This window comes from Sebastes fasciatus, chromosome 13 (assembly GCF_043250625.1).
Source record: "Sebastes fasciatus isolate fSebFas1 chromosome 13, fSebFas1.pri, whole genome shotgun sequence".
In the NCBI taxonomy this organism is placed as follows: Eukaryota; Metazoa; Chordata; class Actinopteri; order Perciformes; family Sebastidae; genus Sebastes; species Sebastes fasciatus.
In genome coordinates, this window is record NC_133807.1 from 1,670,400 (window position 1) to 1,814,578 (window position 144,179).

General features: G+C 39.8%; 5 protein-coding genes and 3 long non-coding RNA genes across 13 annotated transcripts in view; 2 read left to right on the plus strand and 6 right to left on the minus strand.

Moving 5' to 3' along the window:
• Positions 1-4,313, plus strand: part of carm1 (coactivator-associated arginine methyltransferase 1) — a 45,018-nt gene extending 40,705 nt beyond the window's left edge. For all 4 annotated transcript variants that reach the window (XM_074654984.1, XM_074654983.1, XM_074654985.1 and 1 more), the window contains one exon: positions 1,345-4,313. In XM_074654984.1, the coding sequence (XP_074511085.1) occupies positions 1,345-1,484 (140 nt within the window). In that variant the 3' untranslated portion in view covers positions 1,485-4,313. The remainder of the gene's footprint in view (positions 1-1,344) is intronic.
• Positions 4,314-10,194: 5,881 nt separating this feature from the next.
• On the minus strand, positions 10,195-14,839 carry hspb9 (heat shock protein, alpha-crystallin-related, 9). Its single transcript, XM_074655010.1, has 2 exons — positions 14,408-14,839; positions 10,195-10,989 (listed from the first exon to the last, which is right to left on the minus strand). The coding sequence occupies exons 1-2, from the start codon at positions 14,623-14,625 to the stop codon at positions 10,530-10,532; spliced, it is 678 nt and encodes a 225-aa protein (XP_074511111.1). The 5' UTR covers positions 14,626-14,839; the 3' UTR covers positions 10,195-10,529.
• Positions 14,840-25,660: 10,821 nt separating this feature from the next.
• On the minus strand, positions 25,661-28,049 carry LOC141779968 (uncharacterized). Its single transcript, XR_012596494.1, has 4 exons — positions 27,976-28,049; positions 27,790-27,844; positions 27,458-27,552; positions 25,661-25,744 (listed from the first exon to the last, which is right to left on the minus strand). It is a non-coding gene; the product is annotated as an uncharacterized LOC141779968 (long non-coding RNA).
• Positions 28,050-40,800: 12,751 nt separating this feature from the next.
• Positions 40,801-99,188, minus strand: LOC141779961 (scavenger receptor cysteine-rich domain-containing group B protein-like). Of its 2 annotated transcripts, XM_074655008.1 has the most exons (4): positions 99,092-99,188; positions 98,937-98,972; positions 41,718-42,026; positions 40,801-41,266 (listed from the first exon to the last, which is right to left on the minus strand). In XM_074655008.1, the coding sequence occupies exons 1-4, from the start codon at positions 99,126-99,128 to the stop codon at positions 40,956-40,958; spliced, it is 693 nt and encodes a 230-aa protein (XP_074511109.1). In that variant the 5' UTR covers positions 99,129-99,188; the 3' UTR covers positions 40,801-40,955. The 2 variants fall into 2 exon arrangements, with proteins under 2 accessions (XP_074511109.1, XP_074511110.1); XM_074655009.1 differs by lacking the exons at positions 98,937-98,972; positions 99,092-99,188 and adding an exon at positions 46,048-46,184.
• Positions 45,158-46,027, minus strand: LOC141779972 (uncharacterized). The gene is made up of 2 exons (XR_012596499.1): positions 45,895-46,027; positions 45,158-45,797 (listed from the first exon to the last, which is right to left on the minus strand). It is a non-coding gene; the product is annotated as an uncharacterized LOC141779972 (long non-coding RNA).
• On the minus strand, positions 55,361-75,122 carry LOC141781431 (uncharacterized). The gene is made up of 5 exons (XM_074657201.1): positions 75,077-75,122; positions 73,942-74,265; positions 67,571-67,963; positions 56,083-56,217; positions 55,361-55,923 (listed from the first exon to the last, which is right to left on the minus strand). Exons 1-5 carry the CDS (start codon positions 75,120-75,122, stop codon positions 55,559-55,561), a joined length of 1,263 nt encoding a protein of 420 aa, XP_074513302.1. The 3' UTR covers positions 55,361-55,558.
• Positions 87,911-89,600, plus strand: LOC141779971 (uncharacterized). The gene is made up of 3 exons (XR_012596498.1): positions 87,911-88,009; positions 88,439-88,540; positions 89,217-89,600. It is a non-coding gene; the product is annotated as an uncharacterized LOC141779971 (long non-coding RNA).
• Positions 99,189-114,875: 15,687 nt separating the features above from the next.
• LOC141779943 (uncharacterized) lies at positions 114,876-140,411 on the minus strand. 2 transcript variants are annotated; one of them, XM_074654979.1, is made up of 8 exons: positions 140,251-140,411; positions 140,106-140,141; positions 139,700-140,008; positions 138,428-138,730; positions 137,271-137,564; positions 135,177-135,500; positions 119,723-119,857; positions 114,876-116,669 (listed from the first exon to the last, which is right to left on the minus strand). In XM_074654979.1, exons 1-8 carry the CDS (start codon positions 140,285-140,287, stop codon positions 116,290-116,292), a joined length of 1,818 nt encoding a protein of 605 aa, XP_074511080.1. In that variant the 5' UTR covers positions 140,288-140,411; the 3' UTR covers positions 114,876-116,289. The 2 variants fall into 2 exon arrangements, with proteins under 2 accessions (XP_074511080.1, XP_074511081.1); XM_074654980.1 differs by lacking the exon at positions 138,428-138,730 and having other exon boundaries at positions 114,886-116,669; positions 140,251-140,408.
• Between the last annotated feature and the right edge of the window lie 3,768 nt (positions 140,412-144,179).

Here is a 144,179-nt window from a genome sequence, read left to right on the forward strand (position 1 = left end):
TTTAGCAGAAATAATGAACTGACTACTGTTTCACATCTTCTATTTTCCACCCTGATGGTCGCTGTGTTTACACACCGTGTCATAGCGGTAGCATGTAGCTAACCCGTTATCATGTAGCTACATGCTAACGGGTTAGCTACATGCTACCGGGTTAGCTTTGTATCTCCATGTAAACAGAGCCATCTGCCCACAGCTGTCTGCTCTCCTCTGGGATGATTCTGTCGGTCATTTCTCACAGATGGATCTGTAAAGACAGACGTAAAACAGAGTGTATGTTTACGGTTTACAGAGTTGATGCATAAGGTAAACACTGAGCTAACTAACAGAGCTATAAACAGCATTATTTACCTGAGAGAAACCGTCAGGAAAACCTGGAATCTGGACCGCAGATGTTCATCATGTGTCGCCGATTTCTGATCAGATTCCTCCGGTAACGTGTGCTGGGTGAAGTTTCTGGTTTATAAACTTTAAAGTGGTTTATAAACTTTATTCTAGCTGCTATCTCTCCACTCGTCTCTCTCTCTCGCTCTCTCTCTCTCTCTCTCTCTCTCTAGAGAGAGAGAGAGAGAGAGAGAGAGAGAGAGAGCTTCTCCGGGAGGGAGGGGGAGGGTGACGCTGTTGTTGAGGACGTTTGATTGACAGAAAACGCTGACCAATCAGAGCAGAGTGGGAGGAGACAGAGGCTACAGACACAGAAATCAGCACTTTTGGAAATGGGCTGAAACAGGTTATAGAGACATGCTGGAATGCATGATCTGATTGTTTTTTTGAAAAAAAACTTCAGAGACATGGTTTGGAGGTGTCTGAGACCTATAATAACTAGTTTAAATGGAGTATAATATGTGACCTTTAAATGAATAAAGTGTAAAATAGCCAATATGTCTTGTTTGTTCCTTGTTACTGATAGAGTTCAATCATCCAATCCACCAAACAACTCAAAACAAGAGTCAATACCAACAGGAGAATACACTGTTTACCATTGACAGAGCATTTTGGCAACTCTTTCTTGGGCGCTACCCACATAATCAGCTGTGCTGCTCATCCCACAAATGCATGATCCTTACAAGTTGGACATCATTGTGAAGGTAAATAAACAGGCTTTTCAACGATGTAAAATACAATGACCATTAGCATTAGAACAGCAGAGAAATAATCGACCAAACACAAGTTTCCAAACCTTTTTTTCCCAGTTTATATTGATTCTGGCATTATAAGAACGATTTGGAAATCGTAAACAAAAACTAGCGATGCATACTGTAGGTGAATCGATCGTTTATATTGTGTTGCCTTATAGAAATCCACAATGTGGGAATGTTGAATGTGATGCTTTGTTTGTCCCTCCAGGAGCCACTACGGGCCAGTCAGGTCCCAGCAGCAGCGGTACTTACTACCCCGTCACCAACCAGTTCACCATGGGGGGCGCCGCCATCTCCATGGCCTCACCCATGGTCATCCCCAGCAACACCATGCATTACGGCAGTTAAGACGAAGACCTCACGAAGACCTCTTCGATGTCCCCGCCCCCGCATGACAAGAGATCCCAATCCTCTCCCAGTGGAGCCCTTTGGCCCGCCCCCCCCCGCCCTGCCCTTCGACCCCCGACTGACGCACCAACTGCAGCCAAAACCAATATACCAAAACCAGTGCTGTGCTGGCACTGCCTCCTGTTGTTCCTCATCCTGCCCCGTTGAGCTCATCACTCTACGAACGGTCCAACGCTCTCGTATCCGTCCAGACTCTTGTCCCGCTAACAGACAAAACCTCCTTTCCCCTCTTGGATCCATTGGGACTTTAACACGTGCACAGCTGAGATGCACGGCCGTTATTATCTATCCCCCTCCTCCCTCAACATGTATCTCAGTCCCTCTTTTCTTTTTTTTATGTGTCATAATGACCCCCAAAGTGTTTTTTGAAACCCTTTCTTCGGTAAGAACTCGCTGCCAGATACCAGCACCGGTCCGTTCCTACACTTCTCCCCACATCTGGTCCAGATCTACACTGAAGCCTTTCATTTGTACAGTAGGACACTATTATCAGTACTCATCTCTGGGCTTCATATCTGATCCAATCTTCAAGAGACGGACACATGCAAGACAAATCACAAGCCAACATATTCTCCACCACTCATCAGTCTACTCCTGCATGTAGTTTTGGTTTTCGGCAGATACAACAGAAAACTGAAGCCGTCTACATGCCTCGGCACTCTAAGGAGTATGGGAAATATGCTTTTTTTGTGACCCCCCTAGTTGTGCTCACTATGTGTGGTTCTACTTAAAAGCAGTGGTGTTTTGGGAGAATGGTCACCTTCCATGCTGAGTGTGATCATCTCGTAGGTTCCGGTCCTCTTTGCTAATACCTCAGCTGACACTACGCTGGCTGGAAGTGGGCTGGCACGCTAGCGTACATCGCATCAAGTGACAGTCGGCCTCACGGTAACAAGTGTTCTGTCTTTCTTAAAGCCGACACCTCTCTGTGGGCTCATCACTACGAGTGGCACCTCTCTCATTACACATTTGATCCATTGTTGAAATACCAATATTGATCCGTGCAGCTTTAAATATGCTTGTACATCTCACCCATACCCGTGACGTGGTTAGCCTAGCCTAGCTCAAAGGCTAGAAGCAGGGAGAGAGTCCCGTTTTCGACAGAGCTAGGCTAACGTTTTGTCTTGCCACTAGAGTGGCGACGGTGTCAAAATTTTCAAACGGGTTTGTTATTAAGCCATAACACCGGACCGGTATACCGAATCTTACCACTATATGTCGTACTTGACTCAGCAGCTGCAACTCAGAGCCACTAAAATGAGAATAGCTGGTCCACCTTAAAGGTCCACCCACCTTAAAGGTCAGCCCACCTTAACCGAGCCGTTGTTGTCGCTAACCTCGGGGCTAACCCCCCCTCACTTTAATCAGCAGGTGACAAGAAAGACACGGGAGCACGAGGAGTTGTAGCATTTATTCACCGTCAGTCTAAACTGTTCACACACTGCTACGTCCAGTTCTAACATTACTGCTATCTTCATAGTCACCGGCAGCCACACGCTCGCTCTCCATTTCTCTCTTGACCTCACACTCGCTGACGTTCCGGGCCTCCCGTGATCTCCATCATGTTGCCGATGTTATGCCGAACTCACCGGGCTCCGCTAAGCAGATGAGCACGGCCTGTCAGACACTATAGTGGCTCCGTTAGTCTGTAAAATATAACATTATAACATCCGTTATGTATAGAACATGTTAATCACATTGTTCTTTTGCTTATTAGTAACGCATAGAAGCTGGATTTAGCGCCGCGACGCCGTTGACACAGGTCGCTGATGTCGGCTACTTTTTAATTAACCAGAATGCGTCATAATGACAAAATGCCAGCTCAACAGGTCGGCGTAAAATCACACTGGTGTACGCTCGTACAGCCGGACCAGACCGGCAAAACTAGGAAATTTACTCAACTCTAGTTGCCTCCGGTCTCAGCACTGAGAGATATCTCTGTTCTAGACTCAATTACATTGAATTAACGAGTCTTTGGATCGGACTGTAGGTTAGACGAGGTTAAGGGCTCCGAATGCTTCAGCTAGGTCGTCTGACGTACGATCACGTCTAAAGGGAAAAGGGTTGTTCCAGCCTCCTCCTGGCTGCATCCCACCGCCGGCCGGATCTCTCCAACAAGTCAAACACTTTCAGTCTCACAAGAAAAGATTCTTCTTTTTGCTCAACATGGAAGGTGACCAATGGGACAGTCTGCTGAGAACTGAGTCTTAGTTCAAGGCCGTTGTCTTCACCCAACACCCTGTTTTTAGCTGAGAGGACACATCATATCAGTCATTTTGCTCAGATTCTGAGAACCAGTAAGGACCAGTGACCCAGCTGGAATGAGAGAAGCTGTGCTGGATCGGCAGCGTCCCAGTTTACATCCTGGCTTTCTCCCCCTGCTTCTCCTCCCCCCCTCCTTTGAGACTGTCGCAAAGAGACTTCAACGTGGAGGCGTGGGAGACGGGGCCGGTCCCACCCGCCTCCCTCCTCGTCTGTTCATTCTGTATGAAATCCAACATATCATGCCCCGACACCCCTGACACCCTCGTCCTCTCTATCGGTCACGGAGACAAGGACTGACACATGTATGCATCGCTTCCAGTGTCACTACTATTGGACTCGGTTCAGTGGAATTTAGCGAGTTTTAAGAGCTGAGAAAAATGTCTCTTTGTAGGATTAACCTTTTTGTTATCTTTATTTTGTTTTTTTCTTTCACAAAAAACAAGAAACGATGAAAAAAAGAGAGCAAATTAAATGTGGTGGAGATGTTCCAAAACCATCCTGGAATCAGGTGTTGTAGTACTTTGAATCTGTGAAATAGACTGGACACGCCAGATGTTTAGCCTATAGCGCTCATGTCCCGTTTGTCCTTGAATCATTGCTCTGTGTAGTCAAACAGTGGAATCCACTTTTATCATGGAAACGTGTGAGGACGACTGTGCGTTATGTTCTGTCGTTTCTGTGTTGACCAACCAGCGATGAGTCCTTTGTCCCAGTCTGACATGGCCTCTTCTGCTCCAGACAGCCAGAGAGTCTCTGTGGTCTCAGTGCTATGGTGATCCTTCACTTCTTCAGAGCTTCTGACAGCAACAGTCTCAACAAACTAAAAGGCTTACAGCCCGGACACACCAGGAACGTCAGGAGCGCGTGGCCTCTGCGTGGTGGCTGCGTGGCTTGGTGGCTGCGTGATTCACGCGTCGGGTGTTCACACCAGCTTCTGCTGCGTTTCTGCTGTTGCTGCTGCCAGCTCTTTCTTTCTACATAGAATTTGCCTTTTAATGGCCATTTCATTTCATTATAAATGTCATTTATATTTATTTTAGACAGAGAAAGGTTAAGAAACGTGTGGTTATTTGTAAATAATAGTAATAATCCACAACTAAAACTCCAAACTATATTCAATCATGGAGCACTCCAAGTCACTGCATGCTATAGAACACTGTCCGGCACATATTTCAGAATAAAAGCCTTGTGTTAACAATTGAAGGAATTCTGTCCACAGAAAAAAATGCTTGAGGGCTTTTATTTTGAAATTAAAGCAGGAAGTGTTGATTTAAAAATAAGTCTTTACTTTTTTCTTCATCTCCGTAACATATTCTACAGATAAATATTGAAACGGTAGTAATGTAGCTGATATGTTAATATAGAGTCAATAGATCACTTTCACTGTCTGTTGTTGCTGTGAGACGCGCGCGACACGCGTCAAAATAGGCGAGACCTCTATTCTCTAGAAGAGACGCAGCTGAGACGCGCGTCTCACGCGGGCAGTGTGGCTGCTCTAACCTGTTTACACGGACGCCGAAATAAAAAACAACAGGTAACGCAGCCGCCACGCGCTGCTGACGTTCCTGGTGTGTCCAGGCTGTTATGAGCTCTACTGCAGCCGGCCACCACGGGGCAATCCAGATGTTTCGGCTTCACTTTTGAGGAGCTGTCATGTCGTCCATCTTTATTTGGGTCATTCTATAATTGGGGGTACATTTCACATGAACAAAGAAGTTGTGTACTTTCTCAAAAAAGCATCACTGGTTTAAGTTCAAATATTCCTTCCTAATATTATATTATTAATATTAACTCGTATTCTATTTCCCCAGTGGTCCCAGTAGGGTCACGTAAACTACATCACTCATGAGTTGGCCCTACTCATTAATAACTGATTAATATACTCCTTGACAACGTGCTATTACAGATCAAATATTTAAAAAATGAGAGGACACCAGAATGTATTAAAAATGGCCACCGTTGAGAGAATTGACATCCTGTGATGCTGGTCACATGGTTTTTGGACAAACTATCTTTTACTTGTAGGGGGGTGTTCTGTTTGTAACATAGTTGACAGAACCTTTGCGGACATTAATAAACTGAGATATTTATATTATTCAAATGTGAAACTCAATTACATTTACTTTTTCAATAAATCTTTAAATAAATGAATAGATATTAACTTTAATGGTTTTAAATCATTATTCTGAATTTAAAAATGGATATTGCAAAAACTGTTAATTTAGGAACATCATGACAGTTTCAAGCTAAATGAAACACTAAATGTGTGTCCGATCTTACAAAATGCTTTTACCTTAATCTGTCAAATCTGATATTTTTGAAGGAAATAGTTAGAAAAAAATATCGTCAATGGACATGAAATGTACCCCCAAATAGAGAATGACTCCTCTACAGTCTATGGTCAGAGCCAGTAGCTCTAACTCTTCAAATTATAAAGCATTCATTATGCAGTAACAAGTGGGAAGTAGTAATATACAAGTCCGATAGATGGAACTAGTAATCGATTTAGAATCACTGGTAATAGAGGAGACAACAGGGTTGTCAGAGACTCTGAGAACACAGTTGTCTCCTTTTCACTGCAGGAACTGAACAAAAGGAAACGTAGCCATTAGGGGTGTCACGGTACTAGAAATCTAGTAGTCGATACCAATACCAGTGAATTTCCACGATTCTGGATACCCAATTTGATACCACGGTAAAAACAAAACAACAATAAATCCCCTGTAATTCAACACACACTTTTATTAAAAACATTTGAACATTACAAAAAACAGAGGCATGTAGCCTTTAAGTAATAAATAAAAAGAATTGACCCATTTTGTTCATTTTGGCGTATCAGCGGCGTGTTATCAATCGATAGTCGGACGACGGACACTACCTACTGACCGTGAACGCATCTGGTCCGTCAGCTCAGACTAGTAGGAGCAGGAGGCAGAGGATTTATTGTTGAAGTGAAAAGCAAACGCACCTATTTAACAATATTTCACGTTTAATCCCAATGCTATAAGGGAACCATAATGTTAATGTTGTAGATCATGAAGAGGTCAAAACTCCAGCGACGCCGTTAGTATACAGAAGAACTGGTGGATGACCCTGATGAAGGCCACCAGGAGAAACGCGTTGGTCGGATAATAAAGTTGTTGCGTACACAACAAATGTTGCTGGGGTTTTGACCTCCTCAGACTTCTCCCATCTCCATACATCTTAAAGTCGGTGAAGTTGTGCCTGAAATCCCTCCTCTGCTTCTCCACTGATGTGGTTCATGGCTGAACAAGCGGATGTGTCGTCACGTCGCGACCAAGGAGGACTCCAACGACAGTAAGCAGCAGGACGACCGGCACTGTAACGATACTAAGAGTCTACAGCCACGCTAGCAGCTGGGAGAGGCTGTACCATAGTACGTCATGTATAATACAGTCATTCCCAAAGACTGGGTCGGAACCCACAGCTGGGTCGCAGGACATTTTACTAGTGTCGCCAGATAAGTTGCAGAACTTCTTCCATAGTCTTTTATTTAAAAGGTCTGTACGTAAGTTTTTACACGTATAAAGGTTTTTAATCATTTTTTATTGCCAATATGTGAACTGGTTGTAACCTAAACAAGGACACCTTCCTCTCTCAGCCTGTAGATGGCTTTTAATGTGAAGAATGACAGACTTTTTTCCAGGTAAATCCAACAGATGTGACGTTGTGCATTCAATTTCAGCTCCGCTTACAGGACTAACGTGTGCAGCCATATAACGTTCAGTTAGAAATGGAGAGCACAAAAAAGTCCAGTGAAGCCCGTCTGGCAAAAAAGGAATGTGACCGGGTGGGGGGACTAGGATCAGGATCGGGCCTTCGGTTCACGGTGGGACGGGTGCAGCATCGCCCCGTCGAGGATTCTTTCTCAACAATGACCCGCTAGCTGTACATTATCACGCTTATTACACGGCTACTTGCTGAAGAAATCAATAATTTGACACAGAAACAGTCCTCCAGAGTCCGACATCAGAGCTGCGCCAATAGCAACGGTCTTTTATACGTAGCAACGGTCTGCTATACATAGCAACGGTCTGCTTTACATAGCGACGGTCTGTTATACGTAGCGACGGTCTGCTTTACATAGCAACGGTCTGCTATACGTAGCAACGGTCTGCTATACATAGCGACGGTCTGTTATACGTAGCGACGGTCTGATTTACGTAGCGACGGTCTGATATACACAGCGACGGTCTGCTATATGTAGCGACGGGCTGTTATACGTAGCAACGGTCTGTTATACATAGCAACGGTTTGTTATACGTAGCAACGGTCTGTTATAAAGACATATCAGAAAGTAGAACGCTGTGATGGACCAATCAGAATCGAGTATTCAACACAGCCGTGTAATAAATACTGATATTGTGGTTTTAGCTGCTAATGTTGCTAACGTTAATCAACACGATGCCTGTCAATTACAGCCAGTCTTGTGTGTTGCCGCACTGTTTTGACCGATGCTCACTCGCGTACTACGTAGAGCAAACACAAGCTTGAGCAACAGGACGCTGACTGTCGTTGACATAATGGCCACAGGTGTCACTGTCGTACATACAGTATACTGTAGGCCCTTTAACATTTCTATCTGCAGTACACCTTAGAGCCACACGAGGGAGTCTGAATGTTTGTATTCTGATTGAATCTATGAAAGGCTGGCGTCCATTCTGTTTGTTTTATTGATGAGAGGAAAAACACCTAAGTTCGTCTCTGCCTAAGTTCATATTGTTTTACTGATGAGAGGAAATGAAAACAATGAGAGAGACCGTTAGCTCCACCTAAATGCATTTATTTGGTGTCATTTATAAAGTATTGGATGCCCCTATGGTAGATAAAACACGATAAAGTGCCCTCTAAGGTGCCCCTATGGTAGATAAAACATGATAAAGTGCCCTTTAAGGTGCTCCTATGGTAGATAAAACATGATAAAGTGCTCTCTAAGGTGCCCCTATGGTGGATAAAACATGATAAAGTGCCCTCTAAGGTGCCCCTATGGTAGATAAAACACGATAAAGTGCCCTCTAAGGTGCCCCTATGGTAGATAAAACACGATAAAGTGCCCTCTAAGGTGCCCCTATGGTAGATAAAACACGATAAAGTGCCCTCTAAGGTGCCCTATGGTAGATAAAACACAATAAAGTGCCCTCTAAGGTGCCCTTATGGTAGATAAAACACGATAAAGTGCCCTCTAAGGTGCCCCTATTGTAGATAAAACACAATAAAGTGCCCCTATGGTAGATAAAACACAATAAAGTGCCCTCTAAGGTGCCTCTATGGTAGATAAAACATGATAAAGTGCCCTTTAAGGTGCTCCTATGGTAGATAAAACATGATAAAGTGCTCTCTAAGGTGCCCCTATGGTAGATAAAACACGATAAAGTGCCCTCTAAGGTGCCCCTATTGTAGATAAAACACAATAAAGTGCCCCTATGGTAGATAAAACACAATAAAGTGCCCTCTAAGGTGCCCCTATGGTATATAAAACATGATAAAGTACCCTTTAAGGTGCCCCTATGGTGGATAAAACACAATAAAGTGCCCTTTAAGGTGCCCCTATGGTGGATAAAACATGATAAAGTGCCCTCTAAGGTGCCCCCTATGGTAGATAAAACATGATAAAGTGCCCTCTAAGGTGCCCTTATGGTAGATAAAACACGATAAAGTGCCCTCTAAGGTGCCTCTATGGTAGATAAAACACAATAAAGTGCCCTCTAAGGTGCCCCTATTGTACATAAAACACAATAAAGTGCCCTCTAAGGTGCCCCCTATGGTAGATAAAACACGATAAAGTGCCCTCTAAGGTGCCCCTATTGTAGATAAAACACGATAAAGTGCCCTCTAAGGTGCCCCTATGGTAGATAAAACACAATAAAGTGCCCTCTAAGGTGCCCCTATGGTATATAAAACATGATAAAGTACTCTTTAAGGTGCCCCTATGGTGGATAAAACATGATAAAGTGCCCTCTAAGGTACTTCTATGGTAGATGAAACACGACAAAGAGCCCTCTAAGGTGCCCCAATGGTAGATAAAACACGATAAAGTGCCCTCTAAGGTGCCCCAATGGTAGATACAACATGATAAAGTGCCCTCTAGAAGCCCCTATGGTAGATACAACATGATAAAGTGCTCTCTAAGAAGCCCCTATGGTAGATACAACACACCTGAGGGGAGTTTAACATACTGCAGGCATTTAGGACTCGTCTCTTTTTTTTCCCACTTTCAGATTCCCTCGCTCTCTCTCTCCTCCTCGTCCATCCTTTGTGTAAATCGGCTGCTGACATCATCTATTGGTCACTAAAGTAGTAATTTATTATTATTATAAATCTATTTTTTTTATTAAACGTGCACCACTGTACAAAAAGAACATAATTTTCTGAAAATCAGACACTTTTTATTTCAACAGTTTATACAGTTTGCAAATAATTATAAAATAAATATTCATTTCATTTTGGTAAACATGACTCATTATGGACAGTCTTTAAGTGGAAGTGTGTGTGTGTGTGTGTGTGTGTTTTTGTGTGTGTGTGTGTGTGTGTGTGTGTGTGTGTGTGTGTGTGTGTGTGTGTGTGTGTGTGTGTGTGTGTGTGTGTGTGTGTGTGTGTGTGTGTGTGTGTGTGTGTGTGTGTGTGTGTGTGTGTGTGTGCGCGCGCGCGCGCGCGTGTGTGGGCATAAACGCATGTATTTATTTAAAAAGGGGATGTCATTCAGTCTGTGAGTTCCTCCTCTGTCTTGTCCTTAATGGGAAATTCCAGCGAGGTCCTGAACCGAATGGGCACCTCTTTCTCCTCGCTGATTGGCTGCTTGGCCACGGGGGCGTGGATGCGTAGCTGTCCGCCGTCCATCAGGGAACAGGAGAGGCCGGACAGATCCAGGTGAGCGGGAAGGTCGATCTTCTGGACGAATCCCATCCGGGACGAGGCCGAGGAGCAGGAGGAGGCACAGGAGGAGGAGGAGGAGCAGGACTGGCTTTCTTCTGCTCCGGCCTGCTTCATGGCCACCACCGCCAGGCTGCGCCCCTCCAGTTTGACGGTGATGTCATTGGGGGCGTAACCGCGAGCGTCTAGGGTCACCAGGAGGTCGCCGTTGTTTTCTGTGGCCTGCTGAGTGTCCTTGTGCAGCTCTGTGCTGGGAGTCTCTCTCTGCTTCTCTGTACCATCACTCCGCCTGAAAGAGAATCACAATCTGGATCAGAATCAGCTCTGTGACGCCACCGCCGCTGTCTGAGGGCGTTTTCAATCCGGCCGTCGTTTAGCCCCGTCGAATCAGACTGGTTCGTTGGTACGATTCGTTTGGGCAAATCTGAGCAATCATACTCGTGTGCCGACCAAAAGAACCACACCAAGACCTTTAAAGCTGGAGTATGCAGATTAGAGTATAGAAAGTTTGTGACCCGGCAGCCATGTTGAGATCAGTTGAGGAAACACCAAGCACTGCCCACCAGCCAGAGCACAGACTTTCTCATTTTACAGCTAAACAGTACACTACAAGATGTTTCTGAGAACATCTGAGGAGAGAAATAAGCATTATAGTAAGTTATGACTAGTTTGACTGTTTGATCAGAGTAACAGCCCGGACACACCAGGAACGTCAGCAGCGCGTGGCGGCTGCGTTACCTGTTGTTTTTTATTTCGGCCTCCGTGTTAACAGGTTAGAGCAGCCACACTGCCCGCGTAAAACGCGCGTCTTCTAGAGAATAGAAGTCTCGCCTTTTTTTGACGCGCGCTGCACGGTTCACAGCAACAACAGACAGTGAAAGTGATCTATTGACTCTATATCAACATCATATCAGCTACATTACTACAGTTTCGATGTCTATCTGTAAAATATGTTACGGAGATGAAAAAAAAGTAAAGACTTATTTTTAAATCAACACTTCCTGCTTTCATTTCAAAATAAAAGCCCTCAACCGTTTTTTCTATTCGATTCAATTCAATTCAATTCAATTTATTTTTGTATAGCGTCAAATCACAACAGAAGTTATCTTAAGACGCTTTATATATAGAGCAGGTCTTAGACCGTACACCATAGTTTAGAGACCCAACAAGATCCACCAAGTGCGCTGTGGCCAGGAAAAACTCCCCGATTAGTGGGAAGAAACCTGAAGCAGGACCGGGCGCAGGGCGGGCGGCCATCTGCCGAGACCGGCTGGGGGGATAGATAGAGAGAGAGAGAGAGACAGAGAGAGAGAGAGAGAGAGAGAGAGAGAGAGAGAGAGAGAGAGAAGCAGCCACAATAATAGCCCAGCAGCTGTAATAACTAATACAAGTAGGACTAATAACACAAAACCAATAGTAGTGATTTCTGCGGACAGAATTCCTTCATTTGTTAACAAAAGGCTTTTATTCTGAAATATGTGCCGGACAGTGTTCTAGAACATGCAGTGACTTGGAGAGCTCCATGAATGAATATAGTACGGGGTTTTAATTGTGGATTATTACTTTTATTTACAAATTACCACACGTTTCTTAACCTTTCTCGGTGTAAAATAAATATAAATGATATTTATAATGAAATGAAATGGCCATTAAAAGGCAAACTCTATGAAGAAAGAAAGGGCTGACAGCAGCAGCTGCAGCAGTAGAAATGCAGCAGACACGCAGCTGAAATGCAGCTGTGTGAACGGCTGACGCGTGAATCACGCACCCGCCACGCCACGCAGCCACCACGCACTCCTGACGTTCCTGCTGTGTCCGGGCTGTCAGTGAGTGATTGACAGCTGCCTCCGTTGAATGAACAGCCAATAGGAATGCTGATTCTCTCTGAAATGACCTGTGATTGGTCAAAGTCTCCTGTCACTATGCTAGATGTTCTAAACCCTGAAAACAGCCATGAGGAGGAGCAGAAGTCTAGTTTTCTCTCAGAACACTTGGATTATAATATGCTGAAAGGTTATTATGGGATTTTAGCCCAATGATGCCAAAAATATACTGACTACTGCAGCTTTAAGAGTAAGTGTCTCGGTCCAATCGCAAATAAATTCTGGAGCGGTTTGTTTGTGGTAGGAACGTGATCCAACCTCGATCCGACCCAACAAGGCAAACACTGTAAGCTTGAGCCTGTAGACAGGTGGGAGTTGCACACTGGGAATGCAGACTAGTGAAATCAGTTGCTAGCAGCGAGCCGAAGAATGATTCACGAACCATATCCGCTTCACCAACTCATCCTCTGATTCTGACCAGAGCAAACCAACTATAGATAATCAAGAAACAAACACAAGACTTTGAACCAGGAGACCTCTGTTCGTGTCCTGTGAGCTAAAAAACTAAAAGCAACGTCGACTTATTCTGTCACGTCAATCTTTAGTCACGTGACTCGTCGGTATTGTCAGCTCCGTGAGTCACGCGAGTCGCTAAAGTCAACCACGACCGTTTCCTGACCCTACCTAAGTGGTTCAGTGTGTTCCAATCCGCGTACTTCCGTACTTACACTTTTTGAGTGCATAAGTGCGTTCACACTGTGTAGTATGGCAAAATGCACTCGAAGTACCCGGATGTTGTACTCAAAACGGTCAAATTGTTGAGTGTGGAACGCTGGACACCCTTCACACTCAATTGTCGCCATCTTGGTTACGTAGCGGAAGGGGCGGGACCACGACCACTATTCAATCATGTGAAAATGGCGGCAGATGATGCAGGAGCTTTTGCGGTGCTGAACAACGTACCTTATAGATGTCTATGGGCTACGTAGATAACAGAATAAAACAATACAATACGTAAACATACCAGTGCATTTTCAGCCAACAGCAGGACACATGGTAGGCAATGACATAGGAAACGTAATTTCCACCTTGCTGTGCATTCTTGATCAACAAAGCAGGCAGATATTTTGGCAGGTAGTGGACGGGTAAAACCTGAAGGAGGCAGCAGTGCAACACAAAGGATGCCAGCTGCCGTAAAACCCCGAAGAAGAAGAAGATATTTTGGCGGGTAGCAAGCCGCGGTGAAATGTTGCGATTGTCATTTCCGGTAAGTGCTGCGCAGAGTATTCGATTTGAGACGATTCAACCCCGTTGAAATTCACGCACTACTCAAGTAAGTACAGAGTGCACACAGTGCACTACATTGAAGTGTACTTCAAGAAGTACGTGGATCGGAACCCACTGGTTGTGTTGCCTAAATCTAATTTCCTGTGAAAACAGAAGTTTATTTTGAAAGGGCGCTATGCATGTAACGAGCGTCCTCGGTCCGTCCAACAGTAACGCTAGAGGGGTTCCCCGTGTGCCGGTCTCCAATGCTGAGGGCCGCTGACCAAGCGGCGGTAGCCTATTTGACCAGCTGGGAGTGAGAATGTGTTGCTCTTCAAGGATCAGGCAAGTAGTCAAATAAGGATAAAAAACTGTCCAGCTGACTTAGAAAGGAAGTCCTCGATGTAGGATGGCAGTCTGGGAAACATCCAAGGCTCTCTGATTGTGAATTAAACATCCTTGGTGTTATCCATGTCTTAATAAAGGGACTTCCTTTCGAAGTAAGCTGGACAATCACTGTTTTTTTACTGTTATCGGACCAATGGTAGGTTTGTAAAAGCCCTAGAACAGAGCTGATCAGGTGTGACCACTACTGAGTTCCACATTTCCTGTACATACCTGGCCATAGTGGAGGAGATGAGGGGCAGCTGGCTGAGCAGGTGGGGCCCATCGTGAAGCTCCCCCAGGAGGCTGTCGGCCAGCGCCGTTCTCTGGTTGAAGAAGTCTTGCTGCAGCGAGGAGAGCGCCTGGTGACGCAGCGGCCACAGCAGCCGGTCCTGGCTGAAGAACGGGTCATCGCCAAACAGGCTGGTCAGGGCTGGGTGCTGGGACATCATCTCAGCGTCGGAGGACAGTTATTAACAAAAGCTCAACTCCGGGCAACCTGCAGAGCTTCAATTCTCTGTTTCTTAATAACAGATTCCCTCTCTCTCTCTCTCTCTGTATATATATATATATATATATATATATCTTATCTTAAGGCTCCGTTGAAGAGTACTGAGAGCTTCCAGAGGCTCTTCTTCAGTCTTCTATTGGGTAGTTTGGGACATTACACAGGACTTCTGTCCTTTATATACCCCAGCTGTCCTGCTCCATCCCTCCCACCGTGCTATTTACACCCCATGAGCTCACTGCTGTTTGTCAGCGTGCACCAGCGAGGTCAGGAATGCCCTGCAACTCATCAAAAGGCTAAAGACAGCTCATGGTCATATCCTGTTTGTGTGCGTGTGGCCGTGTTCACACTGCAGTCCTATATCTGAGTTTTACTTCCTAATATATGATACATATGCAGATTTCTAAAGTGTGTGATTATCTCATTACCATTTCTCATGTAGCAGTATGAGAATATCTGAATGGATGATAGTGGAAAAAAGTGATAGTATTTTCATGTAACAGACTCTTTGTCTTTGAAAGGAAAGAAAAATGGATCTCACTTCACTCAGGCTATAAATGTGACTTCTGCCTGGAAACTAGACTCTAACTGACCTTTTAATGACACATTCTGACTTTAAAAATAATAAGAAAATACACCCCAACCAATGAACATCAGGTCTAGAATAATGGTGTATAGTGGTTAACCCTCTGAGACCCACAATAGACCCGTTATTTTCCTTTTTAGGGGGAGATAGCAGGTCAACAGTAGATGTCACAGAAGTGGTGTATATCATCTGAAAGATGGAACCTGAAGATTAATTTGAGATGCAGCTCAGCACTGTGTGTCAAGTTGTTCTAGTTATTAATCAGAAATAGAATTAATAGATAAATAGATAAATAAATAAATGAATAAAAATAAATAGTGAGAGTGTATAAAGGTTTAGAACATTATTTTAGAAGTATATGATGGTCATCCCCATGCTCTATTATGTCTCATAAGTTGTTGCAGCAATTTTTTTGGGTTGATATAATTTGTTATACAGATTTGGTGCTAAATTTATTTTTAATTTTAATTTATGATCAATAATCCCTCCAAAATACCACATTAAGACACCGAGACCTTGAGGAACACCGTAGAAAAAGCCATGCTGTGATTTGGGATTAAAAACTTTTGACATTTTGGACATTTTTAGATTTAAAATAAAAATAAAAATATACTCCTGGAAAGTCAAAAATATAAGCTTGTGTGGTAAAATGTTAAAATGTCTTCCATTGAGCTAAGACTAAACTCGGAAGAAAAACTGAATTGTGTGGAAACAAATTCATGTCTGAAGGTTGAAGTTTCACCTCACGGTGATGACAAGACTTCAGGAGACTTCAGGTGACCGGACCCTGCCAACAATAGTTGGCACATAACCCTGTAAGATGTTGTTTTGTCTCTGTACGTCTTCACTTCAGTTCCTGAATCAGCCAGAATTAGATTCAACGAGACAAAATAACTGACGTTCACTTCATTTATACCTGGGTTAGGGTAGATGCGTTAGAGTAGATGGGTTAGGGTAGATGCGTTAGGGTAGATGGGTTAGGGTAGATGGGTTAGGGTAGATGCGTTAGGGTAGATGAGTTAGGGTAGATGGGTTAGGGTAGATGCGTTAGGGTAGATGGGTTAGGGTAGATGGGTGAGGGTAGATGGGTTAGGGTAGATGGGTGAGGGTAGATGGGTTAGGGTAGATGGGTTAAGGTAGATGGGTTAGGGTAGATGGGTGAGGGTAGATGGTTTAGGGTAGATGGGTTAGGGTAGATGGGTTAGGGTAGATGCGTTAGGGTAGATGGGTGAGGGTAGATGGGTGAGGGTAGATGGGTGAGGGTAGATGGGTTAGGGTAGATGGGTTAGGGTAGATGGGTGAGGGTAGATGGGTTAGGGTAGATGGGTGAGGGTAGATGGTTTAGGGTAGATGGGTTAGGGTAGATGCGTTGGGGTAGATGCGTTGGGGTAGATGGGTGGGGGTAGATGGGTTAGGGTAGATGGGTGAGGGTAGATGGGTTAGGGTAGATGCGTTAGGGTAGATGGGTTAGGGTAGATGGGTTAGGGTAGATGGGTGAGGGTAGATGGGTTAGGGTAGATGCGTTAGGGTAGATGGGTTAGGGTAGATGGGTGAGGGTAGATGGGTAATCTCTTTAATCTCTCGTCTAACATAATTTTTTGTCCTTGAACAGATATAAACTGACAACCAAGAATCCAACTTCAGCAGCTGTTCAGAACCGAGCACGTCGACCAGCAGTGTGAACAAAGCCTGTCTCGTCTCCGGTTACACAGCTTCATTGCTGCTCCTTCCACCGATGAGCTCAGAGCGCCATCATTTCCCAGAGTCTGCTTGCACGTGTGTCTGCGTGTGTGAAGCCAGCGTGCCGACATTACAAGGAGCCTGAGTCCCATATCTATTTGTGGCTGTCTAGGTGCTGTGCTGTAAAACTGCCTTCACATCATCAGCTGGTTCATCACGGAATTTCATAATACTACTACCATTATTATATTATTATTATATTATATTATACCAATATTCTGCTTTTCACTGTATGCTGAGACAGAATAACATCTATTATTCTGATATTTGGTGAATTGATGAATTTAATGTAATCCAATACAATCTCCAAGCAGTTAATATTACTATTGCTACGTGTGTTCTGTTCTTGTTGACAGTGTCACTAAGGTGTTGATTCAACTGCCCCCCCGCCTCCCTCCAGGCGTCCGTGAGGGGTTCCAAAGGGTCACCAGCAAAAAGGGGAATCATTTAATGTCACTATAATTCCATCCATAAGTAACACAATGACAGAATGTATGACTAGTCTGGTCATGGCTTTCATACTCTTTCTGTAATAACACATCTAAAAGCAGAGAACGTACCAGATGGGGGAACCTGGGACAGAATCTTATCAAATGATGGTACGCAGTCTGATTTGTGTCAGTTTAGTGGCCGTTGACGTGAAAAAGTTTGGGAACCACTGGTATACGTTATGTTCTAATTACTTTATGTGTTTATGGTGATTTGGATACTCCCAACTGGACTGAAGTTGGATCGATTAAGACATCAGACTTAAAAAAAGAAAGATAGTCACCTTAAAGTTGTCGGGAGGACTACTGCAGAACAGATCAGTGAACCAGGGGATGCCAGGGACAGAAATAGAAAGGGAGATTCAAGATGGCCGCCGATTCCTCAGCTCTAAATGACTGGGTTATTATTACACCACCCAGCCCGGGCTGCTCATCATTTATGGTTGTATGAGATCTTCCAGCTTTAGACTCCCCATGGTCATATCTGGGTAAAAAGATAGGCAGTAATACTTCAAAAAAATTCATTAAGATATTTATTGGAATAAAATATTAAGTGTATAAAGTATATTCAACATAAACACTTAAATTTAACATTTGCCTTTAAAACAACCTTAAAACATGTATTAACCAATTATTTCTATAAATAGTCAATATCACTGAGAGTTATAGTTCAACATTTTAGGAAATACACGTATTCACTTTCTTGCTGAGAGTTAGAAGAGAAGAATGAAACCACCATGTCTGCACGGTTAATATGGAGCTGGAACCTGCACCCAGTTAGCTTAGCTTAGCTTAGCTTAGCATAGGCTCAAGATTGAAAACAGGAGGAAACAGCTAGCCTGGCTAGCTATCCAAAGGTAACTCAATTTGCCCACCGACACCTCTAAAGCTCACTAATTAACAATTCATATCTTGGTATGCTAGCTGTTACCCTGTTTCCAGGCTTTGTGCTAAGCTAACCAGCAGCTTGCAGAGGCTTTATGGTTGTATCCAGCTTAATCATGATCATATCCGGGTTAGGTGTGCATGTGCAAAAAGATGTGCAGTAATAGGCCTACTTCAAAAAGATTCAGTTAGAAATTTATTTCAATAAAATATAATATATAAAGTTTATTCAACATAAAGCACTGCAATTCAACATTTTTCCTTAAAAAAAAACTAAAACATGTATTAACTCGCATTTCCTCTGAACAACTTGGAACGCCCTCCCTGGAAGTCAGACAAAACGTTACTGGCTGATAATGCTTTTTGTGAAGTGATATCGCAAAATATTTTTTATAGTTTTATGGAATTTAATAAAAATGATAAAATTTCTCCATCACTGCTCTGGGAAACACAGGAAGCTGTAATTAGAGGGGAGATTATATCATACTTAGCAGAAATTAATAAAATACGAAGACATAAACAAGATCAGCTTATCAAATCAATAAATACAGTAGATGCTCAGTACTCTTTTTCCACATCCCCTGAACTCTATAAAAGAAAGCTTGACCTCCAAACTCAATATAGTTTGTTATCATTTGCTCATATCGACCTATCTCCCTCCTAAATTGTGATGGGAAGATCTTGACCAAAGCTCTAGCCCTGCGACTACAAACCACAATGCATGACGTGATCTCCGACGACCAAACCGGTTTCATCTCGGGTCGACACTCATTTACAAATATACGCCGGATTCAGGTTTTCTTTTAAGCATTATGCCAGCAAGCTACATTTGGTACATTGTCTGGGTATAAACTGAATTTAGGTAAAAGTGAATGTTACCCTGTAAACAACTTGGCTCTTCATATAAGAGATAATGCCATATTTCCTGAGTCTATCAGGGAAACCTCTATCTGTTTCAGTGTATCCCACTTTAGAGATGTACGTCCATGTCCCCCCCCCAGCTTGTTCTCAGCTAAACAGCCATACTCTCCAGAGTAGGAGGACTGGATGAAGCTGAAGACAGGCTGTGGTTCTTCACTGAGAGGAGGAAGGTCTGGATTTCCATTCTCCTTGTACCAGGTGTAGTTAGCTGCTGGGTTGGCATCACTGCTACAGGTCAGAGTCACTGAACTGCCCTCCACTATCTCACCAGAGGGACTCACTGACACTGAGGGAAGGTCTGGAGCATCTGGAGGAGAAAACATGAACATATTTAACATTTCATTTCAAGATGAGTTTCCAGAGTGGAACACATTTTAAATGGACAATAGTTAATACAAACACCAAATGGGTGGTGGAGCTTGATCTCCTCCTGTACTACAAACTAACCTAGGAAAAAAAGTTCAGAAACTTGTGTTTGGTGGATTATTTTTCTGTTGTTACAATGCTAATGGTCATTGTATTTTACATGGTTGGAAAGCCTGTTTATTTACCTTCACAGTGATGTCCTACTTGTAAGGATCATACAGTTGTGGGATGAGCAGCACAGCTGATTATGTGGGTGGCGCCCAAGAAAAATTTGCCAAAATGCTCTGCCAATGGTAACAAACAAGACATATTGGCAATTTTACACTTTATTAATTTAATACACCGTCAGGAGCCTCAGTAGCGGTGGAAGATCCATACACAGCCACAACAGCCTGGCACCTCCTCCTCAAGCGAGTGTTGTCATCTTGGAGGATGAAGTTAGGTGCCAGATTGTGGAGATATGGGATCGCCACTGGCTGCAGAATCTCATCCTGATATCTCACTGCATTGAGATGGCCTTCAATGATGACAAGCCAGTCATTGCAGGCTTCCTTGTAGCCTTATGAGAATACACTGTTTACCATTGGCAGAGCATTTTGGCAAATTTTTCTTGGGCGCCACCCACATAATCAGCTGTGCTGCTCATCCCACAAATGTATGATCCTTACAAGTTGGACATCATTGTGAAGGTAAATAAACAGGCTTTCCAACCATGTAAAATACAATGACCATTAGCATTGTAACAACAGAGAAATAATCCACCAAACACAAGTTTCCGAACCTTTTTTTCCCCAGTTTACATGGCGTCCTGTTACCTTGGATACTAGTTTTACTGATGCAGTGGAGTAAACACACACTGAAGGAGAGTGGTCATCTTTTCTCATTCTCATTTATGAAGGCTGCAGCTGCTGTAGTAGGATGTTCCTCTTATTTTAAAATCAAACAGAAAATCTAAAGCACATAAATATCAGAGACATAAAGACTCAATAAGTCCAACAGTTCAGCAGTGCTGAAAACAGGAGACCTGGTTCACTGTCTCTGGACACTGCCATGTCTACTGATGACATCTGGTGGGTAAAGAAGATACATGAATCATTAAACAATGAAAATGTCAGACATGATTTTTCCTCCTGTAATATTTTCTGACATCATCACTTCCACAATGAAACTTGATCAGACAGATGTTGTAATTCTTGGAAACTTGGAAAACATCTGATTTCTTTTCTCTCGTGTGTTTGTTGATGGACCAGAATAAAAACAATGTGAGATAAAACCTGGACCCATGAAGTGTTTTACATCTGAAATTAAGGGACAAGGTTGCAGAACAACACATTTACTAAGAAAAGTAAATCAACTAAACATACAAGAACAGATATTCAGGCAATTTCTATGATGATCGGCACAAATGTTTCGAAAACAACTCTCAGTCTAACGACATGATGACAAATCTGGTTTGACTAAATTTCCAGTTTGAGCTGTTTTAATTTTATAGTGAAGACTGAAGAGATAATTAGCAACCGGTCTACAATCTCATAACAATTTGTTTTGTATCCAATTCTGCACAATCAATCACCAAATACCACTGAGTTGCATGCAGTTAAGGTTCATTACAAACAAGCCTCCACCAGATGGTGTTATGTCATTGGAAAACTGGAAGTAAACTTACACACTGGAGGAGAGGGGACGTCTTACTGCACAGGAAAAGCTGTCTGCATGATCACAGTAGCCTGAATAAGAACCAGATGTTTCTTTCTTTTTCTGTCCATTCCTGTACCAGGCGTAGTTGACAGGTGGATGACAGCTGCTCTGACACTTCAGCTCAGCCCAGTTATTAGACTCGTAGACCTTTAATCTGTCAACGGTCATCTCCTCTGGATGGGTATGTGTAGCTGCAGCTTATTTCCACTGTTGATCCTTTAAAGGCACAGACCTCAGTAGAAGTGTAAGTCACTCTCCAGCCTTCATCCTGACCCTGCATCACTGTAACACAGAGCACATCAGGAACCACACTCAGAAGTTTGTTAACAGTCAGTTAATAAGACAAAGTGGATCATACTACCAATATGATTTGGGGTAAAGGAAAGCTTGAAGATCCTCAATTATCAGATTAATTATCTGCAGTCATTGTCATAAAAAGGTTCCTCATCATGCATCTATCTAAGTAGAACTGAACTGGAATATAGAACTTTATCAGTTGTTTATTATAATTTATGGTTATTGGGACACAGGACTGTGTGTTACTTCTGGATGTTTTAACTTTGCTTCATTCTTTAAAAAAAGATGTCAACAAAGTGCCTGAAAAGTGTATCTTATAGACATTTTACACACTTTTCTCACTTTCTAACTACTATTAAATTTAATTAATTAATTTGACATTATTTCCAGAGGGATCGCTGGCATAGAGAAGTCCAAAGACAACTTTACTCAGTTATAAACAGTCGGTACAAAGGAAGAGTGGAATATATTAATATACATAAATAATAAATGATGAGGCATTATATTAATTATTAGAGAGTCTGAGCTTCTCTTGGTTAGTTTCTTCTCTGTTCACTGTGTGGTCGGGTTGCTTAAGTGTGAATTGTGAAAACTAAAAAAGCAAAAGACCGAGGTGTAGGAAACTGTTTAGAGCAGCTATGATATAAAGACAAGATAAAAGTGGATGATATCAGCACAGAGCACGGAAACATCACACTGAGGTCAGAGAGGGCAGAAGGAACTAGCAGGGTTTGGTGCAGATGTGTGATGAATAAAGAGAAGTTGAGACAGTAAGTAAGTTCCCTGTGAGACTAATATCCCTCCTCAAAACTAATAGAAACTGATAAAAGTAGCTGCAGATGGAAACTAATCGTCGGCCACATAGGAGCTTGAGCTTCTGCGACCAGAGGGAAGAGTTATGAATAAAAACCCATAATATTCTCAGTTTACAGCATGTCAAAGTGTTTAGCACACAGCTACTTTATGCAAAAGACGTTGGCAAAAAAGAGCTTGTTAATATCTATTACAAGTGACACAAAAACAAACCAAAACTATTTAAAAAAAAGCTCACCTACTTTAATTGGAACTACATCTATTTTCATTATTTCCACTTAACAATATGCTTCATTCCATTTCATTTGACCTATTTTTATTTATTTATGTATTTATTTGTTATTATTATAAATTTTTTGTGTGTGACGAAGACCATCATTGGGGGGTTGGCGGGTGGTTCTTTTTCTCTGTTTTTATTTTCTGTCACCGACGCTTTGACTTTGCCATGTCTGCAGAAAACTCAATAGAAACATATATGTCTATATATATATATATATATATAGACATATATATTAACGTCTGGGGAGTTTCCATAATTGTACACAAAATTAATATTTGCAGCGTTTCAGGGAAGTTTTCCTTTCACACAACTGTGATCTACTTATTTCCACCTGTGACCTTCAGCCTTCTTTTACATTCCCCAGAGTGCCTCTTTGAATGTGATGGCTGTAACTGTAGATGTACAGTACCTGACACAGAGAGAAGGAAGACAGCTAATCCACTCGCTGCTGCAGTTAAACTCATAGCTGCTTCTCTCGTCTCTCTGTGTGTGAGACAATAAAACATGTCAGCAAATAAAATAATGTACACAGGAGGTATACAGCATCAGTCACATCAATAAACTGCTTCTACTTACATTGAAGAAGAACGCCGTCTTTAAAGATGTCTTTCCTCAGTGGTCAGTAAGTGGAAGACAGATACCAAGCTGTTAAAGACAAGATTTACTTTAATTATTTATATGCACGATGAGCCAAATGCCAGTAAATGCACAATAAAGTTGTGTTCTTATACAAACTTTAAAAAAAGAATAAGAAACTAGTGTTATCGGCTGTTGGTATCAAACCAACATTCAAAAAGAGAAGAGAAAAACAGTTAATATCTATGTGCACTGAGACAGGATGTCAAGGAGTCTGCAGGTGTAATGACGGAAAAGGAATATATTCAACCTGTGAACCATGAGGCAGCTTAAGTGAACAGGAGGAAAGCAGATTATTAATTATACGATGGGATGGTGTTCTCTCTGCGGTCAGGTTGCTGCTGTTTGCTGAGAAATGCAGAACACTGAGACGTGAGAAACTCACACGTCTGTTAGTGGAAACCAAACATGCACATTTAACACACATAATGAAGTTGACTCGTAGGCTTTAAGGTTTTATTGCTTGTTTTTAAGGTTTTAAATGGCCTGGCGCCACCTCAACTAGCAGAACTTTTGCATCATCATACTCCAGTTAGAGCTCAGACCCTAGAAACTTTTAAGTCACTGCTAAAGACCACCTCTCCTCATTGGCATTAAATTTGAGTTGAGCTTGACACCTTGACTTAATTTTATATCGTGCCTCAATTCTTTTATTATTATGTTTCCTATTTTTTATGTAATGTACAGCTAGCGGGTCATTTTTGTGAAAGAAACCCCGACAGGGCGATGCTGCAGGTCTCTCATCACCCTGAAGGGGATTCTTTCACAACAATGACTCGCTAGCTGTACATTATCCCACCTATTAAACGGCTACTTACTGAAGAAATCAATATTTAGACACAAAAATGGTCCTCCAGAGTCCGACATCAGAGCTGCGCCCATAGCAATGGTCTGTTATACGTAGCGACGGTCTGTTATACGGTCTGTTATACATAACAACGGTCTGTTATACGTAGCGACGGTCTGCTATACGTAGCAACGGTCTGCTATACGTAGCAACGGTCTGCTATACGTAGCAACAGTCTGTTATACGTAGCAACGGTCTGCTATACGTAGCAACGGTCTATTATACGTAGCAACGGTCTGATATACGTAGCAACAGTCTATTATACGTAGCAACGGTCTGCTATATGTAGCAACGGCCTGTTATACGTAGCAACGGTCTAATATACGTAGCAACGGTCTGCTATATGTAGCAACGGTCTGTTATACGTAGCAACGGTCGTTATACGTAGCAACGGTCTGTTATATGTAGCAACGGTCTGTTATACGTAGCAACGGTCGTTATACGTAGCAACGGTCTGTTATACGTAGCAACGGTCTGTTATACGTAGCATTGTTCTGCTTGTTTTAGTTGAACAAAGGCTCATATGTGGCACAAGCTATCACTAAAGGACTTTTATTTTGAAAAGGCTTCACATTGAGTGAACCTTGACCTACTCTGCTGCGATGAATGACCCTGAAACATTTTAACAAACTGAATGGAGGTTTATGTGAGTTAAGGTCCTCTCCAGTAAAAACTATATCCGTGCATCTTCAGATCAGCAACATTTCATTTCCTCCACATAGTGACACAAAGTGAGGATGTGAGAAATAATCCAAAGCAAAATAACTAATAATTTGTCTTAATAGCTGGTGAATAAAATTATATTCTGAAAAATGAACAGAAAAGCTGAAATCCAAATATTTTGGTCCACTAATGTTTCCAACTACAGAGTTGTCCAATAGCTGCTTCACCTGTTGTAGAAGCTGGCTGTTTATGTGGATCAGACACAGGAACACTTAGAGAGTATAACATCTAACAAAGTGTGCTACCACTGGGTTTATGTTTGATCTCAAGGTGTGTAAATCTAAACTGCACATGGAGTAAAATGTGATACTTTCACTTCACTGTCTGTTTTGAACAGACTTTATTGGCTCCGTCAGCCAGGACAGCTGCAAACCCAGAAGATCATCAGGACTTTTCTAATCTTACTTATTATGTACAATTTTAAAATGACATTTGCATAACAACTTTAATCCTCAACTTTTGTAATATAACTTACTCTACAGGAAAGATAAGCTGACATAGTTTAAGCAGTAAGTTATGAGTCAGTAAGTCACACAGGACCTGACTATGAGCTGATCTAAAGAATAAATCATGTTTGACACCTCGACATGATTCAGTTCAAGCTGCCAACACCACCTTCTTCTAAACGTTCTGCTACTACTGAAAACTGACAAAGAATAAATGTACCCCCCCACCCCACACACACACACACACATCCTCCACAGCCTCGCTCTCCACAGTGATATTTCAATGTCGTACTACTTTGCTTCCATCAGGTGAGTCCAGCCTCTGGTTCAACTGCATCTAAAGAAAATCACAGAGAACTTGTGTAAAGTTATTGTTGGAACTGGGACTATAAATCTGAAGTCAGCCTGTTTTATTGGATACAGCAGGAGGCTTTAGACTCACAAGTCTCTAAACGCTATGCTCAACCAGAGACTGAAGACCATCTCCCTGATTTCATTACTAAAACTGAGTTGAACACATTATAGAGTTAAATATAACAAGCCAAAGTCTTCAGGGTGGTAGGGCTGTCCTCAGCCAAAGAAATTCTTAGTCGACTAACACTCGTAGGATTTTGTTGGCTCATGGATTAGTTGATTTAATCGACAGATCTGTAAAGCTGAGTTCTCCATAAAGAATCACACAGAGGCTCCACTTTAAATCTGCTGTTTAGCAGAGATGTGCTCTGGTTTCTTAGAAATAAGTCGTTCAGCATGAAAAAAGCATAAAAAAATGACTAATCGACTAAAGAAATTTCAGTCAACGAAGACCAAAACGAGTGATTGGTGGACTAATTGAATAAGAGGGGCGGTGACATGCAGAAGTTGTGTGATTGTAAATACTGTCGTAGCAGAAACACATGCACAGAGCTGTTGTTGCTACAGCTGCTCTGCTAACGTGCTAACAGACACATACAGACGATTCACTCACTGTTGCTGCTGTTCAATGTTTAAAACATAAGACTATGTGGGAGCTTTCCTCCCGCCGGTAAACGGCTCCAAAATGTGACTCACGGTCGCAGCTTTTATTCCTTTCGTCTGTCCGGCTGCTGAGCGGTAGCTCTTCCCCTCTGCTTCATGCATTATAGCAGTGGTTCTCAACCTCTCTCATGTCAACGACCCCTAAATTGATACACATTAGGTCACGGACCCCCATTTGATAAGCTTTCACTTCAGGGGCCTCCCTCTGAAAAGATCTTGGTTGTTAGAGATGATTCAGACCAGAATTCTATAGTTGACAACTACAGTTGAGGAGATAACCGTAGAGGAATAGTCCCCCTTATGACTCTTACTCACTTCTAGACTGAATTCATTATTGAAAATAAACTAATCCCCATTTTTCTGGGGACCCCCCGGAACTCCCTCAAGAACCCCTGGGGGTCCCTAGACCACTAGTTGAGAATCACTGCATTATAGGATGATTCAGCTGCAGTCACCGAAGAAAATCCGTTCAACATTAGTTGATGTTTGTGGCCAAACATATTTATCAGTTAAAAACAAACTCCGTCTTCACTACGGAGGAGAATGGGAGGGAGCAACATTTCCATTAAGACGCATCCTAGACGACGTCGACCAATAACAGCGTTTTCTCCCCACGTGGCACCCCTGTACGTCCCCACGCATGTAGATAAACGGTTGTGATTGGCCTGTGAGAAGGACATGTAGGGGACATAGGTTTGTTAGCAGCCGTTAACGTGAGAAGGGTCTATCTGCAGTCTGTATCTGGCAGGTACACGACACCCCCCTGAGATAGCTTCTGGGATTAACGTACTTATTTTAACCCAAACCAGAATGTTTTCCTGAACCTAACCAATTAGTTTCAGCACCTAAAAGTTCTGGTGCCTACATCCAACCAAACTGGGACTGTTTGGAGGGAGTGTCATGTAGTACTGGAGACCCGCAGATAGACTGATAGATTTGTTCTCACCGCCGTTCTACCAACACATTTTATTTCTTTCTAAATCTCCAGAGGATCGGTAGGAGGAGATCTCCGATCAGACTAGGAGGCTCTAACCTGATTGGACTTCACACCAGGTCTTCCTGCTCCTCTCTGTATTCTGTCTGTGCTGCAGCGTCTGTGATGTTCTCATACACAGGACAAGAGTCTAACTGATGGGGAGAGACGACAACATGACGCTCAATGAAATTCATTCATGAAACCTGCATATATTAACATTTTATCATCATGTTTTAAAGTAAATTATTTGCTGAAATTGTGTTATGGCCAAATGCATTACTGGTTTAAACATAAATTCACTTCACACCTTCACTTTCTAGATCATTTATTAGTTATTATAAATGTGATATGGAGAAGTTAAGTCGATAGCACGTCTCTCTCTCTCTCACCTCTATCTCTTCAGGTTCATGTGGTTCAGTGGTGGAGCTCAGAGTTATCTTCTTCCTGGATTGAGTCCAACAACAACAACAAACACAGAATGTGACATAATGAAATTCATGACATTAAAACTAAAGGAAGTTAGAGAAAGAAAATAAAAGAGCGGTGACTGAACTGATGGATTTTTATTGTTGTACCTCGTCCACAGACTCAGGAGAAGCAGAGGAATCAGCATCAAGACCACCAGAGTCGACCTGATAATCATCATCATTGCTGGATCCCCTAGAAATATACACAGATATGTGATTCACCTCACTAGTATCAGACTGATACATCACTTTGCCAGGTGATAGGGTCTGTTAGTCAGTCAGTCAGTCAGTCAGTGTCATCAACCTCTGACATGATGGAGGTTCCTCCCTGAACACAGCTACAGAAGCAATACCAATGACTATTTTGTCCCTGATTAATTCATTTCTTACGGCTCCATATTCACATGTAGCGGCTTTCTCCCTGAGTCGAGTCACAAAACAGTCTATTGTCTAATCTTCATCTTACTTGCAACAGCCAAAGACGTAGAACTCATACATCACATTTTTTGCAGGTTTAAAGTACCGTTTCAATGCGTCCAGTATGACGGTAACGTCTGTTTGCTCCTCGTCACTCAGATTCAAGTTGTGCTTGTAAACACACTCCGGACACTCCGCTCCCATAACACTCCTCAGCGTTGACACCTGAACTTCTCCAGACTTGGCAAACCAGCTGTAGCTAGGACAAAATCTTATGCTATATCCTGAAAACTTCCCAATTTGCACTCAGATTGCCACTGAGCGTCATCGGCGCTGGCGGGGGTATGATCGCGGCTATGGCTATCCACCACCGCTCCAACTCTGCCGTAGAGCTAGTTAGCATTAGCAAACAATAAACTCACTTGGCAGCTCAATATTCATGCAGGTAGTCAATCTCTGAATCAAAACTCCACTTCTGACACCATGTTTGGGGCTCGTGGTGTTACAAAGACGAGACGGATCATAATGTTAGTTGACTACAAGCTTTAGTGGCTGCTAGATGGAATACAACAAGGCTTGTCATCATTGAAGGCCATCTCAATGCAGTGAGATATCGGGATGAGATTCTGCAGCCAGTGGCGATCCCATATCTCCACAATCTGGGACCTAACTTCATCCTCCAAGATGACAATGCTCGCCCCCACAGAGCCAGGGTTATCACAGACTACCTCCACAATGTGGGAGTAGAGAGAATGGAACGGACTGCCAAGAGTCCAGACCTCAACCCAATTCAACACTTGTAGGATCAGCTTGGGCATGCTGTACGTGTTAGAGTGACCAACACAACCACGCTGGCTAACCTGCAACAAATCCTGGTTGAGGAATGGAACGCCATCCCACATCAACGTGTGACCAGGTTGGTGACCAGCATGAGGAGGAGGTGCCAGGCTGTTGTGGCTGCGTATGGATCTTCCACCTGCTACCGAGGCTCCTGACGGTGTATTAAATGAATAAAGTGTAAAATAGCCAATATGTCTTGTTTGTTCCTTGTTACTGATAGAGAGTTCAATCATCCAATCCACCAAATAACTCACTCAAGAGTCAATTCCAACAGGAGAATACACCTTTTAGCATCGGCAGAGAATTTTGGCAAATTTTACTTGGGCGCTCCCCACATAATCAGCTGTGCTGCTCATCCCACAAATACATTATCCTTACAAGTTGGACATCATTGTGAAGGTAAATAAACAGGCTTTCCAACAATGTAAAATACAATGCCAATTAGCATTGTATAGAGACATAATCTTCCTAACACAAATTTCCAAACTTTTATTTCCGAGTTTACTATACTGTGCCTTTTTTTTCTACTTTTTTCGACTTGCTATACTATGACATTTTTTCAACATATTATACTTTGACTTTTTTTCAACATACAATGCTATTACTTTTTTTGTCATACAATACCAGGACTGCTTAAACTTTTTTTTCAACATAATATACTATGACTTTTTTTCGACATGCTATGCTATGACTCTTTTCGACACACTATGTATAGTATGTCATTTTTTTCGACATGTTATATATATATGACTTTTTTGCAACATGCTATACTATGACATTTTTCAACATACTATACTATGACATTTCTATGACTCTTTTTTTCGACATGCAATACCATGACTTTTTTTTGAATATGCTATACATTTTTGACATACTATACTATGACTTTTTTTCGACACACTATACTATGTCATTTTATCAATATACTATACTATGACTTTTTTGACACACTATACAAGGCCTTTTTTTATGACTCTTTTTTTGACATACTGTACTATGACATTTCTTTGACATATTATATTATGACTTTATTTCGAAATATTATACTATGACTACTTTTTTCAAAATATTCTCATATGACTTTTTTCGACATACAAAACTAAGACTTGTTTTTGGTCAAACTATACTATGACTGCTTAAACTTTTTTTTTTACATGAATTACTATGACCTTTTTTTTGACATACTGTACTATGACTTTTTTCGACACACTACACTATGTCATTTTTTTGACATACTACACTGACTTTTTTCAACATACTGTATTATGACATTTCTATGACTCTTTTTTCGACGTACTATACTATGATTTTTTGTTTTGAATATGCTTTACTATGACTTTTTTTCGACTCACTATACTCTTTTTGACATATTATGGTAAATGGTAAATGGACTTACTTTTATATAGCGCTTTTCTAGTCTTCCGACCACTCAAAGCGCTTTAATATATTATGCTAAGACCTTTTTGGACATATTTTACTATGACTTCTTTTTTTGACATACTATTCTATGACTTTTTTTTCAACATATTATACTTTCTTTTTTCCGATATACTATGCCTTGACATATTATACTATCACTTTGTTTAAACATACTATACTATGACTTTTTTCCGGCATACTATACTATGGCTTTTTTGTTGACATACTATATTATGAAATTATTTTTGATATACTATACTATGTTTTTTTTCGACATATTATACTACGATTTTTTTTTAGATATTATACTATGACTTTTTTCGACACACTATACTATGACTTTTTTTACATACAATATTATACATTTTTTGTCGACATACTATAGTACGTCGACAAAAAATAATTTTATTTATGACATTGCTTTTGATATACTATACTATGTTTTTTTTCGACATATAATACAATTACTTTTTTCGACACACTATACTGAGTTTTTGTCGACACACTATACTGAGTTTTTGTCGACATACTATACTATGAGTTTTTGTCGACATACCATACTATGACTTTTTTCAACATAGTATATTTTGACTTTTTTTGACTTACTATACTATGATTTTTCTTTTACATATTATACTATGACATTTTTCTCTGACAGATATATTTCAGATATACTATACAATTTAATTTTTCTCGGCATAATACATTATGACATCATTTTTGATATACTATACTATGTATTTTGTCGACATATTATACTATGACTTTTTTTGACGTACTATACATGTCAAAAGAACGGGCAGAGGGACGCAATTGCTGACCAGGGAATCTAAAAGTTAAACCCGAAGGATAACCACAAAAATCGCAAGCGATTGAAAGGGAGAGGGGACACAGCAAATGAAAACAGGCCAAAAAGGAAAGCTCCCTACACTCAATATATCTTGAAAAAACTAAAACTAAAACACTGCTGCCAAGCAGCTGACTAGAACATAAAGGAAACAAAGGAACCAGCGAAGGCAGGCCACACAGACCTAACCCACTCTAAGAGACTACAGCTCTGAGAAGAACCTAAATGGTGAGCAACTGGTGACTTTTTTTCGTCATGCTGTACTATGATTTTTTTCCAACAGACTATACAATTCCATTTTTTTTACATACTGTACTATGATTTTTTTTCGAAATACTGTACTATGATATTTTTATGACTCTATTATCGAAATACTATACCTTGACATTTTTTATGACTTTCTTTCAATGCTATGACTTTTTTTGGTCAAACTATACTTGACTTTTTAAACTTTTTTTTCAACATACTATATTATGACATTATTTTTGATATACTATACTACGTTTTTTTCCCGACATATTATAATACGATTTTTTCCGACATACTATACTTTGACTTTTTTCCTGACATATTATACTGTGACTTTTTTTCGTCATAATATACTATCATTTCATACAACATACTATGCATTTTTTTATATGTTATTCTATGACTTTTTTCGTCATGCTATACTATGAATCTTTTCCGACATACTATACCAATACATTTGTTTGAATAACTGTACTATGATCTATTTTCGACACACTGTACTATGACTTTTTCTAACATATGATACTTTGACTTTTTTAACATACTATACTATGACTTTTTTTCGACATACTATACTATGAATTTTTTTCAATATGCTATAATATGACTTTTTTCTTGACATACTATACTATGATGTTTTCGATATACTATACTATGACGTTTTATTCGACGTACTACATTGTGACTTTTTTATAAAGTTTTTTAGAGATGCTATACTAATACTAAACCGTGACTTTTTTTCGATATATTTTACTGTGACTTTTTTTCCGACATGTTATACTATCATTTTATTCAACATACTATGCTATGACTTTTTTTTCGACGTTATTTTTTGCCATTTTTTCTACATGCTATATTATGACCTTCTCGACATACATTACTATGACTATTTACAACATATCATATGGTGACTTTTCGCCACATTTTACTATAACTTTTTTCGATGTTATTCTTTTACTTTTTTTTCAACAAGTCTTAAAGGGACTATTTGTAACTTTCAGAAATGCTTGTAAACAGCGACACCTGTGGCCGTTAAGTCAACGAAAGTCAGCGTTAGGTTCGCGCTTGCTCGCTCTAAATAGACATGAATGAGCATCGCTCAACACAGTGGAGCGACACACGTCAGCTAAAACCACAATATCACTCTATATTTCACCTGCTCTATATTTCAGCTGCTTGGCAGTAATGTTAGCTGACCAGACAAAGGTCTCTCCATGAATCAATGCTGATCTTAGTGTTGGCTTTTCCTGCCTCAGCGCCGGTGCCGGGGCTCTGAAGCAGCAGGGCTCTGAAGCAGCGGGGCTCCGCAGCGAGAAACGTTATCGTCTCTCGACCGCAGCCGGAGTGAGCAGGAAGACACCGGCAACCGGTCGGAGACGATAATGTTTCTCGATGCGGACCCCCGTCACTTCACAAGACACGGGAAACCTCTGTTGGTCTGGAGGAGCTGCAGCATTTATTTCTGCACAAACGTCCACTTTTATATTCAATAGATATTCTCAGAGCTAAACTAACTCTTCTGCAGTGTGTAGTGAGCGCGCGTTCACGTCTAGAGGTGGAGCGGGACAGCGAGAACGCGCGCGCTGTCTGAGTGAAGGCAAGCAGGCAGCGGAGCAGAGATTTCAGCCACATGCGAGCGCGATGTATTTTTTTCTTTTACTTTTTTCCGATATAGTACACTGTGACTTTTTTTCGTCACAGTATACTATAATTTTATTTAACATTTCCATATACTGTGCTATGTTTTCAACATACTAGACTATGACTTTTTTTTCGACAAACTATACAATGATTTTTTATTCAACATACTATACTTTGACTATTTACAACATATCATATGATGACTTTTTCCGAAGTACTGTACTATTACTTTTTTTGACATACTATACTATTACTCTTTATGGCTCTTTTTTCGATATTCTATGCTACGAATTTTTTCAACATATTACACTGTAACAGTTTTTGACAAACTATACGATGACTTTTTTCAATGTTATTCTATGATTTTTTCCCCCCGAAATGCTATACAATGAAAATAATTTTGCCATACTATGCAATGACTTTTTTTTTTTACGACAAAGTATATAATGCTATATACATTCTACACTATGACCAAACTGCTGCACGGTGGTGCAGTGGTTAGCACTGGCGCCTCACAGCTAGAGGGTAGCAGGTTCGAATCCGGCTTGGGACCCTTCTGTGTGGAGTTTGCATGTTCTCCCCGTGTTAGCGTGGGTTTTCTCCGGGTACTCCGGTTTCCTCCCACAGTCCAAAGACATGCAGGTTAGGTTAATTGTGGACTCTAAATTGCCCGTAGGTGTGAGTGTGAGCGTGAATGGTTGTCTGTCTCTATGTGTCAGCCCTGCGATGGACTGGCGACCTGTCCAGGGTGTACCCTGCCTTCGCCCAATGTCGGCTGGGATCGGCTCCAGCCCCCCCGCGACCCCTAACGGGATAAGCGGTTGCAGATGGATGGATGACCAAACTCTATAACCCTAACCCTACCAAAACTTAACCAAGTAGTTTGGTCGCCTAAACCTAACCAAGTGGTTTTGTTGCCTAAACCTAACCAAATAGTTGTGTTGCCTAAACATAACCAATTGGTTTTGTTGTCAAAATGTAACCAAGTAGTTTTGTTGCGTAAACCTAACCATTTGATTTTGTTGCCTAAACTTAACCAAGTAGTTTTGTTGCTTAAACCTAACCAAGACGTTTTGTTGCCTAAACCTAACCAAGGAACTTTGTTGCCTAAACATAACCAAGTAGTTTTGTTGCCTTAACCTAACCAAGTAGTTTTGTTGCCTAAACCTAACTAAGTTGTTTTGTTGCATAGAACTAACCAAGTAGTTTTGTTGCCCAAACATAGCCAAGTAGTTTTGTTGCCTTATTTTAACAAAGTAGTTTAGTTGCCTAAACCTAACCAAGAAGTTTGTGTTGCCTACATCTAACTAAGTAGTTTTATTTCCTTATCCTATCCAAGTAGTTTTGTTGCCTAAACCTAACCAAGTAGTTTTACTGCCTAAACCTAAGCATATGTTTTGTTGCCTAATCCTAATCAAGTATATTTGTTGCCTAAACCTAACCAAGTGGTTTTGTTGCCTAAACCTAACCAAATAGTTGTGTTGCCTAAACATAACCAATTGGTTTTGTTGTCAAAATGTAACCAAGTAGTTTTGTTGCGTAAACCTAACCATTTGATTTTGTTGCCTAAACCTAACCAAGTAATTTTGTTGCCTAAACTTAACCAAGTAGTTTTGTTGCTTAAACCTAACCAAGACGTTTTGTTGCCTAAACCTAACCAAGGAACTTTGTTGCCTAAACATAACCAAGTAGTTTTGTTGCCTTAACCTAACCAAGTAGTTTTGTTGCCTAAACCTAACTAAGTTGTTTTGTTGCATAGAACTAACCAAGTAGTTTTGTTACCCAAACATAGCCAAGTAGTTTTGTTGCCTTATTTTAACAAAGTAGTTTAGTTGCCTAAACCTAACCAAGAAGTTTGTGTTGCCTACATCTAACTAAGTAGTTTTATTTCCTTATCCTATCCAAGTAGTTTTGTTGCCTAAACCTAACCAAGTAGTTTTACTGCCTAAACCTAAGCATATGTTTTGTTGCCTAATCCTAATCAAGTATATTTGTTGCCTAAACCTAACCAAGTGGTTTTGTTGCCTAAACCTAACCAAATAGTTGTGTTGCCTAAACATAACCAATTGGTTTTGTTGTCAAAATGTAACCAAGTAGTTTTGTTGCGTAAACCTAACCATTTGATTTTGTTGCCTAAACCTAACCAAGTAATTTTGTTGCCTAAACTTAACCAAGTAGTTTTGTTGCTTAAACCTAACCAAGACGTTTTGTTGCCTAAACCTAACCAAGGAACTTTGTTGCCTAAACATAACCAAGTAGTTTTGTTGCCTTAACCTAACCAAGTAGTTTTGTTGCCTAAACCTAACTAAGTTGTTTTGTTGCATAGAACTAACCAAGTAGTTTTGTTGCCCAAACATAGCCAAGTAGTTTTGTTGCCTTATTTTAACAAAGTAGTTTAGTTGCCTAAACCTAACCAAGAAGTTTGTGTTGCCTACATCTAACTAAGTAGTTTTATTTCCTTATCCTATCCAAGTAGTTTTGTTGCCTAAACCTAACCAAGTAGTTTTACTGCCTAAACCTAAGCATATGTTTTGTTGCCTAATCCTAATCAAGTATATTTGTTGCCAAAACCTAGCCAAGTTGTTTTGTTACCAAAACCTAGTGAAGTAGGTTTGTTGCCAAAACCTAGCCAAGTAGTTTTTTGCCTAAACCTAACCAAGTTGTTTTGTTGTCAGAACCTAGCCAAGTAGTATTTTTGCAAAACCCTAGCCAAGTAGTTTTGTTGCCTAAACATAACCAAGTAGTTTTGTTGCCTAAATCTAACTAAGCAGTTTTATTGACAAAAGCTAACCAAGTAGATTTGTTTCTTAAACCTAACCAAGTAATTTTATTGCCAAAAGCTAACCAAGTAGATTTGTTTCTTTAACCTAACCAAGTATGTTTGTTGCCTAAACCTAACTAAGTTGTTTTGTTGCATAAAGCTAACCAAGTAAATGTGTTCCTTAAACCTAACCAAGTAGTGTTTTTGCCAAAACCTAGCCAAGTAGTTTGGTTGCCTAATCCTATAACCAAGTAGTTTTTTTGCCTAAACCTAACCAAGTAGTTTTGTTACCTAAATTTAACAAAGTAATTGTGTTACCAACACCTAGCCAAGTAGTTTTGTTGCCTAAACCTATATAGGTCGTTTTTCTTTTGCCTAAACCTAACAAAACAGTTTTGTTGCCTAAACCTATCAACGTAGTTTAGTTGCATTAACCTAACCAAGTAGTTTTGTTGCCAAAACCTAGCCAAGTAGTTTTGTTGCCAGAACCTATCCAGGTAGTTTTTTTGCCTAAACCTAACCCAGAAGTTTTGTTGCCTAATCGTAACCAAGTATATTTTTTTGCCAAAACCTAGCCAAGTAGGTTTGTTGCCAAAACCTAGCCAAGTAGGTTTGTTGCCAAAACCTAGCCAAGTAGTTTTTATGCCTATACCTAACAAAGTTGTTTTGTTGCCAGAACCTAACAAAGTTGTTTTGTTGCCAGAACCTAGCCAAGTAGTATTTTTGTGCCTAAACATAACCAAGTAGTTTTGTTGCATAAACCTAACTAAGTTGCTATGTTGCCTAATTCTTACCAAGTAGATTTGTTCCTTAAATCTAACCAAGTAGTTTTATTGCCAAAAGCTACCCAAGTAGATTTGTTTCTTAGACCTTTCCAAGTAGTTTTATTGCCAAATGCTAACCAAGTAGATTTATTCCTTAAACCCAACCAATTAGTTTTATTGCCAAAAGCTAACCAAGTAGATTTGTTTCTTAAACCTATCAAAGTAGTTTAGTTGCATTAACCTAACCAAGTAGTTTTGTTGCCAAAACCTAGCCAAGTAGTTTTGTTGCCAGAACCTATCCAGGTAGTTTTTTTGCCTAAACCTAACCCAGAAGTTTTGTTGCCTAATTGTAACCAAGTATATTTTTTTGCCAAAACCTATCTAAGTAGGTTTGTTGCCAAAACCTAGCCAAGTAGGTTTGTTTCCAAAACCTAGCCAAGTAGTTTTTATGCCTATACCTAACAAAGTTGTTTTGTTGCCAGAACCTAGCCAAGTAGTATTTTTGCAAAAACCTAACCAAATAGTTTTGGTGCCTAAACATAACCAAGTAGTTTTGTTGCATAAACCTAACTAAGTTGCTATGTTGCCTAATTCTTACCAAGTAGATTTGTTCCTTAAATCTAACCAAGTAGTTTTATTGCCAAAAGCTACCCAAGTAGATTTATTCCTTAAACCCAACCAATTAGTTTTATTGCCAAAAGCTAACCAGGTAGATTTGTTTCTTAAACCTAACCAAGTAGGTTTGTTGCCAAAACCTAGCCACGTGGTTTTGTTGCCTACACTTATCCAAGTAGTTGTGTTAACTAAACCTAGCCAAGTAGTTTTGTTTCCTAAATCTAACCAAGTAGTTTTTTCTTGCAAAAACCTAGCCAAGTAACTTTGTTGCCTAAACCTAACTAAGTTGTTTTGTTGCGTAAAGCTAACCAAGTAGATTTATTCCTTAAACCTAACCAAGTAGTTTTGTTGCCAAAACCTAGCCAAGTAGTTTCGTTGCCTGAACCTATCCAAGTAATTTTGTTGCCTGAACGTATCCAGGTAGTTTTGTTGCCTAAACTTAACCAAATAGTTTTGTTGCCTAAACCTTACAAAGTAGTTTTATTGCCTAAACCTAACCAAGTAGTTTTGTTGCCTAATCCTAACCAAGTATATTTGTTGCCAAAACCTAGCCAAGTAGTTTTGTTCCCTAAATTTAACCAAGTAATTTTGTTGCCAGAACCTAGCCAAGTAGTTTTGATGCCAAAACCTAGCCAAGTAGTTTTGTTGCATGAACCTATCCAAGTAGTTGTTGCCTGCGCGTATCCAGGTAGTTTTGTTGAATAAACCTAATCAAGACGTTTTGTTGAATAAACCTAATCAATTCGTTTTATTGCCTAAACCTAGCCAAGTAGTTTTGTTACCTAAACCTAACCAAGTAGTTTGGTTGTCTAAACCTAACCAAGTAGTTTTGTTTTGTTTTGTTTTGTTTTGTTTTGTTTTACAATGATAACCATGTGTTTAAAACCTTTTAAAACTGTGACTGTAATCCGTGAGAAAATGTGTTTTCCTCAAAACGTAATTGAGAATGCAGTTTATTTGTATGGGAATGGAATTTTTCAGGAGACGAGGGTTTTGCATGTGTCTTTCAATTTGAGGAGATTTTATTTTATGTTATAAAGTCATTATAAAATGTATGCTGTTGATGTGAATGTATGCATTATAGACTGACCAATACGTATATACAGCGGGTAAAATAAGTATTGAACACGTCACCATTTTTCTCAGTAAATATATTTCCAAAGGCGCTATTGACATGAAATTTTCACCAGATGTTGGTAACAACCCAAGTAATCTATACATACAAAGAAACCAAAACAAATAAATTCAGAAATTAAGTTATGTGTAATAATGTGAAATGACACATGGAAAACGTATTGAACACATGAGGAAAGGGAGGTGCAAAAAGGCATGGAAAGCCAAGACAACAGCTGAAATCTATCAGTAAGTAGAAAGCAATCCGACCTCTTGTCAGTGCAAATTAATATCAACTAGTTCAGTCCCAACTGATGGCCTATAAAAAGGTGTCTCATGACCAAGGTGTCACACAAGAAACATCTCATGATGGATAAAAGTAAAGCGCTCTCTCAAGACCTTCGCAACCTTATTGTTGTAAAACATACTGATGACATTGGCTACAGACGCATTTCTAAACTTCTGAATGTTCTAGTGAGCACTGTTGGGGCCATAATCCGGAAGTGGAAAGAACATAATTTCATCATTAACTGGCCACGACCAGGTGCTCCTCGCAAGATTTCTGACAGAGGAGTGAAAGAATTATCAGAAGATTTGTCCAAGAGCCAAGGACCACTTGTGGAGAGATTCAGAAAGACCTGGAATTAGCAGGTACAATTGATTCAAAGAAATCAATAAGTAATGCACTCAACCGCCATGGCCTGTATGCACGCTCACCACGCAAGACTCCATTCCTTAAGAAAAAGAATGTTGAAGCTCGTTTAAAGTTTGCTGCACAAAATTTGGACAAACCTGTGAAATACTGGGAGAATATAGTCTGGTCAGATGAGAGCAAAATTGAACTCTTTGGATGCCATAATACACACCATGTTTCGAGGACAAATGGCACTGCACATCACCCTAAAAACACCATACCAACAGTGAAGTTTAGAGGTGGGAACATCATGGTGTGGGGCTGCTTTTCAGCATACGGTACTGGCAAACTTCACATAATTGAAGGAAGGATGAATGGAAAAATGTACCGAGACATTCTTGATAAAAATCTGCTGCCATCTACCAGGATGATGAAGATGAAACGAGGTGGACATTTCAGCAAGACAATGATCCCAAACGCACAGCCAAGGAAACTCTCAATTGGTTTCAGAGATAGAAAATAAAGCTGCTAGAATGGTCCAGCCAATCACCTGACTTGAATCCAATTTAAAATCTATGGAAAAAACTGAAGATCAGAGTTCATAGAAGAGGCCCACGGAACCTTCAAGATTTGAATAATGTTTGTGTGGAAGAATGGGCCAAAATCACACCTGAGCAATGCATACGACTAGTTTCTCCATACAGGAGGCGTCTTGAAGCTGTCATTACCAACAAAGGCTTTTGTACAAAGTATTAAATAAATATCAATAAGCGTGTTCAATACTTTTTCCCTGTGTCATTTCACATTATTACACATAACTTAATTTCTGAACTTATTTGTTTTGGTTTCTTTGTATGTATAGATTACTCGGGTTGTTACCAACATCTGGTGAACATTTTATGTCAATAGCACCTTTGGAAATATATTTACTGAGAAAAATAGTGATGTGTTCAATACTTATTTTACCTGCTGTATATGTATATAAAATGTGTCAGTAAATATCCCACTCGTGAAAGCTTCTATGTGACTTAAAAAAAGCGGTTGTTAACAAGTGGCTGAATTACAATATGCTGAAAGGTTATTATGGGATTTTAGCCCAATGGTGTCATAAACATGCTGACTACTGAAGCTTTAAGAGAAATGTATTTGAATGGAAATCTGTGAGATGGTAGTTTCTACAAGGGAAACCCCAAGATGGTTAAGGTTAGGATAAGTCTCTGGGCAGCGAGTCTCGCGAGAGTTTCTGCAGAACTCAGATCAGATTTTGCAATTTTTGGGTTACCTTCTAGACACGACCCTTTTTACGTTAATCAGTGAGTTTTATAAATTGCATTTTTTTCCTAGAGACTTAAGTCTAAGACCTAATTAGGTCTGCAGCAATCCCAAAAGCAGTCTTGATAAAATCTTTTAGCATGACCATAACCAGGACTTTAGTTTTTTAGCTTGTTTGTGGTATTGTGTGTTTGTATTGTGTTTTAGGTGTACTCCTGTCTGTTTCTCCAAGCTGGGGGCGTGCTGACTGTCATCTACTGTAGGTAATACACACTATGGAGAAGTACCTCATACTTCAAAAGATCAGAACTATCCCTCTAAGAAACCAATCTTTTGTAATGTGTCTGTAATTGTAGAAAGTAGTTCTCAGAGACAACACAGAGGACATGACCTTAGTGTCCTCAGCCAGATTTAATGGCCTTGCTATATTACTGTACTGGACTATGTTTCTTTCTGTTGGATTATTCTTGGTATTGCTATTCTATGTTATGTGTTGTGTTGTCTTATTTTATTTATTCATTCATTTGTCTTACCTCTAACAGAGAGTCTGAGAGAATCACTTAGGGGGGAGCTGAAGTCTCGACTTGAAACCGTTGTCTGATACTGGCACTGGTACGATCCTTCGTTGTCAAAGTCCACCTGTAAGATGCTGAAGGAAGTAGAATTGGTACTTGATGTTTGGGTCTTTCTGAAGGAGCCTGAGGTCTGCTGCAGGGTGAATGTTCCTCCTACATGCTGAGTTGAGATCGAGCAAGTGATGGCTACGTCCTGACCCCAGGTAACGTTACCAATGGGATTCATGGAGATGCTGGGCTTCTGGAGGCTTGCTGAAAGAAAACACAACAATATATAATGTGAAATTAATTATATGTTGATCTTGGCTGTACTAGTGTTGTTTTTTCATCTTTCTTCAATAAGCATGTACTTAATAGCGGGAAGCAGCTGCCTGCCAAAACCCACATACAATAAATACAACCCATCACTCACGATCGCATTACTGAATTCACCTCTAGCGCCACCATGAGGTTGGTATATTTAGTCTTTAATATAAATGTCTTAACAACTACCTGATGGATTGTCATGCAATTTGGTAGAGACATTCATGGTTCTCCCGTGAATACACCTCTAGCGCCACCATGAGGTTGGTATTTTTAATTTTTAATAAAAATGTCTTGACAACTATTGGATGGATTGTCATAAAAAAATTTAACAGATATTCATGGTACTTTGGAGCTAGATTAAAAGTCTAGCTGAAAATCATTAAAAGAGAATTCTCACCTGAACAGATAACACCAGCATCCTCAGAGTGTCCACAGTTGTGTTTCCCAAATCCTCCATGCTGACACTCTGTTAAAGACCTTTCACTTCCTGAGCAGCCCACATCATCAAGCCAGATCAGTCCGGTTCCTTCACCAAAGTGGGCCGACTGAGGGGCACTCGGTGCTGTACCACAGCCCAACTCCCTGCACACTACCTCAGTATCATTTAAGTCCCAATCGTCATCACAGACTGTTCCCCAGGAACTGTTGTAATAGATTTCAACTCTTCCAGAGCACAGAGTAGACCCAGCCAATCTGATCAGCACACCTAGCCACAGAACACAGAAGACAAACCATCTGAGACCCACAATAGACCTATTTAGTCTACTTTAGGAGGGCCAGGGGGTCTTTAGGGGGTCCAGGTGGTCTTTAGGGGGAGATAGCAGGTTAACAGTAGGTGTCACATAGAAGTGGTGTACATCATCTGAAAGCTGGAAACCTGAAGATTAATCTGAGATGCAGCTCAGCACAATAAATAAATAAATACATTTGGGATCAAAAACTTTTGACATTTGGAGATTTCTGCATTTTTCGGCGATTGGATGAGGATCACTTCTGTTGTGTAAACTGTTCAGAAACCCCCTTGTTGTCAATCTAGCTAGGAAAGCCATCCATCCTCTGAATGCTCTAGGTCTCTAGTTTGATCCATCCATCCTCTGAATGCTCTAGGTCTCTAGTTTGATCCATCCATCCTCTGAATGCTCTAGGTCTCTAGTTTGATCCATCCATCCTCTGAATGCTCTAGGTCTCTAGTCTGATCCATCCATCCTCTGAATGCTCTAGGTGTTAATTTACATACCTTGCATCACTCACAGACTGCGAGTAAGATGTGATGTTTTTCACAGTAGATCAAACACTCGATAAAGTTCTTTGCTTTCGTTACAGTTTAATTATCAGTTTATTGAGCAACATTTCACACTCTAAAATCAGGCTGCGGGGTGTGGTTACCAGCTCTTTTTTCAGTGCTGCATCTGAGCAGCTCATCACAAGCCAAAAAGACTAGATATCTAAAATATACAGAAAAGGATCCACTTATTCAAAATGCTTCATCCAAAAGTTTTCTCACCTGAACAGATAACACCAGCATCCTCAGAGTGTTTACAGTTGTGGGTCCCAAATCCTCCATGCTGACACTCTGTTACAGACCTTTCACTTCCTGAGCAGCCCACATCATCAAGCCAGATCGGTCCGGTTCCTTCACCAAAGTGGGCCGACTGAGGGGAACCTGTACCACAGCCCAACTCCCTGCACACTACCTCAGTATCATTTAAGTCCCATCCGTCATCACAGACTGTTCCCCAGGAACTGTTGTAATACATTTCAACTCTTCCAGAGCAGCGAGTAGACCCAGACCCAGCCAATCTGATCAGCGCACCTAGCCACAGAACACAGAAGACAAACCATTGCCGGTTTTGATTAACCATCTGAGACCCACAATAGATCTATTTTAGTCTACTTTAGGGGGGTCCAGGAGGTCTTTAAGGGGAGATAGCAGGTTAACAGTAGATGTCACATAGAAGTGGTGTACATCCTCTGAAAGCTGGAAACCTGAAGATTAATTTTAGATGCAGCTCAGCACTGTGTGTCAAGTTGTTCAAGTCATAAATCAGATAAACATAAATTAATTAATTTAAATAAATTGTAAAAGTGTATAAGGGTTTAGAACATTATGATAGAAGTATATGATGACCGTTCCCATGCTCTATTATGTCTCATAAGTTGTTGCAGAAGTTTTTGTGTTGATATCATTTGTTCCACAGATTTGATGCTAAATTTAACCAATTTTTACCACTAAAGAATTTATCAAAATGATCAATAATCCCTCCAAAATACCACTTTAAGACACCAAGACCTTGAGGAACACCATAGAAAAAGTCATGCTGTGATTTGGGATCAAAAACTTTTGACATTTTGAGATTTCTGCATTTTTCGGTGATTGGATGGTGATCACTTTTGTTGTGTAAACTGCTCAGAAACCCCCTTATTGTCAATCTAGCTAGGAAAGCCATCCATCCTCTGAATGCTCTAGGTCTCTAGTTTAATCCATCCATCCTCTGAATGCTCTAGGTCTCTAGTCTGATCCATCCATCCTCTGAATGCTCTAGGTCTCTAGTTTGATCCATCCATCCTCTGAAGGCTCTAGGTCTCTAGTCTGATCCATCAATCCTTTGAATGCTCTAGGTCTCTAGTTTGATCCAACCATCCTCTGAATGCTCCTGGTCTCTTGTTTGGTACATCCTCTGAATGCTCTAGGTCTCTAGTCTGATCCATCCATCCTCTGAATGCTCTAGGTCTCTAGTTTGATCCATCCATACTCTGAATGCTCTAGGTCTCTAGTTTGATCTACCCATCCTCTTAATGCTCTAGGTCTCTAGTTTGATCCATCCATCCTCTGAAGGCTCTAGGTCTCTAGTCTGATCCATCAATCCTTTGAATGCTCTAGGTCTCTAGTTTGATCCATCCATCCTCTGAATGCTCCTGGTCTCTTGTTTGGTACATCCTCTGAATGCTCTAGGTCTCTAGTCTGATCCATCCATCCTCTGAATGCTCTAGGTCTCTAGTTTGATCCATCCATCCTCTGAATGCTCTAGGTCTCTAGTCTGATCTATCCATCCCCTTAATGCTCTAGGTCTCTAGTTTGATCCATCCATCCTCTGAAGGCTCTAGGTCTCTAGTCTGATCCATCAATCCTTTGAATGCTCTAGGTCTCTAGTTTGATCCATCCATCCTCTGAATGCTCCTGGTCTCTTGTTTGGTACATCCTCTGAATGCTCTAGGTCTCTAGTCTGATCCATCCATCCTCTGAATGTTCTAGGTCTCTAGTTTGATCCATCCATCCTCTGAATGCTCTCGGTCTCTAGTTTGATCCATCCATCCTCTGAATGCTCTAGGTCTCTAGTTTGTGGCTGTAAAGTTTCATGAGGCTGTGATTATCCTAGAGGTCACCACAGGTCATTTTATACAGGGAGGTCAATGAAATGTCTCCTATGGGGACTAACATCATCACACAAGAATATTGTTGTCATTGGATCCACCAGAGTCTCAGCTTTACAGTGAGACCCAATTTATGGAATTCAACACTGTTTAGGGACCCCAGTATGCAGAAATATTCAGATACACCATTTTAGAATAGGAGACAGTAACACATTTATACTGCATATGATGTCTGTAAAGGGGAGACTCGTGGGTATCCATAGAACCCATTTACATTCACATATCTGGAGGTCAGAGGTCAAGGGACCCCCTTTGAAAATGGCCATGACAGTTTTTCCCTGAAGACATTTAGCCTAACTTTGGAGCGTTATTCAGCCTCCTTCCTGATGAGCTGATAATGACATGACATGGTTGGTAGCAATGGATTCATCAGGTTTTCTAGTTTCATGTGATATACAGCCTCTGAAAGACAATGAAGTCGGTCGGGATCATGGGCGGGTCTCAGGGGGTTAATTTACATACTTTGCATCACTCACAGACTGCGAGTAAGATGTGATGTTTTTCACAGTAGATCAAACACTCAATAAACTTCTTTGCTTTCATTACAGTTTAATTATCAGTTTATTGAGCAACATTTCACACTCTAAAATCAGGCTGCGGGGTGTGGTTACCAGCTCTTTTTTCAGTGCTGCATCTGAACAGCTCATCACAAGCCAAAAAGACTAGAGCGTCTAAAATATACAGCTAAGGATCCACTTATTCAAAACGCTTCATCCAAAAGTTTTCTCACCTGAACAGATAACACCAGCATCCTCAGAGTGTTTACAGTTGTGGGTCCCAAATCCTCCATGCTGACACTCTGTTAGAGACCTTTCACTTCCTGAGCAGCCCACATCATCAAGCCAGATCGGTCCGGTTCCTTCACCAAAGTGGGCCGACTGAGGGGCACTCACTGCTGTACCACAGCCTAACTCCCTGCACACTACCTCAGTATCATTTAAGTCCCATCCGTCATCACAGACTGTTCCCCAGGAACTGTTGTAATAGATTTCAACTCTTCCAGAGCACCGAGTAGACCCAGACCCAGCCAATCTGATCCAACCATCTGTCAGACGCATAACATGCAATATGTAAGTATTTGACAAAGAATGTAAACTGAACACTGAAAGGATTTTATGCATCTCTCCTTAGAATTGACTGACCTGCAGCAGGTGAAGTTGAAGTCAAGAGAAAAGAGACTATAGAGAGAACAGAAAGAGGCATGGCTCATTACATTCAAATAAAGAGAATGAGCTTTAAACTGACTTCATGTCTATGCCATACAATAAAACTGCTATACTATATATATGTCTTACCGAAGGACAAATAGCGAAGGTTTCCCACGCTCCCCATGGCTGACACTGAGGCTGCTCTGTACTACTTATCAGTGACAAAACAGACAGAAAACTGAACTTAAAACCGCGGTGCCCAGAAACATTTCACACTGCTCAGTCCTTCCTGGAACACTTCCTTTTTCTCTTTCTGGCTTTTTTTGTTTTTCAGCAAAGGCTGCAGCACCAAAGCAACACATCCGTCGCTAATTCAGCCTCTTAAAATTGTTGTTGATCAAAAGAAAGTTCAACAGAGGGGTGTCCCACGAAGCGAGGTTAGTGGGTTAGCAAGTATGTTGAGTCTAAAGCCAGAGTTTTCAATGTCACAAAGGTGGCTCTCCCGGCTAGATCGCCATGGCAACTAATGCTGCACACCTAACCTGCTCCGGAGCAGGGGTCTCATTTATAAAACAGTAGGATCCATACTAAAAATGTACGTGCGCACAAAAGACGAAAATGGCGTGCGCCAAAAACAAATCAGACTTATAAAACTGTGCGTACGCACACCTGCAGGCAATGTTCCCTTTATAATTCACAGTCCAACAGGAAATGTTTGCACGTGGATCCGCCTAATATTCCGCCCTCTACACGGCCACATTCAACCATAAATGGTCGATGCAAAGCACCTCATGAATGTTTCTGCATGTAAATGAGCCTGTTGATCGGTAGACCTTTACGGTGAATCACGGCGTCTACCGAGAGGAAGACAGAGAAAAGGAGTTTTTCTGACACAGATCGTTTGGTTACGGTGTATCTATCTCTCCAGCTTACATATTCCATATGTATGGGGAATGATCTCACCTAGGTCAGGTGACGTGGATAGTTTTTAAGACACACTGGCACTGCCGGCCACGCCCAGACGCGAGTCTACAAAGTGCATGCGCTGGCGTGGGATCATTGCTAGTTTTGATCGTAACGTGTCTCCGAGCGGCCTCATACTGGAGAGATAGTCTCTCACTCAGAGAACAAAGGTTACACCGTAACCAAACGTTCTCTATCGTATCAAGACTATCTCTCCAGCTTACATATTCCATATGTATGGGGAACTCTGTAAGACACACCGTGAGGAGATGGTGCAGACCAATAATAATGTACACCTCAACAGACAAACTGTTTACAAATGTACACCACTACACTCCAACCAGTTAACAGGCCCTGCAGACGCTAAGGCCTCTACTGGGAGGAAAGCCGCTCAGGTCAGCCCGCAAGACGCTAAGCTGACTGAGGGGAGACACTTATCACCCCAACAGGGGGACCTGATAAGGAGGCCCAGCCCTATGGGCAGGTAGGATCAAGTCACCTCCGGGTTGCACCCAGCACCAACTCGCCAGAGGAGGTGCCAGCTGCAACATTTCAGCGGTAGAATCGGGTGAAGGTAGATGGAGCTGACCATGTGGCTGCCGTGCAATCTCATCTAGAGAGGCACCCCGCCACAGTGCCCATGAGGTCGCTACACCTCGTGTCGAGTGTGCACGCACCCCTGGTGGCAACGGCCCATCCGTCTCCATGTAAGCCTGTTGGATTGTCTCAACAACCCAACGGGACAACCTTGACTTCGACAGTGGCCTACCCAAACACTCCGGTTTGAAACAAACAACAACTGGTCCGTTTGTCTAAACACCTGCGTTTGTTTTATGTACATCGCCAGGGTCCTAACCGGGCATAGTATCGGCTGTTGTCAGTCGGCTCCCTCCCTCTCTGTGGGAAATGACAAAGCTCAACTGACTGGCTCATGTGCATTTCCGAGAGTATTTTAGGGAGGAAAGCCGGATTAGGGCGAAGGATCACCCCCGCACCATCCGGCAGAAACCTGCAGCAGCTTTGATGAATAGAAAGAGCCTGCAGCTCCCCTATTCTCCTTGCAGAGGTCACTGCCAGAAGGAAGGCTGTTTTAAGTGACAGCCATTCCAGCTCTGCAGATGCAATAGGCTCAAAAAGGGGGTGCTGCAATGCCCCCAGGACGCGGTCCAAATCCCAGAGGGGCGCAGCCGGCCCTCTACTATGAGCTGTAAGCCTATGAGCCCCTTTGAGGAACTGTGAGATCAGAACACAGACGCTCTCGGGGAGTCTGAGTTCCCCGACACGAGCAGCCTTAATAGCTGCCACCATACCTTTGAGGGTGGTGGAGGACTTCCCCGCATCTCACTGTTCCTGCAAGAATTGCAGGATGTCTTGAGCCGTACAGGCCAAAGGGTCCACCTGGTTTGCCTCGCACCATGACAGGAACACCACCCTACCGATAGGAGTAGGCTGCCCTAGTTGAGGGCGCCCGAGCCCCTTGGAGGGTTGTGACTACCTGCTCTGGAAACCCCATAGCGAGGAACCCTGTCCTCTCAGGGGCCAGGCCCAGAGCTTGAGACCCCGGGGGAAGGGGTGGAACAGTGACCCCCATGCCTGAGACAGCAGGTCTCTCCTGACTGGAAGCTCCCATGGGGCTCCGTGCAGGAGAGGTGGAATGCCGGCTTAAACCCATGTCATGTGGGGCCAGTTTGGGGCCACCAGAATCACTCTCCTGTTCTCCGCCTGCTCCGAAGAAGAGGCGGGAGAAGGCTGTATGGAGGGAAGGCATACAGTTGGCCCTGAGGCCATGGATGCGCCAGAGCGACCGTCCCGAGAGGGGGGGTTGTCCCTCCCCAGGGAGAAGAACAGAGGGCAATGTGTCGTCTCCCTGGAGGCAAACAGATCTGCGTCCACTGTACCCAACCGGCAACAGATCTCCGATACAACCTCGGGGTGTAGCCTCCACTCCCCCGGGTCCAGACTTCCTCTGGACAGCCGGTCTGCTGCTGTGTTTGTAGAGCCTGGCTCATGCACCGCTCTCAGAGGCAGAACCTGAGGGTGCACCCACTGTCCAAAGCTTGTGTGCCAGCCGACACAGGAGGGGAGAGCCCAGGCGCCCCCTGCCTGTTGACATAGGCTGCAGCTATGGTGCTGTCGGTTCTTACCAGCACCTGATGCCCACGGAGACATGGCATAAAGTGCATGAGTGTGAGGTGAACTGCTCTCAGCTCCAACACGTTTATGTGCTGACCTGTACAGGGGCCAGTCCAGTGAACGCTGACACCCCGGCGTTCGTGAACTGCAATGTTGCCTGTGTGCTCCCACCAATGAAGGGCCACACGAAGCCACCGGGTGACCGACACCTCGGTTGACAGGGACCTCTGAGGGCACAACCCCAAGCTCAGGAGACACCTCTGCACAGGCCGCATGTGCAGAAGTGCCAAGGGTACCACCTGAACAGCAGCTGTCATCAGGCCCATGAGGCAGAGACGCAGTCTCAAGCTGACCTTTGCTGTTAACCGGAACTGGGAGAGACAGGCCATCTGTGTCACCTGGGCGGGCTCCGACCTGCTTTTGTTTGTGTTGAGGCGTAGGCCTAAACCCTTGATGTGCTCCAGGAGCATGGACACATCAGGTAATTCAACACCTTGAGGCCCAGCCGCCGAAGAGGTGCTAGGACAGCATCCATGCACCTCGTGAAAGTTCGAGGGGCAGAAGAGATACCAAAGGGGAGGACTCGAAACTCTTAGGTCCTGCCCTTGAACTCGAACCTCAGGAAGCGCCAGTGATTTTCCCAGATCTCTCTTTCTTTTGGTATCTGAAAATAGGCGTCTTCAAGGTCGATTGTAGCGAACCCGTCGCCTTGGCTGACTGCCTGTCTCACCCTCGGAACAGTCAGCATCTTGCATCTCAGGGGACGGAGATACTTGCTGAGCCCCCTGAGGACCGAGATTGGTCGGAGTCCCCCGTCCCGTTTGGGGACAAGGAAATAATGGGAGTAAAACCCTGCTTGCTGGTCGCCCTGTTCCAACTCTCTTATGGCTCCCTTGGACAGGAGTGATGTCACCTCTGCCCGCAGCACTTCCCTGTGCTTCGGGTCCACCAATTTAGCCCGAGGAGCTGAATTTGCCAGAGGAGGACTGCACAGAAATTGCAACCTGTATCCCTGGGTCATGGTGGAAAAACTCAGGGACTTGCGTCCATGCCGCGTCTCGTGCCAAGAAGGGCCAGTGGCGGTCTGGGTTCGGCACACCGTCAGGAGCGAGGGAATGGCCTAGAGGGTCTCTGACCTCGGTCACGCCCCCCTTTCCTTCCTTGCCACCGAGCCCTCTGCCTATGAAACGTCTCCAGCTGGGGTCTAAGGTCCTCTGGACCCCACTGGGGCTGCGTAACAGGCCCTGGGGTTGAGGTGCCGACATCTCCCCAGCATCGTGCCGGGCTTCCCTGGCCTGTTGCGACATACTTACCTTTCCGAACCAAACATGGCAGAGGGCTCAACAGGAAACCGTAGAAGTGTGTCTCGGTCTTCCTGCTGCAGCCGGGACTGTGACAGCCAAAGGTGGCGCCTCACTGCTGCGACTACAGCGTGTAGCCGCGGACTACGTGTTCTGTACCTGCCGGAGCAGGACAGGAACACACACCCACACCGGTCAACATTCGCAGCTGCAGCCGATTTAACGGCACAGCCTCTGGACGCGTTAGCGACTTTCGCAATACGTCCTGGAAGCCCCGGTACCTCGGTCATCCGGCAGTGCCGGTGTGTCTTAAAAACTATCCACGTCACCTGACCTAGGTGAGATCATTCCCCATACATATGGAATATGTAAGCTGGAGAGATAGTCTCGATACGATAGAGAACGAGGTGCTTGTAGGTGAGGAGGTCTCTGAACACTCGTTACCTCCTAATTCTCTCATTCACGTAGTGCTCAGTGCCGGTATATCCACCATGCAGCATGTTACGAGTGTCACTGCTATGTTTATATGTTTACAGCATCAAACTGATCGATTCACAACTTGCCAAAATGATCAAGACAATCAGTAATATCCCCCACATGGATATCATTAGAAAAAGGAAGTTTGACAGGTGAACACTATTTATCTATTTATTTAAGTTGTTATGGTGAACTTGTCCTGCATTATGATTAGGACTGATAATGATAATGAGGATATGGAGTGTAACGGTTGTGTGAGAGCTGTCACTGGCTTTATTTCCACACTTTGTTAATTTACACTCTCCATACTGGTGAAGATGTGCCGGGTGGAAGTGACTGGTGAAGATGTGCCGGGTGGAGGTGACTGGTGAAGATGTGCCGGGTGGAGGTGACTGGTGAAGATGTGCCTGGTGGAGGTGACTGGTGAAGATGTGCCGGATGGAGGTGACTGGAGGAGGCAGAGTGTGTGGCGCATCGCGGTGGCGCACTGAGACAGTCTGATAGTTGCATCGGATTGCTGTTTTCATTTTGTCTATGTCTAGTTTGTCTATCCCCATCTAATAAGCCATAAATAGATTAATAAGTCATGTCATGTTCACTGCAGTGATTTTACACAACAACTTTATGAAAACTAATATGGTACTTGGTGATATCTGCACACTATTAGAAGATATTATTAAAACTATTGGCGCTCTGTTCTGCCATTCTTTAATACTATTTGAATAATCTTGGATTTCTATAACCGATGATGATGATTTCATCAGCTGCTCCACAGCTGACTGCGAGTGTCGGTAGTCCGGCCCTCTACTCTGAGCTACGGAGGTGGAGGGACATTGACGGTGAGACAGCGCTGATGAGATATTGAGCAGAATTTAATTTGAGTTGGCTGATATCTTTTACATTTGTAAGGTGCTTATGGAAAAGTTATGGCTCACTAGCACAAATAACACTGCTGTTTTAAATGTTTATGATAAAGTGGATATAAGTATGAAGTGAAGTTAAATGTGAGAGGCATCATTATAGGTATAATGACATTTAATGTCTACAGTCTGGCTTCAATTCACCACCTCACCGTCTGTGTCGCCAGTTTCCCCTACCTCGGTGCCTCCATAATGTGCGTACGCACGGGTCAAAGTTTCCGTACCGGTGCGCACATTCTCCCGTCAAGTTTGTTTTTATAGATCACAACTGTTGCGTGGGAAGTGGCGTACGCACATTTCAGGCCTCGTTTTGTGCATACGCAACGATTATAAATGAGATCCCTGGACACTTCCAGTCTTCCCCTCTCCATTCCACACTTTACTGATAATCCAATCGTCATCAACACCCTCAAGATATGGTTTCAATTTAGACAGAACTTTGGGTTCAAACAATTCCTCAACACAAGTCCTCTATGCAATAATCACCTTTTACCCCCAAGTAGATTAGACTTGACATTCTCTCTCTGGCAAAGACAAGGCATCTCTAATTTCAAGGATGTGTACATAAACTGTGTATTTGCAAGCTTTGATGACCTATCACACAAATTCAGCCTCTCCCAGTCCAGCTTATTTCGGTATTTCCAAGTCGGCCATTTCCTTCAGCGTCATGACCCCAACTTCCCAAATATACCCTCCGTCTCAGGTTTAGATGAGGTGCTGGAGATCCCTTTTAACTCCAAAAGGCTACTTTCAAGATTATATGACTGTATTGCTTCTCTAAAAAACATACCTGGGCAGGTGAACTAGGAGAGGACATGGAAGATAATATTTGGAACTGTGCTCTACAAAGAGTGAAATGACAGTACCTCATGTCCAAAACTAAATATTATACAATTCAAAGTTCTACATTGAGCTCACTTTTCCAAAGCAAGACTAGCCAAAATATACCCAAATGCACGCTGTGACAGGTGTCATAATACCCCTGCCAATCTGACCCATATGTTCTGGTCATAACTTACTGGTCTGTGATCTTTAAAACACTCTCAGAGGCACGTAGCATTGATTTACAACCTAATGCAGCAGCAGCTAGATTTGGCTTCACAGATGGAAAATACTCTAGAGTAAGGAAAAGACATAAAACCATTATTGCTTTTACAACGCTACTTGCACGCAGAAGACTATTGCTACACTGGAAATCAACTAACCCACCTAAAGCATCTACGTGGTTGGGTGACCTGATCCATTTTATACAGCTAGAAAGGATAAAATACTCACTTAGAGGGTCCAGAGACAAATTCCTATCGGTCTGAGATCTGACTCATTTAGACAAACTGAAGACTCTACCTGACACCCTTCAGCAGTTCCAGTCAATTTAGGACACTCAACCTCGTAGACTTCAACTTACAGTATAGTCTAACTATCATCCTGACTTATTCACTTTGTTTTATTCTAACCACTTTATCTTATTTATATATACAGTACATGCATGTGGGTATATGTATGTGTGTATTTATATGCAATATATATGTATATGTATGGGTATGTACATGTAGGTATATGTGCGTGTGTATGCATATATACATGTATATATTTTTTTCTCAAATAGAATGCTTGCAACATTGCTTTAAACCAATTACTCTCACTATTTCTATATTTATCAATATTAGTTTGCTGTCAATCTGACATGGTGCTCTGTTTCCCTCCACATGGCACCCCAAATGTATAGGCTTCTTGGGAATATGTTATGCATGTAGGTGTGAACCCCATGAATAGGCGGGTGAGACAGGTGGGACGTTTGTTATATATGTACACTTAAAAAAAAAAAATGGAAACACTCTTTTAAGTGTATGTTTCTCACCACATCATGCTACAAATATATACATCCCTTGAACATTGTACAGTGTCAATGTCTCCAAATAAATAATTATTGAAAAAAACAAACATGTATTAACAATTTATTTTTACACTGAAAGAAATTCAACATTTTAGGAAATACACTTATTGCCTTTAAAACAACCTTAAAACGTATTTGCGTATTTGAGTATAAGAATTTTCACCAATAAAACAAAATATCATTATTAGCTGGTCATGTTGCCCTGTATCATAATCTATCGTTTTTGGGGAACATGAAGCCAGTTAGTGCAACTCCATCAAAGGAGTACTGCTTGGTCTCTGAATGAAGCTTCATTAGGACTATAAAGCTTCATTAGGCCTATGAAACTTCATTAGGCCTATAAAGCTTAATTTACCTATAAAGCTTGGTTAGACCTATAAAGCTTAATTAGGCCTATAAAGCTTCATTAGGCCTGTAAAGCTTCGTTAGACCTATAAAGCTTCATTAGGCCTATAAAGCTTCATTAGACCTATAAAGCTTTGTTAGACCGATAAAGCTACATTAGGCCTATGAAGCTTCATTATGCCTATGAAGCTTCATTAGAGCTATAACGCTTCATTAGACCTATACAATTAAAACAGTTTTAGTTCATCTATGTATAGGCTATTCAATTAAAAATTATGAGAAGTGAATGAATAGCTGCTAACTTGGAGCAATCCTTTGCAGTGGGTCAAAAAATCTAAACCAGTTTCACGGGAAAGCGTATAAATACCACGACATTACACGGACATTCTGTTTGTTACGAGTACGCATTAAGCATTTTCATGTGTCATTTGTTGTTACGCCCCTGTCTAGGGGGGTCAGAGCGCAACATAAAAATATGAAGAATTTTCTGTCCCCGGTCCCCAAACCACAATCTCAGGACTAGATTTTTGATTTAAGTAAAAAGGTTTATTACCAAACTCAATTCAACAAACAAAACAATGAGACAAATGAACTCAGGGTAAACTAAGGCCAAAACAACAAACAAAATCTATCTTTTAAACACCCTGACTAACCTTAAACAAAAATAATCAAACAAACAGAATACAATGACTGAGTCTGGCTCCCTAGGATACAGCAGATGAACAGGAGAAAAAGTTAATAAAAGAAAACGGCAGTTCACCCCTACCAAACAATTTACTATTTTTGAAACAAAGAAAAAAGACTATTTCAAGTTATACAATCTACCAAAAACTAAAGGCTACTAAATCCACAGTAATTCACAAGTTAAACACAAAGGTTTGGAGGCCAAGGACAGAATGAGGCTGCTGTCAGTATCTGTCACTGGACTGCTGGGAACCAGAGCATTTTAAACTGCCGGGATGATGGAGGGACCAATCAGCAGCCAACACAGCCCAGACCGAACCCACACCTCCAGCCAATCAGAGAGCGAGAACCTAATAAGGAAAACAAAGATCCTCACCACGCAAAGACACTCACTCTCACACAAAACACAGTCACACAAAGATCCTCACAAGAAGGAGGACACTCACTCTCACACAAAACAGTCACACAAAGATCCTCACAAGAAGGAGGACACTCACTCTTTGACAAATACATTTCAACATACGGCCGGAGCCGTAACTTTTGTACGCCACACAAACGACCACAGTTACGTTTAGACAAGACAACCACTTAGTTAGGGTTCAGGAAAACATCATGGTTGGGCTTAAAATAAGTGACTAAACTAAGTCAAACATCCAGAAACAACATAACACAACTACAGAAAAAATGTCACAAATATCAATAAAAAACATGTGACAACCAGTAAAGTAACTTACAAAACAAACTCTTACTGTAGGATTTATACGTGGATGTGTTTACATTGCGGTCAGTACAGGATACATGGCGTACAAAAGACACGGAAATCGAGAAAGGCGTTCTTATTGCACGCTAAACACCTTGCGTATTATCATGGCATTAATACTCCTTTTTGTGCGAATAGGCTGAAAAATCAGTGCTTTATCCACTGTTGACCATTGGACACCTCAAAAGTTTTGATAAATATCATGTTCTCCATTAATGTCCACAGCTTGTTCGCCAACATCTGGCTGGGTTACATTTTCATAGTCATCTTCATGATCACTGGTTGTTTCTTCTTCTTCTTCTTCTTCTTCTTCTTCTTCTTTTCTGTCTTCCTCTGCTCTGAAACAGACATGTGCATGGCCCACTTCCTCATAATCATGATCTTCGTCACTCTCTGGCTGCTCGTAATCATCACTCTCCTCTTCTTCCACTCTCCCTGCTTCCTCTTTGAGTTTCTTCACGATGTCCACTCGATTAACATTCTCGTAGTCATCCTCCGCGTCGTCATTCGTGTCATCTACGTAATCGTTCCTGACTGTGACAGCCACTGAAACACAAGCATCAGTGTAAAATGTTTCAAATCAGAAAAAATCTCTACAAGCATTCAGACACAAACGTTGGATGAAAATGTATTATGAAAAAATGGAAAGCTAAAGGCAACAGTTAGTCTTTTCATGTAATGTACTGTGTCCTGGTGAGCACCGACATTGAGTTTGGACAAGGGCTCCGGGCTGCTGGGCTCGTCGTCTTCTCTTGCAGACCAGACAGACCAGCACCAAGACCACCACCAAGACCAGCAGGATCCCAGCAGCTACTGAGGAAACCAGCAGCAACAGCGGCACTAGGAGGGAAAAACGTTCATCGGCTCAGTCCTCAGGCCAAAAGTCAACATTTATTGATAAAAGATAGATGCAATCATTTCCAAAATTCACAACATGTTTATATCTAGCAAAAATATTCTGCTTCAATCCATTGTTGGCGTTTAGCCTTTCAAAAACATTTTCACTGTGGTCAAAAACTTTTTAGGCTATACTCCCGCACGCACCTGTATTAACGGGGTGGTCTAGCATAACAGCACCATAAATTAATTTTATATTCGCACAACAGAAAATCATATTTTATAATACAATTAAATAACTCAGCTCTTCTTATGCTCCTCCCTTTTTCTTACTGAACTAGGATAAATCCTCGGTAAGAAACATTTTCAAAACAACCAACAAACAGTCCGAACACTGAACACTGAACATTAGAAACATTTGTTTTTTCCGGCTACACAGGCTTTGTAGTAAACAGCCCATGTGGCTTTAGCTTACAGGTTCAGTCTGCTGGGAGGCCGTATCTGACAGTCATAACGAGACAGAGCAGGGGAATGAGGTGAAGATGAGACAGCGGGTGTGTCCAACGTCTGTGGTGGTTCAGAGGCATGCAGGCTGCTGTAGCGCATGCTGGGAGCAGGTTGATGGGAGAACATGCATGTCCACTCACCCTCCGCCATCTCACTCTGGCTATTACCTTCAGATGGAGGCCCCTCTGAACCAACCCTCGGGTTTTGTGATGGCATTGGCTCAGCCCCACACAGATCCACATGATTGCTACGATAGAGGGAGCCTTCGACCTCCACCAGATATGACCGTGGAGCCACGATCCGCATTTTTTCCGACATGCTATATTATGACTTTTTTTTAACATACTATACTTTGACTTTTTTATAACTATTTTTTTGACATGCTATACTATGACTTTTTTTTATATATATATTATACTATGACTGTATTGAAACCAGTGTGTTGTGTTTCCTATTATGTCCTTTGGCACCACCTAGTGGCGTGTGCAAATAGCTGTACTGAAGAGGAAGTGAGGTCATTGTAAACAAAGAATAACAGGAAGTGGTGCTGAAAAACACGTTGCCTGCAACAACTTTGAGTGAGGACAGCATAATGACTTTTTTTTTAACATACTATAATATTACTTTTTTTAGACATGCTTTACTGTGACATTTTTTCCAACATAGTATACTATGACTTTTTTTGACATAATGTACTATGACTTTTTGTTGAACCCTATACCTACTATGACTTTTTTATGACTCTTTTTTCGACATGCTATACTATGACTTTTTTCGACATTTTATATCGACTTTTTAATGACTCTTTTTTGACACTATGAATTTTTTGACATACCATACTATGACTTTTTTTTTTATATACTATACTATGACTTTTTTATATACTATACTATGACTTTTTTTCATATAATATACTATGACTTTTTTTTCAAAATGCTATACTGTGACATTTTTCTCAAAATGCTATACTTTGAAAAATTTTTCTGACATACAATACTATGACTTTTTTTGGCTATTTTTTGACAAAATACATCATGACTTTTTGTCGTCATGCTTTACTGTAAAAACATTTTTCCGACATACTATACTATGACATTTTTTTCTTCGTACTATACTATGACGTTTTTTTGCATACTATACTATGACTTTTTTTCTACATAATGTACTATGACTTTTTTTTTGACATGCTTTACTGTGACATTTTTTTCTTTTTTTTTGTGATCAATTCTTTTTTATTGAAAAGGTATAGAGAAAGATGTTACATATCATTAATTGTATCCCTTTTATACATCCCCCTTCCCCCATACACAGGTACATATACAAAACCATCATTCCAGGTCTAATGCACAACCCTATATCCCCCCTCCCTTCCCAAGGCGACCCGTAAATACCCCCCACCCCTGATCTCTTTCCCCCAAAACAAAAAAAAAACAAAGTTACTGTCGGTCACTCTATGTCTTATCTTTAACTAGATTGTAAGCTGCATCCCACGCTCTGAGGGTCTTACAGCTGGCCCCGTGCATTCGGGCCATGGACCCCTCCATCAAGATAATTTCTAACATCGAGTTAGCCCACTGTTGTTTAGTCAAGGAGTGCGGTGGTTGCCATCTTAAGGCCAGCATTTTCTTGGCTGCAGTAAGACCAGCCCATAAAATACGTTTCTGTTGCAAAGACAGATTTAAAGAGGAGTCATCAGTTAATAAAAATAAAATAGGTGAGAGTGGAATCCTAACTTCAAGAATGTCGCTTAAGGTGAGAGATATTTGCTTCCAGAATTGAGACACATCATGGCATTTCCAGTACATATGCAAGAATGAACCCAGAGCACCAGATGGACACCAGATGGACACAGATTGGGAGATGTAATGATCTTCATAGAGTGACGCTTTCTAGGGGTGAGGTACATCCTGTGGGCAAATTTATAGTGTATTAATTGATGATCTGGATTTTTAGATGTACCACACAAATTTTTCCACACTGTGTCCCAGGAAACCTCTTTGTCATTTATATCGGTTAAGTCCCTACGCCATGCAGCTTCTACTGATAAATGTTTACATGGTACAGAAATAAATGTGTAAAGTTTAGAAACCATCCCTCGTGTTAATCCCACTGAAGCCAATATTTTATGAAGAGGGTGTGTAGGGAGCGTTAATCCCCATGGTACACCATATGTCCGCATGGCTGACCTCAACTGCAAATAGAAAAAAAACGATGAGCCCGGGAGATCATATTCAGCGCGTAAATCGTTAAAGGCTCGTAAGCCACTATCACCATACAGGTCCTTTAATATATTTACTCCCCTGGTCTTCCATTGTGGAAATGAGAAAGGTATGTTGCCAGAAAGAAGGGAGAAATTATTGAAAATTGGTGAGTGATTGTGCCATTTAAGATCTGCATGCGTCTGCTTCATTACAGTACGGTAGGTTACAAGTAGAAATGAAATTATAGGGCCTAAATGTAATTTGGCTTTTTTCAATGGTATGTTGGAATACACTAGGTCTTGTAGTCTATGAGGCGACGATAAATTTTCCTCAATTGGTCTCCAAGAGGCTGAAGAACTAGGGTTGAGCCATGTAGAGAGAGGACGTAACACAAAGGACCGGAAGTACACCTTAAAGTTTGGTAGACCCGGCCCTCCCTGTGTCTTGTCTCGTTGGAGAGTTGTGAATTTTAAACGAGGACTCTTTCCTTTCCATATGAATTTGGAGATTGACGTGTGAAGTTTTTTCCAAAACCCAATAGGAGGAGCAAGAGGTATCATAGAAGAATAAAAATTAACACGAGGGAGTACATCCATTTTAACTATTGCTATTCGGGCTTGGAGTGAATTTGGGAGATTTGCCCAGCGTTCGAAATCCTTCTCTAAGCAATTGTATATATTTTGAAAGTTTCGTAGTGCAATGGAAGATATAGAGGGGAAAATATCAACACCAAGATATCTGAAACACTTAACTATTGGTATATGGGAGGGCATGGGAGTTTGAGAAATAACTGAATTTAAATGCATCATTGCTGATTTTGTCCAATTGATTTTATATCCCGATAGCAAGCTGAACGAATCGAAAGTGGAAAGCAAATGTGGTAAAGAAGGACCTGTGTTACCTAAGTAAAGAAGGATATCATCAGCATACAATGATATCCGGTGATCAGTGTTACAAAAAGTGATGGGATGTACTAATGGATGTTGTCTGATTTTATGCGCCAAGGGTTCAAGGGACAGAGCGAATAGTAGCGGTGAAAGGGGGCAGCCCTGGCGAGTTCCCCTAGAAATTGGAAACTGAGCGGAGCAAGTATTGCCAGTGATGACCATTGCCGAAGGATTTGCATATAAAACTTTGATCATGTTAATGAATTGTGTACCTAGTCGAAATTTATCTAAAGTAGCCCAAAGATAGTCCCATTCTAGCCTATCAAACGCTTTCTCAGCATCCAACGATAGGACCGAACAGGGAGAGTCAATACTACCCGCTGCATGGATAATGTGCAACAGACAGTGTACATTATCAGATGCATGACGAGTTTTAATAAAACCAGTTTGGTCATTGTGGATCAGTTTCGTAAGATGTACCTCTAATTGGGTTGCAAGTACTTTAGCATATAATTTAATATCTCCATTCAGAAGGGAGAGGGGTCTGAGGGTTACCGCATTGAGTAAAATCTTTATTTGGTTTGGGAAGCACTGTGATTATGGCTTCGTTGGCACTTATGTTAAATTTACCCTTGCCAATTGCTGTTTTAATCATATCCAATAGCAGTGGACCTAGTTTGTCCCAAAAAGTAAGATATAGTTCCGGTGGAATTCCGTCCAAACCTGGGGATTTGCCTTTCTTCATATTACTCAAAGCCATCCTTACCTCTTCTAGGGAAATGGGGGTATTGAGCACTTCGTTGTCATTGTCAGATACAGAAGGCAGATTGAGTCCTTGAAAAAAACCTGTACATGCACTTGTATCAAGTGAGATTTCGGATTTATAAAGGGTGGAATAAAAGTTCTTAAATTCAGTGTTGATATCCCGAGGGTCAATCAAAGTACGGTGAGATGTTTTAATGGCCGTAATATTTTAATATTTTTCATGTTTTTTCAATCTTAAAGCTAAAAGATGGCTTGGTCTGGCTCCATTAAAATAATATGTTCTTCTGGTCCTGTGCATCAAAAACTCTGCTCTACGTCTCAACAAAGAGTTGAGTTCAGCTCTTGTCACCACTATGCTCCCCTGTAACACCTCTGAATGTGTAACTTGTTGTTGAGCCTCAAGCTGAGCGAGAAGATTCTCCAGTTCAGCTATCTTGCTAAGTTTACTTTTATGAAGGTGAGAGGAGAACGCAATTGAGGAGTCCCTAATACAGCCCTTTATGGCATCCCATAAGAATCTAGGGTCGTCTACTGAGCCTACATTAAAACCTATAAAGGTATTTAGTTTTTCCCTAAGAGAGACACAAAATTCTTCATTTTTGAGAAGCAAGACATTAAAGCGCCATCGTGATGCCCTGGGAGGCGTGCCCAGGAGTGTGAACTGCGCTGAGACAATACTGTGATCTGATAGAGAGCAGGGCTTGATTACAACACTATGTATTTCAGAGAAAGATGCAGGTGAAGCTAGTATATAATCTATTCTAGAGAAACTTTGATGTCTTGCTGAGTAAAAAGTATATTGTTTAAATGTAGGATTGATCGTTCGATATAAGTCTGTTAGATTAAGTGCTGACATGAAGTTCTGAAAATCTTTAGATGTATGTAACTGGGTGGACGTGATACGCTGAGCAGATTTATCCAATGTGAAATTTACAAAAGAATTCATGTCTGCACCAATAACAAGTGAGAAATCCTGAAGATGTAGTAAGGTTGCTGTTAAATTTGGAAAAAACTCTGGTTCATATTGGGATGGAGCGTAAACAGAAATAAAAGCGAATTTACGCCCAGATATACTAGTCTTGAAATAAGAAATCCTACCGTCCTCACTACCAAATTGTCCTATTATATTAATTGAGAGATTACGTTTCAGTACTACTAATGAGCCCCTGGTTTTGGTATCTACCGATGCAGACACATAGTAGTGTTTATTCGAAAAACGACGAACATCTGCCGTTCTTAAATGAGATTCCTGTATAAAGGCAACATCCACTCGTAATCTACGCAGGAAGTCTAAACAGGCCGTGCGCTTAATTTGACCATTCAGCCCGTTTACATTCCAGCTGATTACATGTATATTACTCATGTTGACTAAAAATAACTAACATATGTTACAGTATATTTGAAATCAGAGAGGAAAAAATAGCATATTCCCCAAGTAATGCAGTGATCCGACCACAGTATGAATTTAGAGAAATGAAAGAGATCAGTCCCATCCCAAAAACCCCAGTCGCCATAAACCCACCACTCTCCAAACAGCACGAGAGCATAACAAATAAAAATAATAACAAAAAAAAAAGAACCCCACACGCATTCATAATAATAATGATGTTAATAAATAAAGTAAAATTATAAAAAACACACAAACAAACAAAAAACTTCCTGACTCCTCCTAGGGAGTCGGAGTTTTCCCCATCAGCTGGACCCGTGATCCTCGAGTGGCATGTTGCGGCGTTCTTGCCACCATCGCGTACAGCAGCCCCCCCTCCCTCCCCATAATAGAAACAATTGTATCATACCTTAGTAGTTTTAATTACAGAGTAGATTTAAACTACATGAATCAAGTGTACTGTATAAGTATTGAGTTTTAAGAACAAAAAGAGTGCAAGCTTAGGGCTTGTAGCTTATAGCACAATTAGCATCATTTTTAGTGACATTTTTTTCTGACATACTACACTAAGACATTTTTTTCAGACATAGTAAACTATGACGTTTTTTTCGACATACTAAACTATGAAGTTTTTTTAATACTATACTCTGACGTTTTTTTCATACTATACTATGCCTTTTTTTTCGACATGCTATACAATGACTTTTTTCGACATATTATACTTTGACTTCTTTCGACATACTATATAATGAATTTTTTATAATGTTTTTCGACTCACTATACTGTGACTTTTTTCAAAATACTAACCCTACTTTTTTTCGACATATTATAATAAAGTTTTTTTTTCGACCTGATATACTTCAACGTTTTTTTCAACATACTATAATATGACATTTTTTGACATACTATACTATGACTTTTTACTACTATTTTTTCGACATACTATACTATGATTATTTACTCGACATACTATATTATGACTTTTTTCCCGACTTACTATACTATGACTTTTTTCCCGACATACTATACTATGACTTTTTTCAAAAGTATTAACCCTACTTTTTTTCGACATATTATACTATGTAGTTTTTTTTCCCCCGGCATGCTATACTACGATGTTTTTTTCAACATACTATACTATGACTTTTTTCGACATAGTACAGTATGACTTTTTTCAACATACTAAACTATAACTTTTTTCCGACATACTGTACTTTGACTCTTTTTTCAACATACTGTATTATTACTTTTTTTCCGTCATTCTTTACTGACTTTTTTTTTACATAATGTACTATAACTTTTTTTCGACACACTTTACCTACTATGACTTTTTATGACACTTTTTTCGACATGCTATACTATGACTTTTTTTCAACATTTTATACCGACTTTAATGACTCTTTTTGACATAGTACACTATTACTTTTTTGACATAGCATACTATGACATTTTATGACTATTTTTTTGACATGCTATACTGTGACTTTTTTTAATATACTATACTATGACTTTCTTTATATACTATACTATGACGTTTTTTCAAAATGCTATACTGTGACATTTTTTACTGACATACAATACTATGACTTTTTTTGGGCTATTTTTGGACATACTACATTATGACGTTTTTTAACATACTATACTATGACTTCTTTCGACATACTATATTCACTTTTTTTTGTCATATTAAACTATGACTTTTTTAACATACTATACTTTGACTTTTTTCAAGGTACTATATTATGACTTTTTTATAACGTTTTTCGACATACTAAACAATGACTTTTTTCAAAATATTAACCCTGCTTTTTTTTTACATGCTATACTACGACGTTTTTTTCAACATACTATACTATGACTTTTCCGACATAGTATACCATGACTTTTTTCCTACATACTGTACTTTGACTCTTTTTTCAACATACTGTATTATGACTTTTTTGTCCGACATACTCTACTGTGACTTTTTCCGACATATTATGCTATAACTTTTTCAACATACTGAACTATTACTTTTTTCCACATACTATAATGACATTTTTATTTGACAAACTATACATACTTTTTTTAATATACTATACTATGACTTTTTTCCACATAGTATGACTTTTTTTTCGACAAACTATACTCCGACTTTTCTCGATACACTATACTATGACTTTTCGTCCGACATACTATGCTATGAGGCTTTTTTGCGACATACCATACTATGACTTTTTTCAACATATCATACAGTGACTTTTTTTGACATACTGTAATATGAAGTTTTTGCGATATACTATAACGGTAACTTTTTTCGACATACGATACTATGATTTTTTCGACATAATATACTATGACTTTTTTTGTGAAAAACTAAACTATGAATTTTTTTCAGATATTATACTATGACTATTTTCAACATACTGTAATATGACGACATGTTATACTACTATTTTAAAAAAAATTTCACCATAATTTTATCCCCCGACATATTATACCATGACTTTATTTTTACACTACACTATACTATAGTATTACTTTTTTGCGACATTCTAACAATGACATTTTAAGTTATTTTATGACTTCTTTTTGACATGCTATACTATGACCCAACCTTATAACCCTGCCAAAGCTAACTAAGTAGTGTTGTTGCCTAAACCTAACTAAGTAGTTTTGTTGCCTAAATCTAATCCAGTAGATCTGTTGCCTAAACCTAACCGAGTAGTTTGGTTGTTTAAACCTAACCAAGTAGATGTGTTGCCTAAGCTTAACCGAGTAGTTGTGTCTCCTTAACCTAACCAAGTAGTTTTGTTGCCTAAACCTTACCAAGTAGTGTTGTTGCCTAAACCTAACCAAGTAATTTTGTTGCCTAAACCTAATCGAGTAGATCTATTGCCTAAGCCTTACCGAGTAATTTTGTTGCCTAAACCTTACCAAGTACTTTTGTTCCCTAAACCTAACCAAGCAGTTTTGTTGCCTAAACCTTACCAAGTAGATTTGTTGCCTCAACCTTACCAAGTAGATTTGTTGCCTAAACCTAACCAAGTAGTTTTGTTGCCTAAACCTAACCAAGTAGTTTTGTTGCCTAAGCCTTACCAAGTAGATTTGCTGCCTAAACCTTACCAAGTAGTGTTGTTGCCTAAACCTAACCAAGTAGTTTGGTTGCCTAAACCTAATCGAGTAGATCTGTTGCTTAAACCTTACTGAGAAGATTTGTTGCCTAAACCTTACCAAGTAGTTTTGTTGCCTAAACTTTGCCAAGTAGTGTTTTTGCCTACACCTTACCAAGTAGATTTTTTTGCCTAAACCTAATCAAGTAGTTTTGTTGCCTAAACCTTACCAAGTAGTGTTGTACCCTAAACCTAACCAAGTAGTTTGTTGCCTAAACCTAATCGAGTAGATCTATTGCCTAAACCTAACCAAGTAGTTTTGTTGCCTAAACCTTACCAAGTAGATTTTTTGCCTTAACCTAATCAAGTAGTTTTTTTGCCTAAACCGTACCAAGAAGTGTTGTTGCCTAAACCTAACCAAGTAGTTTTGTTGCCTAAACCTAATCTAGTAGATCTGTTGCCTAAACCTTACAGAGCAGTTTTGTTGCCTAAACCTAACCAAGTAGTTTTGTTGCCTAAACCTAACCGAGTAGTTTTGTTGCCTAAACCTAACCCAGTGATTTGTTGCCTAAACCTTACCAAGTAGATTTGTTGTCCAAAGCTAACCGAGTAGTTTTGTTGTTTAAACTTAACCAAGTAGATGTGTTACCTAAGCCTAACCGAGTAGTCGTATCTCCTAAACCTAACCAAGTAGTTTTGTTGCCTAAACCTTACCAAGTAGATTTGTTGCCTAAACCTCACCAAGTAGTGTTGTTGCCTAAACCTTACCAAATAGTGTTTTTGCGTAAACTTAACCAATTAGTTTTGTTGCCTAAACCTAATCCAGTAGATCTGTTGCCTTAACCTAACCGAGTGGTTTTGTTGTTTAAACCTAACCAAGTAGATGTGTTGCCTATAGGCAACACATCTAGGTGTGAGGCATTATAGGCTGATTATAGGCTGACCAATATGTACATTGACCAATGCTCTTCTGGTTTCATTTTTTATACTGATATTGCTATTTGGGAGTTTAAAGGACCTGATAACAATATATCTGCCGAGGGTAACTGTGTTTAACATGATAACATAACATAAACAACTTTGGTTAGTATCAACAGATCAGGACATTTGAGAATTATAAAATCCAATTGATGCTCTCAGGTAGACAAACTAGGTAATGATGACACAGCACTGCAAACTCTTGTTACTTACTGGCCAACACAAACCACATAAATAACATTGTCCAACATATACGTATCTAAGCTAAATATGATATATATGACTTAAAATGTAAATATTGGTTATTATTATTATATGGTCTTCCCTGTCTGTGTCATTTCTCCATATCAGCCTGTTTTTCCTTCTTCTCCTATTTGTCCTTCAGGCCTTTACTGCTCAGTGATGTTTCTCCTCCCATTCCCTTGTCTGTCCCCGTCACACCAACTCTTCTTAAAGTTCCAAGAAACTTCTCTAAATAGATTAACATGGAGTCATTGCTGTAAAATGACATTCTCAGTCCATGCCTGCTGCACTCTTCCACTCACAGGCCTAACAACACTTCACTGACAGATATTAGTGAGATACTCAATACATTTTAAACTAGCTCACTCAAAGTGGCCACACCCTCAGTAGAGTGCTGCAGGAATGAGTCCTAAACCCCAGAAATGAGTCAGCATTTTTGCACTTCCGGTTCCCTAGTCTCGAAATCGGTGTTGTTGTTTTTTTATGGGTATTTGGTTAGATGCTTGAAATACGGTCTGTGGTTAACACAAGCTTAAAGGTATAATATGCAAGAATTTCCTAAAAAACAATGTATAGACCTATACAAAATGTATCCCTCTCAATCATCACTTAAGCCTCGACACACCAGGAACATCAGGAGCACGTGGCGGCTGCGTTACGTATTGTTTTTATTTTGGCGTCAGTGTTAACAGGTTAGAGCAGCCACACTGCGGCTGCGTCTCTTCTAGAGAAGAGACGTCTTGCCTATTTTTGACGCGTGCTGCCCGTGTCTCACAGCAACAACAGACAGTGAAGGGGATCTATTGACTATATAGTAACATCATATCAGCTACATTACTACAGTTTCGATGTCTATCTGTAGAATATGTTACGGAGATGAAAAAAAAGTAAAGACCGGCTTCATATCTCAGCACTGGAGGTTGCACTTGTGTAGTTTGTGTGGGGGGTTTTGTTTGTGGCCATTTAGATTGATTAGATAGATTTTGGGAGTGTCGGGTGAATAGAAGGCGTTAGTCAAACCACAGCATGCTTATCGAAATGTGACTTTTTTTTAGTCCGGAGGCCGATCTTAACTGACATACAATATAATATTATGTTATGCTGTGTTAAGGTTTACCATAACAGTAATATGGTCGGTACATGCATAACCCACGCAGCTCATTATTTCTTTACTGGGAATCCCACTGTCAATAAGCGGTTGTGCTGCTGATACACTGTAAGTAGTAGCCTGTGTATCATTCAGCTATTGTGCATAAAATATAACAACATTTAGTGTAAATTCTACATTCTACTTACTTTTAATGATGACACTCATAATCTCTGTCGTGGTAGAGGTGAATCTCCGTGTAGACAATGTGACTTCATACACACAGCTGTAGTTGCCCAGGTGTTCATACTCTGCTACAGGGAAGGTAAAGGAGGCCGAGTGGTTGACGGCCGGCTTGGTGTAGGTTAAGCTGGAACCAGAGAAGATGAGAGAGAAAACTCCTCCAGGATAATGGGAGGAGATGGAGCAGGTGAAGACAAAGCTGTAACCCCATGTGACCTCTGCACCTTCAGAACCCCAGACCAGCCCTCCGTTAGGTGATGTCAGGGAGATGTTGGGCTGCTGCAGTGGCACTGAGTACAAAAGGGACAACAGTATTAAGAGAATGTCAAATTCAGAGATTTGTAAATCAGCAACATTTTCTATCCCCAAAAAAAAATTCTTTTAATGGAAAATTTACAAATTAGTATGAAAGAGTGAAGGCAAAATGTTTGGCATGTTACTGCCCTGTGGAGTAATCTATTCTTATAAAAAAACAAAACAAATGTTGTGATTACATTCAGTGTTTCTCACTAAAACTCATTGTGTGCATCCTTGAGAAAGTGAGCATTTTCAAAGCTCATTTCTGAAATATTTTAAATTCTGCATCGTTAACTTCCGTGTTTGGTAGCCAGCAGTCTTCTTCTCTACCTTTGTTGGCGCCGGATGTAAATCATGCGGCCTGCGTGCTCGCGATACAAACAGCACTGGCACCACTAAATGGTGCCACTAAATGGTGCCACTATAGTGGCGATGATCCCCGTTTCGTTCTCCTCGGCGGCACCGATGGCGATAAGCTGTAACTGGAGGTGTGGTTTTGGGTCTCACTTCCCAGAGATCCAAACAGCGTCGCCTTTTCCCGGGAATGTTGCCACAGACACCCAGTTCGTAATACTGCAATTGCAAGGGCTTTCCCAGTGGTGGACGAAGTACCCAGATCTTTTACTTCAGTAAAAGTAGTAATACCACAGTGTAGAAATACTCTGTTACATTAAGTAAAAGTACAAAATTATTAGCATCAAAATGTACTTAATGTACAAAACATACTCTACTGTGACTTTTTCCGACATATTATACTATGACTTTTTCAACATACTGAACTATTACTTTTTTCCACGTACTATAATGAAATTTTTTTTTGACAAACTATACTCCGACTTTTTTCGACATACTATACTATGACTTTTTTTAATATACTATACTATGACTTTTTTTTAAATACTATACTATGACTTTTTTTCATCATGCTTTACTGTGAAACATTTTTCTGACATACTATACTATGACATTTTTTCCGACATAGTAAACTATGACTTTTTTCAACGTACTATACTATGATTTTTTTCAACGTACTATATTATGACCTTTTTATAACGTTTTTCAACATACTATACTATGACTTTTTCAAAATATTAACTCTACTTTTTTTCGACATACTATACTATGAATTTTTTCGACATAGTATATTATGACTTTTTCCTACATACTGTACTTTGACTCTTTTTTCAACATACTCTATTATGACTTTTTTGTCCGACATACTCTACTGTGACTTTTTCCGACATATTCTACTATGACTTTTTCAACATACTGAACTATTACTTTTTTCCACATACTATAATGACTTTTTTTTCCGACAAACTATACTCCGACTGATTTTAATATACTATACTATGACATTTTTCCCGACATACTATACTAGGACTTTTTTTCTGACATAGTATACTATATAGCTTTTTTTCCCGACATGCTATACTACGACGTTTTTTTCAACATACTATACTATGACTTTTTCGACATAGTTAACTATGACTTTTTTCGACTTACTGTATTATGACTAGTAAAAAAAAATGACTTGACTATGACTTTTTTTTTCAACATGCTATACTACGACGTTTTTTTCAACATACTATACTATAACTTTTTTTTAATATACTATACTATGACTTTTTTTAATATACTATACTATGACTTTTTTTAAAATACTATACTATGACTTTTTTTCGTCAGGCTTTACTGTGACATTTTTTCCGACATAGTATGACTTTTTTTTCGACAAACTATACTCCGACTTTTCTCGATACACTATACTATGACTTTTTTTCCGACATACTATGCTATGAGGCTTTTTTTGCGACATACCATACTATGACTTTTTTCAACATATTATACAGTGACTTTTTTTTACAAACTGTGTTGTAAATTCTTTCATTGTCAAAATGGCAGCCTCTGTTGGACAGGATAACCTCATCAAAATCATTCCCCTGCCTGCTGGCCAATTACAGACAGGTGTGCCTCAAGCCACTGAAGCCATTCATTCCCCTCCCCCTGATTGCCAATTGCAGTCAGGTGTGTTTCACCACTTTATATAAGGCCCACAGCAGAACCAGCAGAGCTCTCTGCTGCTCCATCCAACCCTCATGCCATGCGTCTCTGCGAATGTAAGCCTGTTATTTTGACCTATGTTAATTTGCAACCCCTTGTTTTCAAGCCAGTTATTGACCACAGCTTGTAATTGTTCTTTTGTTACTTAGTATTTAATTTATATTACTAATTTGATTTATGTACTCTTTTGCACTGCAGAAACCATGGTTTGGATGCCAATAAACCCCTTAAACTGATTTCGTCGTCCGCTCTCTTTAATTTGAGAACCTTAGGCAGTTGGCCCTGCCGGAACCCAAGAAAGTTTTAATATACTGTAATATGAAGTTTTTGCGACATACTATAACTAACTTTTTTTCGACATACGATACTATGATTTTTTTGACATAATATACTATGACTTTTTTGTGAAAAACTAAACTATGAATTTTTTTCAGATATTATGCTATGACTATTTTCAACATATCATACAGTGACTTTTCGACATCCTATACTACGTTTTTTTAAACATACTATACTATGACTTTTTTCGACATACTGTAATATGACTTTTTCCGACATGTTATACTACTATTTTTAAAAAAATTTCATCTTAATTTTTCCCCCCGACATATTATACCATGACTTTATTTTTACACTACACTATACTATAGTATTACTTTTTTGCGACATTCTAACAATGACATTTTAAGTTATTTTATGAGTTATTTTATAACCCTGCCAAAGCTAACCAAGTAGTTTTGTTGCCTAAACTTAACATAGTAGTTTAAAAGCCTAAACCTTACTAAGCAGTTTTGTTGCCTTAGCCTTATCAAGTAGTTTTGTTGCCTAAACCTTACCGAGTAGTCGTGTGACCTAAACATAACCAAGTAGTTTTGTTGCCTAAACCTAACCAAGTAGTTTTGTTGCCTAAACCTAACCAAGTGGTCGTGTTGCCTAAACCTAACCGAGTAGTCTTGTTGCCTAAACCTTAGAGTAGATTTGTTGCCTAAACCTTACAGAGTAGATTTGTTGCCTAAACCTTACAGAGTAGATTTGTTGCCTAAACCTTACAGAGTAGATTTGTTGCCTAAACCTTGTCAAGTAGTTTTGTTGCCTAAACCTTACCAAGTAGTTTTGTTGCCTAAACCTTACCAAGTAGTGTTGTTGCCTAAACCTAACCAAGTAGTTTTGTTGCCTAAACCTAATCCAGTAGATCTGTTGCCTTAACCTAACAGAGTGGTTTTGTTGTTTAAACCTAACCAAGTAGATGTGTTGCCTAAGCTTAACCGAGTAGTTGTCTCCTTAACCTTACCAAGTAGTTTTGTTGCGTAAACCTTACCAAGTAGTGTTGTTGCCTAAACCTAACCAAGTAGTTTTGTTGCCTAAACCTAATCTAGTAGATCTGTTGCCTAAACCTAACCGAGTAGTTTTGTTGCCTAAACCTAACCGAGTAGTTTTGTTGCCTAAACCTAACCCAGTGATTTGTTGCCTAAACCTTACCAAGTAGTGTTGTTGCCTAAACCTAACCAAGTAGTTTTGTTGCCTAAACCTAATCTAGTAGATCTGTTGCCTAAACCTTACAGAGCAGTTTTGTTGCCTAAACCTAACCGAGTAGTTTTGTTGCCTAAACGTAACGGAGTAGTTTTGTTGCCTAAACCTAACCCAGTGATTTGTTGCCTAAACCTAACCAAGTACTTTTGTTCCCTAAACCTAACCAAGCAGTTTTGTTGCCTAAACCTTACCAAGTAGATTTGTTGCCTAAACCTTGCCAAGTAGTGTTGTTGCCTAAACCTAACCAAGTAGTTTTGTTGCCTAAACCTAATCTAGTAGATCTGTTGCCTAAACCTTACAGAGCAGTTTTGTTGCCTAAACCTAACCGAGTAGTTTTGTTGCCTAAACCTAACCCAGTGATTTGGTGCCTAAACCTTACCAAGTAGTGTTGTTGCCTAAACCTAACCAAGTAATTTTGTTGCCTAAACCTAATCGAGTAGATCTATTGCCTAAGCCTTACGGAGTAGTTTTGTTGCCTAAACCTTACCAAGTACTTTTGTTCCCTAAACCTAACCAAGCAGTTTTGTTGCCTAAACCTTACTAAGTAGTTTTGTTGCCTAAACCTTGCCAAGTAGTGTTTTTGCCTAAACCTTACCAAGTAGATTTTTTTGCCTAAACCTAATCAAGTAGTTTTGTTGCCTAAACCTTACCAAGTAGTGTTGTTCCCTAAACCTAACCAAGTAGTTTTGTTGCCTAAACCTAATCTAGTAGATCTGTTGCCTAAACCTTACAGAGTAGTTTTGTTGCCTAAACCTAACCCAGTGATTTGTTGCCTAAACCTTACCAAGTAGTGTTTTTGCCTAAACCTAACCAATTAGTTTTGTTGCCTAAACCTAACCAAGTAACGTGAGGCATTATAGGCTGACCAATACGTACCTTGACCAATGCTCTTCTGGTTTCATTTTTGATACTGATATTGCTATTTGGGAGTTTAAATGATCTGATAACAATATATCTGCCGATGGTAACTGTGTTTAACTTAACATAACATAACATAAACAACTTTGGTTAGTATCAACAGATCAGGACATTTGAGAATTATAAAATCCAATTGATGCTCTCAGGTAGACAAACTAGGTAATGATGACACAGCACTGCAAACTCTTGTTACTTACTGGCCAACACAAACCACATAAATAACATTGTCCAACATATACGTATCTAAGCTAAATATGATATATATGACTTAAAATGTAAATATTGGTTATTATTATTATATGGTCTTCCCTGTCTGTGTCATTTCTCCATATCAGCCTGTTTTTCCTTCTTCTCCTATTTGTCCTTCAGGCCTTTACTGCTCAGTGATGTTTCTCCTCCCATTCCCTTGTCTGTCCCCGTCACACCAACTCTTCTTAAAGTTCCAAGAAACTTCTCTAAATAGATTAACATGGAGTCATTGCTGTAAAATGACATTCTCAGTCCATGCCTGCTGCACTCTTCCACTCACAGGCCTAACAACACTTCACTGACAGATATTAGTGAGATACTCAATACATTTTAAACTAGCTCACTCAAAGTGGCCACACCCTCAGTAGAGTGCTGCAGGAAAGAGTCCTAAACCCCAGAAATGAGTCAGCATTTTTGCACTTCCGGTTCCCTAGTCTCGAAATCGGTGTTGCTTTTTTATAGGTATTTGGTTAGATGCTTGAAATAAGATCTGTGGTTAACACAAGCTTAAAGGTATAATATGCAAGAATTTCCTAAAAAACAACGTATAGACCTATACAAAATGTATCCCTCTCAATCATCACTTAAGCCTCGACACACCATGAACGTCAGGAGCGCGTGGATGCTGCGTTACGTGTTGTTTTTATTTCGGCGTCAGTGTTAACATGTTAGAGCAGCCACACTGCCCGCGTGAGACGCGGCTGCGTCTCTTCTAGAGAATAGACGTCTTGCCTATTTTTGACGCGTGCTGCCCGTGTCTCACAGCAACAGACAGTGAAGGGGATCTATTAACTATATAATAACATATCAGCTACATTACTACAGTTTCGATGTCTATCTGTAGAATATGTTACGGAGATGAAAAAAAAGTAAAGACCGGCTTCATATCTCAGCACTGGAGGTTGCACTTGTGTAGTTTATTTGGGGGGTTTTGTTTGTGGCCATTTAGATTGATTAGATAGATTTTGGGAGTGTCGGGTGAATAGAGGGCGTTAGTCAAACCACAGCATGCTTCTCGAAATGTGACTTTTTTTTTTGTCTGGAGGCCGATCTTAACTGACATACAATATAATATTATGTTATGCTGTGTTAAGGTTTACCATAACAGTAATATGGTCGGTACATGCATAACCCACGCAGCTCATTATTTCTTTACTGGGAATCCCACTGTCAATAAGCGGTTGTGCTGCTGATACACTGTAAGTAGTAGCCTGTGTATCATTCAGCTATTGTGCATAAAATATAACAACATTTAGTGTAAATTCTACATTCTACTTACTTTTAATGATGACACTCATAATCTCTGTCGTGGTAGAGGTGAATCTCCGTGTAGACAATGTAACTTCATACACACAGCTGTAGTTGCCCAGGTGTTCATACTCTGCTACAGGGAAGGTAAAGGAGGCCGAGTGGTTGACGGCCGGCTTGGTGTAGGTGAAGCTGGAACCAGAGAAGATGAGAGAGAAAACTCCTCCAGGATAATGGGAGGAGATGGAGCAGGTGAAGACAAAGCTGTAACCCCATGTGACCTCTGCACCTTCAGAACCCCAGACCAGCCCTCTGCTAGGTGATGTCAGGGAGATGTTGGGCTGCTGCAGTGGCACTGAGTACAAAAGGGACAACAGTATTAAGAGAATGTCAAATTCAGAGATTTGTAAATCAGCAACATTTTCTATCCCCAAAAAAAAATTCTTTTAATGGAAAATTTACAAATTAGTATGAGTGAAGGCAAAATGTTTGGCATGTTACTGCCCTGTGGAGTAATCTATTCTTATAAAAAAAAAAAAAAAATGTGATTACATTCAGTGTTTCTCACTAAAACTCATTGTGTGCATCCTTGAGAAAGTGAGCATTTTCAAAGCTCATTTCTGAAATATTTTAAATTCTGCATCGTTAACTTCCGTGTTTGGTAGCCAGCAGTCTTCTTCTCTGCCTTTGTTGGCGCCGGATGTAAATCATGCGGCCTGCGTGCTCGCGATACAAACAGGCACCACTAAATGGTGCCACTAAATGGTGCCACTATAGTGGCGATGATCCCCGTTTCGTTCTCCTCGGCGGCACCGATGGCGATAAGCTGTAACTGGAGGTGTGGTTTTGGGTCTCACTTCCCAGAGATCCAAACAGTGTCGCCTTTTCCCAGGAATGTTGCCACAGACACCCAGTTCGTAATACTGCAATTGCAAGGGCTTTCCCAGTGGTGGACGAAGTACCCAGATCTCTTACTACCTCAAAATTGTAAGTGTACTTAGTAAGTGTACTTAGTTACATTACATCACTGGGCTTTCATCAGTGGACTATAGACTGGCTCCTGTAAGTGATTCAGATTGTCACCGTGTGTGTGTGTGTGTGTGTGTGTGTGTGTGTGTGTGTGTGTGTGTGTGAACTTATAAAATTGGGGACTTTCATGCATTTACACACCAGTAACACGGAGACGCCTCTGCCTTTGGGGACCAAAACCATGGTGCCCAGTTGTTTTTCATTTAAATAGTATTCAGCATGCTCCAAAATGTGTTTAGGTCTTAAAATCTCAATGGTCCCTAAAAGTGATTTTTATCATTTTTCTGTGTGTGACAAACACTACCCCCTCCACCCAATCTGTGTATAACTCTACATCGCCATCTGGTGGAAGTGTGTGGAACTTGTCCCCAAAAGTGACAATTTTCATATCTGTGTGTGTGTATGTCTAGGACCCCATAGGTAGCCAGCGTTTTGCCTGATAAGCTAGCACTACAATAACATGCATATATTAGCACTACATGCTAACTGCAGTGGTGATGTGGATTCCCATGCATTGCTAGCAATTAGTAGCATGTAGCTATCATTACCATGGCCAGCTAGCCTACATCTCCAAACCCTACCAAGCGTTATAGCTAGCACTACATTGGCATGCAAATATTAGCAACTAACTGGTAGCCAATGTTATCATCATTAGCTAAGTAAATGTACATACATATGCATTGCAAGCTATTGGTAGCATGTAGCTACCATTACCATGGTCAGCTAGCCTACTTTACCAAACCCCACCAAGCATTGCCGCTGGCAGGCATAAGTGCTATGTACAGTAAATCCTTCCATAGTTAACAGTGGCGGAAGAAGTACTCTGATCTTTTACTTAAGTAAATATGGTAATCCCACAGTGTACAAATACTCTGTTACAAGTAAAAGTCCTGCATTTAAAATGTTGTATGTAAAAGTACATAAGTAGGCTATTAGCATCAAAATATACTTACCACAAGTAAAAGCACTCCTTATGCACAATGGTTCATTTCAGAATAATATATATTATAATATAGGATTCTAATTATTTAAGCATTGATGTGTGTAAGGTTTTGAGGTGGTTAACTCTTACAAACAGGATGGAAACTGGTGGGATTGAGGTGTAAAGTTTGGTGGAGCAATGAGCAGCAACAGTCAAACATGGATTTTTCCAGAGATCAAATTTATGCGACCATAAACAAGTTAAAAAAATCAAGTCTCACCAATGGGTAGCAGGCAAATACACAACAAAACAGGTTAACAGTGTGTAGCAGATTCCAGTTATTGAGGTGTGACAAACAATTTAACAAAAGGACATATAGCATCATATACAACCACAGACATCAATAAGTAGATCTGAAGATGAAAGGTTATACTATATCATTTGGTCTTATGGAGATGGTGGTGGAGAGCATTGTCTTACTGTACATATATATATATATATATATATATATATATATATATATATATATATATATATATATATATACACAGTACTAATGGAATACTTTTGGCTGGAAAGTTTATGGAAATCCATCTGATATCAAAATTAAATCTACAATACATCACGTCATTAATTCTTAAATTGTTTTTCCACCTCTTTTTTGTTATTTTGTCATGTGCTGCAGTGCAGTAAGAGGGCTCAGTCATTTTGTTGTCCTGAACAATGACAATAAAACTGTATCTCTATCTAAAGCGATTCATTGCAGGGTTAAAGGCGTATTCAGACTCCCAAAGTCTCAAATAGAGGCAAGCGTAATCAGGGGCAAAGCTGGCTCCCATCATAGTCCCTTTGCATTGTCTGAACAATCTTTCTTGAAACACAGGCACATTATTACTCAATACCTACTCTGTAGGTTCCACTATAAAGCCTGTGGAGGTGTCAGTCGCTCTCTATCTGACAGATAATGACTGACTGCTCGAAGGCCATCAGATTAATCAATATTAGTGTATTCATAGTTTTCACGTGACGTCACAGCCCTATGGGAACGCCTACCTGGAGAGCAAAACAAAGCTGCCCTCCACTGTCCACCAGCGACAGCCCAGCTTTTACAACACTGTTAGTTGTTGTTCAATTTGATGCACAAACCGAAGAGAAGACGAGACTGGACTGTGTTTATACAGCACCGTCTCAAAACCAAAACCCTGATCAGAGGATTGTGGATTTGTGCAATTAAATTAGACGTGCCGCCGTCCCTGACGAGAGTGGACTACACCAACACTGACTGAAACTGAACACCCATGCAGCCAACGACTACGACCGAGCTAGCTGTCTCTCCATCTCCATCAAACCAGCTCATTTAACCATTCAACCATTTAAATCATTTTCCAGACATCGCTTCGCAAGCGGTGTTACTACGTCTGCTCTGCCTATGTCCGTCTCCAGCGGCTGCTTCAACTACAGAGATGCGAGTAGTGACAGCTAGCTTGACCGCAGTAACCAATGTTAATTTATTGTCCTTAACCTCGTCATCCTTCACCATCCAGATTGAAAGTCCAGATAACTGTGACGTTACACTTTCCTCTTGGTGACAGTATAAGGGATGGAGTCTCCACAAGATATAACGTTATGTAGCTAAACATCACCAAAGTACAGCTCCGGGGACGTAGCTGAGACAACTTTTCGACTAGCAAGCTATGCTAGCTAACGCTGTCTGGTTATCAACTCCTTGATCAGAATATAATAACTTTCATCACTGCTCATTTTAGAAAGGCTACCGCAAGAAAACGTCTTCTTTGTTTAGATTATCAACCAGACAATGGATCATAGATGTTTGTTACTTGCTGTCAGCGCTAGCTGGTGTAGCTAGCATGCTAGCAAGCTAACATGCTAGCATGCTAGCAAGCTAACATGCTAGCAAGCTAGCAAGCTAGCAAGCTAACATGCTAGCAAGCTAACATGCTAGCAAGCTAACATGCTAGCAAGCTAACATGCTAGCAAGCTAACATGCTAGCAAGCTAACAAGCCTAAATTTTCCCAGTATCAGACAGAATTGCACAGTGAAAGTGAGGCTTATGGGAAACCAATCTAAACGCACATTACATGAACAAAGAAGAGGTTTTCTTGCGGTGACGTTTCTAAAATGAGCAGTGGTTAAAGTTATTGGATGCTGTTATGACCGAGGAGTTGATAAGCTAGCGTGCTAGATAGCTGAAAAGTTGTCTACTTCCACTTAAATGATTAAAATACCGCAGCAGGTACTGTATATGGGTCACATGTGCCTAAGACTTGCAGTTTGTATATATATCTGTTTTTCCTCGCTTGAGAGGTAAACACTTGCTGATTGTAAAAAATAAAGATTTGACAGCCTTGTGCTCTTCCTGGGGTCTTGGTTTTGCCCTCCAGGCTCTGCGCGAGTCACGTGACTGAAAAATAAGGCTGTATTCGAAACCGCATACTGCATACTACTCAGGAGCGCAGTATGCAGTATACAGTACATACTGCATACTGCGTTCCTGAGTAGTATGCAGTATGTGACAGTTAAAGTGATGTATTTAGCAGTAGCCTATGCTAGACGAGGCTTAAGCCTTTAAACCAGCTCTTAAAGCACAGGACAAAAAAAACAAACATTGTGGGATACAGTAGGCGAGATAGACTGGTCCGATACATACTGGAGAATTTTTCCAAATCAGTACGTCATCCGGGTATTTTTGGCATACTGGAGATTTTGCTTTTGTTCGCATACTGCATACTACATACTACATTTTGGCCAAATCAGTACGTACTACTAGTATAGTATGCGGTTTCGAATACAGCCTATGAATAGTGCTTCTACTTCCATTGTAATCATAAAGTCCCAGACAGTATCGACTTGGCTCAATTTATTTAAAACTTCTGTAGTGTCCCAAACACATGTAAGTAGCTTATGAACAGAGGATTTTAAATAGTAGACTATAAACTGTGAAGCTGGCTCTGTGATACCTCTTTCACACCAATGACCAGGATCGGATCAGGGTTATCTGACCCTGGTTCAATCCTTCTTTTGTCAATTCAAACAAAGCCAGTAAACACGGGTTGTTCCTGGTTCAATTCAGATACAACCTGGGTCAGACCCAGGAGCAATACATACCAATTAGCTCAGGTGCTAGAAATGAGCAGAGGATTTACACATCTGGAGGGCTACAGAGAGAGGGGATGATAGAAGCATCATCAATGTGTGTAAAAAGTCTAATGTCACAGAATGATGCATGTTTTGGGGATAATATTATGTAAATATAGTACATACAGCATTTTGGCTGTATAAAGTAGGCTATATCCACATATACTCTCCTTTGTCAGTTCAGGGTGAGAGGAGCCAAATACTACACTTTAATATCAAAAGTATTCTATAAGCAATAGTCCAGAAACCACTATAATGCCAGAAGAGCTACTTTGCAAATGAAATGGTGGAAAGAAATGAAACTGACGCGAGCAGGAAAGACCAGAAAGATATAGAAATAACAGTCTTCCCGACTGCAGCTGACCTCATCAACAAGCCCTAGGACACCCACCGACTCATTATTTAGGACCTCTTAATTTTTTACATATTTTAGGCTGTATATTTTTGACTATGTATTTTTGACTGCTACACACCATTACAACACCAAGTCAAACTTGTATGTAGCTTAATCTGATTACCTACTTGGCAATAAAGCTGATTCTGATTCTAATGGTGCTCACATTTGCCCAGATGCACTAGGACAGATGTAACCATTTTTCAGACCAAGAAGACCTCCCTATGAAATGCATCCATCATTTTTTACTTTCCTCAGCAGAGTTAATCCATTCTGCGTTATGCATTCATTAAATTTTTCTGAACAACAGCAAGAGACTACTGGGCACCTGACTTCTGTGTTAAAAAATAAGCCAATTGCTTTGATTACTGTCCTAACATCTACAAATATGTTGTCATTCCTATAGGGTATGTGTTTAGCAGTAAGGATGTGGATGAGCATCAGTATTCTGAAAACTGTACACAGTATAATTTGAATAGGTAGCCTGTACATACAGTAGGCTATGTGCTATGGGAAAACCAGGTGCAGGTAAAGGCATCATCAATGCAAATGTGCATGTAACATAATGGGATTTGATCGCCAGTCTCCTTTGGGGGAAGGCTAAACATGTCCATTAACAGTCAGCAAGAGGAAGATGTGTCATTGAGGAGATAGCTGGGGTATTTCACTCACTGTTCCCACCCCACTTTTTCCATCACTATGCACACACAAGCATGTGTAATAAACAGGCTAATTGATAACTCCTAAGGGGTGAAATGTTACCTGTGTTATTAATAATAATTATTATTAGTTTTGAGCAATTTTGAATAAGGTCTTTAGTCTAACCCAGACTGGGAATGGTAATTCAACATCTTGTCTCCTACCCTCACCTGCTCTCAACTCCTACAAGCAAGGTGATGTTTAGCAATAGGCCCCTCCCACACTCCTGATGATTGGGAACAGACGTCACATGGTCACGTGATCACATGGTCAAGGTAGTGCGCTCCACCGTCCGTGTTGCAGTCACAGACAGCAGGAAGACACCATGAGGCAGCAACCTTTAAGGTAGGTAATGGTTGATTGAGGATTTTAACAGGGTTTTATGAGTTGGATGTCGTGTAATGACAGCAGACTAATTTACAAATGTGAAACTGAAAATGTTCTGGCTAGTTGGTGACTTTAAATTGATATTTCAGCCGCAAAGCTAGCTAGCTAGCTAGTTAGGCACACTTGATGAGCAAATGAAAAAAATTGCTGGATTTATCAGATTTATGCTGAGTGATTCATCCAGTTGTATGATGTTAATGACAGCGAAATCATTGAAAAATGTGAAACTGACAATTTTCTGTTGAAATGGTGCAGATAAATGCTAACCCCTTAACACTCCAGCCGCTATTCTGTCTTTAAGAGGTTGTAGCAGGCTCAGTTTTGAAGCTATAGTGGAGATACTGGTATCATATGAAACTAGAAAACGTAAGGAAGTCATTGGTGCCATGTCATGCTAGCTAGTCAGGAAGAAAGCCAAATAATGCTACGAAGTTATGCTAAATTTTGGCGAGAAAAACTGGTATGGTCATTTTAAAAGGGGTCTGACCTCAAGATATGTAAATGGGTTCTATGGGTACCCACGAGTCTCCCCTTTACAGACATGCCCACTTTATGATAATCACATGCAGTTTGGGGCAGAAACCATGCAGGTTTTTGCATGCAGTGCAAATGTATTCTATAAATGGTGTATTTGAATATTTCCGCATACTGGGGTCCCTTAACAGTCGTGGAAATACATAAATTGGGTGTGACTGTAAAGCTCAAACTCTTGTGGATCCAATGAACATGAAATTCTTTTTTCAAACAGATGAAATGGCTCACAAAGGAAGAATAATGGAGAGATCTGTGAGGAGTAGACGGATCCGTCCTCGAGAGGATGCCGAACAACACATTAAATTGAAAACTGACAAGGCTGGTCTCACAGAGCATTTTATCAACCCGAACAAAGGTAAGTTCTTACATTTTTGTATGTTTTACATCTACACATGCAAGTACGGCTTGTGTCAGTTGTACACAGCCAATTAATAACATTGAATCACACTATGTAAATTCAACATTGCTTCCCATGCGTATCTCATTTACACAAGACAACTTTGTACTGATAGTGTTGTTTGGCTATTGACATTTAATGCTGGGTTAGAGCAATAAACTGAATTTTTTTAGAGCCATTTTGGTAATATTTAGTGAAATTCTCTTTACATTGATCTATCAAATGCTCTGAGAAAAACTCCAGTCTCTGTGGCTGTCCCAGAAATCACAAAATCTCAGGGCGCCGAAACCTTAACCAGTCAGGACAGTCCGTAAGGAGGCATACCGCCCCTGCCAGTCAGTCACATGCACACAGACAGTCTAGTCCTGTCTGCCCTGCAAACTGCAGAGAGGAAACTAATCTACAGAAGAGATGAGGTGAAACAGCCATAATCCAAACTGAGCACTGGGACTAGAATATACTTGTTGTGTAAGAAAGCCAGTTATTTTTCCCACTGCACAACACATTCAGCTCACTCAGATGCTGTTAGGTATCTATGGAGTCTAATGTATTTTGGGATGACTCTCCACATGAATAATTTTCAATGCACACACAAATAGTTATCATTGTGTCCATAAAGATAAATCACTCTAAGCGTAGATTTGAGGGTATCATTTACTGTGATCACATAGTGTTACATCCATAGATATACATGATATACAATATTGTAAAACAACTTCTCAGCTATAAAATATTATTCCCTGTTTCTTAGTTTTGTAGTTGCATTGCCTTCGTTAGAACATCCAAAAGCAGCATGCTTGGTTGCTAGGTTGTCTATCAGCATGATATAGCTAAATTGTTACTTTACGCTAGTCTTAAATGCCCCTTCACTAGCAAGCATTCATAACTCAAACATTTTATGATGAACGACAGGAGAATTATCACTTACCTGTGGAGAGAAGCTACCAGACTCCATGTTGAGGTTGATCTAGGGGTTCATGTAACGCCATAGATATATAATGCTACGTGATCACATTAAATAATACCCCTGAATCTCTGCCCTGAAAATGAAAGAGCCATCTGATTGGCTACAGATAATTCCCTGTTGAAAAAGAAATGCATTTGTGAATTGATCCATGTCAGTACAGTCTCAAAAAACCTACACACAAATGCAGTGAAGTTCACACACAACAAGCAGTTTGTAAATGCAGGTTCAACAGTTTGTAAATAAATGTAACAACATCCAAATATGTTTTTGATAAATTGCAAATACTTTTAAATACAAAGAAATATTTGTGTGTTCATCAGAAATATATTTGTGAACCTTATTTTTTTTACACGTGGATTCTTTTTACATTTATATACAACAATATCTATTTTTGTGTGCATTGAAAAATATTTATTTTGAGAGAGTCACTTACATATAAATCTCGAAATACATTTGTGAATCCTTTTGTGTGCATTCATGAATACTGAGACAGATCTGACTCCATAGGTAGTTACTGTAGCTATGGCTTTGCAACTGCGGTAGCTAATTTATTTGACAGAAAAGATATCTTTTCACTGGAGAATGATTTGGTAACAACTAGACTGAGCTAGCAGAGCTATATTTTGTGTGAAATGTTAGGAATTTCTAAAGTTTGCTCAAGACAGCAATTTATCTCTTGTACAGAGTGAACCTAGAGCAACCTTGGTTGACTGATGTTTGTATATCACATCTGTGTGTTGTGACCGTAATGACGAATGCTGACAATACATTTATTGGCTGCCGAATGATTAAGTAACAACTAGAGTGTGCTGGCACAGTTGTTTTGTGTAAAAGATTAGGAATTTATTAAATTTGCCTCTCTCAGGTGTTACAGGGGTGGGGGGGGTTCTTGCTCATTTCTCCAAAGTTTTCCACCCCAGCTTGAGGTTAACTCTTGAGAAGGAGACATAACTTCAACAAGCATGTTGGTGTTGGATATGGTTTCTCTACATACCGGTATTATGCTTTTGTTGCAAAATAGGCTCTAATTTGAAATATGGTAGACTGCTCTAGCGGATAAAATATAGTAATGTGTTTTTTTCTTATTTTTTAAGGTCGAGGTGTGCTTGCTCTGGAGGTTTTCAACAAAGGAGATTTTGTGCTTGAATACTGTGGTAAACTTGTCAAACAGGATCGTCTTCTTCATACAAAGAACTACAATGACACAGAAGCAGTGTTCCTGTTGGATTTCAAATGGAAAGGAAAATGTTGGCTGTAAGTAATAATAAATATGTCTTTGTTTGCAGGTGTAATTATAATTCCTTAAAATAGTTTTAGGAGATGAGCTTGAAATGGCCTGTTAACTTTAAAATATCCCAAATTCTAACAACCCATGCATGTGAATCACCAGCACATTAATACTTTAACGTACCTGTATATTGCTGTAAGCTACCTCAATTGCTGCCTCGGGTGTTGGATGAAACTTTCCCTTCTCTCTCCAATCTTTCTTTTTCCAAGTTTTGCATGATTTTCTTTTAACTATATCTTGCTGTGCTTAACACTGTCTAAACCAAGTAGGCAACTTGTACTCTTAACATTGCTATTCTTTTCTTTCAGTCTTGATGCATCTGTTGAAGACAAGTCACTGGGAAGGCTTGTGAATGACGACCACAAGAAGCCTAACTGCAAGATGAAAACTATTGATGTTTGTATGATGCCACATCTTTGCCTGTTTGCCCTAAGAGATATTGCTCCAGGTGAAGAAATAACTTACAATTACGGGGATGCAGACTGGCATTGGCGCAAACAGGTACACTAACTTATCATGGATAACTGAATGTAGAGCAGTGATTTCCCAAATGTTATAGTTTTCCCTTGAAATGATGGAAGTAGCAGATTAATTTGTTTATCTACATCACACACAATGAATCAGTTAAAATTGTAGCGTGTGTATATGTGTCAAGAAAGACCCCAAAAGTAGTGATACACTGGCGTACTGGTGACCAAAGGTTTTATGTGGATGTCCCTGGTTAGGTATGAGTAGTTGGAATTGTTCCATAATGTGACAAGAAGGGAGCCACCTACATCCCCACACACTGAATCAGTTAAAATTGTAGCATCTTCTTGTGTCATGACATCTGAGCTGTATCATGATTGGTTTTCATTTTTCCTGTTTTTGTGTTTCCAGTGGAAAATGTCACCTGATGTCAGCAAGCAGATTGCCAAAGACAGTGACATATTTCAGGTAGGGGCCAGTTTATAAAGTACTACTTAAGCTCTTAGAGATTGGAAGGTATTTGTTCTCAGTGAAGTATATGGTGGGTCTATGAGTAGGTATTGTTATCCAGTGTTTCAGTCCAAGTAGTTATGGTCTGTCAGGACTTCTCTTGTCCATATATATTACCGGTTAGGATAGTTTGTGTGTTTGGAACAACCCCAACAGTATTGATAGACTGACATACTGGTGACCAAATGTTTTACATGGATGAATGTCCCCGATTAGGATTGAGTAGCGTGTGTATATGTGTCAAGAAAGACCCCAAAAGTAGTGACGTACTGGTGACCAAAGGTTTTATGTGGATGTCCCTGGTTAGGTATGAGTAGTTGGAATTGTTCCATAATGTGACAAGAAGGGAGCCACCTACATCCCCACACACTGAATCAGTTAAAATTTTAGCATCTTCTTGTGTCATGACATCTGAGCTGTATCATGATTGGTTTTCATTTTTCCTGTTTTTGTGTTTCCAGTGGAAAATGTCACCTGATGTCAGCGAGCAGATTGCCAAAGACAGTGACATATTTCAGGTAGGGGCCAGTTTATAAAGTACTACTTAAGCTCTTAGAGATTGGAAGGTATTTGTTCTCAGTGAAGTATATGGTGGGTCTATGAGTAGGTATTGTTATCCAGTGTTTCAGTCCAAGTAGTTATGGTCTGTCAGGACTTCTCTTGTCCATATATATTACCGGTTAGGATAGTTTGTGTGTTTGGAACAACCCCAAAAGTATTGATAGACTGACATACTGGTGACCAAATGTTTTACATGGATGAATGTCCCCGATTAGGATTGAGTAGCGTGTGTATATGTGTCAAGAAAGACCCCAAAAGTAGTGATACACTGGCGTACTGGTGACCAAAGGTTTTATGTGGATGTCCCTGGTTAGGTATGAGTAGTTGGAATTGTTCCTTAATATGACAAGAAGGGAGCCACCTACATCCCCACACACTGAATCAGTTAAAATTGTAGCATCTTCTTGTGTAATATACATATATCTTTATTTGTTCATCTTTTAGCTGTCATTTGGTCCTTTTGATGCATCTCTCATGGCTGATGAGATCAACATCTACAGCGGCACTCCAGTGGCACATAATGTCATTGCTTTATATATATATATATATATATATATATATATATATATATATATATATATATATATATATATATATATATATATTCTGGAAAAACAAAGTTTGTAAACTTGTGTTTGATGGATTATTTCTCTGTTACAATGCTAATTGGCATTGTATTTTACATGGTTGGAAAGCCTGTTTATTTACCTTCGCAATGATGTCCAACTTGTAAGGATCATGCATTTGTGGGATGAGCAGCACAGCTGATTATGTGGGTAGCGCCCAAGAAAAATTTGCCAAAATGGTCCGTCAATGGTAAACAGTGTATTCTCCTGTTGGTATTGACTCTTGTTTTGAGTTGTTTGGTGGATTAGATGATTGAACTCTCCATCAGTAACAAGGAACAAACAAGACATATTTGCCATTTTACACTTTATTCATTTAATACAATATGTCAGGAGCCTCAGTAGTGGTGGAAGATCCATACGCAGCCACAACAGCCTGGCACCTCCTCATGCTGGTTACACGTTGCTGTGGGATGGCGTTCCATTCCTCAACCAGGATTCGTTGCAGGTCAGCCAGCGTGGTTGTGTTGATCACTCTAACACGTACAGCACGCCCAAGCTGATCCCACAAGTGTTGAATTGGGTTGAGGTCTGGACTCTTGGCAGGCCGTTCCATTCTCTCTACTCCCACATTGTGGAGGTAGTCTGTGATAACCCTGGCTCTGTGGGGGCAAGTGTTGTCATCTTGGAGGATGAAGTTAGGTCCCAGATTGTGGAGATATGGGATCACCACTGGCTGCAGAATCTCATCCCGATATCTCACTGCATTGAGATGGCCTTCAATGATGACGAGCCTTGTTTTGCCAGTGAGGGAGATGCCGCCCCACACCATGACACTGCCCCCACCAAAAGCTGTTACTCGATCGGTTCAACAATCAGCATAGCGTTCTCCGCGCCGTCTCCATACTTTGACCCTGCCATCCAACTTTGGCAGACAGAACCTGGACTCATCACTGAACATGACATTCCCCCACATGTTTAGGTTCCATTGTCTGTGTTGTCGACACCAGCGCCAACGGGCCTGACGGTGAAGGGCAGTCATTACAGGCTTTCTGGTAGCCTTATGAGAATACACTTTTTACCATTGGCAGAGCATTTTGGCAAATTTTTCTTGGGCGTTACCCACATAATCAGCTGTGCTGCTCATCCCACAAATGCATGATCCTTACAAGTTGGACATCATTGCGAAGGTAAATAAACAGGCTTTCCAACCATGTAAAATACAATGACAATTAGCATTGTAACAACAGAGAAATAATCCACCAAACACAAGTTTCCGAACTTTGTTTTTCCAGTATATATAATTACACTATTGCTAATTTTTTGGCTGTGAAATGTTGTAATTCAAGGTCGAATTCACCAACTTTCTTTGCTTTATTCATTACAGTCTCGCATGACCAAATTGAGACAGCACCTTGAGGAATGCTTCAATCGTTACGAAATTGTAGAGGAGGAACTAAATGCTAAACAACACATGAATCTGTTGAAGCATGCACAACTGGTTCAACAACTGGCAGAACTGTGTGAGTAATATACCAGAACATCTCGCAATACATTTTTTTACTTGTCTTCTGATTAATTCACATAAACTGGAGAAAACTTTTCACCCATTATATTTAATCTGTATGCACCATTGGGACGGAGAGTGCTACAGTGACTGAAGGTCAATAGTGCGCAGGGTCAGAGAAAAATGTCCTGCCTGCTGTCTCCTGCTGCGCAGGGGGCTAGCTCACACTCCACAACAAAATGTTATCTTTCTAACTTAGACATTAGTAAGAGTAAGGCAATGATGAATTAATGAATGTTTTTTCCAAATGACCATTGGTCTAACGTTGCTATAAGTTTTGTTCTTGCTCTGGAGCCAAATATTTTGTTTTCTTTCATCGACACTTTCTTAGCTTTTGACATGCCTTTCTTTCTTTTCATCAGCTGAATTCACAATCCCCATTGGAGGCACACTCTTGGCATGATGATCTTCAGGTATGTTTGCAACTTCAGACTGGGGTGAGGTTTAACACTCCATGATCATTGACACGCTCTGCGTACATCAGGCATTATAACACCGATAGGGGTGCAAGTTTTACTTATTGAAATTGAATATTGCACATAATAAGTTGGTGTTCTTTTTAGTCACCAGTCTCATCAGATACCTCATCCCAGGATGAATCAACGATGACCAGTGATTCATTGGAAGATGGAGAGCCAGCAACAAAAACACAGGTAACACTGCATGGCTTGCTACATTTAAACAATGGTCCATTATTTCTTTTTCAACAGTATAAGTAGATTCATTGTGGATAATATCAGTTTTACCATTTGGCATCATTAATTAAACCATCATGTATCCATTCAGTTTCATGATGGTCTTAAAAAATGCACCCCATATATAGTTTGTTTGTTCATTTCGAGAATATTATATTATCCCTTATCATCATAATAGGGAATGGAATTTGTCATAAATCACATCCCCAAAACATCAGTATAATTTCAGATCCTTTTCAATCATACAAGTGATACTTTTTAAGCTCTATATTGTCTTTCTTGTTTTATATAAGGTCAAAAATGCATGTAAATGAACATATTTTTGGCGAGTTATTTGTACTGAATGGAATGCTCCCATCTTTCCTTTTTCTTTTTTTCAATTTTTAGACAAGAGCTCCTCTTACATGTGCTACAACATCGTCAGCTTGTCAAAGATCTGGGAATCGTTCAGTGGATGACTTAAAAAGGGTGTTGTCAAGACAAAGACAGGTATTTTCCTGCAGTCTAATAACAGCAAGGCATTCACATTTCAGTAGTCATCAACTACTCCCAAAATGTAGTTGAGTAGACAATTAATTGGGAGATATATCACATTTTTCTCACCCAATAACGATGCTCAATTCTCGTCATAAAGGTCTCAAATGCACCCAGTAATGGGTTAGGTTAGGTGGTACCAACCTTGGGGTAGATGAAATAGCAGAGTCCTGGTTTGGCTCTGAGAGGCTATTTACAAATGAGCCGCGATCTGATTGGACTAAATCCCCGGTAGGATTTCTTGAGCTGGAGATACTGTTTGACTGCAGTGACAACGTGTGTGCTTTATTGCAGGGATAGGTTAGTGGTAGCCTGTACTTCTCTAAATTCCTTTAAATTCTGTTTATTTAATGTTTCTAAATACGAGATTCAGCATCTCAGACCAAAACAAATGTGCGTCACCACCACCATGGCTCAGCGGCAGCAGTCTCTTGTGAGAGTGAGAGCTACAGTTCAGCTACAGACTCTCGTTCAGTGAACTAACACAGTAGCACAGTACAGCTAAGAGAGGTTGTCAGTGAGTGGTTGTGTACCATAGACCATATACTATTAACTTGTCTTGTTTTGGGTAGATTACAAAAAATGCTTTGAGTAATGCAATATTAAAACCCCCTCTCTCTTTTCTTCACAGACAACCGAGGTAACTCCAAACGTAAGTGGGAAGACAGTGAGGTACATGCAGTTGAAAGACACATGATGCGCTTCATCCACACATGCAAGGTACCTCAAAAGAATGACTGCATATAGTGTATCAACGCGGAACCTTATGCGCTGAAAGACAGAAACTGGACTGGAGTGAAAAATTATTTCAGAAATCGAATCACTGCCTTAAAGAGAAAGGCTTGTGCTCAGGAATAGCTATTGGTGCTTTTCAATTCAATGTCAACTTGTGCATTTTGCTCATTTGCTTTGCTCATTGCTCTTGTTTAGGGTCTCCTGTTATATTGATGTTTTTCTTCTCTCCTTCAATAATGGCTATTTGAACATACTGTAGATTAAAGGGACTGTTTGTAACTTTTTACAACCGGGTCGGGACACATGCCCGTCGCATATGCACGCTCGGGTGTGGCCGGAGCCTCGTCTCCTCTGCTTGCCTTCACTCACACACACACCGCGCGCGTCATCGCTGTCTCGCTCCACCTCTAGACGTGCTTGCTGCTCACTCCACACTGCAGAAGAGTTAGTTTAGCTCTGAGAATATCTAGTGAATGTTCAGTGGACGTTTGTGCAGAAATAACTGCTGCAGCTCCTCCAGACCAACAGAGGTTTCCCGTGTCTTGTGAAGTGACGGGGCTCACCAGAGAAACATGTTATCGCCTCCGACCGGGTCCCGGTGTCTCCCTGCAGGCGCAGTCGGGAGACACCGGCACCCGGTCGGGGAGGCAATAACGTGTCTCGCTGCAGAGCTCCGTCACCGATCCGCTTTTCCTGCTCAGCCTCCGGTGTCTCCATCTCCGGAGGGAGACACCGGAGGCTGAGCAGGAAAAGCCAACACTAGGATCAGCATTGATTCATGGAGAGACCTTCGTCTGGTCAGCTAACATTACTGCCAAGCAGCTGAAATCTAGAGTGATATTGTGCTTTTAGCTGACGTGTGTGGCCTCACTGTGTTGAGCGATGCTCGTTCATGTCTATTTAGAACAAGCAAGCACAAGCCCGACGCTGACTTTCGTTGACCTAATGGCCACAGGTGTCGCTGTTAACAAGCATTTATGAAAGATACAAATAGTCCCTTTAATGGTGCAATTGGGTTCTAAATATTTTGGAATCACGTTTTCTTTGGGCCCTCTGCAGAAATGTAAGTCTGGTTGAACCATTGTTCGATCAAATAATTTTTTTGTTCTCCAGGTACTAAACAGTATATTTTTTTTCAATTTTTATTTTTGTAAAGAGGACTTACGTGATCATGTATTTGAGCTTTGGGTTGTTTGTACATGATGTTCATGTATTTGAGCTGTGGCATGTTTGTACATGATGTTCATGTATTGTGTTATTAAAACACAAGTTAACAGCAAACAGAAGTCTTGTTTATTTACATGCAGATTTTCATTGTGGTGCTACTATGACTGACATATTCAGTTTGCCTCTTAATCTGCTTTAATACCCAGCGTTTACTGTAGAAATTTGTTGAAACAACTGTTGTGGTTGGGCACACCTGGGTTGGCGTAACTACATAAGACATGTAGGTATGGGAAGGACTGGCCAGTACTTTGACCATCATCCTTCTCTTTGCCAGCCGTCTTAATCAGTTTTGCAGGGTTGCACTGATACCCGTAGTGTGATTGTTATTCATGATATCTGATATAAATATTATTTACAGTTGGGTTCAGAGAAAATATCAGCAGGTTGCATCTGAAAGACTGAATTCCGAGCTTGCAAGAATTTAAACCCAAAATGAGAACACTGACTTTATGCTAAGTTATACATGTATTATTAAGGTAAAAGCTGAGGCCTATGGGGATTGTCTGTGGTGCCGGGAGAGTGTGTCGGCCAGGTCTGTAGCTGTCTGTATTTTGGGCTTACGTTGATTGAGTTTAATGTGGGTTTTTTTCATGATATCTCAGGAGCTACTCAAGTACAGTGTTACTCGATCAAAGGATGAATTTCATATTCACATAACATGTTTTCCTTACTAAACATAGCTTAAAATACATGCAGATAATGATAATGATAATGATAATTGAAAATTAAAGCACCCAAAGGTGACTTATCAGTCTGTGTATTTGTGTATAGCTGAAGACCCCAAATGTGACATTTAAATTATTTGTCCCCAATCGCAAGGTAAAATAACTGATTGAACAAAAGTTGTTTTAAACTAAAATCTCAACTGATTTTAATAATCTGGGCACTCAAAAAATTACTTTGTACATTCCAGAATCTCTCTAAACCATTCAGAAAGGGGTGACCCCTAAGTGGGGATATTAGAATGTCCGCCCCCAATTGTGACGAGCGTCCGTGCGTGCGTGCGTGCGTGCGTGCGTGCGTGCGTGTGTGAGGGCCCGTCATACACACTGGAGCCCATCGTAACTACAAGTTCGCCACTGGTCATAGGCTCAATTACCATTGTTACCTCATTCTGTGATAGTGACTCCAGTGCTCCTCATGGTATCTGCAAGATTTCACAGCCTATAGGAACGCTCTCTCTCTGAAATTAACTGTTATTGGTCAAAGTCTCCCGTCATAGGCTAGATTAAAGTTTAAGCCTGAAAACAGAGCCATGAGGAGGAGCAGAAGTCTAGTTTTCTCTCAGAACACTTGAATTATAATATGCTGAAAGGTTATTATGGGATTTTAGCTCAATGATGTCATAATCATGCTGCCTACTGAAACTTTAACAGAAATGTATTTGAATGGAAATCTGTGAGATTTGAGATGGTAGTTTCTAGAAGGGAACCCCCAAGATGGTCAGGATAAGTCTTTGGGCGAGTTTCTGCAGATCTCAGATCCGATTTTGTAATTTTTGGGTTACCTTCTAGACACGACCCTTTTTACTTTAATCGGTGAGTTTTATAAATAGAATTTTTTTCCTAGAGACTTAGGTCTGCAGCAATCCCAAAAGCAGTCTTGATAAAATCTTTTAGCATGACCATAACCAGGACTTTAGTTTTTTAGGTTGTTTTGTTGTATTGTATGTTTGTATTGTATTTTAGGAGTACTCGTGTCTGTTTCTATGGAGAAGTACCTCATACCACCCCACTTCAAAAGATCAGAACTATTACTGTACTGGACTGTGTTTCTTTCTGTTGGATTATTCTTGGTATTGCTATTCTATGTTATGTGTTGTGTTGTCTTATTTTATTTATTCATTCATTTGTCTTACCTCTAACAGAGAGTCTGAGAGAGTCACTTAGGGGGAAGCTGAAGTCTCGACTTGAAACCGTTGTCTGATACTGGCACTGGTACGATCCTTCATTGTCAAAGTCCACTTGTAAGATGCTGAAGGAAGTAAAATTGGTACTTGATGTTTGGGTCTTTCTGAAGGAGCCTGAGGTCTGCTGCAGGGTGAATGTTCCTCCTAAATGCAGAGTTGAGATCGAGCAAGTGATGGCTACGTCCTGACCCCAGGTAACGTTACCAATGGGATTCATGGAGATGCTGGGCTTCTGGAGGCTTGCTGAAAGAAAACACAACAATATATAATGTGAAATTAATTATATGTTGATCTTGGCTGTACTAGTGTTGTATTTTCATCTTTCTTAAATAAGCATGTACTTAATAGCGGGAAGAGGGCACAGCAGCTGCCTGCCAAAACCCACATACAATACAACCCATCACTCACGATCGCATTACTGAATTCACCTCTAGCGCCACCATGAGGTTGGTATATTTAGTCTTTAATATAAATGTCTTAACAACTACCTGATGGATTGTCATTAAATTTGGTAGACATTCATGGTTCTCCCGTGAATTCACCTCTAGCGCCACCATGAGGTTGGTATTTTTAATTTTTAATAAAAATGTCTTGACAACTATTGGATGGATTGCCATAAAAAAAATGGTACTTTGGAGCTAGATTAAAAGTCTAGCTGAAAATCATCAAAAAATAATTCTCACCTGAACAGATAACACCAGCATCCTCATGGTGTCCACAGTTGTGGCTCCCAAATCCTTGATGCTGACACTCTGTTACAGACCTTTCACCTCGTGAGCAGCCCACATCATCAAGCCAGATCGGTCCGGTTCCTTCACCAAAGTGGGCCGACTGAGGGGCACTCGGTGCTGTACCACAGCCCAACTCCCTGCACACTACCTCAGCATCATTTAAGTCCCATCTGTCATCACAGACTGTTCCCCAGGAACTGTTGTAATAGATTTCAACTCTTCCAGAGCACCGAGTAGACCCAGACCCAGCCAATCTGATCAGCACACCTAGCCACAGAACACAGAAGACAAACCATTGCCGGTTATGATTAACCATCTGAGACCCACAATAGACCTATTTAGTCTACTTTAGGCGGTCCGGGGAGTCTTTAGGGTGTCCAGGGGGTCTTTAGGGGGAGATAGCAGGTCAACAGTAGATGTCACATAGAAGTGGTGTAACCTCCCCTTCCTCTCCAAAACCCTCGAACGCCTCGTCTCCACCCAGCTCCAATCCCACTTGCATTCCAACAACCTGCTTGAACCCCTCCAATCTGGCTTTTGCCCCCTCCACAGCACAGAAACTGCACTCCTCCAAGTCCTCAATAACCTCCTCACCTCTGCTGACACCGGAGCCCTCAACATCCTCATCCTCCTGGACCTGAGTGCAGCCTTCGATACCGTGAGTCACAACATTCTTCTCACCAGACTCCAAGACATCGGTATCGAAGGTACTGCACTCAGCTGGCTCCAGTCATACCTCACCAACAGATCTCACTTCATCTCCCTTCACAACAACTCCTCTGCCACATCCACAGTCACACAAGGTGTCCCCCAAGGCTCTGTACTCGGTCCACTCCTGTTCATAATCTACTTATTCCCCCTCGGTCAGATCCTACGCCACTTCAACCTGGACTTCCACTGCTATGCTGACGACACTCAGATTTATCTCAGCACCAACACCCCTCACAACCCACCGCTCTCCCACATCAACTCCTGCCTCTCTGCAATTAAAGCCTGGATGCAACAGAACTTTCTAAAACTCAACAGCGACAAAACACAACTCCTCATCTGCTCCAAATCCACCCTCACCAAAACCAACAACCTCACACTCAACATCGATGGCACTTCTGTTTCCCCCTCCCCCCAGGCACGTAACCTTGGCGTGATCTTTGACTCCACCCTTTCCCTTGAGCCCCACATCCGCCAACTGGTCAAAATATCCTTCTTCCACCTTCTCAATATCGCAAAAATCCGTCCGTCCCTCACACCCCCTACAGCAGAGAAACTCATCCACGCCTTCATCTCCTCCCGCCTTGACTATTGCAACTCACTCCTCTATGGCATCAGCAACACCTCCATAAATAAATTACAACTGGTCCAGAATGCAGCTGCCCGACTCCTCACCCACACCAAATCATGGCATCATATCACCCCAGTCCTGAAAGACCTTCACTGGCTCCCCGTCTCCCACCGGATCTCCTACAAAATCCTGACCCTCACCTACAAAGCCCTCCACCAACTTGCACCCCCCTATCTCTCTGAACTCCTCTCCCCCTACCAACCTCAACGGTCCCTCAGATCCACCTCGGCTGGTTTACTCTCCACCCCCACGTCCAAACTCCGCAGCTTTGGGGACAGAGCATTCTCCAGGGCAGCTCCCAAGATCTGGAACTCACTCCCCAATCTCATCAGAGACTCCGATTCCCTCACCACATTCCAGTCCCGCCTCAAAACACATCTTTTCTCATCTGCTTACCCGTAGCCCCCTCCCTCCCCACCCATCAGTCCATGTGTATGTATGTGATTGTTCCTGTGTATGTCGCTTTTTGTCGTTCGTCTCCTGTCTGTCTGTCTGTCTCACACCGTTTTCCCCCCGACTATGTTAAAGCGTCTTTGAGATCAATATAAAGCGCTATATAAATCCAATATATTATTATTATTATTATCATCTGAAAGCTGGATTCTGAAGATTAATCTGAGATGCAGCTCAGCACTGTGTGTCAAATTATTCTAGTCAATAAGAAATAAACATGAATGAATGAATGAATAAGAATAAATTGTGAAATTGTATAAGGGTTTAGAACATTATGATAGAAGTTTATAATGACCATTCCAATGCTCTATTATGTCTCAGAAGTTGTTGCAGCAATTTTTGGGTTGATACCATTTGTTACACAGATTTGATGCTAAATTTAACCATTTTTTACCACTGGAGAATTGATCAAAATGATAAATAATCCCTCCAAAATACCGCATTAAGACACCAAGACCTTGAAGAAAAAGCCATGCTGTGATTTGGGATCAAAAACTTTTGACATTTGGAGATTTAGCATTTTTTATTAAAGACAATGAAGTCGGTTGGGATCATGGGCGGGTCTCAGGGGGTTAATTTACATGCTTTGCATCACTCACAGACTGCGAGTAAGATGTGATGTTTTTCACAGTAGATCAAACACTCGATAAACTTCTATTTCTTTCGTTACAGTTTAATTATCAGTTTATTAAGCAACATTTCACACTCTAAAATCAGGCTGCGGGGTGTGGTTACCAGCTCTTTTTTCAGTGCTGCATCTGTACAGCTCATCACGAGCCAAAAAGACTAGAGCGTCTAAAATATACAGAAAAGGATCCACTTATTCAAAACGCTTTATCCAAAAGTTTTCTCACCTGAACAGATAACACCAGCATCCTCATGGTGTCCACAGTTGTGGATCCCAAATCCTTGATGCTGACACTCTGTTACAGACCTTTCACCTCCTGAGCAGCCCACATCATCAAGCCAGATCGGTCCGGTTCCTTCACCAAAGTGGGCCGACTGAGGGGCACTCGGTGCTGTACCACAGCCCAACTCCCTGCACACTACCTCAGCATCATTTAAGTCCCATCTGTCATCACAGACTGTTCCCCAGGAACTGTTGTAATAGATTTCAACTCTTCCAGAGCACCGAGTAGACCCAGACCCAGCCAATCTGATCAGCACACCTAGCCACAGAACACAGAAGACAAACCATTGCCGGTTATGATTAACCATCTGAGACCCACAATAGACCTATTTAGTCTACTTTAGGCGGTCCGGGGGGTCTTTAGGGTGTCCAGGGGGTCTTTAGGGGGAGATAGCAGGTCAACAGTAGATGTCACATAGAAGTGGTGTAACCTCCCCTTCCTCTCCAAAACCCTCGAACGCCTCGTCTCCACCCAGCTCCAATCCCACCTGCATTCCAACAACCTGCTTGAACCCCTCCAATCTGGCTTTCGCCCCCTCCACAGCACAGAAACTGCACTCCTCCAAGTCCTCAATAACCTCCTCACCTCTGCTGACACCGGAGCCCTCAACATCCTCATCCTCCTGGACCTGAGTGCAGCCTTCGATACCGTGAGTCACAACATTCTTCTCACCAGACTCCAAGACATCGGTATCGAAGGTACTGCACTCAGCTGGCTCCAGTCATACCTCACCAACAGATCTCACTTCATCTCCCTTCACAACAACTCCTCTGCCACATCCACAGTCACACAAGGTGTCCCCCAAGGCTCTGTACTCGGTCCACTCCTGTTCATAATCTACTTATTCCCCCTCGGTCAGATCCTACGCCACTTCAACCTGGACTTCCACTGCTATGCTGACGACACTCAGATCTATCTCAGCACCAACACCCCTCACAACCCACCGCTCTCCCACATCAACTCCTGCCTCTCTGCAATTAAAGCCTGGATGCAACAGAACTTTCTAAAACTCAACAGCGACAAAACACAACTCCTCATCGGCTCCAAATCCACCCTCACCAAAACCAACAACCTCACACTCAACATCGATGGCACTTCTGTTTCCCCCTCCCCCCAGGCACGTAACCTTGGCGTGATCTTTGACTCCACCCTCTCCCTTGAGCCCCACATCCGCCAACTGGTCAAAATATCCTTCTTCCACCTTCGCAATATCGCAAAAATCCGTCCGTCCCTCACACCCCCTACAGCAGAGAAACTCATCCACGCCTTCATCTCCTCCCGCCTTGACTATTGCAACTCACTCCTCTATGGCATCAGCAACACCTCCATAAATAAATTACAACTGGTCCAGAATGCAGCTGCCCGACTCCTCACCCACACCAAATCATGGCATCATATCACCCCAGTCCTGAAAGACCTTCACTGGCTCCCCGTCTCCCACCGGATCTCCTACAAAATCCTGACCCTCACCTACAAAGCCCTCCACCAACTTGCACCCCCCTATCTCTCTGAACTCCTCTCCCCCTACCAACCTCAACGGTCCCTCAGATCCACCTCGGCTGGTTTACTCTCCACCCCCACGTCCAAACTCCGCAGCTTTGGGGACAGAGCATTCTCCAGGGCAGCTCCCAAGCTCTGGAACTCACTCCCCAATCTCATCAGAGACTCCGATTCCCTCACCACATTCCAGTCCCGCCTCAAAACACATCTTTTCTCATCTGCTTACCCGTAGCCCCCTCCCTCCCCACCCATCAGTCCATGTGTATGTATGTGATTGTTCCTGTGTATGTCGCTTTTTGTCGTTCGTCTCCTGTCTGTCTGTCTGTCTCACACCGTTTTCCCCCCGACTATGTTAAAGCGTCTTTGAGATCAATATAAAGCGCTATATAAATCCAATATATTATTATTATTATTATCATCTGAAAGCTGGATTCTGAAGATTAATCTGAGATGCAGCTCAGCACTGTGTGTCAAATTATTCTAGTCATTAATAAGAAATAAACATGAATGAATGAATGAATAAGAATAAATTGTGAAATTGTATAAGGGTTTAGAACATTATGATAGAAGTTTATAATGATCATTCCAATGCTCTATTATGTCTCAGAAGTTGTTGCAGCAATTTTTGGGTTGATACCATTTGTTACACAGATTTGATGCTAAATTTAACCATTTTTTACCACTGGAGAATTGATCAAAATGATAAATAATCCCTCCAAAATACCGCATTAAGACACCAAGACCTTGAAGAAAAAGCCATGCTGTGATTTGGGATCAAAAACTTTTGACATTTGGAGATTTAGCATTTTTTATTAAAGACAATGAAGTCGGTTGGGATCATGGGCGGGTCTCAGGGGGTTAATTTACATGCTTTGCATCACTCACAGACTGCGAGTAAGATGTGATGTTTTTCACAGTAGATCAAACACTCGATAAACTTCTATTTCTTTCGTTACAGTTTAATTATCAGTTTATTAAGCAACATTTCACACTCTAAAATCAGGCTGCGGGGTGTGGTTACCAACTCTTTTTTCAGTGCTGCATCTGTACAGCTCATCATGAGCCAAAAAGACTAGAGCGTCTAAAATATACAGAAAAGGATCCACTTATTCAAAACGCTTTATCCAAAAGTTTTCTCACCTGAACAGATAACACCAGCATCCTCATGGTGTCCACAGTTGTGGATCCCAAATCCTTGATGCTGACACTCTGTTACAGACCTTTCACCTCCTGAGCAGCCCACATCATCAAGCCAGATCGGTCCGGTTCCTTCACCAAAGTGGGCCGACTGAGGGGCACTCAGTGCTGTACCACAGCCCAAATCCCTGCACACTACCTCAGCATCATTTAAGTCCCATCCGTCATCACAGACTGTTCCCCAAGAACTGCTGTAATAGATTTCAACTCTTCCAGAGCACCGAGTAGACCCAGCCAATCTGATCTGACCATCTGTCAGAAGCATAACATGCAATATGTAAGTATTTGACAAAGAATGTAAACTGAACACTGAAAGGATTTTATGCATCGCACCGTAGAATTGACTGACCTGCAGCAGATGAAGTTGAAGTCAAGAGAAAAGACACTATAGAGAGAACAGAAAGAGGCATGGCTCATTACATTCAAATAAAGAGCATGAGCTTTAAACTGACTGCATGTCTATGCCATACAATAAAACTGCTATACTATATATATATGTCTTACCGAAGGCCAAATAGCGAAGGTTTCCCATGCTCCCCATGGCTGACACTGAGGCTGCTCTGTACTACTTATCAGTGACAAAACAGAGAGAGAACTGAACTTAAAACCGCGGTGCCCAGAAACATTTCCCACTGCTCAGTCCTTCCTGAAACACTTCCTCTTTCTGGCTTTTTTTTTAAGCAAAGGCTGCAGCACCAAAGCAACACAACAGTCGCTTATCCAGCCTCTTAAAATTGTTGTTCAACAGAGGGGTGTCCCACGAAGCGAGGTTAGTGGGTTAGCGAGGTATGTTGAGTCTAAAGCCAGAGTTTTCAATGTCACATATTCTTACCCCTTTCAGACCGAGTACTCAACCAGGGTTGAACCAGGGTTGGTTGTGTATATGAAAGGGTTAACCCGCGTTGATCGACTCGCTTTGCCACCCAGGTGTCATGGTCTGGCAGTGCCAAGGGATATTTGGACTTGTTTCCTTTTTGTTTTGATCTTGTGTCCTCCTTTTACGTGGTGGACACACATCCAACGTCAGGAGTGCTTGGCGGCTGCGTGGCGTGTTGTTTTTTTATTTCGGCATTCATGTTAACAGGTTAGAGCAGCCACACTGCCCGCATGAGACGCGCGTCTCAGCTGCGTCTCACAGTAGCAACAACAGACAGTGAAGGTGATCTATTGTCAGTATATTATCATCATACCAGCAACATTACTACAGTTTCCATGTCTAGACATCTGTAGAATATGTCACAGACAGTGAAGGTGATCTATTGACAGTATATTAACATATCAGAATGACTTTACTACAGTTTCGATGTCTATCTGTAGAATATGTTACGGAGATGAAAAAAAGTAGAGACTTAGTTTTAAATCAACACTTCCTGCTTTAATTTCGAAATAAAGCCCTCAAGCGTTTTTTCTTTGCACAGGCAACAGTTTGTCTTTTCATGTAATGTACTGTGTCCTGATGAGCACCGACATTGAGTTTGGACGAGGGCTCCGGGCTGCTTGGCTCGTCGTCTTCTCTTGCAGACCAGACAGACCAGCACCAAGACCACCGCCAAGATCAGCAGGATCCCAGCAGCTACTGAGGAAACCAGTGGCAACAGCGGCACTAGGAGGGAGCAACAATATTCTGCTTCAATCCATTGTTGGCGTTTAGCCTTTGAAAAACATTTTCACTGTGGTCAAAAACTTTTTAGGCTATACTCCCATACATACACCTGTATTAACGGGGTGGTCTAGCATAACAGCACCATAAATTAATTTTATATTACCACAACAGAAAATCATATTTTCCTCATTTTTTATTGTGATAACGTCATAAAATATGACGCCAGACATTCAAAGTTTCAATCGAACACCTCAATCAAAGTTTCAGATGTAAAAAATATGACAGTTGATAGAGCCTAGGCAACAGTTAATCCTGATCATTTTGTCCATTTTCCCGATTGGGATTAATAATGTGCTCTATCTACACGCTAACTACTAGCTTCGAGAAATTATCAGCGCATACAACGGGGAATTTAGCAGCAAGTTGAGGAGAACAGGTATGTGCTCAGTCTGATAATCACCCATGTGAAACTGTGTTGGAAATGTGAAATAGTGCATTATATCGTAAAGTCATAATTGTGTGTAATTTCCTGGATTTGCACCTGTCCAAAGTAGTTGCTGCCCCACCAGTTTCCCCCACCTAAAAATACCACTTTATACTTCTGACAGAAGTTGCCGGTCTTTTGATATGTGAAAATGATGTTCACTTTTTTATATAGGCATGAAACTTGGTACACTTGAACAGTTTGGAGCCCTAAACATTTTGAGACATGGAGCCATCGCAACAAAAATTACCATAACCAAATAACCAATTATGTATTTTGCATCAGACATGATAACACAGAAAAGGTGATGTCTGTCCCTTTGTTTGGATGGCCAATGTATACAATGATACCATTCACAATATCATAAACTGTTCAGGTGAATAGTTAATGGTGAATTCAGTGATGTTTTATGAAGCAAATCACACTATCTGAGAACCTAGGCTAGACTTAACTACTACTACTTAACTAGACTATAATATCATGTCTTATGTGCATGTATGTTGTATAGAGTTTTAAAAAGCTTAATCCTTTTGTTCATTAACCCTGACAATACAGTGACTGTAAAGAGGAGAGCAATGTTCAATATGACCATAACAACTTAAAGCTTAAAAAGAATGTCAAACACAAAAGATGAAAGATACATCCTGCAGATGTGCCGGGATGCATCATCAGTGATGGAACCTGGGGTCACTGGGTATTTCGGGTATTTCGGGTCTTTCAACATCAGACACTCTCGCCCAGGCGACCCAGCCAGGGTTGATTAGACCCCAGCTTGAGTCCCAGCAGCAGTCGCCCATGGATCTAGCCTCTTGATCCAAAGCCAGTCTGGTGGCTTTCTCTGCAGCTTCAGTAATGGATCTGATGGCCTTCCTCTGTGGCCTCCCCGGTGATGCCCATTGCCTAGTGCCCAAACACTTTGCAGCCCACCTCCACAGGCTCACAGCGAGTTCGCCAGCCTTGCCTTCTACATTCTTACACTAGCTCCTGGTACTTGGTCTCGCTTCCTCTCATTGGCCTCATCCATACGCTCTTTCCAGGACACTGTTAGTTCCAGCATGATCAGTTGTTTGGTAGAAAAATTACCATAACCAAATTATGTATTTTGCATCATATCTCCTGTGCCAAACATGTTACGGTAAAAGTAAGAGTATTGTTAAACTCTTCACAGTCACTGTATTGTCAGAATTAATGAACAAAAGGATTAAGACTTTATATGCAACAGACAGGACATTATAAAGTCTAGCCTAGGTTCTCAGATAGTGTGATTTGCTTCATACAACATCACTGAATTCACCATTAACTATTCACCTGAACAGTTTATGATATTGGAATGGTATCATTGTAAACATTGGCCATCCAAACAAAGGGATAGACATCACCTTTTCTTTGCTATCATGTTTGGCACAGGAGATATGATGCAAAATACTTAATTTGGTTATGGTAATTTTTGTTGCGATGGCTCCATGTCTCAAAATGTTTAGGGCTCCAAACTTTTTAAGTGTACCAAGTTTCATGCCTATATAAAAGAGTGAACATCATTTTCACATATCACCTGGAATATAACCCATTGCCACTGAGTCAGTTGGAACATGTTTATATTGACAATGAGGTAAGAGTGAGAAAACATAAAATAATGGATAGAGAATTCATTTCTTAGTTAAGTTTTTTGAGTTTTTGTATTATTTTGTGTTTCTGCTGCTAAGAAAGCCATTTACGAACTGCCCCAATAACAGAATCCAATGCAAGGTTCTGAACATTCTATCAGATACAAACTGCACAAAGTTACGTTTATTCTGATAAGAAATGTTGTTAGTCATATAATATATCAATTTAAAGCTCTTTTTGTGCTCTTTATGCTGGAACTATCCATGGGCACAATCGATCAATATGGAGTTAGTTATAAGGGCATTTGGAGTTGCATTCAGAATTTGCCCCATTGCAGCATTAGAGGTCAAAGGTCAAATTCTCTTGACCTCAGTGTCATGACAATGTGACTGAAGGATAGATTATAGTCTAGGCTTTACAACGATATATGACTTCATGATATTGTGTGTTGGTTTCACTCTTTTATACTGGATCTATGTGTAAAATGGCGAAAAAAGATGGAAACATTTTAATGATGGAGGGATGAAAAAAGGAGTGATAGCACATAGAAAGCTACCATTGCTGTAATGCTATCATGCGTTTTCCAACACTAGGGACATAGACCTTTAAAAAAATCACTATGAGACATGGTCCCTCCAAAGTGGCATGACCAACCCCCTGGCTCACGGACTATAAAGACAACAGTTTGTCTTTTCATGTAATGTACTGTGTCCTGATGAGCACCGACATTGAGTTTGGACGAGGGCTCCGGGCTGCTTGGCTCATCGTCTTCTCTTGCAGACCAGACAGACCAGCACCAAGACCACCGCCAAGATCAGCAGGATCCCAGCAGCTACTGAGGAAACCAGTGGCAACAGCGGCACTAGGAGGGAGCAACAATATTCTGCTTCAATCCATTGTTGGCGTTTAGCCTTTGAAAAACATTTTCACTGTGGTCAAAAACTTTTTAGGCTATACTCCCGTACATACACCTGTATTAACGGGGTGGTCTAGCATAACAGCACCATAAATTAATTTTATATTACCACAACAGAAAATCATATTTTCCTCATTTTTTATTGTGATAACGTCATAAAATATGACGCCAGACATTCAAAGTTTCAATCGAACACCTCAATCAAAGTTTCAGATGTAAAAAATATGACAGTTGATAGAGCCTAGGCAACAGTTAATCCTGATCATTTTGTCCATTTTCCCGATTGGGATTAATAATGTGCTCTATCTACACGCTAACTACTAGCTTCGGAGAGAAGGCACTTTACTCAAATTATCAGCGCATACAACGGGGAATTTAGCAGCAAGTTGAGGAGAACAGGTATGTGCTCAGTCTGATAATCACCCATGTGAAACTGTGTTGGAAATGTGAAATAGTGCATTATATCGTAAAGTCATAATTGTGTGTAATTTCCTGGATTTGCACCTGTCCAAAGTAGTTGCTGCCCCACCAGTTTCCCCCACCTAAAAATACCACTTTATACTTCTGACAGAAGTTGCCGGTCTTTTGATATGTGAAAATGATGTTCACTTTTTTATATAGGCATGAAACTTGGTACACTTGAACAGTTTGGAGCCCTAAACATTTTGAGACATGGAGCCATCGCAACAAAAATTACCATAACCAAATAACCAATTATGTATTTTGCATCAGACATGATAACACAGAAAAGGTGATGTCTGTCCCTTTGTTTGGATGGCCAATGTATACAATGATACCATTCACAATATCATAAACTGTTCAGGTGAATAGTTAATGGTGAATTCAGTGATGTTTTATGAAGCAAATCACACTATCTGAGAACCTAGGCTAGACTTAACTACTACTACTTAACTAGACTATAATATCATGTCTGTTATGTGCATGTATGTTGTATAGAGTTTTAAAAAGCTTAATCCTTTTGTTCATTAACCCTGACAATACAGTGACTGTAAAGAGCAGAGCAATGTTCAATATGACCATAACAACTTAAAGCTTAAAAAGAATGTCAAACACAAAAGATGAAAGATACATCCTGCAGATGTGCCGGGATGTATCATCAGTGATGGAACCTGGGGTCATTGGGTATTTCGGGTCTTTCAACATCAGACACTCTCGCCCAGGCGACCCAGCCAGGGTTGATTAGACCCCAGCTTGAGTCCCAGCAGCAGTCGCCCATGGATCTAGCCTCTTGATCCAAAGCCAGTCTGGTGGCTTTCTCTGCAGCTTCAGTAATGGATCTGATGGCCTTCCTCTATGGCCTCCCCGGTGATGCCCATTGCCTAGTGCCCAAACGCTTTGCAGCCCACCTCCACAGGCTCACAGCGAGTTCGCCAGCCTTGCCTTCTACATTCTTACACTAGCTCCTGGTACTTGGTCTCGCTTCCTCTCATTGGCCTCATCCATACGCTCTTTCCAGGACACTGTTAGTTCCAGCATGATCAGTTGTTTGGTAGAAAAATTACCATAACCAAATTATGTATTTTGCATCATATCTCCTGTGCCAAACATGTTAAGGTAAAAGTAAGAGTATTGTTAAACTCTTCACAGTCACTGTATTGTCAGGATTAATGAACTAAAGGATTAAGACTTTATATGCAACAGACAGGATATTCTAGAGCGTCTCTTCTAGAGTATAGAGGTTTTTGCCTATTTTTGACGCATGCTGCCCGTGTCTCACAGCAACAACAGACAGTGAAGGGATCTATTGACTATATAGTAACATCATATCAGCTACATTACTACAGTTTCGATGTCTATCTGTAGAATATGTTAAGGAGATGAAAAAAAAGTAAAGACTGGCTTCATATCTCAGCACTGGAGGTTGCACTTGTGCAGTTTATGTTTTTTTTTTTTGTTTGTGGCCATTTAGATTGTATTTTTTGGGAGTGTTGGGTGAGTAGAGGGCGTTAGTCAAACCATAGCATGCTTATCGAAATGTGACTTTTTTTAGTCCGGAGGCCGATCTTAACTGACATACAATATAATATTGTTATGCTGTGTTAAGGTTTACCATAACAGTAATATGGTCGGTACATGCATAACCAACGCAGCTCATTATTTCTTTACTGGGAATCCCACTGTCAATAAGCGGTTGTGCTGCTGATACACTGTAAGTAGTAGCCTGTGTATCATTCAGCTATTGTGCATAAAATATAACAACATTTAGTGTAAATTCTACATTCTACTTACTTTTAATGATGACACTCATAATCTCTGTCGTGGTAGAGGTGAATCTCTGTGTAGACAATTTGACTTCATACACACAGCTGTAGTTGCCCAGGTGTTCATACTCTGCTACAGGGAAGGTAAAGGAGGCCGAGTGGTTGACGGCCGGCACGGTGTTGGCGGGGCTGGAACCAGAGAAGATGAGAGAGAAAACTCCTCCAGGATAATGGGAGGAGATGGAGCAGGTGAAGACGAAGCTGTAACCCCATGTGACCTCTGCACCTTCAGAACCCCAGACCAGCCCTCCGTTAGGTGATGTCAGGGAGATGTTGGACTGCTGCAGTGGCACTGAGTACAAAAGGGACAACAGTATTAAGAGAATGTCAAATTCAGAGATTTGTAAATCAGCAACATTTTCTATCCCCAAAAAAATATTCTTTCAATGGAAAATTTACAAATTAGTATGAAAGAGTGAAGGCAAAATGTTTGGCATGTTACTGCCCTGTGGAGTAATCTATTCTTATAAAAAAAAATAAAAAAATGTTGTGATTACATTCAGTGTTTCTCACTAAAACTCATTGTGTGCATCCTTGAGAAAGTGAGGATTTTCAAAGCTCATTTCTGAAATATTTTAAATTCTGCATCGTTTACTTCCGTGTTTGGTAGCCAGCAGTCTTCTTCTCTGCCTTTGTTGGCGCCGGATGTAAATCATGCGGCCTGCGTGCTTGCGATACAAACAGCACTGGCACCACTAAATGGTGCCACTATAGTGGCGATGATCCCCGTTTCGTGAGCAGCCCACATCATCAAGCCAGATCTGTCCGGTTCCTTCACCAAAGTGGGCCGACTGAGGGGAACCTGTACCACAGCCCAAATCCCTGCACACTACCTCAGCATCATTTAAGTCCCATCCGTCATCACAGACTGTTCCCCAGGAACTGCTGTAATAGATTTCAACTCTTCCAGAGCACCGAGTAGACCCAGCCAATCTGATCTGACAATCTGTCAGAAGCATAACATGCAATATGTAAGTATTTGACAAAGAATGTAAACTGAACACTGAAAGGATTTTATGCATCGCACCGTAGAATTGACTGACCTGCAGCAGGTGAAGTTGAAGTCAAGAGAAAAGAGACTATAGAGAGAACAGAAAGAGGCATGGCTCATTACATTCAAATAAAGAGAATGAGCTTTAAACTGACTTTGCCATACAATAAAACTGCTATAAAATATATATGTCTTACCGAAGGCCAAATAGCGAAGGTTTCCCACGCTCCCCATGGCTGACACTGAGGCTGCTCTGTCCTACTTATCAGTGACAAAACAGACGACAGAAATTGAACTTAAAACCGCGGTGCCCAGAAACATTTCACACTGCTCAGTCCTTCCTGGAACACTTCCTTTTTCTCTTTCTGGCTTTTTTTGTTTTTCAGCAAAGGCAGCAGCACCAAAGCAACACATCTGTCGCTAATTCAGCCTTTTAAATTGTTGTTGATCAAAAGAAAGTTCAACAGAGGGGTGTCCCACGAAGCGAGGTTAGTGGGTTAGCAAGTATGTTGAGTCTAAAGCCAGAGTTTTCAATGTCACAAAGGTGACTCTCCTGGCTAGATCGCCATGGCAACTAATGCTGCACACCTAACCTGCTCCGGAGCAGGGGTCTCATTTATAAAACAGTAGGATCCATCCATCCATCCATCTTCAACCGCTTATCCGGGATCGGGTCGCGGGGGCAACAGCTCCAGCAGGGGACCCCAAACTTCCCTTTCCCGGGCCACATTAACCAGCTCTGACTGGGGGATCCCGAGGCGTTCCCAGGCCAGAGTAGAGATATAATCTCTCCATCTAGTCCTGGGTCTTCCCCGTGGTCTCCTCCCAGCTGGTCGTGCCTGGAACACCTCCCAAGGGAGGCGCCCAGGAGGCATCCTTGCTAGATGCCCGAACCACCTCAACTGGCAGTAGGATACTAAAAATGTACGTGCGCACAAAAGCCGAAAATGGCGTGCGCCAAAAACAAATCTGACTTATAAAACTGTGCGTACGCACACCTGCAGGCAATGTTCCCTTTATAAATCACAGTCCGCCTGGAAATGTGCGCACATGGATCCGCCTCATATTCCGCCCTCTACACGCCCACATTCAACCATAAATGGTCGATGCAAAGCACCTCATGAATGTTTCTGCATGTGAATGAGCCTGTTGATCAGTGGATCTTTACGGTGAATCCCGGAGACTACCGAGAGGAAGACCGAGAAAAGGAGTTTTTCTGACACAGAGATGGAGGTGCTTGTAGGTGAGGAGTTTCTCTGAACACTCGTTCCCTCCTGATTCTGTCATTCACGTAGTGCTCAGTACCGGTATATCCACCATGCAGCATGTTACGAGTGTCACTGCTGTGTTTATATGTTTACAGCATCAAACTGATCCATTCACAACTTGCCAAAATGATCAAGACAATCAGTAATATCCCCCACCTGGATATCATTAGAAAAAGGAAGTTTGACAGGTGAACACTATTTATTTATTTATTCATTTAAGTTTTTATAGTGAACTTGTCCTGCATTATTATTAGGACTGATAATGATAATGAGGATATGGAGAGTACTGATTGTGTGAGAGCTGTCACTGGCTTTATTTCCACACTTTGTTAATTTACACTCTCCATACTGGTGGAGATGTGCCGGGTGGAGGTGACTGGTGAAGATATGCCGGACGGAGGTGACTGGAGGAAGCAGAGTGTGTGTGGCGCACCGCGGTGGCACACTGAGACAGTCTGATAGCTGTTTTCATTTTGTCTATTTATACTGTATCTGTCCCTATCTAATAAACCATAAATAAATTAATAAGTCATGTCATCACTGCAGCGATTTATCACACAACAACTTTATGAAACTAATATCGTATTTGGTGATATCTGCACACTATTAGAAGATATTAAAAACTATTGGCGCTCTGTTCTGCCATTCTTTAATGCTATTTGAGATAATCTTGGATTTCTATAACCGATGATGATGATTTCATCAGCTGCTCCACAGCTGACTGCGAGTGTCGGTAGTCCGGTCCTCTCCCCTGAGATCCCTTTTAACTCCAAAAGGCTACTTTCAAGATTATATGACTGTATTGCTTCTCTAAAAAACATACCTGGGCAGATGAACTAGGAGAGGACATGGAAGATAATATTTGGAATTGTGCTCTACAAAGAGTGAAATGACAGTACCTCATGTCCAAAACTAAACATTATACAATTCAAAGTTCTACATCGAGCTCACTTTTCCAAAGCAAGACTAGCCAAAATATACCCAAATACAGCTGCACGCTGTGACAGGTGTCATAATACCCCTGCCAATCTGACCCATATGTTCTGGTCATAACTTACTGGTCTGTGATCTTTAAAACACTCTCAGAGGCACGTAGCATTGATTTACAACCTAATGCAGCAGCAGCTAGATTTGGCTTCACAGATGGAAAATACTCTAGAGTAAGGAAAAGACATAAAACCATTATTGCTTTTACAACGCTACTTGCACGCAGAAGACTATTGCTACACTGGAAATCAACTAACCCACCTAAAGCATCTACGTGGTTGGGTGACCTGATCCATTTTATACAGCTAGAAAGGATAAAATACTCACTTAGAGGGTCCAGAGACAAATTCCTATCGGTCTGAGATCTGACTCATTTAGACAAACTGAAGACTCTACCTGACACCCTTCAGCAGTTCCAGTCAATTTAGGACACTCAACCTTGTAGACTTCAACTTACAGTATAGTCTAACTATCATCCTGACTTATTCACTTTGTTTTATTCTGACCACTTTATCTTATTTATATATACAGTACATGCATGTGGGTATATGTATGTGTATGTGTGTATTTATATGCAATATATATGTATATGTATGGGTATGTACATGTAGGTATATGTGCGTGTGTATGCATATATACATGTATATATTTTTTTCTCAAATAGAATGCTTGCAACATTGCTTTAAACCAATTACTCTCATAATTTCTATATTTATCAATATTAGTTTGCTGTCAATCTGACATGGTGCTCTGTTTCCCTCCACATGGCACCCCAAATGTATAGGCTTCTTGGGAATATGTTATGCCTGTAGGTGTGAACCCCATGAATAGGTGGGTGAGACAGGTGGGACGTTTGTTATATATGTACACTTAAAAAAATAAATGGAAACACTCTTTTAAGTGTATGTTTCTCACCACACCATGCTACAAATATGTACATCCATTGAACATTGTACAGTGTCAATGTCTCCAAATAAAAAATGATTGAAAAAAAAACATGTATTAACAATTTATTTTTACACAGAGAAATTCAACATTTTAGGAAATACACGTATTGCCTTTAAAACAACCTTAAAACATGTATTAACAAATTATTTATATAAATAGTCAATAACACTGAGAGTAATAGTTCAACATTTTATGAAACACCCTTAGTCACTTTCTTGCTGAGAGTTAGAAGAGAAGAATGAAACCACCATGTCTGCAGAGAGTGGTTTCAATTCTCTCACCTAGCTCAGCAAGAAAGTGAAAGGTTTATTCCTTTAACTATAACACAAGAAGCTAAATGTAGGTGTAGATAAGCCAGTAAGATACATCAATGAGTACTAGTATTATTAATTAGAGAATGTTGCGATCAACTACAGTGAAGAGGTCTGCAGATCTTAATTGAAATACATTGAAATGAGTTTCAATGAACCATGCTGGACTTGGATAGTTCTCCAAAATACAGTTAGAAACATAGCATAGTATAGTATTCATCAAAAACATGCAGAAAAAAATATTTAAGTTGTTTTATTATGTAGGATAAAACTTGAAATTAATTATTTGTTTGTTTGTATTCTCTGTATAGCTTAATTAACCTCTCAGGGGGGCATCGGCTATAATTTGCTTTTGGCCATCTGCTGATTACATATAGGCCTAATGGAGCTTTAAAGGTTTTATAATAATAATAATAATAATAAGTTTATTTGTAGAGCACTTTTCAAGCACAAAGCACAAAGTGCTTTCCAAGGAAATTCACATAATGTACAACAGAATACACTGAAACATAAATATTTAAATAAAAACAATAGGATGGAAAAATAAAGAATAAAGAAACAAGCATATACATAGTCACAGTTACATATGCCCATATATACACATCAGCACACAAGCATACAAAAGACTAAAATACATCTGATTGAAAAGCCATTTTATAAAAGTGGGTTTTAAGACGGGATTTAAAAGTTGTGACCGAGTCTGCTGATCTAATGCCAATTGGAAGACTGTTCCAGAGTCAGAGAGCCAGAACTGCAAAAGCACGATCGCCTTTTGTTTTCAACCTGGTCTTTGGAACTGTTAAAAGACCCAGACTTGATGACCTGAGGGGCTTGTTTGGACAGTACCGTGTGAGAAGCTCAGTTTCATACTCCAGTGCTTGGTCATTCAGAGCTTTATATGCGATTAAAAGCACTTTAAAATCAATTCTAAAAGACACTGGGAGCCCATGTAGTGAAGCCAGAGTTGGTGGAATGTAAGAGCATTGTTTGGTTTTGGTTAGCAGTCTAGCTGCAGAGTTCTGAACTATTTGGAGCTGCTCTGTTGCTCGATTATTTAAGCAGGTGTACAAGGCATTACAGTAATCGAGACGGGAGGATATCAGGGTGTGTATAATTTTCTCTGTGTTTTTGAATGAGAGAACTGATCGAATTTTCGAGATATTTCGTAGTTGATAAAAACGACTGGACTAATTTTTGAACATGGTGCTCTAGACTCAGGTTACTGTCAAGGATAACACCCAGATTTCTCGTGGCTGATTTTACGTTTGGAGTAAGGGGGCCAAGGAGAGGCTGTACCTGATTTGAGATGTGTTCTGGGCCAATGATGAGTACTTCGGTCTTATCAGAATTGAGTTTTAAGAAATTTTGTGACATCCAATCTGTTAAGTCTTGTAGGCAGCTCTGTAGGGGTGCTAATTTATTGGTGTCAGAGGGTTTAAATGATGAGAAAGGTAGAGCTGTGTATCATCAGCGTAGCTATGGAAGGCTGTGTTATGACGACGGATTATGTTACCTAGAGGCAACATGTAAAAGGTAAAAAGAACAGGTCCCAGTGTAGTTTTCAGAAACTACTCAGTTGAGAACCACTGAGGCTAAAAGTTCAGAAAGTTAGAAACACAGGGTTACGAGTTGGGGGTCGATAAATGACTTTACAGAGTACTGGAAGGACAGAGTTCATTTTAAACATCATTCCCTCAAAACTTGTTAAATTATTGACAGCGATAAGGCTGCACTTAAAATGGTTCTTAAAAATAACAGCAAGGCCTCCTCCACAGCCAGTTGCCAGAGGAGAGCTGAAGAATTCATAATTTGGAGGGCATAGTTCATTTAACTGGCTGTGATCACCTGGTCTTAACCATGTTTCAGTTAGAAATAAGAAATCAAGGTTCTCCGTGCTAATAAAGTCATTTAAAATAAAGGTTTTATTGGAGACTGACCTCACATTAAGCAAAGCAATATTAGCTCTAACAGGTTCAGGATCTGTAGTTGCAGTGGGAAGCAGCATGCAATATAGCAGGTTCTGGTGGTTAATACCACTAGACTTTAACTTTAGAGACCTTGGTCTATTAATAGTGGAGATCCTTTGAGGACATATGGGACTTGAGACATATGCTGAATCTGATATTAGTGCAGAGCTTTTGGGATATTCAATGTTTAATCTAGGAGTAATCCTAACAGGAGTGTTAGAGGCTGTGTAGGGCGTTATACACTGGTGAGTGGAGCTAGTGGGCGAGATGGATGCCCGTGGAGGACAATAGGGGGCGCTAGCAATAGAAACAGTGGCCTGAGATGACGTCAGAGAAGAAGACTCCTGGGCGTGTGTGTGAGATGTAAACAGTCAATCACGTGGAGGTGACTGTACAGCGTGCTGCAAGTTAGCATTCGGCTACCCAGCCCGTTGGGGTGCACTCCGTCAGTCCTGAAGAGGGAGAAACGATTCCAAAATAAGTTAAAATTGTCGATAAAACCTATGTTGTGCACTCTGCAGGCGCATTTGAGCCATGTGTGGAGGCTGAGGATCCTGCTGAAGCGCCCTGCTCCATGGTCCAGTGTGGGGATAGGGCCAGAGATAAAAACTGATTTTCCATAAGTACTTAAAAAGTTAAAAAAGTCCTTAAAATCATTTTTTGTCAGTTCAGACTGCTGGCGAGCTGTATCATTAGACCCCACATGAACTATCACTCGGTTGATAGAGGACGGGAGTGAACGCAGTAGCCCCGGGAGTTTATCTCGGATGACCGTGACCGTGGCTCCAGGGAAGCAGTGAGTGACTGCGTTGAAGAAGCGGATATTCCTGGTTATGGAGTCCCCAACTATTAAGGTGGTTGGGGGAAGAGTGGATGAGGAGATGATGGGGATTGGGGATGGGGTGACCAAGCAGGCGAGTGTTGTGGTGAGACATGGTCTGCAGAGTAAGGAGAGGATGTTTCTGCCGGCTCAGATCAGGGAAAACTTGCAGAGCGTCTCACCACGGCCTCTTTCAGGAGTTTGTGACGGGAGGATGAAGTTATGAGCCGAGATGAACGCCGTTGATCCGGCTTCACAGTGGAGCGGCGAGCCACCAGGGGCGAGGATGCGGTGTCGGCAGGAGCCGGCTGTGTCCTCGGAGGAGGGTCCAGGTCCGGACGAGTCTGAGCCGCGGGGGCATCAGCTGGGTGGACTGGAGCATCATCGGACAGGGGTGCGTAGTGGTTGGACAGGCTTAGGCGAGCTGGTGAATCCCTGTCCATGTGTCCCTTGCGACCACGGACCACAACCTCAGACCAAGACGGATGGTGATGAGGAGCAGGAGGAAGGCCGTAGGCAGGTGGAGGTATCCAACATAACAGTTTCCTGGATGGTTGTGTTGAGTGAGGCTATTTGTTTGGACTGGCCCAAGGCCACCTCCATGAAGCTGGACAAAAGGGAATCTTTCTTTCTGAGTTCAGCCGAAAGCCGTTGGATATCCTCCTTAAGGTCAGTTATCTTTTTGTTTGCTTTTTGGAGCAGAATATAGTCTTCAGAGTTATTAGAAGCCATATTTTGGCTACGGATTGTTTATGAAGCTTTATAGGCCTAATGAAGCTGTATAGGCCTAATGAAGCTGTATAGGCCTAATGAAGCTGTATAGGCCTAATGAAGCTTTATAGGTCTAATGAAGCTGTATAGGCCTAATGAAGCTTTATAGTTCTAATGAAGCTGTATAGGTCTAATGAAGCTGTATAGGCCTAATGAAGCTTTATAGGTCTAATGAAGCTGTATAGGCCTAATGAAGCTTTATAGTTCTAATGAAGCTTTATAGGTCTAATGAAGCTGTATAGGCCTAATGAAGCTGTATAGGCCTAATGAAGCTTTATAGGTCTAATGAAGCTGTATAGGCCTAATGAAGCTTTATAGTTCTAATGAAGCTGTATAGGTCTAATGAAGCTGTATAGGCCTAATGAAGCTTTATAGTTCTAATGAAGCTGTATAGGTCTAATGAAGCTGTATAGGCCTAATGAAGCTTTATAGGTCTAATGAAGCTTTATAGGCCTAATGAAGCTGTATAGGCCTAATGAAGCTGTATAGGCCTAATGAAGCTTTATAGGCCTAATGAAGCTTTATAGGTCTAATGAAGCTTTATAGGCCTGATGAAGTTTTATAGGCCTGTCTAATGAAGCTATATAGGCCTAATGAAGCTTTATAGGCCTAATGAAGCTTTATAGGCCTAATGAAGATTACTAAGACAAGTCAGATAAAAAATATTTATTTGATTTTTGGAAATACAAACTATATTCTAAATTCTTGTAGAAGTGGCGTATTTGAGTATAAGAATTTTCACCAATAAAACAAAATATCATTATTAGCTGGTCATGTTGCCCTGTATCATAATCTATCGTTTTTAGGGAACTTGAAGCCAGTTAGTGCAACTCCATCAAAGGAGTACTGCTTGGTCTCTGAATGAAACTTCATTAGGCCTATAAAGCTTAAATTACCTATAAAGCTTTGTTAGACCTATAAAGCTTCATTAGACCTATAAAGCTTTGTTAGACCTATAAAGCTTTGTTAGACCTATAAAGCTTAATTAGGCCTATAAAGCTTCATTAGACCTATAAAGCTTTGTTAGACCGATAAAGCTACATTAGGCCTATGAAGCTTCATTATGCCTATGAAGCTTCATTGAGCTATAACACTTCATTAGGCCTATAAAGCTTCATTAGAGCTATAAAATTAAAACAGTTTTAGTTCATCTATGTATAGGCTATTCAATTAAAAATAATGAGAAGTGAATGAATAGCTGCTAACTTGGAGCAATCCTTTGCAGTGGGTCAAAAAGTCTAAACCGTTTTCACGGGAAAGCGTATAAATACCACGACATTACACGGACATTCTGTTTGTCACGAGTACGCATTTTAGCATTTTCATGTGTCATTTGTTGTTACGCCCCTGTCTAGGGGGGTCAGAGCGCAACATAAAAATATGAAGAATTTTCTGTCCCCGGTCCCCAAACCACAATCTCAGGACTAGATTTTTGATTTAAGTAATAAGGTTTATTACCAAACTCAATTCAACAAACAAAACAATGAGACAAATGAACTCAGGGTAAACTAAGGCCAAAACAACAAACAAAATCTATGTTTTAAACACCCTGACTAACCTTAAACAAAAATAATCAAACAAACAGAATACAATGACTGAGTCTGGCTCCCTAGGATACAGCAGATGAACAGGAGAAAAAGTTAATAAAAGAAAAACGGCAGTTCACCCCTACCAAACAATTTACTATTTTTGAGACAAAGAAAAAAGACTATTTCAAGTTATACAATCTACCAAAAACTAAAGGCTACTAAATCCACAGTAATTCACAAGTTAACCACAAAGGTTTGGAGGCCGAGGACAGAATGAGGCTGCTGTTAGTATCTGTCACCGGACTGCTGGGAACCAGAGCATTTTAAACTGCTGGGATGATGGAGGGACCAATCAGCAGCCAACACAGCCCAGACCGAACCCACACCTCCAGCCAATCAGAGAGCGAGAACCTAATAAGGAAAACAAAGATCCTCACCACGCAAAGACACTCACTCTCACACAAAACACAGTCACACAAAGATCCTCACAAGAAGGAGGACACTCACTCTCACACAAAACACAGTCACACAAAGATCCTCAAAAGAAGGAGGACACTCACTCTCACACAAAACACAGTCACACAAAGATCCTAACAAGAAGGAGGACACTCACTCTCACACAAAACACAGTCACACAAAGATCCTCACAAGAAGGAGGACTCTTTGACAAATACATTTCAACATACGGCCGGAGCCATAACATTTGTACACCACACAAACGACCACAGTTACGTTTAGACAAGACAACCACTTAGTTAGGGTTCAGGAAAACATCATGGTTGGGCTTAAAATAAGTGACTAAACTAAGTCAAACATCCAGAAACAACATAACACAACTACAGAAAAAATGTCACAAATATCAATAGAAAACATGTGACAACCAGTAAAGTAACTTACAAAACAAAACACTGGTCAACAACGGCCTTGAAAGCCGGTCTACTGGTTAAATGTCCGATGTCGGTTGGACCACTTCCCCTCCCACCCACCATCAGTGGTCTTTTTCTCTTCTTATACTACGTCACTAACTCTTACCGTAGCATTTATATGTGGATGTGTTTACATTGCGGTCAGTACAGGATACATGGCGTACAAAAGACACGGAAATCGAGAAAGGCGTTCTTATTGCATGCTAAACACCTTGCATATTATCATGGCATTAACACTCCTGTGCGAACAGGCTGAAAAATCAGTGTTTTATCCACTGTTGACCATTGGATACCTCAAAAGTTTTGATAAATATCATGTTCTCCATAAATGTCCACAGCTTGTTCGCCAACATCTGGCTGGGTTACATTTTCATAGTCATCTTCATCATCACTGGTTGTTTCTTCTTCTTCTTCTTCTTCTTCTTCTTCTTCTTTTCTGTCTTGCTCTACTCTAAAACAGACATGTGCGTGGCCCGCTTCCTCATAATCATGATCTTCGTCACTCTCTGGCTGCTCGTAATCATCACTCTCCTCTTCTTCCACTCTCCTTGCTTCCTCTTTGAGTTTCTTCACGATGTCCACTGGATTAACGTTCTCGTAGTCATCCTCCGCGTCGTCATCCTCCGCGTCGTCATTCGTGTCATCTACATAATCGTTCCTGACTCTGACAGCCACTGAAACACAAGCATCAGCGCAAAATGTTTCAAATCAGAAAAAATCTTTACAAGCATTCAGACACAAATGTTGGATGAAAATGTATTATGAAAAAATGGAAAGCTAATAGTCCATGAGCCAGACCCCCAAAATTTAGCCGTCGTGCCACTTTGGAGGGACCATGTCTCATAGTGATTTTTTTAAAGGTCTATGTCCCTAGTGTTGGAAAACGCATGATAGCATTGCAGCAATGGTAGCTTTCTATGTGCTACCACTCCTTTTTTCATCCCTCCATCATTAAAACTTTTCCATCTTTTTTCGCCATTTTACACATAGATCCAGTATAAAAGAGGGAAACCAACACACAATATCATGAAGTCATATATCGGTGTAAAGCGTAGACTATAATCTATCCTTCAGTCACATTGTCATGACACTGAGGTCAAGATAATTTGACCTTTGACCTCTAATGCTGCAATAGGGCAAATTCTGAATGCAACTCCAAATGCCCTTATAACTAACTCCTTATTGATCGATTTTGCCCATGGATAGTTCCAGCATAAAGAGCACAAAAAGAGCTTTAAATTGATATATTATATGACTAACAACATTTCTTATCAGAATAAACGTAACTTTGTGCAGTTTGTATCTGATAGAATGTTCAGAACCTTGCATTGGATTCTGTTATTGGGGCAGTTTGTAAATGGCTTTCTTTGCAGCAGAAACACAAAATAATACAAAAACTCAAAAAACTTAACTAAGAAATTAATTCTCTATCCATTATTTTATGTTTTCCCACTCTTACCTCATTGTCAATATAAACATGTTCCAACTGATGAGGCCCTGACTCAGTGGCAATGGGTTATATTCCAGGTGATATGTGAAAATGATGTTCACTTTTTTATACAGACATGAAACTTGGTACGCTTGAACAGTTTGGAGCCCTAAACATTTTGAGACATGTAGCCATCGCAACAAAAATTACCATAACCAAATAACCAATTATGTATTTTGCATCATAGCTCCTGTGCCAAACATGATAATACAGAAAAGGTGATGTCTGTCCCTTTGTTTGGATGGCCAATGTATACAATGATACCATTCCAATATCATAAACTGTTCAGGTGAATAGTTAATGGTGAATTCAGTGATGTTGTATGAAGCAAATCACACTATCTGAGAACCTAGGCTAGACTTAACTACTACTACTTAACTAGACTATAATATCATGTCTGTTATGTGCATGTATGTTGTATAGAGTTTTAAAAAGCTTAATCCTTTTGTTCATTAACCCTGACAATACAGTGACTGTAAAGAGGAGAGCAATATTCAATATGACCATAACAACTTAAAGCTTAAAAAGAATGTCAAACACAAAAGATGAAAGATACATCCTGCAGATGTGCCGGGATGCATCATCAGTGATGGAACCTGGGGTCATTGGGTATTTCGGGTCTTTCAACATCAGACACTCTCGCCCAGGCGACCCAGCCAGGTTTGATTAGACCCCAGCTTGAGTCCCAGCAGCAGTCACCCATGGATCTAGCCTCTTGATCCAAAGCCAGTCTGGTGGCTTTCTCTGCAGCTTCAGTAATGGATCTGATGGCCTTCCTCTATGGCCTCCCCGGTGATGCCCATTGCCTAGTGCCCAAATGCTTTGCAACCCACCTCCACAGGCTCACAGCGAGTTCGCCAGCCTTGCCTTCTACATTCTTACACTAGCTCCTGGTACTTGGTCTCGCTTCCTCTCATTGGCCTCATCCATACGCTCTTTCCAGGACACTGTTAGTTCCAGCATGATCAGTTGTTTGGTAGAAAAATTACCATAACCAAATTATGTATTTTGCATCATATCTCCTGTGCCAAACATGTTACGGTAAAAGTAAGAGTATTGTTAAACTCTTCACAGTCACTGTATTGTCAGAATTAATGAACAAAAGGATTAAGACTTTATATGCAACAGACAGGATATTATAAAGTCTAGCCTAGGTTCTCAGATAGTGTGATTTGCTTCATACAACATCACTGAATTCACCATTAACTATTCACCTGAACAGTTTATGATATTGGAATGGTATCATTGTAAACATTGGCCATCCAAACAAAGGGATAGACATCACCTTTTCTTTGTTATCATGTTTGGCACAGGAGATATGATGTAAAATACTTAATTTGGTTATGGAAATTTTTGTTGCGATGGCTCCATGTCTCAAAATGTTTAGGGCTCCAAACTTTTCAAGTGTACCAAGTTTCATGCCTATATAAAAGAGTGAACATCATTTTCACATATCACCTGGAATATATTCCATTGCCACTGAGTCAGTTGGAACATGTTAATATTGACAATGAGGTAAGAGTGAGAAAACATAAAATAATGGATAGAGAATTAATTTCTTAGTTAAGTTTTTAGAGTTTTTGTATTATTTTGTGTTTCTGCTGCTAAGAAAGCCATTTACAAACTGCCCCAATAACAGAATCCAATGCAAGGTTCTGAACATTCTATCAGATACAAACTGCACAAAGTTACGTTTATTCTGATAAGAAATGTTGTTAGTCATATAATATATCAATTTAAAGCTCTTTTTGTGCTCTTTATGCTGGAACTATCCATGGGCAAAATCGATCAATATGGAGTTAGTTATAAGGGCATTTGGAGTTGCATTCAGAATTTGCCCCATTGCAGCATTAAAGGTCAAAGGTCAAATTCTCTTGACTTCAGTGTCATGACAATGTGACTGAAGGATAGATTATAGTCTAGACTTTACAACGATATATGACTTCATGATATTGTGTGATGGTTTCACTCTTTTATACTGGATCTATGTGTAAAATGGCGAAAAAAGATGGAAACATTTTAATGATGGAGGGATGAAAAAAGGAGTGATAGCACATAGAAAGCTACCATTGCTGTAATGCTATCATGCGTTTTCCAACACTAGGGACATAGACCTTTAAAAAAATCACTATGAGACATGGTCCCTCCAAAGTGGCACGACCAACCCCCTGGCTCACGGACTATAAAGGCAACAGTTAGTCTTTTCATGTAATGTACTGTGTCCTGGTGAGCACCGACATTGAGTTTGGACGAGGGCTCCGGGCTGCTTGGCTTGTCGTCTTCTCTTGCAGACCAGACAGACCAGCACCAAGACCACCGCCAAGATCAGCAGGATCCCAGCAGCTACTGAGGAAACCAGTGGCAACAGCGGCACTAGGAGGGAGCAACAATATTCTGCTTCAATCCATTGTTGGCGTTTAGCCTTTGAAAAACATTTTCACTGTGGTCAAAAACTTTTTAGGCTATACTCCCGTACATACACCTGTATTAACGGGGTGGTCTAGCATAACAGCACCATAAATTAATTTTATATTACCACAACAGAAAATCATATTTTCCTCATTTTTTATTGTGATAACATCATCAAATATGACGCCAGACATTCAAAGTTTCAATCGAACACCTCAATCAAAGTTTCAGATGTAAAAAATATGACAGTTGATAGAGCCTAGGCAACAGTTAATCCTGATCATTTTGTCCATTTTCCCGATTGGGATTAATAATCTGCTCTATCTACACGCTAACTACTAGCTTCTGAGAGAAGGCACTTTACTCAAATTATCAGCGCATACAACGGGGAATTTAGCAGCAAGTTCAGGAGAACAGGTATGTGCTCAGTCTGATAATCACCCATGTGAAACTGTGTTGGAAATGTGAAATAGTGCATTATATCGTAAAGTCATAATTGTGTGTAATTTCCTGGATTTGCACCTGTCCAAAGTAGTTGTTGCTCCACCATTTTCCCCCACCTAAAAACACCACTTTATACTTCTGACAGAAGTTGCCAGTCTTTTGTTAATTAAACTCTTATTGTAAAAACAAGCTGTGACTTAACCAAAGATATAGTTGTTCAACACAAAGTAAACATGACCTTGAAGCAATTAAATAACTCAGCTTTTCTTATGCTCCTCCCTTTTTCTTACTGAACTAGGATAAATCCTCGGTAAGAAACATTTTCAAAACAACCAACAAACAGTCCGAATACTGAACATTAGAAACATTTGTTTTTTCCGGCTACACAGGCTTTGTAGTAAACAGCCCATGTGGCTTTAGCTTACAGGTTCAGTCTGCTAGGAGGCCGTATCTGACGGTCATAACGAGACAGAGCAGGGGAATGAGGTGAAGATGAGACAGCGGGTGTGTCCAACGTCTATGGTGGTTCAGAGGCATGCAGGCTGCTGTAGCGCCTGCTGGGAGCAGGTTGAGGGGAGAACATGCATGTCCACTCACCCTCCGCCATCTCACTCTGGCTATTACCTTCAGATGGAGGCCCCTCTGAACCAACCCTCGGGTTTTGTGATGGCATTGGCTCAGCCCCACACAGATCCACATGATTGCTATGATAGAGGGAGCCCTCGGCCTCCACCAGATATGACCGTGGAGCCACCATCCGCATTTTTTTGACATGCTATACTATGACTTTTTTAATATACTATATTATGACTTTTTTTAGACATGCAATATTATGACTTTTTTTTCATCATGCTTTACTGTGACATTTTTTCCAACATAGTATACTATGACTGTTTTTCAACATTTTATACCGACTTTTTAATGACTCTTTTTTGACATAGTACACTATGACTTTTTGACATACCATACTATGACATTTTATGACAATTTTTTCGACATGATATACTTTGACTTTTTTTTAATAAACTGAACTATGAATTTCTTTTATATACTATACTATGACTTTTTTTTATAGACTATACAATGACTTTTTTTCCAAATTCTGTAATGTACTATGACTTTTTTTCAACATATTATACATTGACTTCTTTCGACATACTATATTGACTTTTTTTGTCATTTTAAACTATGACTTTTTTTCAACATACTTTACTATGACTTTTTTCGACGTACTATATTATGACTTTTTCATAATGTTTTTCGACATACTATATGACTTTTTTCAACGTAGTATATTATGACTTTTTGTAACGTTTTTTGACATACTAAACAATGACTTTTTAAAAAATATTAAACCTACTTTTTTTTCGACATATTATACTATGACTTTTTTTTTGACATGCTATACTACGACATTTTTTTCAACATACTATACTATGACTTTTTTCGACATAGTATACTATGACTTTTTTCCTACATACTGTACTTTGACTCTTTTTTCAACATACTGTATTATGACTTTTTTGTCCACTATTCTATGACTATTTTTTCGAAATGCTATACTATGACTTTTTTATGACTTTTTTCGACATATTAAACTGTGATTTTTATAGACGTACTATATTATGACTTTTTTATAAGGTTTTGCGACACATTATACTATGACTTTTTCTATGACTCTTTTTCCGACAAGCTATACTATGACTTTTTTTCGACATATGATACTGTGATTTTTTTATTACTCTTTTTTGACATAGTACACTATGACTTTTTTCGACGTACTATATTATGAATTTTTTATAAAGTTTTTCGACATACTATACTATGACTTTTTTCAACTTAGTATATTCTGACTTTTTTTAACGTTTTTCGACATACTAAACAATGACTTTTTTAAAAATATTAACCCTACTTTTTTTCGACATACTATGACTTTTTTTCCGGCATGCTATACTACGACGTTTTTTTCAACATACTATACTATGACTTTTTTCGACATAGTATACTATGACTTTTTTTTTAAATAGTATGCTATGACTTTTTTCCTACATACTTTACTTTGACTCTTTTTTCAACATACTCTATTATGACTTTTTTGTCAGACATACTCTACTGTGACTTTTTCCGACATATTATACTATGACTTTTTCAACATACTTTTTTTTGACAAATTATATAATGACTTTTTTTTCGACAAACTATACTCCGACTTTTTTCGATACACTATACTATGACTTTTTAATAACTATTTTTTTGACATGCTACACTATGACTTTTTTAAATATACTATACTATGACTTTTCTTAATAAACTATACTATGACCTTTTTTAATATACTATACTATGACGTTTTTAAAAAAAATTAACCCTACTTTTTTTCGACATATTATACTATGACTTTTTTTTCGACATGCTATACTACAACGTTTTTTTCAACATACTATACTATGACTTTTTTGACTTAGTACATTATGACATTTTTTTACATATATGTACTATGACTATTTTAAGACTATTTTTTCGACATACTATACTATGACTTTTTTTCTGGCATACTATACTATGTCTTCTTTTCCAACATACTATACTATGACTTTTTTTGACAAATTATATAATGACTTTTTTATATACTATTCTATGACTATTTTTCTGAAATGCTATACTATGACTTTTTTATAACTTTTTTCGACATACTATACTATGACTTTTTTTTGTCATATTAAACTGTGATTTTTTAGACGTACTATATTATGACTTTTTAATAAAGTTTTCCGACATATTATACTATGATTTTTTTTCGACATATAATACTATGATTTTTTTATGACCCTTTTTTGACATAGTACACTATGACTTTTTTGACATACCATACTATGACATTTTATGACTGTTTTTTTGACAAACTATACTGTGACTGTTTTTTCGACATACTATACTTTGACTATTTTTAATATACTATACTATGACTTTTTTAATATGCTATACCATGACTTTTTTTCGTCATGCTTACTCTGACATTTTTTTCTGACATACTACACTAAGACATTTTTTCAGACATAGTACACTGTGACGTTTTTTTCGACATACTAAACTGAAGTTTTATCGATATATTATACTTTGACTTCTTTCGACATACTATATTATGACTTTTTTATAATGTTTTTCGACTCACTATTCTGTGACTTTTTTTCAAAATACTAACCCTACTTTTTTTCTTCGTACTATACTATGACATTTTTTCCGACATACTATACTGTGAAGTTTTATCGATATATTATACTTTGACTTCTTTCGACATACTATACTATGACTTTTTTCAACATACTATACTATGACTTTTTTCAACATACTATACTATGACTTTTTTTAATAAACTATACTATGACTTTTTTTAATATACTATACTATGACGTTTTTAAAAAAAATTAACCCTACTTTTTTTCGACATATTATACTATGACTTTTTTTTCGACATGCTATACTACAACGTTTTTTTCGACATACTATACTATGACTTTTTTGACTTAGTACATTATGACATTTTTTGACATATATGTACTATGACTATTTTAAGACTATTTTTCCAACATACTATACTATGACTTTTTTTCTGACATACTATAATATGACTTCTTTTCCAACATACTATACTATGACTTTTTTTGACAAATTATATAATGACTTTTTTATATACTATTCTATGACTATTTTTCTGAAATGCTATACTATGACTTTTTTATAAAGTTTTTCGACATACTATACTATGACTTTTTTCAACTTAGTATATTATGACTTTTTTTAACGTTTTTCGACATACTAAACAATGACTTTTTTAAAAATATTAACCCTACTTTTTTTCGACATATACTATGACTTTTTTTTCGGCATGCTATACTACGACGTTTTTTTCAACATACTATACTATGACTTTTTTTCGAAATAGTATGCTATGACTTTTTTCCTACATACTTTACTTTGACTCTTTTTTCAACATACTCTATTATGACTTTTTTGTCAGACATACTCTACTGTGACTTTTTCCGACATATTATACTATGACTTTTTCAACATACTTTTTTTTGACAAATTATATAATGACTTTTTTATATACTATTCTATGACAATTTCTTTCGAAATGCCATACTATGACTTTTTTTCAACATACTGAACTATTACTTTTTTCCACATACTATAATGACTTTTTTTTCGACAAACTATACTCCGACTTTTTTCGATACACTATACTATGACTTTTTTATAACTATTTTTTTGACATGCTACACTATGACTTCTTTAAATATACTATACTATGACTTTTTTAAATATACTATACCATGACATTTTTTTAACATACTATACCATGACTTTTTTCAACATACTATACTATGACTTTTTTTCAACATACTATACTATGACTTTTTTTAATATACTATACTATGACGTTTTAAAAAAAAATGAACCCTACTTTTTTTCGACATATTATACTATGACTTTTTTTTCGACATGCTATACTACAACGTTTTTTTCAACATACTATACTATGACTTTTTTGACTTAGTACATTATGACATTTTTTGACATATATGTACTATGACTATTTTAAGACTATTTTTTCTACATACTATACTATGACTTTTTTTCTGACATACTATACTATGACTTCTTTTCCAACATACTATACTATGACTTTTTTTGACAAATTATATAATGACTTTTTTATATACTATTCTTTGACTATTTTTCTGAAATGCTATACTATGACTTTTTTATAACTTTTTTCGACATACTATACTATGGCTTTTTTATAAAGTTTTTCGACATATAGTATGACTTTTTTATGTCTCTTTTTTCGACAAACTATACTATGACTTTTTTTCGACATATAATACTATGATTTTTTTATGACCCTTTTTTGACATAGTTCACTATGACTTTTTTGACATACCATACTATGACATTTTATGACTGTTTTTTCGACATACTATACTATGACTATTTTTAATATACTATACTATGACTTTTTTAATATGCTATACCATGACTTTTTTTCGTCATGCTTACTCTGACATTTTTTTCTGACATACTACACTAAGACATTTTTTCAGACATAGTACACTGTGACGTTTTTTTCGACATACTAAACTGTAAAGTTTTATCGATATATTATACTTTGACTTCTTTCAACATACTATATTATGACTTTTTTATAATGTTTTTCGACTCACTATTCTGTGACTTTTTTTCAAAATACTAACCCTACTTTTTTTCGACATACTATACTATGACTTTTTTCCCGACATACTATACTATGACTTTTTTTTGACAAATTATATGACTTTTTTATGACTCTTTTCGACATACTATACTATGACTTTTTTCCCGACATACTATACTACGACTTTTTTTTGTCATATTAAAATGTGATTTTTATGGACGTACTATATTATGACTTTTTTATAAAGTTTTTCGACATATTATATTATGACTTTTTTATGACTCTTTTTTCGACCAGCTATACTATGACTATTTTTAATATACTATACTAGGACTTTTTTAATATACTATACTAGGACTTTTTTTCGTCATGCTTTACTGTGACATTTTTTTCTGACATACTAAACTAAGACATTTTTTCAGACATAGTAAACTATGAAGTTTTTTTACATACTATACTATGACTTTTTTTCGACATATTATACTTTGACTTCTTTCGACATACTATATTATGACTTTCTTATAATGTTTTTCGACTCACTATACTGTGACTATTTTCAAAATACTAACCCTACTTTTTTTCGCCATATTATAATAAAGTTTTTTTTTCGACCTGATATACTTCAACGTTTTTTTCAACATACTATACTATGACTTTTTTTTGACATAGTATAGCATGACATTTTTTGACATACTATACTATGACTTTTTATTACTATTTTTTTTGACATAGTAAAAAATAGTAATAGTAAAATAGTAAAACATACTAATTTGTCGAGTAAATAGTATGACTATTTACTCGACATACTATACTATGATTTTTTTCGACAAATTATATAATGACTTTTCTTTGTCATATTAAACTATGACTTTTTTCGACGAACTATATTATGAATTTTTTATAACTTTTTTTTACATATAATACTATACATTTTTTCAAAGGTATTAACCCTACTTTTTTATGTATATATATATAGCTTTTTTTTCCGATATGCTATACTATGACTTTTTTTTTCGACATAATGTACTTTGACTTTTTTTGACAAGCTATACTATGACTTTTTTTTTTTTTCGATATAATGTACTATGACTATTTTCGACATGCTATACTATGACTTTTTTTTCGACATTTTATACCGACTTTTTAATGAATCTTTTGTGACATAGTACACTATGACTTTTTTGACATACTATACTATGACATTTTATGACTATTTTTTCGACATGCTATACTATGACTTTTTTTTTCAACATTTTATACCGACTTTTTAATGAATCTTTTTTCACATAGTACACTATGACTTTTTTGACATACTATACTATGACATTTTATGACTATTTTTTCGACATGCTATACTATGACTTTTTTTTTCAACATAATTTACTATGACTTTTTTTCGACATGCTATACTATGACTTTTTTTCAACATATTATACTTTGACTTCTTCCGACATACTATACTATGACTTTTTATTACTATTTTTTCGACATGCTATACTATGACTATTTACTCGACATACTATACTATGACTTTTTTCGACAAATTATATGACTTTTTTTGTCATATTAAACTGACTTTTTTCGACCTACTATTACTTTATGATTATGAATTTTTTATAACGTTTTTTTTACATATTATACTATAAATTTTTTCAAAAGTATTAACCCTACTTTTTTTTATGTATATAGCTTTTTTTTCGACATGCTATACTACAACTTTTTTTTCTGACCTACTATACTATGACATTTTTTCCAACATATACTTTGACTTCTTTGGACATACTATACTATGACTTTTTTTTGTCGTATTAAACTATGACTTCTTTCACCATACTATACTATGATTTTTTTTTTGACGTACTATATTATGACCTTTTTATAACTTTTTTCGACATACTATACTATGATTTTTTTTGACGTACTATATTATGACCTTTTTATAACGTTTTTCAACATACTATACTATGACTTTTTTCAAAAATATTAACTACTTTTTTTCGACATACTATACTATGATTTTTTTAATATACTATACTATGACATTTCTTTCTGACATACTACACTAAGACATTTTTTCAGACATAGTACACTATAATGTTTTTTTCAACATACTAAACTATGACGTCTTTTTAATACTATACTCTTACATATCATACTTTGACTTCTTTCGACACACTATATTATGACTTTCTTATAATGTTTTTTGACTCGCTATACTGTGACTTTTTTGAAAATACTAGCCCTACTTTTTTTCGACATATTATATCATGACTTCTTTCGACATACTATACTATGACTTTTTATTACTATTTTTTTGACATGCTATACTATGACTATTTACTCGACATACTATACTATGACTTTTTTTGATATATTATATAATGACTTTTTTTTGTCATATTAAACTGTGACTTTTTTCGACGTACTATATTAGGAATTTTTTTATTACGTTTTTTTACATATTATACTATAACTTTTTTCAAAAGTATTAACCCTACTTTTTTATGTATATATATACAGCTTTGTTTTCGACATGCTATACTACAACGTTTTTTTCTGACATACTATACTATGACATTTTTTCCGACATATTATACTTTGACTTCTTTGGACATACTATACTATGACTTTTTTTTGTCGTATTAAACTATGACTTTTCCAACATACTATACTATGATTTTTTTTGACGTACTATATTATGACCTTTTTATAACTTTTTTCAACATACTATACTATGATTTTTTTTGACGTACTATATTATGACCTTTTTATAACGTTTTTCCAACATACTATACTATGACTTTTTTCAAAATATTAACTCTACTTTTTTTCGACAAATTATACTATGACTTTTTCCTACATACTGTACTTTGACTCTTTTTCAACATAGCCTATTCTATTATGACTTTTTTGTCCGACATACTGAACTATTACTTTTTTCCACATACTAGAATTACTTTTTTTTTTCAACAAACTATACTCCGACTTTTTTTGATACACTATACTATGACTATTTTATAACTATTTTTTTGACATGCTACACTATGACCTTTTTTTAATATACTATACTATGACATTTTTCCCGACATACTATACTATGACTTTTTTTTGACAAATTATATAATGACTTTTTTTTGTCATATTAAACTGTGACTTTTTTCGACATACTATATTATTACTTTTTTCATAACGTTTTTTGACATATTGTACTATGACTTTTTCAAAGGTATTAACCCTACTTTTTTTTCAACATATTATACTACATAGCTTTTTTTCCCGACATGCTATACTACGACGTTTTTTTCAACATATTATACTATGACTTTTTTCGACATTTTATGACTGTTTTTTCAACATACTAAACTATAACTTTTTTCCAACATACTGTACTTTGACTCTTTTTTCAACATACTGTATTATGACTTGTAAAAAACAATTACTTGACTATGACTTTTTTTTAAACATGCTATACTTCAACGTTTTTTTTCAACATACTATACTATGACTTTTTTCGACATAGTATACTATGACTTTTTACCTACATACTGTACTTTGACTCTTTTTTCAACATACTGTATTATGACTTTTTTGTCCGACATACTCTACTGTGACTTTTTCCGACATATTATGCTATGACTTTTTCAACATACTTTTTTTTGACAAATTATATAATGACTTTTTTATATACTATTCTATGACATTTTTTTCGAAATGCCATACTATGACTTTTTTATGATTCTTTTTTCGACAAGCTATACTATGACTTTTTTAATATACTATACTTTGACTTTTTTTCATCATGCTTTTAACTATGACATTTCTTTCTGACATACTACGCTAAGACATTTTTTCAGACATAGTACACTATGATGTTTTTTTCAACATACTAAACTATGACGTCTTTTTAATACTATACTCTTACATATTATACTTTGACTTCATTCGACACACTATATTATGACTTTCTTATAATGTTTTTTGACTCGCTATACTGTGAAAATACTAGCCCTACTTTTTTTCGACATATTATATTATGACTTTTTTTTCGACCTGATATAGTACGATGTTTTTTTCAACATACTATACTATGACTTTTTTCCCGACATGTTGCCTATGAGACTTTTTCTGCAACATACAATACTATGGTTTTTTCTACATAGTATACTATGACTTTTTTGTGAAAAACTAAACTATGAATTTTTTTCAGATATTATGCTATGACCATTTTCAACATATCATACAGTGACTTTTCGACATGCTATACTACGACGTTTTTTTAAACATACTATACTATGACTTTTTTCGACATACTGTACTATGACTTTTTCCGACATGGTATCCTACGATTTTTTTTTTTTTTTTACCCTAACTTTTTTTCCCGACATATTGTACCGTGACTTTTTTTTACACTACACTATACTATAGTATTACTTTTTTGCGACATTCTATGACATTTTAAGTTATTCTATGACTTTTTTTGACACACTATGACCCAACCCTATAACCCTAACCCTGCCAAAGCTAACCAAGTAGTTTTGTTGCCTAAACTTAACCAAGGAGTTTTGTTGCCTAAACCTAACCAAGTAGTTTTGTTGCCTAAACCTAACCAAGTAGTTTTGTTGCCTTAACCTTACCAAGTAGTTTTGTTGCCTAAACCTAACCAAGTAGTTTTGTTGCCTAAACCGTACCAAGTAGTTTTGTTGCTTAAACCTAACCAAGTAGATGTGTTGCCTAAACCTATCCAAGTAGATGTGTTGCCTAAACCTAACCGAGTAGTCGTGTAGCCTAAACCTAACCAAGTAGTTTTGTTGCCTAAACCTTATCGAGTAGACTTGTTGCCTAAACCTTATCAAGTAGTTTTGTTGCCTAAACTTTACCAAGTAGTGTTGTTGCCTAAACCTTACCAAGTCGTTTTGTTGCCTAAACCTAATCCAGTAGATCTGTTGCCTAAACCTTACCAAGTAGATTTGTTGCCTAAACCTAACCGAGTAGTTTTGTTGTTTAAACCTAACCAAGTAGATGTGTTGCCTAAGCCTAACCAAGTAGTCGTGTCTCCTTAACCTAAACAAGTAGTTTTGTTGCCTAAACCTTACCAAGTAGATTTGTTGCCTAAACCTTGCCAAGTAGTGTTGTTGCCTAAACCTAACCAAGTAATTTTGTTGCCTAAACCTAATCGAGTAGATCTATTGCCTAAATCTTACTGAGTAGTTTTGTTGCCTAAACCTTGCCAATTACTTTTGTTCCCTAAAGCTAACCAAGCAGTTTTGTTGCCTAAACCTTACCAAGTAGATTTGTTGCCTCAACCTTACCAAGTAGATTTGTTGCCTAAACCTAACCAAGTAGTTTTGTTGCCTAAACCTAACCAAGTAGTTTTGTTGCCTAAGCCATACCAAGTAGATTTGTTGCCTAAACCTTACCAAGTAGTGTTGTTGTCAAACCTAACCAAGTAGTTTTGTTGCCTAAACCTAATCGAGTAGATCTGTTGCCTAAACTTAACCGAGTAGTTTTGTTGCCTAAACCTAACCAAGTAGTGTTGTTGCCTAAACCTTACCAAGTAGTGTTGTTGCCTAAACCTAACCAAGTAGTTTTGTTGCCTAAACCTAACCAAGTAGATCTGTTGCCTAAACCTCACCTAGTAGTGTTGTTGCCTAAACCTTACCAAGTAGTGTTTCTGCCTAAACCTAACCAATTAGTTTTGTTGCCTAAACCTAACCAAGTAACGTGATGCACTATAGGCCGATTATAGGTTGACCAATACGTACATTGACCAACACTCTTCTGGTTTCAGTTTTGATACTGATATTGCTATTTGGGAGTTTAAAAGATCTGATAACAATATATGTGACCTGCTCCATCATTATGAGTCACATTGACCCCGAAACACATTTTGAGTTATCTATCTGACTGTAAAGAGGAAAGTCTTAGCTTTATGGCAATACCAAGATTATCTTTCTACGCCAAATATTCAATGAGATATGCTCTTTCAAAGTTCGACTGTCATGAAACATTACTTTTGAGAAAAAGGGCATTAAAGATAAGAATTCATTTTCAGCCATTTTTTGCATTGATTAAAACACATTTATTAAGACTCAAGTCTAAATGAACACAATATGTTTTGGTCAAAAGTGACACCCAACATTTCATAATGTAGCCTACACATACCTTCATGCATACATGTGCACATAGTCATGAGCACGTGATGTGCACGTGGCCACGTGCACGCGTATGACCACAAGCAGTACAGTAGATAGGGCTAGAAGTCCATGTAGAAAAGAATCCAAAATGTATGGAATAAAATTTATAAAATATAAAAAAATATACTGTACATATGATATAATATATAGTATATATGTTTATTTCAATATAATAATAATTATATGAAGAATACATAATTAAAAATATTAAATATGGAGCCATGTGCACACAGGTACATGCACAAACTTACAAGTCCATATCCAAACAATAAAAAACCATACTAGAAAATGGATAGCATATGAACAAATATTATGTACATATTATGTATGTACAATATTATATAAAATAATACATAATAGAAATATAGATATAATAGAAAGACTATGAAATGTGTTGCCTGTACTCATTCTGCTGGCTTCTCCTGGAGCTCACTATATCCTTTGACAGGGTCATATGGGAGCTGATCTTCTCAAGGAGATCCAGATGTTTCTCATCTACAAAATGACATAAAGTGAAAAGCATAAAGTGAAAAATCAAGTCATCTCAAAGATTTTAGGCTGGCTAAATCATGTTGAATCATTGTTGAATGAGGCCTGATCATTATCATATCAATACAGCCCTATATTCAGAAACATAGCCTATTCACCATGTGATATCAGATTAATATACAACATATCATTTTACTATATGTTAAGCTATTTCTTTTGCTATTTAAAATGATATCCTCACCGTTTGTGTCTCTCACAGCAACCCTGTCTGTCCCTGTCCCTGTCTCCTAGAAATGACATTTGTATATTGTTTTCATAAAACCTGGTGTGGTGAGGAGGTAACAGCTGCCTGGATTATGTTCAGATACAACGCTTCTTTCAATGAATTAAACACTTCACAACATTTCCCTTTTAATAATAATAGTTTCTAGGAGACAGGCACCTGAGAGACATACCTGAGACAGACAGACACCTCAGAGACACACATGAGACAGACAGACACCTCAGAGACACACATGAGACACACAGACACCTCAGAGACACACATGAGACACACAGACACCTCAGAGACACACATGAGACACACAGACACCTGAGAGACACACATGAGACAGACAGACACCTCAGAGACACACATGAGACACACAGACACCTCAGAGACACACATGAGACACACAGACACCTGAGAGACACACATGAGACAGACAGACACCTGAGAGACACACATGAGAGAGACAGACACCTTAGAGACACACATGAGACAGACAGACACCTCAGAGACACTCATGAGACACACAGACACCTGAGAGACACACATGAGACAGACAGACACCTCAGAGACACTCATGAGACACACAGGCACCTGAGAGAAACACCTGAGACAGACAGACACCTCAGAGACACACATGAGACACACAAACACCTGAGAGACACACATGAGACAGACAGACAGACAGACAGACACCTGAGAGACACACATGAGACACACAGGCACCTGAGAGACACACCTGAGACAGACAGACACCTCAGAGACACACATGAGACAGACAGACACCTATAGACTACACACACTGACACACACATTAGTAGCTGCTATTAATGCTTCTTAGCCTGCTCTATAGTGATTTAAAAGTCTTTAAAACAAACAGATAAAATAAGGATAGTGTAGTTTAACTATCAGAACTTACCATCAGTCATTTCTTTCATCTGGTCGCGTCTTCTCTCCATCTCCTCCGGTGTAGAGAGCGGCGCTGTTTTACAGTTTGCAGCTACACTGGTACTCCCGGCCGGGCGATCTCAGTCTCTATAACACTGTCCTGATTTAATAACTATAATCAGAGACATTTCGTGCCATCATCGGCTCAGCCATGAGTGGAATATCTTCCTCCTCGTCTTCCTCCAACTCTCTTTCTCCGTCCTGATCAGAGGATTGAGAGCTAGCCTAGCCTCTAGCGTTAGCAGGGCGTCCGACCCGACTCAGCGCACCCGGTGCGGTGAAATAATCTGAATTTAAGTCGGTCCAGTTGTCGTCAGATGTAGCACCTCTAACAGGAATTTAATTTAAAAATCGAGCAATGTTTTCCTCACGTGAATTCATCTTGTCAAGCCAGTTATCTCCTCTGTCAATCAACTCTATTGAGCCGAGTCAATACAGCAGACTTCCGGTAAAAACTTTATGACAACGTTATGTTTAAGAGCTTCAAAACTAGACTTATCATTTGAATTTTACATCGATTCTTACTTTGTATTAAAGCTGAGACTTTATTTATTCAGAAACGCATAAAAAAACAAAAAAACCCAAAACACACTTTTTCATAAAAAAACGTGTTTTTACAAGAATGCGCTGCCGCGACTTACGACTCATTTTGATAGAGCGGGTCACATATATGCCGAGGGTAACTGTGTTTAACATGATAACATAACATAAACAACTTTGGTTAGTATCAACGGATCAGGACATTTGAGAATTATAAAATCCAATTGATGCTCTCAGGTAGACAAACTAGGTAATGATGACACAGCACTGCCCTTCAGGCCTTTACTGCTCAGTGATGTTTCTCCTCCCATTCCCTTATCTGTCCCCGTCACACCAACTCTTCTTAAAGTTCCAAGAAACTTCTCTAAATAGATTAACATGGAGTCATTGCTGTAAAATTACATTCTCAGTCCATGCCTGCTGCACTCTTCCACTCACAGGCCTAACAACACTTCATTGACAGATATTAGTGAGATACTCAATTAATTTTAAACTAGCTCACTCAAAGTGGCCACACCCTCAGTAGAGTGCTGCAGGAAAGAGTCCTAAACCCCAGAAATGAGTCAGCATTTCTGCACTACCGGTTCCCTAGTCTCGAAATCGATGTTGTTGTTTTTTTATGGGTTTTTGGTTAGATGCTTGAAATAAGGTCTGTGGTTAACACAAGCTTAAAGGTATAATATGCAAGAATTTCCTAAAAAACAATGTATAGACCTATACAAAATGTATCCCTCTCAATCATCACTTAAGCCTCGACACACCAGGAACATCAGGAGCGCGTGGCGGCTGCGTTACGTGTTGTTTTTTATTTCTGGCGTCAGTTGTGCAGTTTATTTGGGGGGTTTTGTTTGTGGCCATTTAGATTGTATTTTTTGGGAGTGTCGGGTGAATAAAGAGCGTTAGTCAAACCACAGCATGCTTATCGAAATGTGACTTTTTTTTTTGTCTGGAGGCTGATCTTAACTGTCATACAATATAATATTATGTTATGCTGTGTTAAGGTTTACCATAACAGTAATATGGTCGGTACATGCATAACCCACGCAGCTCATTATTTCTTTACTGGGAATCCCACTGTCAATAAGCGGTTGTGCTGCTGATACACTGTAAGAGTAGCCTGTGTATCATTCAGCTATTGTGCATAAAATATAACAACATTTAGTGTAAATTCTACATTCCACTTACTTTTAATGATGACACTCATAATCTCTGTCGTGGTAGAGGTGAATCTCCGTGTAGACAATGTGACTTCATACACACAGCTGTAGTTGCCCAGGTGTTCATACTCTGCTACAGGGAAGGTAAAGGAGGCCGAGTGGTTGACGGCCGGCACAGTGTTGGTGAGGCTGGAACCAGAGAAGATGAGAGAGAAAACTCCTCCAGGATAATGGGAGGAGATGGAGCAGGTGAAGACGAAGCTGTAACCCCATGTGACCTCTGCACCTTCAGAACCCCAGACCAGCCCTCCGTTAGGGGATGTCAGGGAGATGCTGGGCTGCTGCAGTGGCACTGAGTACAAAAGGGACAACAGTATTAAGAGAATGTCAAATTCAGAGATTTGTAAATCAGCAACATTTTCTATCCCCAAAAATATATTCTTTTAATGGAAAATTTACAAATTAGTATGAAAGAGTGAAGGCAAAATGTTTGGCATGTTACTGCCCTGTGGAGTAATCTATTCTTATAAAAAAAAATAAAAAAATGTTGTGATTACATTCAGTGTTTCTCACTAAAACTCATTGTGTGCGTCCTTGAGAAAGTGAGCATTTTCAAAGCTCATTTCTGAAATATTTTAAATTCTGCATCGTTTACTTCCGTGTTTGGTAGCCAGCAGTCTTCTTCTCTGCCTTTGTTGGCGCCGAAAAATCATGCGGCCTGCGTGCTCGGGATACAAACAGCACTGGCACCACTAAATGGTGCCACTAAATGGTGCCACTATAGTGGCGATGATCCCCGTTTCGTTCTCCTCGGCGGCACAGATGGCGATAAGCTGTAACTGCAGGTGTGGTTTTGGGTCTCACTTCCCAGAGATCCAAACAGCGTCGTCTTTTCCCGGGAATGTTGCCACAGACACCCAGTTCGTAATACTGCAATTGCAAGGGCTTTCCCAGTGGTGGACGAAGTACCTAGATCTTTTACTTCAGTAAAAGTAGTAATACCACAGTGTAGAAATACTCTGTTACATTAAGTAAAATTCCTGCACTCAAAATTTCACTTAAGTAAAAGTACAAAATTATTAGCATCAAAATGTACTTAATGCACAAAAGTAAAAGTACTCATTCTGATTCTCAACGGCCCATTTCTGAATAATATATATTATAATATTGTATTATAAATATTGATGCATTAATGTGTTCATCACTTTAATGTTGCAGCTGGTAAAGGAGGAGCTACTTTTTTTACTTGCTGGGAAGCTTGTGAATTTCACCAGGGGATCAATAAAGTTTTATCTTAACCTATAATAATACATGATAATTGAATTGTTGATTATATTTTGTATGATTAATCTGAATCTTCAAAGTATCTCGGTTATTAAATAAATGGTGTAAAAAAGCACATTACATCCTCTGGTTGTAATGGAGTAGAAGTATGAAGTAGCATGAAATGGAAACACTCAAGTAAAGTACAAGTACCTCAAAAATTGTACTCAAGTAAGTGTACTTAGTTACATTACATTACTGGGCTTTCATCAGTGGACTATAGACAGGGGTGTAAATATATGGTGGCACCGGGGCAGGTAATTTTTGGGTTACCTTCAATACTCAACCCTTTTTACTTTAATCAGTGAGTTTTATAAATAGCATTTTTTTCCTAGAGACTTAGGTCTGCAGCAATCACAAAAGCAGTCTTGATAAAATCTTTTTATTCTCCCACCAGCATGACCATAACCAGGACTTTAGTCTTTTAGGTTGTTTGTTGTATTGTATGTTTGTATTGTATTTTAGGTGTACTCCTGTCTGTTTCTCCAAGCTGGGGGCGTGCTGACTGTTATCTACTGTAGGTAATACACACTATGGAGAAGTACCTCATACCACCCCACTTCAAAAGATCAGAACTATCTCTCTAAGAAACCAACCTTTTGTAATGTGTCTGTAATTGTAGAAAGTAGTTCTCAGAGACAACACAGAGGACATGACCTTAGTGTCCTCAGCCAGATTTAATGGCCTTGCTATATTACTGTACTGGACTATGTTTCTTTCTGTTGGATTATTCTTGGTATTGCTATTCTATGTTATGTGTTGTGTTGTCTTATTTTATTTAGTCATTCATTTATCTTACCTCTAACAGAGAGTCTGAGAGAGTCACTTAGGGGGGAGCTGAAGTCTCGACTTGAAACCGTTGTCTGATACTGGCACTGGTACGATCCTTCGTTGTCAAAGTCCACCTGTAAGATGCTGAAGGAGGCAGAATTGGTACTTGATGTTTGGGTCTTTCTGAAGGAGCCTGAGGTCTGCTGCAGGGTGAATGTTCCTCCTAAATGCTGAGTTGAGATCAAGCAAGTGATGGCGACGTCCTGACCCCAGGTAACCTCACCAATGGGATTCATGGAGATGCTGGGCTTTGGGAGGCTCACTGAAAAAAATAACACAATGTTAGAGTGATGAAGGGATTGACTTTGAGCTGAGGTTTACTTTTATGTTTTTTTAGTTTGCTAAATTTCCTTTTACGTCAAAGGAATAGTTCACCATTTTGGGAATACGTCTTTTTTTTGTTTCTTGTCGAGAGTTAGATGTATCAATTTTCTCATCTAACTCTCAACAAGAAAGCAAATACAATTTTCAATTTAATTCCCTCCGCTAAGGCCGAAGGCCTAGGAAGGAGGTTATGCTTTCACCGGCGTTGGTTTGTTGGTTTGTTGGTTTGTTGGTTTGTTGGTTTGTTGGTTTGTCTGTTAGCAGGATTACTCCAAAAGTCTATGATGGATCTGAATGAATTTTTTTGGAGGGGTGGGGTGTGGCACAATGAACAATCCCTTAGATTTTGGTGGCGGTCTGGATCATGATCCGGATTCAGGAATATTTTTAAGGATTCCGATCAGCCAGAACATTAAGACCACTGAGTATAACATGTGCGCAGTGTAACTGATGACCCGTTGATGATGCGTTGATGACGCATGACCCCGCCTCTTTCCTTCAGAGAGACAGAGACAGAGAGTGTGGGGGGGGGGGGGGGGGGGGGGGGTTTATTTAGTGTCTGTCTAGTTTTAATGAAGTGTTTTACAATGCTGCTCTCAAAATAAACAAAAATACATGTGGGCGATGGGGAAGGCTGAACGGAGAGGGTGGGCAATCCAAGTGCCATTCTAGTTTAATTTATTTTTATATAATCATAACAGAAGTTATCTCGAGACACTAATAAGATCATTCCCCAAAAAGTTGAACTATTACTTTAAAGAAGTAGAACATCAAGTTCTGAGAAAGGATTCATTTCCTTACCAGTAACAGAGAGTCTGACAGAGTTACTTAGAGGGGAGCTGAAATCTCCACCTGAAACTGTTGTCTGATACTGGCACTGGTACGATCCTTCATTGTCAAAGTTGACTTTAGGCATGTTGAAGGTAGCAGATTTGGTTCTTGTCATTTGGGTCTTTCTGAATGAACCCACAACCTTTTTTAAAATGAATGTTGCACTTATTCGCTGTTGAGTTTGAGTTGAGACAGAACAAGTGATGGTGACGTCCTGACCCCAGGTAACTTCAGTAGCAGGATTCATGGAGATGCTGGGCCTTGGGGGGCTTGCTGAAAGAAAACACAACAATATATAATATGAAATGAATTAACACAGAGTAGACCCAACCAATCTGATCAGCACACCTAGCCACAGAACACAGAAGACAAACCATTGCCGGTTTTGATTAACCATCTGAGACCCACAATAGACCTACTTTAGTCTACTTTAGGTGGTACAGGGGGTCTTTAGGGGGGTCCAGGGGATCTTTAGGGGGAGATAGCAGGTCAACAGTAGATGTCACATAGAAGTGGTGTACATCATCTGAAAGCTGGAAACCTGAAGATTAATTTGAGATGCTGCTCAGCACTGTGGGTCAAGTTGTTCTAGTCATTGATAAAAAATAAACATGAATGAATGAATTAGAATACATTGTGAAAGTGTATAAGGGTTTAGAACATTATGATAGAAGTATATGATGGTCATCCCCATGCTCTATTATGTCTCATAAGTTGTTGCAGCAATTGTTGGGTTGATACCATTTGTTACACAGATTTGATGCTAAATTAAACCATTTTTTACCACTGGAGAATTGATCAAAATGATCAATAATCCCTCCAAAATACCACATTAAGACACAGAGACCTTGAAGAAAAAGCCATGCTGTGGTATCAAAAACATTTGACATTTGGAGATTTAAATTTTTTTTTTAAAGACAATGAAGTCGGTTGGGATCATGGGCGGGTCTCAGGGGGCTAATTTACATACTTTGCATCACTCACAGACTGCGAGTAAGATGTGATGTTTTTCACAGTGAATCAAACACTCGATAAACTTCTATTTCTTTCGTTACAGTTTAATTATCAGTTTATTAAGCAACATTTCACACTCTAAAATCAGGCTGCGGGGTGTGGTTACCAGCTCTTTTTTCAGTGCTGCATCTGAACAGCTCATCACAAGCCAAAAAGACTAGACTAAAGACTAAAATATACAGAAAAGGATCCACTTATTTAAAACGCTTTATCCAAAAGATTTCTCACCTGAACAGATAACACCAGCATCCTCAGAGTGTCCACAGTTGTGTTTCCCAAATCCTCCATGCTGACACTCTGTTACAGACCTTTCACTTCCTAAGCAGCCCACATCATCAAGCCAGATCTGTCCGGTTCCTCCACCAAAGTGGGCCGACTGAGGGGCACTCAGTGCTGTACCACAGCCCAACTCCCTGCACACTACCTCAGCATCATTTAAGTCCCATTCGTCATCACAGACTGTTCCCCAGGAACTGCTGTAATAGATTTCAACTCTTCCAGAGCACCGAGTAGACCCAGCCAATCTGATTTGACCATCTGTCAGACGCATAACATGCAATATGTAAGTATTTGACAAAGAATGTAAACTGAACACTGAAAGGATTTTATGCATCGCACCGTAGAATTGACTGACCTGCAGCAGATGAAGTTGAAGTCAATAGAAAAGAGACTATAGAGAGAACAGAAAGAGGCATGGCTCATTACATTCAAATAAAGAGAATGAGCTTTAAACTGACTTTACCATACAATAAAACTGCTATACTATATATATGTCTTACCGAAGGCCAAATAGCGAAGGTTTCCCACGCTCCCCATGGCTGACACTGAGGCTTCTCTGTACTATTTATCAGTGACAAAACCGACAGAAAACTGAACTTAAAACCGCGGTGCCCAGAAACATTTCACACTGCTCAGTCCTTCCTGAAACACTTCCTCTTTCGTTTTCTTGCTTTTTTTTTTCAGCAAAGGCTGCAGCACCAAAATAACACATCTGTCGCTAATTCAGCCTCTTAAAATGTTGTTGATCAAAAGAAAGTTCAACAGAGGGGTGTCCCACGAAGCAAGGTTAGTGGGTTAGTGAGGTATGTTGAGTCTAAAGCCAGAGTTTTCAATGTCACATATTCTTACCCCTTTCAGACCGAGTACTCAACCAGGGTTGAACCAGGGTTGGTTGTGTATATGAAAGGGTTAACCGTTGATCGACTCGCTTTGCCACCCAGGTGTCATGGTCTGGCTGTGCCAGAGGACATTTGGACTTGTTTCCTTTTTGTTTTGATGTTGTGTCCTCCTTTTAGTCTAATAATTCAGTATTAGTGATTTGGTTATTTTGTATGCGTTGTAGTGTCTCCTGTTTTAGTTTGAAATTCACTCCTCCTGTGTTCTGGTCTGGTTTTACTTCCTACCTTTGTTTGTTTTCCCGCCTTTGTTGATTGTCTGCCCCACCCTGATTGGTTCCACCTGTGTCTACCACCCTCTTGGAGATAAGCCTGTGTGTTCCCCTCTGTCCTTGTCAGTTTGTTTGTCGTTCCTGCCTGGTTTGCCTTGTCTCACCTTTTGCTCGTCGCTCCTGCGGTGTTCCCAGTGTTCCTCCTGCCCGTTTTCCCCGTGTCTACTGGTTGGTAGTTTGGTTTTGTTCTTAGTTTGGTTTTTGGTGTGTTTCATTTGGACTTTGTTTGTTTCCTCGGATCTGGACTCTGGTTTGGTTTTGTCACTTTGTTTGGTTGCTTCAGCTTTGGAATATTAAAAGCTTGTCTTTTGTTAAACTCACCTGCCTGCTTGATCTTTCTGCGTTTGGGTCCACCTTTTGAAACCGTAGTCCTGACACCAGGTCGAGAGGTGGGTCGGACGAGGTTTGGACCAGGGTCGATTTCGATGTGAATTGCACGGACCAGGGTCACTAATAAACGGGGCGGAACAAACATATTCGGTTGCAAATGAGGGCGAACAGTCCGTGACGTAACTGTCACAGGTCGCCGTGTCTCATAAACAAACAGCGGGACGGCAGCAGGAATGTTTTCAGACACACCGGAGGTGAATGACGAACGAGAACAACACGGATATGTGGTGAGACATCGAGGTGTCGAAAAAACGATAGATGACTGGATGGTGAGAGAGACAACCGGCGATACATTAATCGGAAACACACCGTGATAATAATAAGCCGACTACCTCGCGGTACCGTTAGCTGTACGCGCATCTGTTTTTATAGCATGCTTACACATCTTCTATATAAACTGGGGAAAAAAAGTTTGGAAACTTGTGTTTGGTCGATTATTTCTCTATTGTTACAATGCTAATTGTCATTGTATTTTACATCGTTCGAAAGCCTTTTTATTTACCTTCACAATGATGTCCAACTTGTAAGGATCATGCATTTGTGGGATGAGCAGCACAGCGGATTATGTGGGTAGCGCCCAAGAAAGATTTGCCAAAATGCTCCGTCAATGGTAAACAGTGTATTCTCCTGTTGGTATTGACTCTTGTTTTGAGTTGTTTGGTGGATTGGATGATTGAACTCTCTATCAGTAACAAGGAACAAACAAGACATATTGACAATTTTACACGTATTCATTTAATACACCGTCAGGAGCCTCAGTAGCGGTGGAAGATCCATACGCAGCCACAACAGTCTGGCACCTCCTCCTTATGCTGGTCACCAACCTGGTCACACGTTGCTGTGGGATGGCGTTCCATTCCTCAACCAGGATTCATTGCAGGTCAGCCAGCCAATTGAGCCATGCAAACACCACAAAGCAAAAACTCACCGTCTTCATCGTCAACATATAATTCTACAACACAATCATTCAAATTGACCAAGTACATGCATTTCTTTAAGAAAAACATTCTCCGCGAGTAAATTTGACAGCCATCTCAAAAATGGCTGCCATATTGAAGTTAAAAATTATTAAAACTATCAAAATTAGATTCAACATGCTAGAAAACATATAATTTGACACCAAGATCACTCAAATCGACCCAGTAGATGAATTTCTATGAGAGAAACCATTATCGGCAGGTCAATTTGGTGGCCATCTTGAAAAATGGCCGCCATCTTGGATTTTCAAGTGGCCAATCGTTTATATTTGCTTAGTGACCCCTCGGCAATCATCATGCCAAATTTGGTGCTTGTATCACTATTTGCACGATTTGACTGAAAAATGGATGTTATCCGCTCCACTATGGACTCGGCTATTGAGAACTACTGAAGTTGCTCCTTGCTGCTGGTTTGAGATCAGTTGTACAGAACGTTGCCTGATTCTAACAGTGTTTCTTGTATATGCATTCAACAGCGGCACAGCAGCACAGCTAAAAATGTCCCCAAACACAGTTTCGGCCGCCACAGCAAAAAAAGGAACTGTAGTTCTGTGAGTGTGAGAAATACAAGGAGTGCGACGGCGGCTGAACGAGATGTGACTAAACTAAGTCTCTCTCTCTCTCTCTCTCTCTCTCTCTCTCTCCTCTCTATCTCCTCTCTCTCTGTCTCCTCTCTCTCTCTCCTCTCTCTCTGTCTCCTCTCTCTCTCCTCTCTCTCTCTCTCTCTGTCTCCTCAATGTTGTCATGCGTGATTCACTCTGCATCACAAGGAATAATGTATATGATAATAAACAGATAAAGAGCAATCCTCTTTCCCACCACAGACGGTCTACTTGAGTACTACACATATAATATAATAATATAATATTACTCAGGAATAAAGGGGAAAAGACTATAGTTTTACTTAACACTAAGTTGAAATTTTAAGGAAACGTTTTGTCCTGGTCACAATGCATTACCATATCAATGCAATGCTCTTGTTGGCTCTCAAAACTATAGAGTACGGTCTAGACCTGCTCTGTATGAAAAGCGCCTCAAGATAACTTTTGTTATGATTTGACACTATATAAAAATAAATTGAATTTAATTGAATTCCTCGCTCATGCTATTTGCATAAATAATAATCTCAATACATAAATTGAAAATGAAAAATGAATGAAAATGTCCCTGCTTGTGGACATATTGGGGCTAGTCCCGTGGTAGAAACCTCAGTCTTGACTCGGACTCACGTGGACCTGGTGTTGGACTTGACTCGGACTTGATTAAATTGGACTTGACTACAGCCCTCACACATACTTGTACTGTGAGTATACTCTACATACTGTAGAAGCATATTAAGAGGGATTCATAGGTTAGCGTTACACAGCCCAACCTCTGCATCTTTAACAGTTAACGCCACAAAGCCACTTGTTCCTTCTATCCTGTTGGGGAAAAGTCAGATTGAAACCAACATTGGTTCCTTTAATAGTTTAATTTAGTTTCAAATAATACAAACTCATCAATAACACAAACGTCAGCTCTGCAAAGACAGGGCCACAAGGAATATCACTTCTGCAAAAGGCCTTTTTTTTTTTTTTATTTGGAGGAAATAAAGCGAAGAGCTTAAGTTTTTGGTCTTCCACATTACAAACAGACAACAAAAGAGAGACGAGGAAACAACTACACAGACAGGAGACTTTACGAAACCTATCACTGTAAAAAGAAAAGAAGTTATTTCACAGAAATACACTCTATTATTTCACAGTTACTTTGTTTTCCTACATTAAGTGTAAATGCCATAAAAATACTGTAAATTACTTCTATACAAATACTAACTGTAAAACTAGAAAATGCATTTCCTGCAGAAAATGCGTGGGAATGCTGACAGCTGAGATTAATTGCAAAGCATTGCAGA

Coding starts and splice junctions, on each gene's coding strand:
- hspb9 (XM_074655010.1), bottom strand. CDS start 14,625: ATGATGTCCCAGCACCCAGCCCTGACCAGCCTGTTTGGCGATGACCCG. Junction 10,990..14,407: donor ATCTCCTCCACTATGGCCAG/GTATGTACAGGA, acceptor ATTCTCTTTCAG/GCGGAGTGATGGTACAGAGA.
- LOC141781431 (XM_074657201.1), bottom strand. CDS start 75,122: ATGGTTTTGGTCCCCAAAGGCAGAGGCGTCTCCGTGTTACTGGTGT. Junction 74,266..75,076: donor CGTCTCCGTGTTACTGGTGT/GTAAATGCATGA, acceptor TTTTGTACTCAG/TGCCACTGCAGCAGCCCAAC. Junction 56,218..67,570: donor TATGAGTGTCATCATTAAAA/GTAAGTAGAATG, acceptor TTTCCCTCCTAG/TGCCGCTGTTGCTGCTGGTT.
- LOC141779961 (XM_074655008.1), bottom strand. CDS start 99,128: ATGGGGAGCATGGGAAACCTTCGCTATTTGGCCTTCG. Junction 42,027..98,936: donor TTCAACTTCATCTGCTGCAG/GTCAGTCAATTC, acceptor TTCTGTGGCTAG/GTGTGCTGATCAGATTGGCT. Junction 41,267..41,717: donor TGCTGGTGTTATCTGTTCAG/GTGAGAATTCTC, acceptor GTTTTCTTTCAG/CAAGCCTCCAGAAGCCCAGC.
- LOC141779943 (XM_074654979.1), bottom strand. CDS start 140,287: ATGGGGAGCGTGGGAAACCTTCGCTATTTGGCCTTCG. Junction 119,858..135,176: donor TATGAGTGTCATCATTAAAA/GTAAGTGGAATG, acceptor GCTCCCTCCTAG/TGCCGCTGTTGCCACTGGTT. Junction 116,670..119,722: donor AGCCCTCGTCCAAACTCAAT/GTCGGTGCTCAC, acceptor CTTGTGTTTCAG/TGGCTGTCAGAGTCAGGAAC.